The 144,179-nt window shown below is 42.3% G+C and overlaps 1 protein-coding gene and 1 long non-coding RNA gene across 3 annotated transcripts; both read right to left on the bottom strand.

Annotated features, from left to right (window-relative positions):
* Positions 1-60,000: 60,000 nt before the first annotated feature.
* On the bottom strand, positions 60,001-128,394 carry LOC148518310 (uncharacterized). Its single transcript, XR_015878992.1, has 3 exons — positions 128,308-128,394; positions 65,954-66,048; positions 60,001-60,094 (listed from the first exon to the last, which is right to left on the bottom strand). It is a non-coding gene; the product is annotated as an uncharacterized LOC148518310 (long non-coding RNA).
* A 2,548-nt stretch (positions 128,395-130,942) lies between these two features.
* On the bottom strand, positions 130,943-134,959 carry FOXA2 (forkhead box A2). Of its 2 annotated transcripts, XM_088477564.1 has the most exons (3): positions 134,896-134,959; positions 133,514-133,583; positions 130,943-132,628 (listed from the first exon to the last, which is right to left on the bottom strand). In XM_088477564.1, exons 2-3 carry the CDS (start codon positions 133,580-133,582, stop codon positions 131,387-131,389), a joined length of 1,311 nt encoding a protein of 436 aa, XP_088333690.1. In that variant the 5' UTR covers position 133,583; positions 134,896-134,959; the 3' UTR covers positions 130,943-131,386. The 2 variants fall into 2 exon arrangements, with proteins under 2 accessions (XP_088333690.1, XP_088333689.1); XM_088477563.1 differs by lacking the exon at positions 134,896-134,959 and having other exon boundaries at positions 133,514-133,733.
* Between the last annotated feature and the right edge of the window lie 9,220 nt (positions 134,960-144,179).

Here is a 144,179-nt window from a genome sequence, read left to right as displayed (position 1 = left end):
AGGGACATATTTACTAAAGTGCGGGTTTATAGAAGTAGATGTGTTGACCATTATATTCAAGAAGGTGCTAGATAAATGATATATAGAATCTGACTGGATGCTATGGGCAACAACTCCACTTTTAAAAACCTGCACTTTAGTAAATATACACCCTAGTCTCAAAAATAGGTAGAATATGTGACGTGACACTGAAAAATACTTCTAATTAGATCTTATAAAAAGAATAATTCAATAGTTTCAGAAAGTCCAAAAAAGAGCTTAAAGTTGTATACATTAATAGAATAGCACCCTCTGCTACTCCCTTCAGAAAAAATTTGGATGATAACGCAAGGTACTCTCAACCTAAATTGGAGTAAAGTCCCATAAGCATTGTAAATCAACTGTGGAACATGTCAGAACATATCCGTGTAATTGAACAGATGATACAACATTGAAGATAATTTTCAATTCTCAGGATTTTCTGAAAATATGGACACAGTAAATCGAGACAGTATTTCAAAGCATAGCATGAATACAATGTATCAAAAGGTGTTGAATGAACACACAAGGAATCAAGATTTTGTACATAAATTAAGAAAGTTCTTTAAGGAGAAGATTTCAAATTGATATAATTCTATTGTACATTTAGAATAAAAGGTAAATTTTATTGCACACTTATTGACATCAAAGAGTGCTCCAAAAAGAGAGACCACAGGTGATCACCAGACAATAACTCTGAGGAGACGTCATGAGTTGAAAGAGGAGACTCTCATCTTTCAAATGTGGTTGCCCCGGTGTCATTATGAGTGTGATGGGGGTGACGTTATGTCCTCCCCCATATACAAAAAAATAAGTTTTCCATAGCATTGGGTAACATTGCCTAGTGATCACAATTAATCACCAGACAAAAAGGACTATAAAGTCCCAATCTTTTGAAAGAAAGGACCCCCTCTTACTGAAATGGGTAGCTCTTAATTATTGAAAGCCAGATTGGGGAAAATGTTACCCCCATAACTGGATTCCATGATCTTTTAGTAGTACTTGGGTTTTTGCCTGGTGATCTATAATCATTTGTATGGGGCGAATAGTTTAAAGTGGTGGAATTCCATCTATTAAAAGTGTATGCCCCCATCTCTCTGTGTTCTATGTTCTACATTTTGGGATATAGAGTGATTTAAAGTCCATCCCTTATTCTTCCCATTATTTTTTGTGGTATTAGGTATGACATTCACACTTATGCATAGTGCGCAACTTTTTACATCTCTCCTGACACCTTGGTGCATTTCTAATTTGCGGGGGTTTCTTCAAAGTGCAGAGTAGTAATGCACCATTATATGGGCAAAGTGGACACTCAGGTTTCTCCAGTATAAAATGTACATAGAGTTTGTGTCATGAATTAGGTCTTCTGTTGGAGAAAGTTACAAGACTGAGGGGCCTATTCATCATACGATAAATGGCCCGTTAACCATGCGGAAAAACTAGTTTCTGCATATTTAGGTTATTGGGCTATTCATCATCAGGGGTCCAACAGGACCCCTTGATATTCAAGAAAACTCTGAAAACTGAAAGATTTTGGAGTTTGCTTCCTAGAACAAGTGCCATCTTCATACGGCGCTTGTTCTTGGATCTCGAAGTTCCGCAGATGCGAAGAGGGATCAGAGCAGATCCCTCCACCGCCTCCTCATTAGCTCCCCAGTGGCTTTGCACATGCGTGACCCGAGGTCACGTATGCATAGCTGGGATGACGGGGAGCAGGTAAGTAACGCAGCTACAGAAGTAGCTGCGATACTAACCATAGGGACAGCTGCTTTTCGGATCAGCTGTCCCCTTACTGGAGCAATGATGATTTGCTCTGGTGTCACATTTCCACCGCTACAAGTAGGATACTTAAGTATCCCTCGCAGCGAGTTCAATACGTCATCATCGGAGGCAGGGGCATCTTAAGAAAGGAGGGGGCGCGTGTGTACTCCCTGTGCAGGGCCCTCTCCTCTCTTCCCGGTGACTGTCAGCTGACTGACGTGGCTGGCCAGCCACCGGAGCCAAAGTGGACTTCGGGCACTACAGTGAACGGCCATTTTCCCAGTGTTCTGAGCAGCGCTGACACCCGACGTGGGACCACGGACAGGTAAGTTTAAAAAAATATGGGTGCAGGGTGTGCAGTGCGGGGCCCCCCTGGACCCGGGGGCCCGTGTGCCCCGCACACACTGCACCCATTATAGATACGCCACTGATCAGAGGCCATTTGGCCTTCAATGATGAATAGGCCCTGAAACACATTCAGAAGTAGGAAACAGGCACAAAGACTGAGAACCAGAAATTTTACTTTCACCATCTTACTGTCTTCTCTATCTGTCAAAAAAAGGATCCTTGTGCTTGTGAAGAGGAAGTAAGACAGGGTGGCACTCAGTATGTAAATTGTGGATAGATGCAAATTATCATTGGCAGAAATATTTTGGCCAGGTAGAAGTGCAGAGAAATAGAACAGGAAACACAGCTTGTCCTATGTCTCATCCAATCTACCTGGCCCAAAAATATGCATATGATTACTATAAATGACATTTCTTGTAGTACTAGCATACTCCTCAGCACTTTACACTAGAAAATAAACATAGTAATAAAATAAGACTATGTACTACCAGGCAATGAGGTATGAGCTTGATAAATGAGGCTAAATGTCACATACTGCATATTGCATATATGCAGTCAATGTGTCGACATTTACTTTGTCGACAATCATAAGGTCGATACCAGAATTTCGAATTTTATGATGTAGATGCCCGAACATTTCTCTTGTCATATATCAACATAGTCAAAATGTTGACAATAGAAAGGTTAGGGCTAGGGTTAGGGTTAGCGTTAAGGTTGGAATAGGGTTAAAATTGCTTACTGAGATTGTCATCATGTTGACGTTTTGTCAGTGTGGACATGCTGTAAGTTGACTTCGTGGTTGGGGTTGTGCTAATTATGTTGACATGTGAACGTCGACAAAATATACCGAACCCTTGCTATTAGTATAACCAGGTTGCAAAGGGGAAATGCTCTTTGAATGCTCTATATTCAGTCACACAATGTTGAGTTTGGGGTCAGTAAGCTGTGTCAGTGCTGTTATATTCCCTCCTGACTTACAGCCCAGCTTTATCAATATGTAAATCAACAAATAAACTTGCATAGATCAAAGATGAACGTTTAAAAAGTTAACTCAAGTGCCCAGTAATGCCTTCCTTCATGTACCTATGTGCAAGGCCTGGTGCACCTGGCTTAGAAGCTAAGATGGGGAAAGTCCTGAGTCCAGATAACTTGCTCTGCAGATTAAAGTGAGCTGGAGTCAAGGTGATGCCAATTATTCTGACTGCTACAGTATGTGAGACTAAAAATAGTCTACTGTAATGCTGCTGCTGTTTTAGTGTGTCCGGATTCTGTGAGGCCAGTGATAGTGAAGAGACTCGGGAATGTGAGCTAAAGAGTACCTTTAGGTCAGAGGGCTGTCACCCACATGTGTCTGTGGGGCCCATTTATCATTTTATATTTGAGGTTAAATCCCCGAAAACACCAATTTTCTGGGGTTAACATCAAATATTAAGTTTGCCCCAGATGTATGAAGGAGGAACCGCAGCAGGCAATAACGTAACTTCATCCCAGTTGCCCGGTGGCAAGATAACTGTTGGTGCCCCTCCCCAAATTTAAATTTACCACCCCCCCAGCACCTATGCCAGCCCCAGCTGCCGCCACCTCGATCCCCCCACCATTCCCTATGCAGTTCCTCTTGTACAGTTCCCCCAGTAGTGCCCCTTATACAGTGCCCCCAGTAGTGCCCCATATAAAGTGCCCCCCTATGTAGTGCCCCCAGTAGTGGTCCCGATCTGCAGTGCCTCCAGTAGAGTCCCTTATACAGTGCCCTCAGTAGTGCCCCTTATACAGTGCCCTCAGTAGTGCCCCTTATGTAGTGCCCCCCTATGTAGTACCCCCAGTAGTGGTCCCCCTATGCAGTACCCCTATATAAATACAGGATAACACAAGAGACACACGGATTACTTACCTGAATCCTCGTTCCTGCGTACGCCACCATCCGCTCCTCTGTCCTCCTACTCCGCACTATGGGAGAAACGTCATGATGTCTCTCCCATCACCACTGCTGGAGCCGGAAGGCAGAGCTCATGATTGAGCTCCAGCCTGGCTCCCTCCATGGATGCAGCAGCTGAGAGTCTGTTTGACAGACTCTCATTGGTTGCTAAAAAAAACACATCGCTGCCGGTGCCGGCAGTGGTGTGTTTGTTACTGTGAAGTGCGGACCGCACTCACTGTGGTCCGCAATACACTTACCGATCGGTGGGCAGGGGGGTTTCTGGGTACTCAGAAACCCCCCCTGTGTGCGTATATGAGCTCAGGTGGGTCGCGGCGGTAACATGCTACGTGACGTCCGTGACCATAGAACACTCCGGCAGCAGCAGGTCCATGGCTCCTCTGTTCTTCAACAGCACGTGCAACGGCTGGGTGATAATGGAGCCGGGCGCCCCCTTCAGGGCCTGCACCCGGCAGCAAATGACTCCATTGTCTCCGAGAGTTCCGCTACTGGCAGCAAGTATCTCCGATACCTGCTGTGAGCCCTCCATTCCCACAGGCAGTCGCATCCCCCATAGGTTTCTAAGGGGAATGCGATGCTGCCAAATTTATCAACATCCAGAATGCAATCTGAAGATGGCGTTAGCTGCTGCAGCCTGAGGGCTACACCGCGCATAATTAGCTGATGGGGGGTTTCTCCAGAACCCTTCCCAGCAATGGCGGCTGTGAATGTGCAGTCAGTGTGACTGCGCATGCACAGCAGCCCTGGCATCTCTCCGGGCACATCGAAGGGACAGGCTCCTTTCGGTGCCCGTGTTCCTGCATGTGTCGGATGATACATCCGGGCGCTATGATCGCATATTGCAATGCGATCATGGGCGGTAATGTCATGCCCAGATCGCATTGCAATAGCGATCATTAATAAATGGGGGCCACACTGAGAGACGCATAACACAAAGTCTGACAAAGCACTTGTCAGTGTGCCAAATGTAGCTGATGTAAGGTTGTTATATGTCCTCTACCCAGAAAAGTATTAAAACTACCAGAGCCGTAACTAGACTTTTTGGTACCCTGTGCCAGTGAGAGCATTAGTGTGCCCCCTCCCCCTGAATTTTTAGTGCACATGAAAAAGGGACATGGCTTCATGGGGAAGGGCCAGGGGAGAGATAGGGGTACTCCTGGGGTAGCCAGGAGAAGCAGGGGATAAAAGAAGAGGAGGATACAGGTAAGAATGATAATAAACAATAAAATTGACATGCCAAAACAGTGCCCTCTGCCCTGTGCCATGTAGCAGGTGGCACTACCCTAGTTATGGTCCTGAAAACTACTGTGCACAGCAAGCTCAGCACAGGCGCGGCTCAGTGTTGTCATTGGCAGTCAGTGTGCAGTGTGTGTAACCTGGCCACTTAATGATGCCCACAGTGCCCCCAGCTCACACGCAAGGTACCGGCTCAGCAGTCAGTTACATACAGCCGGGCACCGCTACAGCTCTTGGCTCTCTGTAGCCTGTCCGCACTACCCCCTTCTCGTGTCCCCTAGGTGTTGGCATCCTCCCTGTATCCTCCAGGTAACTGGCTGCTGTATCAGCATAATGACAGCCCACTGCCCAGTTCCTCACACAGCTACATTCACCCACTTTTAGCTGCAGTTTCCAGCTTGGGGACAGACTACCTTCACCCAGTGACAGTGGCAGCAGCCGCCCCTTTCCCTATGAAACTGGTACATTAACCATTTACTGGTACATTTTCGCACCCCGAAGACTGGGTTCGGGATGCTGGGACACAGACTACAATAATGGTATGTATAGCTACCCTAAAATGATGATGACAGGAGTGAGTAGAAGGACCACCTGTTACTAGTCGCAGTCACAACTTGTCTCCCTCAAGCAGCTCGCCTTCCCTGGATGCTGTTGCTCCAGTTCCGTCAGTTCCTAGGTGATCGGCATGCCTCAGGATGTCACATGCTATCCTTAGCACTGCTTGATTGGATGGTCCTCCTATTTGCACACACTGGACTTTTGCCACCTCCCCAACTACAGCGTTGCTGTGGGTTCCCTGCATGGTCAGCCTTCTGTTCCTCCTCGTAGTGAAGATTCTGGTTTTCCCGTAGTGGTTTCCGTGCTGTCTCCAGCTCTCCAGCTTCTCCAACGGCTTCCTAGCTGCACCTACACCACCGTGCTGCCATTGGCTCGCAGCTTCTACTATCGACTGTATACCATCGGCTCTTGCCACATCATTGGCACCTTAGCTGCACCAGCAGCTTCCGTGCTGTCCCCTGATCTCCAGCTTCCTAGTCGCACCAATACAACCGTGCTGCCAATGGCTCTCAAAGCCACAGCACCTACTACCAACTTTCTACCATCGTCTTTTTCCACACCATTGGCACCTTAGCCGCACCAGCAACTGCCATGCTTTCCCTGGCTCTCCAGCTTCTCCTACAGCATCCTAGCCACACCAATACAGCAGTGCGGCCGTCAGCTCTCAAAGCCGCAGCACCTACTACCAACTATCTACCATCAGCAATTGCCGCACCATCGGAACAATTGCTGCACCATCGGCACATTTGCCTCTCCATCGCCTCCCAAGGCCATAGCATCTACTACCAACTTTCTACCATCGGCTATTGCCGCACCATCTGCACATTTGCCGCTCCATCAGCACATTTGCCACACCATCGGCTCCCAAAGCCGCAGCATCTACTACCAACTGTCTATCATTGGCTATTTCCGCACCGTCGGCACACAAGCCACACCATCGGCACATTTGCCGCACCATCGGCTCACAAGAATGCAGCATCTAATACCGATTGTCTACCATCGGCTATTGCTACTGTGTATGCATCTAGGTCTCACTGCGCATGCATCAATTTTCATTACCGTATTTGGTCACAGTGAGTATTTGCCCGTAGTGTGATTGACAGCCAGGGAGCATTTAGCGGAGGTAATGGGGAGTGGCAGCTCAAATGCAGGCATGTCATGACCTTTATCATGGTGTGTGTCAGCCTGTGACTGCGATCCCATACACAGTAACAATGGCTCCGGCATTTCTGTTCCTGCACCCATTTTGCGCAACCATAGGGTTACTAAGAAGGCTGATTATTAGCTGATCTGTGACCAGTGCTACGTCTTTGCACACATTTGCTTGGACACGAAGCTACCGGTGGGCGTCTCAATACAAATCCCGGTGGCTGCAACATTTGCATATCTTCGCACAGCCGCTGCATACGAATTTGCTACATTAACTTCCATCTCTGAATCAGGCCCAAAGTCCTACCTCATTTATTTTCGTCAAGAAAGAGGCTTTATGTTTTACTTGCTGCATCATCAGTACATGTATATTGTTATTTTTACACCTGTATATGCTTGGTCATGTGGTTTCTGAAGCAGAAGTCTGGTGGGAGAGAATGACCTATACCTCATGAGATTGACCCAAGAGTGTTACAAAGGTTGGTGTCATCAAGAATATATCTACACTTCCCATCAGGTAGTATATATTTTAATAATATATGCAAAATTGCACCAGACATTCTACAGACAAATAAAGTTTTGCCATCTTGACTAATCTCTCAGAAACAGAAGCACCTTCATTTTGTTCACTTCATCGGTAAAGTGTAAAATGTTGGCAGCTTTGTTTGTTTTTATTAGCAAAATAATCAGTTTATAAGGGTATTAGACACAGCAAAAGAAAATATGCATTGCTGATCGTTCCAAATTTAAGACAAATCTTAAAAAGGCAAGTTTAACAGCTATTGTCACACTCAAGGGTAGGATTTCTTGTGTCCACAGAACACTATTGATCACCGTTCTACAAAATTGTTTGTTTTCCAAGACATGGCTTAATTGGCAGTGCTCAGTTTACTAGTGACATATTTTTTTGAACATGTCTTTAACGAAAGGAATAGATCTGTCTACTTTATATGTAAAGTATTTCTAGGCTAACAAGAAACACTGAACAGTCCTGAAAATAAATCTTTGAACAAAGTATAAATAAAAATTATAAAAGTAAATATATTCAGAACCAAATAATAATAGGTACATTGTATATAACATAAATTCATACAGCTAAGCAACATTTAAAATATACTATTTAATCAGTTTGAATTTAATGAACGTAGAATTAATTTTACATGTATATAGATTATATTTAGCCATGATTTTTACATTAAAATATATTATGCCAAATATATTATGCCAAATAGCTTTACTTATACACCTATCCAGAATATATCAGCTGTCTTGCGTACAGATTGGGTCACTGTCAGTAGAGGGAGAAGCTGGTGGTATTCCTTAATGAATGCAACAAAATAGGAATGACCTGTTATGGCCATAGAATATAATCAATTGGTACTTTAAGCAATGCAATGTATGACAATGTACAGTATACAGAGTGTGAATTCCTGGTAAAGAGAATGGGTATATTGTGCAGAGTAGTGAAAGAGAGATGTATTGTTCTATTAGGGATTTGACTAAAAATTAGGGGTGTGCACCGGCCACTTTTCGTGTTTTGTGTTTTGGTTTTGGATCTGGATCTTTCTTCGTGTTTTGGATCTGGATTGGTTTTGCCAAAACCACCCTTGCGTGTTTTGGGTTCTGGGTTTTGTGTTTTGGATCTGTATTTTTTTGAAAAAAAGCATAAAAACAGCTAAAATCACAGAATTTGTAGGTTTTTCTGCTCCTATGCTATTATTAACCTCAATAACCTTAATTTCCACTCATTTCCAGTCTATTCTGAATACCTCACACCTCACAATAGTGTTTTTATGTCCAAAAGGTTGCACCGAGGTAGCTGGATGACTATGCTAAGCGACACAAGTGGGCGGCACAAACACGTGACCCATCTAGGCGTGAAACTGCAGTGGCAGACAGGATGGCATTGAAAAACTAGGCCCCAAACTGTACATAATGCAAAGAAAAAAAAGAGGTGCAAGATGGAATTGTCCTTGGGCCCTCCCACCCACCCTTATGTTGTATAAACAGGACATGCACACTTTAACAAACCAATCATTTCAGCGCCAGGGTCTGCCACACAACTGTGGCTGAAATGATTGGTTCGTTTGGGCCCCCACAAAACAAGCTGGCAATTTATCTGTCCCTGCACAAACTGGCTCTACGGAGGCAAGATGTCATCCTCATCCTCCTCATCCACCGATTCCTCACCCTCTTCAGTGTGTACATCCTCATCCTCACAGAGTATTAATTCGTCCCTGCTGGAACCACAGGTCCCTCTGTACGTTCTGGAGGCTGGTCTCCCTGGAAGAGTTGATAATTCATTTTATGAACATCATCTTCTCCACATTTTGTGGAAGCAACCTCCTACGCCTTTCGCTGACAAGGTTCCCGGCTGCACTAAACACTCTTTCGGAGTACACACTGGAGGGGGGGCAACTCAGGTAAAATAGAGCCAGTTTGTACAGGGACCTCCAAATTGCTTCTTTTTCCTGCCAGTACAGGTACGGACTGTCTGACATGCCTACTTGGATGCTGTCACCGATGTAATCCTTTAACAGACAGACGCACGCTTGTCGCTGCTGCTTTGAGGATTCAAGTGCGGCTACAGCCCACACAATTCACAAAGACAGAAAAAAAAAAGAATATTTTTATTGTTTGTGGAGCACACTTTGAGGGTTACACCACCCTTTAACAGACAGACGCACGCTTGTCGCTGCTGCTTTGAGGATGCAAGTGCGGCTACAGCCCACACAATTCACAAAGACAGAAAAAAGAAGAAGAATATTTTAATTGTTTGTGTAGAACACTTTGAGGTGTCACCACCCTTTAACAGACAGACGCACGCTTGTCGCTGCTGCTTTAAGGATGCAGGTGCGGCTACAGCCCACACATTTCACAAAGACCAAAAAAAAAAGAACAATATTTTAATTGTTTGTGTAGCACACTTTGAGGGTTACACCACCCTTTAACAGACAGACGCACGCTTGTCGCTGCTGCTTTAAGGATGCAGGTGCGGCTACAGCCCACACAATTCACATAGACAGAGAAAAAAAGAACAATATTTTAATTGTTTGTGTAGCACACTTTGAGGGTGTCACCACCCTTTAACAGACAGACGCACGCTTGTCGCTGCTGCTTTGAGGATGCAAGTGTGGCTACATCGCACACAAGTCACAAACACATTAAAAAATAGTTTTTTATTTTTTGGAACATTTTGAGAGTTACACCACCCTTTAACAGACAGACGCACGCTTGTCGCTGCTGCTTTAAGGATGCAGGTGCGGCTACAGCCCACACATTTCACAAAGACCGAAAAAAAAAGAACAATATTTTAATTGTTTGTGTAGAACACTTTGAGGGTGTCACCACCCTTTAACAGACAGACGCACGCTTGTCGCTGCTGCTTTAAGGATGCAGGTGCGGCTACAGCCCACACAATTCACATAGACAGAAAAAAGAAGAATATTTTTATTGTTTGTGTAGCACACTTTGAGGGTGTCACCACCCTTTAACAGACAGACGCACACTTGTCGCTGCTGCTTTAAGGATGCAGGTGCGGCTACATCGCACACAAGTCACAAACACATTAAAAAAATAGTTTTTTATTTTTTGGAGCACTTTGAGAGTTACACCACCCTTTAACAGACAGACGCACGCTTGTCGCTGCTGCTTTAAGGATGCAGGTGCGGCTACAGCCCACACATTTCACAAAGACCAAAAAAAAAAGAACAATATTTTAATTGTTTGTGTAGCACACTTTGAGGGTGTCACCACCCTTTAACAGACAGACGCACGCTTGTCGCTGCTGCTTTAAGGATGCAGGTGCGGCTACAGCCCACACAATTCACAAAGACAGAAAAAAAAAGAACAATATTTTAATTGTTTGTGTAGCACACTTTGAGGGTGTCACCACCCTTTAACAGACAGACGCACGCTTGTCGCTGCTGCTTTAAGGATGCAGGTGCGGCTACAGCCCACACATTTCACAAAGACCAAAAAAAAAGAACAATATTTTAATTGTTTGTGTAGCACACTTTGAGGGTGTCACCACCCTTTAACAGACAGACGCACGCTTGTCGCTGCTGCTTTAAGGATGCAGGTGCGGCTACAGCCCACACAATTCACAAAGACAGAAAAAAAAAGAACAATATTTTAATTGTTTGTGTAGCACACTTTGAGGGTGTCACCACCCTTTAACAGACAGACGCACGCTTGTCGCTGCTGCTTTAAGGATGCAGGTGCGGCTACAGCCCACACAATTCACAAAGACAGAAAAAAAAAGAACAATATTTTAATTGTTTGTGTAGCACACTTTGAGGGTGTCACCACCCTTTAACAGACAGACGCACGCTTGTCGCTGCTGCTTTGAGGATGCAGGTGGAATCTAGACGGGATTTGGAACCGAGGACACACTACCTCCATCAATTGTCTAAATCCCACTGCACTAATGTCGGATACCGGACGCACGTCTAACACCAACATAGCAGTCAAGGCCTCAGTTATACGTTTTGCTTCAGGATGACTGCTGTCGTACTTCATCCTCATCGCTAGGGACTGTTGGAGGGTCAATTGTTTAGTAAAAGTAGTGATGTTCCTACTTCCTCTCTGGGATGATGAACAACTCCCAGCAGCAGCAACAGCACTAGGAGGAAGTGGTTCTTGATCTTTCCCTATTTTATTTTTATCGGAGAAAGTTTGGTCCTCCATTTATGTTATATTGATATATATACGTGCGGCTAAAGCGCACACAAACACAGAAAATATTATTTTATTTTTGCTGGAGAGTAGTGCACTTTGTGGGTTACACCACCCTTTAAGAAATGAGCCAGCCGGCTCTTTACTTATGGGACACAGGCGCACGCTTGGCGCTGCTCCTTTGTTGATGCACGTGCAGCCACAGTGCACACAATTCACAAACACAGAAAATAATTTTTTTTTTGGTTTGGACTGGAGTGTACTTTCGGGGGTTACAGCACCCTTAACGGTCAAGCCAGCCGGCCCTTTACTTATGACACAGGCGCACGCTTGGCACTACTTTGTTGATGCACGTGCGGCTACTGCGCACACAATTCACAAACACAGAAAATAATTTTTTTTTTGGTTTGGACTGGAGTGTACTTTCGGGGGTTACAGCACCCTTAACGGTCAAGCCAGCCGGCCCTTTACTTATGACACAGGCGCACGCTTGGCACTATTTTGTTGATGCACGTGCGGCTACTGCGCACACAATTCACAAACACAGAAAATAATTTTTTTTTTGGTTTGGACTGGAGTGTACTTTCGGGGGTTACAGCACCCTTAACGGTCAAGCCAGCCGGCCCTTTACTTATGACACAGGCGCACGCTTGGCACTACTTTGTTGATGCACGTGCGGCTACTGCGCACACAATTCACAAACACAGAAAATAATTTTTTTTTTGGTTTGGACTGGAGTGTACTTTCGGGGGTTACAGCACCCTTAACGGTCAAGCCAGCCGGCCCTTTACTTATGACACAGGCGCACGCTTGGCACTACTTTGTTGATGCACGTGCGGCTACTGCGCACACAATTCACAAACACAGAAAATAATATTTTTTTTGGTTTGGACTGGAGTGTACTTTCGAGGGTTACAGCACCCTTAACGGTCAAGCCAGCCGGCCCTTTACTTATGACACAGGCGCACGCTTGGCACTACTTTGTTGATGCACGTGCGGCTACTGCGCACACAATTCACAAACACAGAAAATAATTTTTTTTTTGGTTTGGACTGGAGTGTACTTTCGGGGGTTACAGCACCCTTAACGGTCAAGCCAGCCGGCCCTTTACTTATGACACAGGCGCACGCTTGGCACTACTTTGTTGATGCACGTGCGGCTACTGCGCACACAATTCACAAACACAGAAAATAATTTTTTTTTTGGTTTGGACTGGAGTGTACTTTCGGGGGTTACAGCACCCTTAACGGTCAAGCCAGCCGGCCCTTTACTTATGACACAGGCGCACGCTTGGCACTACTTTGTTGATGCACGTGCGGCTACTGCGCACACAATTCACAAACACAGAAAATAATTTTTTTTTTGGTTTGGACTGGAGTGTACTTTCGGGGGTTACAGCACCCTTAACGGTCAAGCCAGCCGGCCCTTTACTTATGACACAGGTGCACGCTTGGCACTACTTTGTTGATGCACGTGCGGCTACTGCGCACACAATTCACAAACACAGAAAATAATTTTTTTTTTGGTTTGGACTGGAGTGTACTTTCGGGGGTTACAGCACCCTTAACGGTCAAGCCAGCCGGCCCTTTACTTATGACACAGGCGCACGCTTGGCACTACTTTGTTGATGCACGTGCGGCTACTGCGCACACAATTCACAAACACAGAAAATAATTTTTTTTTTGGTTTGGACTGGAGTGTACTTTCGGGGGTTACAGCACCCTTAACGGTCAAGCCAGCCGGCCCTTTACTTATGACACAGGCGCACGCTTGGCACTACTTTGTTGATGCACGTGCGGCTACTGCGCACACAATTCACAAACACAGAAAATAATTTTTTTTTTGGTTTGGACTGGAGTGTACTTTCGGGGGTTACAGCACCCTTAACGGTCAAGCCAGCCGGCCCTTTACTTATGACACAGGCGCACGCTTGGCACTACTTTGTTGATGCACGTGCGGCTACTGCGCACACAATTCACAAACACAGAAAATAATTTTTTTTTTGGTTTGGACTGGAGTGTACTTTCGGGGGTTACAGCACCCTTAACGGTCAAGCCAGCCGGCCCTTTACTTATGACACAGGCGCACGCTTGGCACTACTTTGTTGATGCACGTGCGGCTACTGTGCACACAATTCACAAACACAGAAAATATTTTTTTTTTTGGTTTGGACTGGAGTGTACTTTCGGGGGTTACAGCACCCTTAACGGTCAAGCCAGCCGGCCCTTTACTTATGACACAGGCGCACGCTTGGCACTACTTTGTTGATGCACGTGCGGCTACTGCGCACACAATTCACAAACACAGAAAATAATTTTTTTTTTGGTTTGGACTGGAGTGTACTTTCGGGGGTTACAGCACCCTTAACGGTCAAGCCAGCCGGCCCTTTACTTATGACACAGGCGCACGCTTGGCACTACTTTGTTGATGCACGTGCGGCTACTGCGCACACAATTCACAAACACAGAAAATAATTTTTTTTTTGGTTTGGACTGGAGTGTACTTTCGGGGGTTACAGCACCCTTAACGGTCAAGCCAGCCGGCCCTTTACTTATGACACAGGCGCACGCTTGGCACTACTTTGTTGATGCACGTGCGGCTACTGCGCACACAATTCACAAACACAGAAAATAATATTTTTTTTGGTTTGGACTGGAGTGTACTTTCGGGGGTTACAGCACCCTTAACGGTCAAGCCAGCCGGCCCTTTACTTATGACACAGGCGCACGCTTGGCACTACTTTGTTGATGCACGTGCGGCTACTGCGCACACAATTCACAAACACAGAAAATATATTATTTTTTTAGCACTTGGGGGGAGCACCCCTCATGGACAGAGCACCCCCTGGACAACACTACAGCACCTCTTTAGGACTGGGACACTGCACAGGACTTTGGAGTGGACACAGCCCCTATGGAGAACTGACTGCACAACACAGTCCAGCCAGCCCCTATGGACTTTGAAGTAGTGGACACAGCCCCTATTAACAACAGCAGCACAGCACAACACAGCCAGCCCCTATGGACTTTGAAGTAGTGGACAACAGCAGCACTACACTACACTACACTACACAGCCCTAACTCCCACCCTCCCTCTTCACTGTCCACAGCCGAGTGAGAAAATGGCGCCGACGTGGGTACCTTATATAGGATCCAAAACCCGCGAGACTCGGAAGGCGGGATGATGACGTTTTGCCTCGATTTCAGATCCGAGTCAGGCGGGAGAAGTCGAGCCTGATTCGGATCGGACTCGGATCGGGGGGGCTCGGGGGGGTTCGGATTTCAGAAATCCGAACCCGCTCACCCCTACTAAAAATGCATTTGAAATTCACAGATAATTCTGTTGCTATTTATATATAGACAACTATTAACTCTTCTGCTCTAACCACATTCCATTTAGTACAGCCCCATCATTACTATATTGCTGGCACCAAACAGTGTTTAGCAATTTCATATCTTAATTTATTTAATCTGGCTGATTTATTTTTCATATGTGTGAGCAATCCAAAGGGGCTGGGTACGACTGAACAATAGTTATCATGTCGACATGAGAATGTTGACATTCTTCATGTATACAAGGATGATAAGTCCCAGAGTTTTCAGCAGCTCAAGCATCTTCTTCTGGGTCTCAACGGTCTTGTGAGGAGCAGCTCTGTTGGTGACATCTCAGCAGTGATTTTCTAGTGAGTATTAAACACTTATCCCTAACCCTCCCCCTAGTGCCTAGCCCTAAAGCCCCCCTTGCAGTCTAAACCTAACCTTCCCCCGAAATCTAACCCTAACCCTCCCGGCGATGCCTTACCCCAACTGTCTGCATCCTCAGACTGTCGACTTTTCACATGGCAACAGTTCAGATGTTGACATTGTGAACATGTCAACATTCTGAGGATGTCGAAATTGTGCCTGCCAACAGTTTGAACCATGTCAGCATTCCAATTGTGACATTGTGGTGTCGACATTAAGAGTGTCAACATAGTTAATGTCGACCTTCTGACCAGTTACCCATCCACGGATTCGTTGATTATATATTTTGGTACAATCAGAATTTTTGAAGAAAATGTCTGTTTAGTGGAAATAAAAGTTTTTTTTTCTTGTGTGTCACTTTTTAAAACAATTCTTACATGAGAGGTGGATCAATCCCCCCTTTCTACTTCTCTCCTCCCACTTCTTATGTTCCTCCAGTCATACCCCTCAGCCCCCCTTCATTCACTGCCCCTTCATCCTCTCCCCCCTCCTCTATGACACCAAATGCCCGCCCTCTTGCCCCCCCTTAAAGATATCAGGCTCCTAAAGCTTCTCCCAGCTGCATGCGTATTCCTGGCACATGATGATGCAGAAGTGACGATACATTCAATATGTATTTGCATTCCACTGATAGGAAATAATTTCCTGCAACAAAGTATCCAATGTAATGAACACTGAGCAAGTGTAACAATTATAACCATACTACCTATATAAACCTAATGAGGATACCAGTTGCATTTAGTTGGAAACCTGTAAATGATAAAATATCTCTAAACAGGCTGGGAACTGAAGCACAAATGATACCATCCAGTGTAAGAAACAATAAAAACAAACGCACACATAGACTAAAACACACATTAAGAGGATGATAGTAGACTAGAGAAAGAGATCAAGACAGTATCTAAATTACAAGACACATGTAAAGTTAATGCTGGGTGCACACTGACAGATACATTGGCCGATCAATTGATCGACCAATATATCTGCTGCCCGTCAACCAGTGGGTACCCACGATATGTCGGTGAATGTCGGCATTCACCGACATATCATATTGTCTGTGCTGCACAGCCGATGGACAGATATGTCCGCAGACATATCTATCCATCGGCAGACTGCCCATACACACACAGTGGCAGCCACGAGGAGGGGGACGGGACATGCCCCCGTCCTGCCCCCGGCCACCTTGTCCTGCCCCCTGGGCCACCGGGACCTGAGGGCACAAGCAGAATATAGCCGTTCAGTATGTATGAACGACCATCATCTGCAGATATAGCTGTAGATCACTCGATCTGCAGATATATCTGTCAGGTGTGTACCCACCTTAAGTTCTTCATTAAGGCTTATTGGGGCCAATGACTGGAAGTCATATATCCATTTAGTTTCACATTGCAGCAGCAGTTTATTGCAATCACCCCATCTTTTAAGTGGTAGAGTATGATTAATCAAAATTACTTTGAAGCCAAACATATTGTGTCCCTTTTCTATAAAATGTTTGTCAGAGATGGAGTACCAGAATCCATGGAAATAGATGCCTTTTTAATGGACGACCTATGTATAGCTACATATTCCTTTAGCATCCTTATAGTTTTTGCAAATGTAAATATGATTGCAAGGGCATTGTATGACATATATCACATATATCACATAGCTGCTTTCACAGGTTAAACAATAATTGATTTTATAGGATGTGTTAGATGGAGCTTCTAAATATTCTCCAGTGGACATAAACCGGCAGTTGGTACACCCCAAGCACTTAAGTAAACCATCCAGTCTTTCCTTTATGGCTGATGCCAAAAATATTACTTCATCCTTTAAATTACTGCTTCATTTTTAGCAGAACATTGGTATATCATGGCAATTGCCCCTAAACTGGGCCATTTGAATAATGTGCCAATGTTGGGATATAGCACATTTATTTATGTGTGAACTGATGGACTAAGTAGTCAAAAAAATCATGCGCTCAGATTTCAGTTCTTTCTTGTCACCAGCAAGTAAAGTAGCTCTATCAAGTTCCAAACATTTGTTGATCACCACTTTGACATCATTCCTGTCATATCGACACAGTGTCTAAATGTATCACCCATAGCCATCAAGGATTGTGATAATTGATTTCTATCTGATGTGATACATGTGACTTGAATTAATTGAGAAAAAGGAAGTCCTTTTTTAAGCGGGCGGGGGTGAAAGCTTTCTGCAGCACAGATATTTTTATCGGTAGTAGACAGTTGTCGGATATTGTCCACTTGTAATGTCCACAATGACATCCAAATAGTTGATAACCTTGCAGCTAAACTTTAAAGTAAATCTAATATTGCTACTTATGGTATTAAAATTGTAAAATAATGTGAGAAGATTGGTTTCTCCCCCATATCACACCAAAAACAAATCATCTATATAGCATACATAAAATTATATATATTTGGCCAATAGGTTAGTCTTAATGTACTGTTTTTCATATACATAAATGAAACAATTTACATATGATGGGGCCATGTTAGACCCCATCACAGCTCCATTAAGTTGTAAATAAAAATTCTATTATTAAAAAAGAAACTTATTTTTATTTAAGATGACATCAATTAATAGCATCAAAAGTCCACCAGCAGACCTGTATAATGTGGGCCTGAGGCTACTAATTCTTTGACTGCATTCATACCATTATCAAGTGGAATGCTGGTATATAAATTCACATTGTCTAGTGTCAGCAAAGGCAGCTGTAAGTTCTCAACCCATTACATTTTCCTTAAAAAAGGTATTTTTTTATAACTCTCAAATTCATGTTCATTTTCAGTTTTTGCTAACCTAAACATTTTTTATTGCTAGTTTTAATATTATTATAAGGTGAAGTTTTTAGTGTATGATTTTTTGGCTTTTTATACTGAATATTTGCACTATAATCATGTGAGTATTAATTATTATAGATATATATATATATATATATATATATATATATATATGTATGATTTGTTCATTTTAAACACAGTAGTTGTTTCTGTTACTATCTGTTCACTGTATGGGATTATTAGCACTCAAGGACAAGAATCCTAAAATATGAATTATTAAATAAAGAGCATTTTGACCTTTATTGCAATAGTGAATTTTTTTTTAGTATAACACATGATATTATGTAAACAATTTGATGTTCCAGAGTTGGTTCGAGATTTGCTTTAGAGTTTTAAACAGCCAGGGATAGTTTGTTATTTGCCTATTCCGTCATGTTATTTTGGGTTCTCCTACTCTCCCCCAAGGTTGCAGTCTTATTTACCCACATGTACCCTTAAACCACCAACCACATATCTTATGTGCTCTAGATGCATCTGCATGTTCTAGTTAAAGTTGTAAATATAATAAAATGTGTTCCTAAAACAGTTTTGTGGCTACTTTGCTGGAGCATATGCAAAATACATTCATTTTAAGCAATATCGCTAATGTGAACGCCATTTAAACAGTTTCCAACTTTTGTGTGGATTACAGATCAATTGCAATTTCAGTCAACCATTTTTAATAAATGCAGCTTGAAGTTTTGCTTATTCTTTGATAAAATGCTGTACTTAAATACAGCATAAAACACACATTTTATATGGAGGTTTCGAAATACCGCATTCTTATATATTCCCCCATAGTTTCAGCTATTTTTGCCAGTGCAATAAATACTAGAAGAAAAAGGTTTTACATTACCTGTAGATATAAGCTCTGTGTAACTGAAAAGATGTTATTAATGAAGAGAAAAGAAAAGTCTATATACATTTAACCTGGCAAGGTTTGATGAACTAACAATAAAGCATTTTAAGGTTTGATGTTTATTATATCATTCTAGTTAAATATTCCTCATCCTTCATTGACTTATAATTATGGAAGCTGAAGGCTTAATTAAAACCAAAGTGTCATTTAAATTCTCATGGCAATGAATGCACTGTAAATGTTTGCGTTAGTGTCAAGTTTAATTTCACTTTGGCGTAACTGTCTGCTTTCGTATATTTAGTGAGAATGGAGAACGAATGGCTTTGCATGAAAATCACTCTCTTTGACTAATGTTTTGAAATCAGTAGCATAGGTAACAAGCTGTAAATGCCATTCAGTCTGTTAACCTTTTCCAATAGCACTTCAAATATATAATATTTGTAATAAGATGTATAAAGTACGTAAGCCACTTTGTTTGACTTTCCTATATTTTGTATGACTATTGATTCTATCTTAGCTGGTATCTAACTTTTTATTGTATCGTTAGGTGTAGATTTTATCAAAAGGGATATAGCAATGATCAGTCGTCAAAGAGAGCCAGTATACGGTGGGATGCCACTTCTCCTACTGCTTTGATTGTATATTCCATTTACTTGCATTCCTGATACTTCCAATAACAAATAATCACTTCAAACATGGGCTATAAATAGGTACAGGGGCACACTAAGGGGAAGGTCCAGATGCCCAGAAAACCCACCAACTCTACCCCATCTCTGTATCACCATCTACTATCAGCAACTACGTAGATACAGTATACTGATGATGTCTTGCAGGAGGTATTCAGCCATTTTAATACTCCCCCTGCTTTCACTGCTGTGAAAGAAGGGGCAATGTATGCTAAAAAGAATAAATAGAAAAAGACCAGGCGCTAAAGAATGAGTATGTCCAACCTAAAAAACAAGTTAATAAAACTAATTTGCTCCTGCAGCTCCCTAAAAATAGAGGGTGCTGTATCCCTCAAAATGATGCATACAAAAACAAAGAAAGGAAGCGCTGGAGCAAATCACAATTAAACAATTTTAATAACAACCATATAAAATAGTTGCATATACCAGGAAAAAAATCAGAAAGTGAATAAACAAGGGAAATGGTGTACAAGGTAAATAAAAAATAAACAAATCTGTGTGCAAACGAATGGGTATAGTTAAATGCAATTAAATACCACTCCCTATAGGAGTAATCACAATAATTTAAGCATCAGAGCCTAATGTCCACAAACAGGAGGTATGCCCAAATAGGGCTATACTGCGGGTGTGGAGACAACCATAGAAAACAATACCATAGATTAGAACAAGCATGCAAATGTTAGTATTCAGAAGCAGACCAGTTGTTAATAGCAACAACAAATTTGCATCAGAACCTGATTTCCTTAAACAGGGAAGTCCCTAATTAGGGCTGTACTGCAGGTGTGAAAACAACCATAGATAGTGATTCCGTTGATTAGAACTAGAGATGATAGCGGTCTGCTCCACATAGAAACAACACACAGCCTCCAGCGGCAGCTGTGTGTTTGTTATAGCAGCCAATTAGAGTCACACAGACACTCATTGGCTGCTGCACGGAGGGAGCCGGCTGGAGCTCACTCATGAGCTCTGTCTTCTGGCTCCCTCCTTAGCGGGTGACAGAGCAGAGCAGACGGCGGCAGGAGCGGGAATTCAGGTAAGTTTTTTTTTCTTTTTTTATTTGTGTGTGTGTAAGGGGGTGCTATTTGGGACATACTACTGGGAGCACCACTGCTAATGGGGGCATGATAATGGGGGCACACTACTGGGGGCACTACCACTGGGAGCACTACTACTGGGGGCATACTACTGGGGGGCATACTACTAATGGGGGCATACTACTGGGGTCACTGCTAATGGGGGCATACTACTGGAGGCACTACTATTGGGGGCATACTACTGGGGGCACTGCTACTGGGGGAATACTAGGGGAACTACTAATGGGGGCATACTACTAATGGGAGCACTTCTATTGGGGGGCATACTAGTGGGGGGCATACTACTGGGGGCACTGCTATTGGGGTCATACTACTGGGGGCACCACTACTGTGGGTATACTACTGGGGGCACCTCATAGTGTATCCCTCATGGAATGGGTGTATATTAAGCCTGATATAAATCCCCCATTTGAAATGTACTAATATCACCTTATTGTTGGCTGTTACTGGTGTCCCGGTCAGCAAGGTGAAAAAAATTCTTTATAGTCATAGCGGCTCAATGTACAGCTGGTAAGGACAGAGCACATGCTGTAATAAGCGGCTGTCAAGCTATGCTGCAGTACAAACTCCTGGCATCTCACGTCCCATGGCTCCAGTGGTACTTCCTGGTACAGCAGTCACCTGACGCATTTCTCAGCTAATCAGAAGAACTGTTTCATCAGAGGCATCAGGGGCAATGTATGCTATTACTGCAAGGCACGATCCCTGCCTTCTAACAGACTACAGCTACCCTTTTCTTTTTCCGTGAGCCAGTACAAGGCCATTTATTTTCCTTTACTCAAGAAAGTGGCATCTGAGCATTTCTCCTCTGTATCTGCTTCCTATATTAATCTTCCCCTGACTCCACCCTCATGATTCTGCCCTACATTTTCAGATTTTTTAAAAACCTTTTTATTTATATGAAAGGCTGCCATAGGAAAACACTCAAATATCAAAAAAAAAAAAAAAAGATTGTAAAAAGAAAAAAAAAATTATAAAATTAGTTTGCAATAGTTTTTAAATGTTAAATTCAGGTTCATACTTTAAAGTGGACCTGTCACAAGGTCCCATGATGTTATTTTTTTTATTATACTAAATAGTTGCCGTGTATTTGGCACAGAGCCACATTATTGGTCACATGGGCTTGTGCAAGTGCGTAAATTCACACCAAGAGCCCGGAGGTGAGATAACTGTTGCTGCCCCTGCTCGCATTCACTACCAACACCACATTCCCAGGAGCATTTACACAGTACCCCTAAACCACATTCACTACAGCAGCACCTAGACACACACTCTCCTCACCCTACAATCATTGCCAACACCCCAGTAGCATCCATACACCCCCCTGCATTCACTACTAACACCCTAGAAGCACCCTGACACACACTCATCCCCTGCTTTCACTGTCAACACCCCAGCAAAATCCTCACACTATTCCCCTACATTCACTGCCAACACTACAGAAGCCCCCACCTCCCATTCACTGCATTCACTACTAATACTTTAGCAGTATGTACATATTCTCTCTCCCCTGCATTCACTACTAACACCTTAGCAGCATCCAGGCACACACCCTCTCCCCTGCATTTACTGCCAACATTAAAGCAGCACCAAGACACACACCCTCCCCCTGCATTCATTACTAACACCAGGGCTGCACCCAGGCACACTCTCTCTCCCCCTGCATTTACTGCCAACACCCCAGCAGCAGCACACAGACACATACTCCTCTCCCAATTAACTACCAACACCCCAGCACACAAACACTACCTGTTGCTGATCGGGGTCTTCCATTCTTTCTATTTGCTTGTCCCACAGCAACAGCAGAGTAAGCAGGTCCCATGTGTGTGAAGGGGAAGAACTAACAAAGAAGGGAGGGGCCATCCACTCCAGCCTCTACCCCTTTTATGTACATTGGTGCAGTTCCCTTGCTGGAGAGACCAGAATTCAAGGTGGGGGCCCTGGGAGAAGAAGTACCGCAGCACGTGTCCCCTGGGATCCCTGCCTGTTCCTGCTCTGGGGTGCATAAAGCAGAACCTGGTGCAATGGAGGAGGTCTGTGTGCCCCCTTAATGGCTGACCTCGGAGGCGGCTGCCCTCCATTGTCTCCTGTATTTCTGTCCCTGGGCTTGGGGCTGAAAATGATCAAAGGCTTATTGTGAGAAGTGGTGGAGCTGAACCCACTGCTCTGTGGGTGTGGCCAGTGCCATGTGGGCATGTGCAATACTACACTATCAGCTGCAATGTCTCCCTAAATGCATGAAATAGAAAAATAGCACCATTTTGTGAAGAAAATAGAAATACAATTTTAATACTTTATGGCCAATCATGTGACCATCATAGTGTCATGTTAATGGTCCTATTTTTATGTGCAGGCATGGATCTGTAGTCCCATCCGCCCCATTGTTAATCTGGCCCTGCTTTGGCATATTATGCTTTTATACTGAAGTCATAGAACAGAACAAGCATTGTGATGGTGACCACTATGATGCTTGTTAAATCGGCTTCCCTATGCAAGCATTTGGTAGCCTCCTTCAAGAAATGCTGTGTTTTACCCCTGAGGTATTGGGCAGAGATAGTGTTATGAACAATGACAGTCACTATCATTATATCAGATAAAAAAATCAAAGACCTCTCATCAACTAAAAAAACTTAGATTTTATTTGTCAAAATCCATTGATAAAAAGTTGTATCCTACTTTAACAAATGACCTTTTTCACTTGCTCAACACAGGCACTATGAAATACAGTTAGTACCAAATGAGATCCAGAAACATGCATGGGTTGGTGATTTAAAAAACCATTTCAATTTACTCACCATTTAGTGTTTCCATATGCAAACCCAGGGTGCTGAATAATCCTAATGTCAATATTATTTTATTATTTTATGACATAAGATATAGGTAAGATATAGGTATTTTAATTAGGGATGTGCGCTGACACCCGTGTTTTGGTTTTGGTTTTGGATCTGTATCTCCTTCAAGGTTTTGAATCTGGATTTGGTTTTGCAAACCACCCTCAAATGTTTTGGTTTTGGTTCTGGATTTTTTAAATAAAAACTAGATAATAAGTTTTAAACACAGCTAAAATCATGTAATTTATGCAATCCAAAACCCAAAATTCGGACTTAAAATCCGAATTCCGAACCGCAATAAGATCAGAAACACGACCCGGATTTACCCGGATCTCCACTGGAGATTAGAACCGCGACTCGGATTTACCCGGATTCATGAAATTCAGGTGGATTCAGATTTCTGGAGAACTGAACCGCACATCTCTAATTTTAAAGGCTGAAGACTTTATTGAGCTCTCACACTAAATTATTACTCTAACAAATTAGTATTTTCATTTTATGTTTTTGGAAGGTGTTGTTTGCTTATAAATATAGCTTGATTTTTTGATACTCACTTTCAGTCTAATTTCTTAGCCAAATAGCTGAAATTGGTTATAAATCAGTACACTGACACAAATGCATTCAGTTACTACTATAAATGCACAAATGCATTCAGTTACTACTATAAATACACAAATGCATTCAGTTATTACTATAAATACACGAATGCATTCAGTTATCACTATAAATAGCATAGCGAGAAAGAGAGAGAGAGGGGGGAGAGAGAGAAAGAGAGAGTGTTGGGGAAATAGACAAGGTGAGAGGGGGAGAGAGAGAGGGAGTGAACACAGAGAGAGAGGGAGGAGGAAGAGAGACAGAGAGAGGAGTGAGCGACACAGGGAGAGAGAGGGAGGAGAGAGAGAGAGAGAGAGAGAGATGCCTGTTCCTCAATATGGAAAGTGTGTTGTTTTATTTCCTGGTGCACTCCTATTTTTGTGATGTTATATTTTAATTTTTTAATTTTTTTGCTGGATATAAAACAGCCTACATGGTTCCATAGCACAATGTAATGTTTTTTGTTTGCTCACAGGTTAGGTTTTGTGAGAGTAGTTATATCTTCATTATAAATTTATTTATTTTACACAATGTTATTAATAGGATATCTGTCTGTGGGACACGTCATAGTGGCCAAGTCCCTCTCTTCTTAGTATATTGCTGTGCAGACACATTTAGTAGATCACTGCGAATAAACAGGTGCTTTCTACTATCACGGCACGTGAGGTCATTTCTTAACACAGCAAACAAACAATAGGAGTCATTTTTCTTTTCAAACCTTACTTTGACCACCCAGCAGGAAGAAACCAGGACGAGATGTTTTTGGTTTTCTCAGTGAGAATTCAGCGTTTAAGCCAAGCCACATACTAAATGCAGGTGTGCTCCTTGTCTGCAAATTTTTCCTCTGAGCTTGGTGAGCTATTAATTTTCTGCATTGTTGAAGTACGTCGCCTATTCACAACATAAAACTGTTCAAACTAACTCAGCCATCTACTACAGAACTGCACGTGTCTCCGTCCTGCCAAAATCAACATCGTGCTGGTACACAAAGGACAAAAATGTACATCAAAAGCAGCAAAGATTTACATATGGTTTTGAACTTTAAGTATCACTTTAATATTGCTTTGCCTCTTTGTGTTATTCATATTTATAGTATTATTTATTCAAAGTGTTATTTATTAACCCTGGTTATTGTGCAAAGCAATCTTATTATATTATACACATAAAGGCACGTACCACTTAATGGTTCATCCAGATTTATTCACACTGGGTGTTTCTCTTGTATAATTGTCAGTGAAAGCAGATTAGCATGAATGGTGTTTCATAACTCCAAAGAGTTTAACATTTTAGATTGCGTTTTGTTGACTTTTTAGACTTGCATATCTTTTATATAATACGTATGTTTGTCTTTTATGTTTATATGTTTTTTTTTATGTTAACCTGTTTAAAAAATATATATAAAATATATTGATCGACTGCTTCAGTCACTTTCAATGAAATTCCAATTAGACGAGGGAGGTGGGGTTTAAATATACTGTATAATATAAGGAGAGATTATAAGGAGTCGCATTAAGGCCTTACTTAACTATAGAACTGCAGCTGTGCTCTTATCTGGCCAGAGGAAAAAGGGACAGACAACAATAGAGCCTTAAGAAGCCCAAGTTGATGCATGGGAAAGCTATTGGGGGACCATTGTAGCTGCCCTTCTGCTGAGCAAATAGTTCAAACTGTTCATTCCCATCTTCCATTCTCTGTTCTGTACATTGTTTGTGCCTCTGCATTTCATTCTGCAAGGAAGATTGCTCCCTGGGCCTATAAGCAAACAGTCCAGAGGAGAGGCGACTATCCTGCTCTTTTCCCTTGAGATCAAGCATTTATTTCAGCTCCAAGCTGTCAGAAGACTGGAGAGTTGATGTCAGTGGCCTGAATTAATTGATCTAAGCTGGGGTATGCGATATGTGTCACCAAATGTCCAGAAAATAATTGTCAGTAATGTTTCCTTCCAATCTGTTCATTTACCAAGTACAACGTTTTAGTACCACAGCCCCACGCCAGGCTGCCAATTTAAATGAAAATTGCTGATGACAAATTAGCCGTAGTTGGCAGTAATATAGCCAGTTACAAGGTGCCAAGTATATAAAAGGGAGATTCAGTAAAATGAATAGCATAACTGAGAAAATGGCAGCAGGCTGGGCATATTGTACAAGTTGAAATTCAGGCTCATTGTTTATTGTTACCCAACCATTTCCTCATTTAGAATACACAGGAATATAATGTCTATGGAGGATTTGGGGTTTGAATGTTATCAGACATTTTATTATACAAAATAAGCAATAAAACAATATAGAAAAACAATTGATACATCAGTGGGATTGAATATAGGCGCCACTAAATCTAAAACTCAAAATATTTATCAAAGCTTGGAGAGAGATACAATTGTGAGAGATAAAGTAACAACCAATCAGCTCCTAATTGTGATTTTTTTTTTTTTACACACAGGGGTCTATGTACCAATAATCGCAGTACTGCCACATTTATTATGGGTCCAACTCATAGTGCATATTTTCAATTTTAATGAAAATATCCCCGCTATGTACAAATGGGAACTTTCAGGGACATCGGTTGTGGTGAACGTTGTCCCTGCAAGTTATATCCCCAGCATATTAGAGAAGTCTTTCACAGAAGTAAAAGACTTCCCCGGGGAAAGATGATACTGCGCATAGTGTCATCTTCTGGGGCTGGCCAGGGGCTGCAAGAGAGAGATTGAATGATCTATCTCCTGCCCCTGAAGCCTCCACAGGCTCAAAGCAGTTTACACCATCTGTGTAAACTACTGGGGCTAAACTCTGAAAAGCTTGGCTTTATGGAGTTTAGTAAATACTAGGGGTGAGCGGGTTCGGATTTCTGAAATCCGAACCCCCCCGAGCCCCCCCGATCCGAGGCAGATCCGAGTCAGGCTCGACTTTTCCCGCCTGACTCGGATCTGAAATCGAGGCAAAACGTCATCATCCCGCCTTCCGAGTCTCGCGGGTTTTGGATCCTATATAAGGTACCCGCGTCGGCGCCATTTTCTCACTCGGCTGTGGACAGTGAAGAGGGAGGGTGGGAGTTAGGGCTGGCTGGGTAGTGTAGTGTAGTGCAGAGTAGTGTTGTGCTGTGCTGTGCTGCGCTGTGCTGCTGTTGTCCACTACTTCAAAGTCCATACGGGCTGGCTGTGTTGTGCTGTGCTGCTGTTGTTAATAGGGGCTGTGTCCACTACTTCAAAGTCCATAGGGGCTGGCTGTGTTGTGCTGTGCTGCTGTTGTTAATAGGGGCTGTGTCCACTACTTCAAAGTCCATAGGGGCTGGCTGGACTGTGTTGTGCAGTGTCCCAGTCCTAAAGGGGTGCTGTAGTGTTGTCCAGGGGGTACTCTGTCCATCAGGGGTGCTCCCCCCAAGTGCTAAAAAAATTATATATTTTCTGTGTTTGTGAATTGTGTGCGCAGTAGCCGCACGTGCATCAACAAAGTAGTGCCAAGCGTGCGCCTGTGTCATAAGTAAAGGGCCGGCTGGCTTGAATGTTAAAGGGTGCTGTAACCCCCAAAGTCCACTCCAGTCCAAACCAAAAAAAAAATTATTTTCTGTGTTTGTGAATTGTGTGCGCAGTAACCGCACGTGCATCAACAAAGTAGTGCCAAGCGTGCGCCTGTGTCATAAGTAAAGGGCCGGCTGGCTTGACCATTAAAGGGTGCTGTAACCCGGAAAGTACACTCCAGTCCAAACCAAAAAAAAAATTATTTTCTGTGTTTGTGAATTGTGTGCGCAGTAGCCGCACGTGCATCAACAAAGTAGTGCCAAGCGTGCGCCTGTGTCATAAGTAAAGGGCCTGCTGGCTTGACCGTTAAAGGGTGCTGTAACCCCCAAAGTACACTCCAGTCCAAACAAAAAAAAAAATATATTTTCTGTGTTTGTGAATTGTGTGCGCAGTAGCCGCACGTGCATCAACAAAGTAGTGCCAAGCGTGCGCCTGTGTCATAAGTAAAGGGCCAGCTGGCTTGACCGTTAAAGGGTGCTGTAACCCCCAAAGTACACTCCAGTCCAAACAAAAAAAAAATTATTTTCTGTGTTTGTGAATTGTGTGCGCAGTAGCCGCACGTGCATCAACAAAGTAGTGCCAAGCGTGCGCCTGTGTCATAAGTAAAGGGCCAGCTGGCTTGACTGTTAAAGGGTGCTGTAACCCCCAAAGTACACTCCAGTCCAAACCAAAAAAAAAATTATTTTCTGTGTTTGTGAATTGTGTGCGCAGTAGCCGCACGTGCATCAACAAAGTAGTGCCAAGCGTGCGCCTGTGTCATAAGTAAAGGGCCGGCTGGCTTGACCATTAAAGGGTGCTGTAACCCCCAAAGTACACTCCAGTCCAAACCAAAAAAAAAATAATTTTCTGTGTTTGTGAATTGTGTGCGCAGTAGCCGCACGTGCATCAACAAAGGAGCAGCGCCAAGCGTGCGCCTGTGTCCCATAAGTAAAGAGCCGGCTGGCTCATTTCTTAAAGGCTGGTGTAACCCACAAAGTGCACTACTCTCCAGCAAAAATAAAGAAATATTTTCTGTGTTTGTGAATTGTGTGCGCAGTAGCCGCACGTGCATCAACAAAGTAGTGCCAAGCGTGCGCCTGTGTCATAAGTAAAGGGCCAGCTGGCTTGACTGTTAAAGGGTGCTGTAACCCCCAAAGTACACTCCAGTCCAAACCAAAAAAAAAATTATTTTCTGTGTTTGTGAATTGTGTGCGCAGTAGCCGCACGTGCATCAACAAAGTAGTGCCAAGCGTGCGCCTGTGTCATAAGTAAAGGGCCGGCTGGCTTGACCATTAAAGGGTGCTGTAACCCCCAAAGTACACTCCAGTCCAAACCAAAAAAAAAATAATTTTCTGTGTTTGTGAATTGTGTGCGCAGTAGCCGCACGTGCATCAACAAAGGAGCAGCGCCAAGCGTGCGCCTGTGTCCCATAAGTAAAGAGCCGGCTGGCTCATTTCTTAAAGGCTGGTGTAACCCACAAAGTGCACTACTCTCCAGCAAAAATAAAGAAATATTTTCTGTGTTTAGCCGCACGTATATATCAAATCGATATAACATAAATGGAGGACCAAACTTTCTCTGATAAAAATAAAATAGAGAAAGATCAAGAACCACTTCCTCCTAGTGCTGAAGCTGCTGCCACTAGTCATGACATAGACGATAACATGCCATCAACGTCGTCTGCCAAGGCCGATGCCCAATGTCATAATAGAGGGCACATACAATCCCAAATGACAAAGTTCAGGAAAATGACCTTGAAAAAAACATTTAAATCAGCTGAAGAGAAACATAAACTTGCCAATATGCCATTTACGACATGGAGTGGCAAGGAACGGCTAAGGTCGATCCCTAGTATGTTCATGACTAGTGGTTCAGCTTCACATGACGATGGAAGCCCTCCTCCCACTAAAAAAGTCAAAAGAGTTAAGCTGGCAAAAGCACAGCAAAGAACTGTGCTTTCTAAGAAGATATCACAAATCCCCAAGGAGAGTCCAAGTGTGGTGGTGGTTGCGATGCCTGACCTTCCCTGCACTGGACGGGAAGAGGTGGCTCTTTCCACCATTTGCACGCCCCCTGCAAGTGCTGAAAGGAGCACCCACAGTCCACTTGCTGATATGCAAATTGAAGATGTCACTGTTGAAGTACAACAGGATGAGGATACTGGTGTAGCTGGCGCTGAGGAGGAAGTTGGCGAGGAGGATTCTGATGGTGATGTGGTTTGTTTAAATCAGGCTCCGGGGGAGACAGTTGTTGTCCGTGGGATGAAAAAGCCCATCACGGTCATGCCTGGGCAGAAGACCAAACATTCCACCTCTTTGGTCTGGCAATATTTCTATCCAAATCCGGACAACAACTGTCTTGCCATATGTACCTTATGTAAAGGTGGAATAAGTAGGGGTAGGGACGTTAACCACCTAGGAACATCCTCCCTTATACGGCACCTGTGGCGCGTTCATAATAAGTTACTGTCAAGTTCAGAAACTTTGGCTAAGACCGTAAGCAGTCCAGGGACACCTAAATCCCGTTGTCCTGTTGTATCCAAGCACCTGCAAACCACACCGTCAACTCCCTCCTCGTCAATTTCCTCCTTAGTCAGGATCGGAAGTAGTCCTGCAGGCCATGTCACTGGCATGACTGACTCTCCTATCCCGGATTCCTCTGGAGGATCCTGCATTGCTACGCCTCCTGCTGCCGCTGCTGCTGTTGCTACTGCTGGGAGTCATTCATCATCCCAGAGAGGAAGTAGGAACACCACTACTTTTACTAAACAATTGACCCTCCAACAGTCCTTAGCGAGGAGGATGAAGTACGACAGCAGTCATCCTGAAGCAAAACGTATAACTGAGGCCTTGACTGCTATGTTGGTGTTAGACGTGCGTCCGGTATCCGCCATTAGTGCAGTGGGATTTAGACAATTGCTGGAGGTAGTGTGTCCCCGGTTCCAAATCCCGTCTAGATTCCACTTCACTAGGCAGGCGATACCGAGACTGTACTGAAACGTCAGAAAAAGTGTCCTCAGTGTCCTGAAAAATGCCATTGTACCCAATGTCCACTTAACCACGGACATGTGGACAAGTGGAACAGGGCAGACTAAGGACTATATGACTGTGACAGCCCACTGGGTAGATGTATCACCTTACGCAGCAACAGCAGCAGCGTTACCAGTCGCAGCATCTCAGAAACGCCAGCTCGTTCCAAGGCAGGCTACGCTGTGTATCACCGGTTTCAGTAAGAGGCACACCGCCGACAACCTCTTAGAGAAACTGAGGGAAATCATCGCCCAGTGGCTTACCCCACTTAGACTCTCCTGGGGATTTGTGATATCTGACAACGCCACCAATATTGTGCGGGCATTACATCTGGGCAAATTCCAGCACGTCCCATGTTTTGTTCACACAATAAACTTGGTGGTGCAGAATTTTCTGAAAAGCGACAGGGGCGTGCAGGAGATGCTTTGGGTGGCCCGAAAAATTTCAGGCCACTTTCGCCATTCAGCGACTGCGTGCCGAAGACTGGAGCGCCAGCAAACACTCTTGAACCTGCCCCGCCATCACCTGAAGCAAGAGGTTGTGACGTGGTGGAACTCAACCCTCTATATGCTTCAGAGGATGGAGGAGCAGCAAAAGGCCATTCAAGCCTATACATCCACCTATGACATAGGCAAAGGAGGGGGTATGCACCTGACTCAAGCGCAGTGGAGAATGATTTCCGTGTTGTGCAAGGTTCTCCAGCCCTTCGAACTTGCCACACGTGAAGTCAGTTCAGACACTGCCAGCTTGAGTCAGGTCATTCCCCTTATCAGGCTTTTGTAGAAGCAGCTGGAGAAAGTGAAGGAGGAGCTAAGATGGAGCGATTCCGCTCGGCATGTGGGACTTGTGGATGAAGCCCTTCATTCGCTTTGCCAGGATTCCAGGGTGGTCAATCTGTTGAAATCAGACCACTACATTTTGGCCACCGTGCTCGATCCTAGGTTTAAAGCCTATGTGGTGTCTCTCTTTCCGGCCGACACAAGCCTGCAGAGGTGAAAAGACCTGCTGGTGAACACACTGTCAGCTGAAGTGGAACGTGACACGTCAACAGCTCCTTCTTCATTTTCTCCCGCAACTGGGGCTGCCAGGAAAAAACTTAGGTATCCTAAGCAACCCGCTGGCGGTGATGCAGGGCAGGCAGGACCAAGTTTGGACATCTGGTCCAAACTGAAGGACCTGGCAACAATTTCTGACATGTCTATTGTCACTGCATATGATACTGTCACCATTGACAGAATGGTGGAGGATTACATCGGTGACAGCATCCAAGTAGGCATGTCAGACAGTCCATACCTGTACTGGAAGAAAAAAGAGGCAATTTGGAGGCCCCTGTACAAGCTGGCTCTATTTTACCTGAGTTGCCCCCCTCCAGTGTGTACTCCGAAAGAATGTTTAGTGCAGCCGGGAACCTTGTCAGCGAAAGGTGTAGGAGGTTGCTTCCACAGAATGTGGAGAAGATGATGTTCATCAAAATGAATTATCAGCTCTTCCAGGGAGACCAGCCTCCAGAACGTACAGAGGGACCTGTGGTGGTGGATTCAAGTGGGGACGAGTTAATACTTTGTGAGGATGAGGATGTACACACTGAAGAGGGTGAGGAATTGGTGGATGAGGAGGATGAGGATGACATCTTGCCTCCGTAGAGCCAGTTTGTGCAGGGACACATTAATTGCCAGCTTGTTTTGTGGGGGCCCAAACGAACCAATCATTTCAGCCACAGTTGTGTGGCAGACCCTGGCGCTGAAATGATTGGTTTGTTAAAGTGTGCATGTCCTGTTTATACAACATAAGGGTGGGTGGGAGGGCCCAAGGACAATTCCATCTTGCACCTCTTTTTTTTCTTTGCATTATGTACAGTTTGGGGCTTAGTTTTTCAAACTGCCATCCTGTCTGCCACTGCAGTATCACGCCTAGATGGGTCACGTGTTTGTGCCGCCCACTCGTGTCGCTTAGCATAGTCATCCAGCTACCTCGGTGCAACCTTTTGGACATAAAAACACTATTGTGAGGTGTTCAGAATAGACTGGAAATGAGTGGAAATTAAGGTTATTGAGGTTAATAATAGCATAGGAGCAGAAAAACCTACAAATTCTGTGATTTTAGCTGTTTTTATGCTTTTTTTCAAAAAAATACAGATCCAAAACACAAAACCCAGAACCCAAAACACGGAAGGGTGGTTTTGGCAAAACCAATCCAGATCCAAAACACGAAGAAAGATCCAGATCCAAAACCAAAACACAAAACACGAAAAGTGGCCGGTGCACACCCCTAGTAAATACTGTAGGGGTCAGATTGCAGTCCCCATTGATAAAAATGGGGAGTGCAATCTGCAGCGCTAATTAGCACTTTGCTGGAGATTTCTGTGAAATCTCCTGCATTGTGATTTTTGTACATAGGTACACTACATAACATTATGCAGAAACTGCAGTTTCTGCATAATTTTATGTAAAAACGGCTTTATAATTAGGCCTCACACAGCCTGTAAAATGTAAAACTGGGTACACATTGATTGATATATCGCCCGTTCGTTTGAACAGGTGATATATCTATAGTGCATCGCCGGGTGTGTACAGAGGATATGTCTGTGAACTACGTCGTTCACAGACACATCTGATTTGTTGTACAGCACAGCAGATGGCCGATATTTCTGAAAGATATATCGGCCATCTGCTGGAGTGTACGGGGACCTAGTGTGTACCCAGCTTCAGTTAGAAGCTGATTGGCACTTTTTTGACACAATTTTAATTTTCTCCAAGCTTTGATAAATAACCTCTAGGCTTTACATAGAGAATAACATTATAATTAGGGATGAGCGGGTTCGGATATTTTAAATCCGAACCCCCCCGAGCCACCCCGATCCGAGCCGGGATGTGGTGTATGCTGCCCTTCACCCAAATAATTTTTAGTACAGGGGCTGTCCTGTGTGGTCTATGCTGCCCTTCACCCAAATAATTTTTACAAGGACTGTTCTGTCTGTGTGGTGTAAGCTGCCCTTCATCCAAATATTTTTTACAGGGGTTGCCCTGTGTGGTGTAACCTGCCCTTCATCCAAATAATTTTTACAGGGGCTGTCCTGTGTGGTGTAAGCTGCCCGTCATCCAAATAATTGTTACAGGGGCTGTCCTGTATGGTCTATGCTGCTCTTCATCCAAATATTTTTTACAGTGGCTGTCCTGTGTGGTCTAAGCTGCCCTTCATCTAAATATTTTTTACAGGAGCTGTCCTGTGAGGTGTAAGCTGCCCTTCATCCAAATAATTTTACAGGGGCTGTCCAGTGTGGTATAAGCTGCCCTTCGTCCAAATATTTTTTACAGGGGCTGTCCTGTGTGGTGTATGCTCCCCTACATCCAAATAATTTTTACAGGGGTTATTCACTCCACAAAAAATTGCACTCCATAAAAATAATGGAGGACAAAAATTTGGACGATAAAATAGGGAAAGATCAAGAACCACTTCATCCTAGTGCTGAAGCTACTGCCACTAGTCATGACATAGATGATGAAATGCCATCAATGTCGTCTATCAAGGTCAATGCCCAATGTCATAGCAGAGGGCATGTAAAATCCAAAAAGCCAAAGTACAGTAAAATGACCCCCCAAAAAATTTAAATCGTCTGATGAGAAACGTAAACTTGCCAATATGCCATTTACGACACGGAGTGGCAAGGAACGGCTAAGGTCCTCCCCTATGTGCATGACTAGTGATTCAGCTTCTCATGACGATGGAAGCCCTCCTCCTCCCACTAGAAAAATGAAGAGTTGAGCTGGCAAAAGCACAGCAAAGAACTGTGCGTTCTAAGAAGATATCACAAATCCCCAAGGAGAGTCCAAGTGTGTCCGCGGTTGCGATGCCTGACCTTCCCAACACTGGAAGGTAAGAGATGGCTCCTTCCACCATTTGCACACCCTCTGCAAGTGCTGGAAGGAGCACCCACAGTCCAGTTGCTGATATTCAAATTGAAGATATCACTGTTGAAGTACAACAGGATGAGGATATTGGTGTAGCTGGCGCTGAGGAGGAAGTTGACGAGGAGGATTCTGATGGTGATGTAGTTTGTTTAAATCAGGCTGCTGGGGAGACAGTTGTTGTCCATGGCATTTGACCCTCCAACAGTGCTTAGCGAGGTGGATGAAGTTCGACAGCACTCATCCTGTTGCAAAGCGGATAACTGAAGCCTTGACAGCTATGTTGGTGTTACACGTGCATGGGGAATTGTGATATCTGACAATGCCACCAATATTGTGCGGGCATTACATGTCACATGTTTTGCTCACACAATGAATATGGTGGCGCAGAATTTTTTGAAAAGTGACAGGGCCGTGCAGGAGATGCTTTGGGTGCTCCAAAAAATTTTGGGCCACTTTCGCCATTCAGTGACTGTGTGCCAAAGACTGGAGCGCCAGCAAACACTCTTGAACCTGCCCTGCCATCACCTGAAGCAAGAGGTTGTAACGTGGTAGAACTCAACCCTCTATATGCTTCAGAGGATGGAGGAGCAGCAAAAGGCCATTCAAGCCTATACATCCACCTATGACATAGGCAAAGGAGGGGTATGCACCTGACTCAAGTGCAGTGGAGAATGATTTCCGTGTTGTGCAAGGTTCTCCAGCCCTACGAACTTGCCACACGTGAAGTCAGTTCAAACACTGCCAGCTTGAGTCAGGTCATTCCCCTCATAAGGCTTTTGCAAAAGCAGCTGGAGAAAGTGAAGGAGAAGCTAAGATGGAGCGATTACGCTCGGTATGTGGTACTTGTAGATGAAGCCCTTCATTCGCTTTGCCCGGATTCGAGGGTGTAGGGTGCAATCAGACCACTACATTTTGGCCACCATGCTTGATCCTAGGTTTAAAGCCTACATGATGTTTCTTTTTCCGGCGGACACAAGCCTGCAGAAGTGAAAACACTGTCAGCTGAAGCGGAACGTGACACTTCAACAGCTCCTTCTTAATTTTCTCCCACAACTGGGGCTGCCAGGAAACAACTTAGGTATCCCAAGCAACCCGCTGGCAGTGATGCAGAGCAGGTAGGACCAAGTTTGGACATCTAGTATGGACTGAAGAACCTTCCAACAATTTCTGACATGTCTACTATCATTGCATATGATGCTGTCACCATTGACAGAATGGTGGAGGATTACATCGGTGACAGCATCCAAGTAGGCATGTCAGACAGTTCGTACCAGTACTGGCAGGGAAAAGAGGTGATTTGGAGGCCCCTGTACAAACTGGCTATTTTTTACCTACGTTGCCCCCTCCAGTGTGTACTCCGAAAGAGTTTTTAGTGCAGCCGGGAACCTTGTCAGCGAAAGGCGTAGGAGGTTGCTTCCACCAAATGTGGAAAAGATGATGTTCATCAAAATTAATTATCAATTCTTCTGGGAATACCAGCCTCCAGAACGTACAGAGGGATCTGTAGTAGTGTATTCCAGCAGGGATGAATTAATACTCTGTGAGGATGAGGATGTACACAACACTGAAGAGGGTGAGGAATCGGTGGATGAGGAGGATGAGGATGACAATTTGCCTCCGTAGAGCCAGTTTGTGCAGGGACAGATTAATTGCCAGCTTGTTTTGTGGGGGCCCAAACGAACCAATCATTTCAGCCACATATTCATGTGGCAGACCCTGGCGTTGAAATGATTGGTTTGTTAAAGTGTGCATGTCCTGTTTATACAACATAAGGGTGGGTGGGAGGGCCCATGGACATTTCTTGCACCTCTTTTTGTTCTTTGCATTATGTACTCTTTGGGGCCTAGTTTTTCAAACTGCCATCCTGTCTGCCACTGCAGTGCCACACCTAGATGGGTCACGTGTTTGTGCCGCCCACTTATGTCGCTTAGCATAGTCATCCAGCTACCTCGGTGCAACCTTTTGGCCTAAAAACAATATTGTGAGGTGGGAGGTGTTCAGAGTAGACTGGAAATGAGTGGAAATTAATGTTATTGAGGTTAATAATAGCGTAGGAACAAAAAAAAATCCAAATTCTTTGATTTTAGCTGTTTTTATGCTTTTTTCCAAAAAAATACAGATCCAAAACCAAAACCCAGAAGGGTGGTTTTGGCAAAACCAATCCAGATTCAAAATATGTAGAAAGATCCAGATCCAAAACCAAAACACGAAAAGTGGTCGGTGCACACCCCTAATTATAATATCTATATGTAATTGTTGCCATATATTGGAAAAACATAAGAAATGTCATACTGTATTTACATTTGTTATGAGGCTGAGTGCAAACTATTGTTCTCTGTTATCAGTGCTAACAAGCTGAAAATGTGCTTGGAGAAAATTAGGGGTCTATGGGCCTGATTCAGACCTGGACGCAATTCTTTGTTCGCTCGTACGCATTTGATATTTTTGGAACCACGCATGTGTCCGGGTATCACTGCGCATGTGCGGCCATATCTCTGCGGTCATTTTTCTATCACTCGTATACACAGTGAGCAGGAAGTGACTTGTGTAATTTGATTGACAGAATGGTCCGTTTAGGGGTGGTGACAGGGGTGGAGATGTGAAAACACAGGCGTGTCAAGCCGTTTTTTGGGTGTACATTTATTTTCTGCTGCGAGCGGAAAATGTGAGCGATGCTGTTGTTTTTTTTTTTAAAAGGCACAAATCCAATCACCTAATAATTGGATAGCTTGTTAGGATGTTATTTGATATGTACCTGTTATATTTTCTAACTTCCGATCGCTTGTTGTTTTGTTTTTTTGTAAATTTTGTTAAAGCACAAATCCAATTACCTAATAATTGGATAGCTTGTTATGTTGTTATTTGAAATGTACCTGTTATATTTTCTAACTTCCGATCGCATGTTGTTTTGTTTTTTGCTAAAGTTTGTTAAAGCACAAATGCAATCACCTAATAAATGGATAACTTGTTATTATGTAATTTTTGTTACTGTTTTGTGAATTTGGTTTAAGCACATATGCAATCACCTAATAAATGGATAACTTGTTATGATGTAATTTTTTTTATTTTTTGTGTGAATTTGGTTTAAGCACAAATCCAATCACCTAATAATTGCTTAGCTTGTGTTATTTTTAACTTACCTTTTAACTTATGGTCAAATGTTTTGTTTTTTTTGGGTGATTTTTTTTTATGCTACCTTTGTAATGTTTTTAAGTATGTTTGATAGAGAAACTTTTACCCAGTTGTCAATGAAATTTCATACAAATTTTAAAGATTAATTATTTTATTTGAAAGTAAATAAATGTTTTGAACCATGTTTTTTCCTGGTTTTTGTTAGACAATTTGAAAATTAAAATTTAAAGCAAAAAAAGAAATAAGAGACAATCGCCAATATTTTGTAAAATAAAAAAACAATTCACAAGAAAGGAGATGGAGGTTTTTTGGTTGCACAAATATGGGGCAAACACAGAGATTGATATTGGGACATTTAGCCAGTGCTGTCAACGCCTTCTTGGGCGCTTGGCCTGTTGTTGAAGGGCACAAGACTTTTTTCACATGCTCCTGCGGCTGGCCTGGCCAGAGGCAGATGTTGTTTCCTCTGGCCTAGGCATAGGGCTAGGCACATTTGGAGGAATGGCTGATGTTGCGCCAGAGGTGGAGGGCCTTGATGGTCCGACAGGAAGGGGGGTGGCTCCAACATGCGCAGGCGGACTAGCTGCTCCTGGGCAGTTGCAATTCTACCATTGGCCACAGCAGTTTCCTCCAGGACGTCCGCCACCAGCAGCAGATTGACGTCCATCCTCAACAGAATATCAGTTTTCTTATCGGTTTTCTCATTCAGGACCTTATCCAGAGGCGGCCGTACGGTCTACGACCGCATGGCCGCCTCAATGTTTGGCCAGAGCGCATGCGCACGAGGGAGCCGGCTCCCTCGTGCGCATGCGTGAGACACGCTACGACCGACAGCGCTGGTCGTAGCGGGTCTCTTTCCAAAGGGGGCGAGCTGTCGATGTTGATTGACAGCTCGCCCCGTTTGGAAGGCAGGCTGGGGGGGTGGCAGCCCAAACGGAGGCGTTCCCATGGGAACGCCTACCATTTGGGGGAGGCCCAACTGACATCACAAGTGATGTCAGTGGAGAGCTTCCAGCTCTGACAGAGCCAGAAGCTCTCCGGGGCATACGACAAGTGAGACCCTACCCTAGGGTCTCGTCGGACCATCGCAACCATCACCCGAGCGGTCGTTAGAGCTGTGGGGGTAAACCCACAGCCTAACGACCAAAACAGAGGCGGGCGGTCAGGATGCAAGCGGCCGCCCAGTTTCTGAGCGACCGCTTGCATCCTCTGTCCACCTCTGAATGAGGTCCTCAATTCTGTGAGGAGGGCCACTGCCTGCGAGGGGGTTTGCCCTGAACTGGCCGCCACAGGGTCCCCAGGTGGATCTATTGATTCCTCCCGTGCGGAGCCAGCAGATCTACTGCGGCCAAAGGTCACCTCTGGAGCAGCCTCTCCCTCTTCTGTGCTTGTAAGAAAATTAATTTTTTTAAAAATAGGTTAATTTTTATCTTATGTTTTAAATTAAAAAAAATTATTAGACAACATTTACCTGCGGCAACATGTGGAGCCGCAAAGTCTGGCATGTCTGTGTCCATGTTGGACACGCCAAACACCTCCTCTTTCTGCACACACCCCTGTGCCAGCTCCTCCAAATCTGTCAGCTCAAGTGACACAGGGGTTGGCCCACCACCTGTCCCCCCTGCATGCCTAGCCCTATCTGCCAGTTTTTGCCAGTATTTGAAGTCGCTCCATCTGTTTATTTAAAAAGGTGAATTAATTTAACATTTTTAAGATAACTTACATTTGAAATTGGTTACTGCATTTACATACCGCCTTTTGACTTCTTTTGTTGAGCGGAAAAAATCACCCACTCCATTGACCGCACTGGCTATGTCCTCCCAAATTTTCCATCTCTGTGTTGCACCCATATTTCGTTGTGCCTGCGACAGATTGTCAATGCACATTTGGCCCAAAACCTCCATCTCCTTTCTTGTGAATTGTGGATGCCTCTTTTTTTGGCCCTGGCCTGGGTACTGGGCCCCGCAGCCTCCTCATTCTCTGCCTCAACACCTTTCAAAAAAACAGGATTTTTTTTTATTTTTGTTTTGTTAAAGTTTACAATCATGGGATAAACATTTCTGTGTACTTACTTTGAGGGACTGGATTTTGGCCTGGCTGCTCTTCCGTGCTCATGTTTCCACAAAAGATTTCAGCAGACCAATTTTGGCCTGTCATGACGTATTTATAGATACGTGTGCATTATGCGGCCGCATCATGCTTTGTGCGCGGCTATTTTGCGTGATGATTTGAGCGGGAAAGTGTAGCCTATTTAAGGGCTATTGGTTTCAGCCTTTCATTGTGCATTGAGGTTGGTTGGTGTGGTTTAGTTTGTTGGTCGGGGTTTGTTGGTCGTAGTTTGTTTGCTCAAAACTATTGTCACTTCTCTTGAAGGTAGGTTTTTTTAAATTAATTTTTTAAAAGTGTTTTTTTTATCAAGTTTTTAATACATGTTTTAACTTTGCTTACATTTAGTGTTTGGATTTTTGAAGAGACGAGTTTTTGTCCCCTTTTGCATTTGTTGTGTCGTCTGGGTGTGGTAAGTAGATTTTTTTATATTTTTCCTTTGTTTTTTTAATTATAACATATTTTGGTCAGGATCAGCCTGTGCAGATTGTTCTACCTAAAAACATGTTGGTATTGCAAATATTGTTTAATTTGTGTTGACTACTTTTAAATCAAGTTTTTTTTATTTGGCGTAATGAAGTTGCGTAGTTTTTTGCGATCTCATGTCTTTAGGTCAAGCGTACTATAATGCGATAATAGGAATTGTGGCGAAGTATGTTTGCGATCTCATATCTTTAGGTCAAGCGTACTATAATGCGACAATAGGAATTGTGGCAAAGTATTTTTGCGATCTCCTGTCTTTAGGTCAAGCATACTATAATGCGATAATAGGAATTGTGGCAAAGTATTTTTGCGATTTGTCTTTAGGTCAAGCGTACTTTATTTTTTTTACTGTACAACATAACTTAACCTCATCTATGTAGTGCATGCAGTGTTGTTGTTGTGGGCTTAGCCTGCCTTGATAATTCTTAAATATTCACTACCCTTTTGTTTTTTGGAAAAAAAAAACGTAGGATTTCGTGAAGATATCCCTGCCCAACCCTGTAAGATTCTGCCAGTTTTTAGCTAAGATAAGTATATTGATCATGTTTAAAATTATGAATGTAATATTTTTTGGGTAACATTTCAGATTGATGTTGGTCATCTCATAGTGGCGATGGTCCCAGACCACGACCAACCTGGACATTCTCCTAGGCGTAGGTGTCGTAGGCGTGCAAGGCCCCAGATATTTCAAACACGTGTCACCCTTTTTGGAATGCCAGATGATGTGGTGTTAAGACGTTACTGCCTACCACCACAATTATCCTAGACACTCTTTCATTAATAGAGAGTGACCTTGAAAGGCAAATTAACAATCCAACAGCAATACCACCACTAACGGCAGTTTCTGTCGGTGTTACATTTCTGTGCCTCAGGATCCTTCCAGACCACAGTGGGAGTAGTGGCTGGCATTTCCCAGACCTCCTTTTCCAGGATCCTGAGGTGCGTGATGGATGCCATGTTTAAGCACCTCCATCATTTTATTCATATGCCATTGGATATAGGGGCCCTTGCTGTGGTTAAGCAAAAAAGTTTTGAAATTGCTGGCTTCCCACACATCATAGGGGTTGTGGATGGCACTCACATACCACTTCAGCCTTCGGAACCGTAAACATTTTCACTCTATGAATGTAATTGTGGTATGTGATGCCTCCCTCCAGATCATGTCCCTGAATGCTAAGTTCCCCGGCAGTGCCCATGATTCATTTGTCATCCGGAAATCAGGGCTGTGGCAAAAATGAAACAACCTACAAGCTGGTGATGCGTGGCTTCTGGGTAAGTTGGACATATAATTTTATGACCTTACATTTTTGTTTTGTATGTGTTTCAAATTTTGTTGTTTTTTTTTCATGCAGGAGACAGTGGTTATCCTTGCACGCCCTGGCTGCTCACTCCTTATTTGGTCCCCACACCAGGGCCACAAAGTCAATATAATTCCGCACTTACTGCCACTAGGCAGGTGGTGGAGCACTGTATTGGCCTTTTAAAAGGCCCATTTAGATGCCTCCACTGCTCTGGTGGTGACCTAATGTATTTGCCGGCTATGGTTTCCAAAATTGTGGTCCTGTGTGGGATATTTAATAACATCGCCATAAGGAGTGGGGTCCCATTGCAGCCAGAGGATGCCTTGCCAGAGGATGACCCCCCCGAGGTTGGTCATAGGAGAGTGTCTGGGGGGGCCATACATGATGATGTGGTGTTGCATTATTTCAGGTAATGTTTTTTATTTTCGTTTTTTTTAAAAAACATATAGAAGATGGAAAATTATGTGTGTTCACTTTTCAATGTTTGACTTTTTATTTTTAATCTTTTATGTATTTCAAACACAAAACAAAAACCTGCATACTACCTGAAAAAAACCGACTTGGACAATTATGACCCAAATTTGGACTCTACACCTGGACAAATGTGACTTTGGCCTGATTTTGGATAACATGTTGGCATGCTACATCTACAACCAGTTCTTGATTAGTATTTTTTTGGGTGTGTGTATTAAACCTGTTTCATTCCGTTGTGTGCATTAAATTAATTTATAAAAAATCTTGTTTTAAACTTTTCAATTTGTCCAAAAATTATCGGACCAAAAAATTAAAATGGCCATTACCATTGAAGTGTGGGTCCTAGTCTAGTGTGGTTTAAAAATGTGCATTTTGTGTTTATTTAATTAAAATTTTACATTTTTAAGCATGTTTTCAAATTTAGTAAGACATATTTGTATTTTAATCATTTTAAAAAATCAACAATGCATTAACTACATATGGGTATTAGGGAGTACCAGTATGGAGTTAATGACAAATACAACCATGTTTTTATTTTTCAAAAACAAACAAATACAATAATAATGACCCAGAATGTATGTAAAGATATTGTTTTAAAAGATTCTAAAGTTTTAAGTAAAAAAAAAACAAATTTTTTAATTTTTAAGTATCAAATGTTTTTTAGAATCTTTTTAAGTATAAAAGATTCTAAAGTTTTAAGTAAAAAAAAACATTTTTTAATTTTAAGTATCAAATTTTTAAGTATCAAATCAGTATCAAATTTTTGGAGTATCAAATGATTTATACTAAAAAAACCTAAACCCATTCGACACATACAACCATATTGTTTGCCCTTGGTTTATAATGTGTGAGGCAAGGAATGAGAGTTTGTTTCCAAAAACAAATTTATTTGTTAAACCAACAAAACAAAAAAAAAAATGAAGGCTGGTGCATCAAGGCAATTAAATGGTCCAATGAAATCACCATGTTAAGCAAATTGCCATGCATTCTGTGTAATTCAGCCAGTATGGCTTGATCCCGCTCTGTTGAAAGATAAGTTTTCATATTAATAAACAATACAATATAATTTATGTAAAAAACAGTATGATTTACATAGTAAACATTTTAACATACCAAGCAAATTGTGTTACCCATTTCTCAGTTTTTGCATAAATCTGCAAAATGGCCATTTAATACCAAAAAAAATAACTGAAAAATATTTTATATGATATTTTTAAAAGGCATTACCTCATGATAAGAGTGGGTAGACCAATCTCTTTTGCATTGCAACTAAGCCTAACACAATTAGCTGATTTTATGAATTAAAAAAAAAAAAAAAGCCACACAAGTCATGTATTAGCCTGTGTCATATGCACAATGAAAAAACGTCACTTTATTTTTCCTAGATTTTTATTTAAAAATTTGCAGATTTTTGCAACACTGTAATTTGGATGTACACTTATTTGCATTTGCACACACATTAAGGCTAATTTACATTAGCAAAATACATTATGCAACTAAGATTGGCATAGACATGAAACCTTTCACATATACACTTACGCCGACAGATCCGCAGCCGCAGTAATTCCAGCAGGCCAGGTGACCTGCGGTGCAGGTCAGACCATCATCGCTCGAGCTGGCCGATGGTCCGGTGAAAACCCATTCTATGTAAACGCCGCCGCACCTCCGCATACGCCCTACGCTTGATGGGGTTGGTGACCGGGGGCTGCCGATTAGTTATGCACTGGTCCCTCACTTCGGTCAGGACCAGCAACTCCCGCCGGCTCTCATGATGGCAATGATTTTTTTTTAAGCAAAACAGTTTTAATACAGGTACCAAAAAAATCTTATTGGCTAATGTACTTTCATAAATAACATAGGATAAATTCTATTGGTTAATGTTTGAGTCATGTGAACAAACCAAAAAATATATAATGGGAGTTATGATTGGCTTGATGCATTTAGGTGAGTAAGCAAAGTTCAGACCAAGCAAATAACCATATATTCAGTAAAAAACTAATAAAAAAAAACAAACCATTAATACCAAAGAAACATTCTTTGGCCTTAAACTAAAAACTGCTTTTTCCATAAAACCGTATGGATTCAGCGGAGAAACTGACAAACCAAACAAACAATAAAGTGTATTGACATTCAAAAAAAAACCATGACTGGAAACAATTGACCAACAATTAAGTGAATTAATGTAATGATTGGCAAGAATCGATTGACGTATGTTTGCCGAACAAGGAATAAGGCAATCGAAAAATGACAGGGCTACTTCTGGAAATTACTTGTGCGAGCGCAGCCATCATCACAAGATGAGTTGAGCGCACGCTATTTCAGACGCTCGCTAGCTAGAGAAGGGGTTTGGTGAATATGGGGCGGAAGCCTAGCTACGAGCAACCACACGTGCGAGCACTTTGTTTACCATATTCCCGCTCGTATGTACTACGGGTGAACAAAGAATTGCATCCGGGTCTGAATCAGGCCCTATGTACAAAGCCTTGTGGAAAGATAAAGTGGACGAAAATGCCAACCAGTCAGCCCCTAATTGTCACTTAACATGCTGTGTTTGAAGTATGACAGTAAGGAACTTATTGGTTGGTAATTTGTCTCTGTCCACTATTTCTCTCTCCAAGGCTTAGTACATAGACCCATTAGTTTTAGGCACTGGAAGACATCCTGAGTGAACTTGCTTAAAACAAAATTTCAAATCAGAAACTCCATGGCCTACTTGATGAGCACCATGTAGATCACCCTGACGAACTTCAAACATAGCCAAAAACCTAATCCTGGTACTGTTTTTACTTGTGCTTTTAATTTAAATTCTGCTTATAGACAACTTAATAAGGATACAACGTCAAGATCAGCAGAGCAATGTTTAGTAATCAGTTGCAATGTACTTCATGCTGGTTTCTAGTAGAGATGATCAGGTTTGGATCTCAGAGATCTGAACGCACCCGAACTAAGGTAATCCGAGTCAGATCCGAGTTGGCTCTGGTTTTCCTGCCTGACTCAAATCTGTAAACGAGGCAAAACGTCAAGGTCCCATGATTGCCGCCATTTTTCATTCTGGCTGTGGAGAATGAAGAGGGAGGGAGCTGTGCTGTGCTGTGCTGTTGCTGATGCTGACACTGTGCATAGGGGCTGGCTACTGTTGTCCATATAGGGGCTGGCTGTTGTCCTGTCCATAAGGGCTGGCTGTTTTCTATAGAGTGGCTGGCTGTTGTCCTGTCCATAAGGGCTGGCTGGCTGTTGTCCTGTCCATAGGGGCTGGCTGGCTGTAGTCCATAGGGGCTGGCTGTTCTGCTGTGTTGTCCAGGGGGTGCTCTGTCCTTTAGGGGTGCTTTTCACTGACCCCCAGTGTGGAAAAAAAAATATTTATTTTCTGTGTGCATGTTAGCCACATTTGTCATCAGAGTCATCAGCAGGGGTGCTGGCTGTCAAGGGGCTGCTTCCTCTTTCAGGGGTTCACCCCCAGTGTTCAAATAAAAAAAATAAAAAAATGTTGTGTGGATGTTGGCCACACCTGTCATCAGCATAGGTGTACAGGGGTGCTGTGCTGCTGTCTATCAAGGGGCTTCAGCCCCCAAAAAATAAACAATTTTATTTGTGTGCATGTTAGTCACACCTGTCATCGGTGTAGGTGCGCAGAGGTGCTGTGCTGCTGTCTGTCAAGGGGTTGCTGCCTCTTTCAGGTGTTCACTCCCAGTGTTCAAATAAAAAATAAACAATTTTGTGCGTGTTGGCCACACCTGTCATCAGCATAGTTGCACAGGGGTACTGTGCTGCTGTCTGTCAAGAGGCTGTTTCCCCCCAAAAAAATAAACAATTTTTTTGTGTGCGTGTTAGCCACACCTGTCATCGGAGTAGGTGCGCAGGGGTGCTATGCTGCTGTCTGTCAAGGGGCTGCTGCCCAAAAAAAATAAAAAAAAATTTTGGTGTGTGTGTTAGCCACACCTGTCATCGACGTAGGTGCGCATGGGTGCTGTGCTGCCTGTGTCATTTATCAAGAGGCTGCTGCCTCGTTCGGGTGCTCTCCCAAGTGCCCCAAAAAATTAAATCAATCAATCAATGTGTTTTACTTTTGTGTGTGTGTGCGCGTTAGCCATGGCATCACAAACACCTCTGCTGAGATTTTCATAACCATTTTCAAAGGTGAAAAACTGTGTGTGATTATATTGTCCCTACTCCCTACCCATGGCCCCTCTACCTGACTTTCAGTGAGTCAGAGGGGCAACTCCATGCAACTGAATTCCAGAGTGCAGCTGCTTCTCCTGCAGCCTAGGTCAGAAGATGTGTAGGGGCTGTGGTAATGATATGGACTAAAATGGAGCTCACATCCACTAAAGTGGACAATGAATCCCCAATCAAACTGGGAGCATAGCTGTCATTTATTTTATACCCAACACAGGATGGGATGACGATATAGGCTTAGATGATGGTATAATCTGGGGTGATGTATACATATGCTGGAATCCACCATTACAGGTGTCTGTGTAATTTTTGCACGTAATTGACGGTAAAGGTCTTTCTCGTAGAATTTGTATTTAATTTTAATGGACATAGTCTTTTCCATATTTTGGGGAAGTAGTCTCAGGCCGATCACTGACAAGGTTCCCGGCTGTGCTGAAAACTCTTTCAGTACACACTGGAAGGTGGGCAGCTCAAGTAAAGCCAAAGCAGTATTTTTTGTGTAAGGCCTCCAAGGGGTATATTATTTATTTACTAAAGTTTCTAAATATGAAAAGTGTTCATGTTGCCCATAGCAACCAAACAGATTGTAGTTATCATTAATTTCTCTCTTGCTTTCTAGAAAATGATAGACAGGATATGATTGGTTGCTATGGGTAACATGAACACTTTTCATTTTTAAAAACTTTAGTAAATCTAAAAATTACCCCCAAATTGCCTCTTTTTCCTGCCAGTAGTTATTTACATGTATCTCTTTCTCTTCAGATCTGTGTCCATTGGGAAGAAAAAACAATGTCTTCATCCCTTTTGGGATGAAAATCCACTCCCAACAAGCAGGCATGGTGCTCAAGAATTCCCAAGAAAGACACAACGTAAGACTTAAACCTTAAATCTGAAATGTTGCATTTAATGCTTTGTTCCGCTTGTTCACATATCTGATATGGTTAAGTGGACAGTGGGAACAACGGCAGTTTGAAGGCCACTAACTAACTCTGTTTTTTTAATATCCCTGTACAGGTTGGGAAATGACTTTACAGAAGGTTTGCAAAGGATTATTTAAGTTACTTATTTATTTGTTTTTGGAAAGCACTCTTCCTGGTCCCCTTCTGGGATGAAATTCCACTCCTAGCCACAGAAGTATGTGCAGGATTCTCAAGAAAGACACAATGTAAGGCCTTAAATCAGGGGTAGCCTCGAGAGCTCACGGGTCCTCGAGAGCTCACGTTTTCCAGATGACCTAGCTGATGAACAGGTGCATTCATTACTCACCAACACATGTAGAAAGATCCACAGTTGGAGTTAATTATTACACTTGTGATTATGTGAGGAGACCTGGAAAAAATGCACTGTTGGTAGTCTCGAGGACCAGAGTTGACTACCCCTGCCTTAAATCATAGATCATATGCTTGAGGCCACTATGTTTTTTTTAATGTCCCTGTACAGGTTGGGAAATGCTTTTTCATGTGTAAAGCACTACTAGAAGTCTTCCTGGTCCCCTTCTGGGATGAGAAAATCAACTCCCAGCAGCAGCAGCCATGCTCAATGATTCTTCTGTGGCAATGAATGATGTGATTGTGAATGTATCACATTTTTTATTGTAATTGTCTCCTCCCCTCCCCTTCTCTCTCTTCTTCTTCTTTGGAACCAAAAAATTAAATTTAATTTACTACCAATCAACCTTTCCTGTCCCTGCCCTGCCTTCAACTACATACATACTCCAACTCCCTCAGGCATCTCTTGAATAATAAAAGTGTTTCCTGATGTGCCATGTTTGAAGTTGAACTGCCATGTGTTTGTGCCACCCACTGCTGCCGCTTAGCTTAGTCAGCCAGCTAGCTTGGTGCAAATTTTTGGCCTAAACTGGATGAAAACAATATAGTTGAATGTGAAGTGGTCAAAATTGACTGGAAACGAGTGAAAATAAATGTTATTGAGGTTAATAATACTGTAGGAACAAAAATAGGCCCATTTTATGTGATTTTAGCTGTTTTTATGATTTTTTAAGAAAAAATCCAGATCCAAAAACAAAAACAAAAAACAAAACACAGAGGTGAGGTTTTAGCAAAACCAATCCAGATCCAAAACTAGGGGAGATCCAGATCCAAAACACGGGGGTCAGCACACATCACAGTTTCTAGGTGTTCAAAAGACTCTGGGATCAGAATCAAGCTCAGTCACCATTTTAATAATCTGTATAATAAGCGTGAAAGTGTGTTTAGTACCTAGCTCCACCAAATTTGGCATGGTGGTGTAATTTTCCCAGGATTAGATTTTTGCCTAGATTTGAACTTTGTCAGGTCCACACACTGTCATACAATCCCATAAAACTGAGACACTCTTAAATTACACATGTTCTGGGGCTGGCTTCATAAACACACTGTCCCACTCTGGCAGACTCATGATACATTCCACTTGATACATTCAGGCTGTGACAAACAGCATAATCAATCCACAATCTTTGATCCTGGTAAAGCTTAACATGTGGAGATTATAAAGAGCAGGGGAAATTGATCACAGCCAGACAGTGCCACTGTGGACAGGCCCCCTTCTGCATGGGAACAGGACTCCAGTCCAGGGATTCCCCCCCTGATGGCAGTCCTGCTAGATGTGGTCTTCGCTGTTGATCTGCAGAGTGATTTCAGGGGATGATTCAGATGTGGATGCAGTGATGGGGATCATGCATATTCCTGATTATTGAGAATCTGTGTATGCATTATCAGACCCTTTCTCACCCAGGATGCTACTAAAACCCTCATACACCCACTGGTCATCTCCAGATTGGACTACTGTAACCTTCTCCTATCTAGCCTCCCCAAATCCCATCTCTCTCCTCTCCTCAATGCTGCTGCTCGGCTCATCTTCCTCTCCAAATGCTCTACATCTGCCTTCCCCCTTCTACAAGCTCTCCACTTGCTCCCATTACCCTACAGAATCCAATTCAAGGTTCTCACACCCGCTTACAAAGCCCTCACCCATTCCTTTCCCATTTACATCTCTGTCCTCATCTTCCTTCACTCTCCCGCCCGCCCTCTTCATTCAACTAATGTATGCCGCCTCTCATGCCAACTGATTACTTCCTCCCACTCCCGCCTCCAAGATTTTGCCCGTGCTGCTCCCCACTTTTGGTCAATCTCCCTCTCCCCATCAGACTCTCCATCTCTCTACAATCCTTCAAACGGGCTCTCAAGACCCACTAATTAATCAAAGCCTTCCAGCTCTCATCCTACCTTGCTGTTACATAACACTTTCTCCCCGTCTACCCCATCTACCACATCTGTGTCACAACTGTTTGTCTACCCCTCCCATTTAGAATGTAAGCTCTTATGAGCAGGGCCCTCTTCCCTCTTATGCATCTCCTTACTTTACTTTCATCTACTTCTTACTCCCCACTAGGGCACCTAACACTTGCTTATGCTCTGTTGCTTCTTTTGGGTGTTATGGTCGCTAATGTAGCAATATATATTATCTATGTCCTTGTCCTGCATTGCATTGTACTGTACTGTAAGTCACTGGTCTCCTATTTGTTTATGTACTTTATAAGGTGCTGCGGAACACTTCTGGTGCCATATAAATAAATGATAATAATAATAATAATAATGCACCTGACCCATACTGTGCATGTGCCGTCCGGGTCTGCAAACCCGCACACGGTTCGGTCAGTGATTGACAGTCTGCTGCCATTTCTGGGTGGAGAGAGGTGTGTCGCAACCATTGGGAGGAAGTGGAGAGGCCAGGATCTCCGTTGGCTGACGGAAATTTCCTGGCCTCTCTTACTCATCCCCATGGTCACTCATCCGGGCGAAGGGATCACAGATGATCCCGTGCTGCATTCTATATAGTGCTATAGCTGTAATACAGTAATGCCTCCTGCTGAATTACTATCATGGGCGCCGAGAGGGGGGGGGGAGCGGGTACAGTTTACCTGGGCCCAGGCTTGCTAGAGGGGCCCGGTGGAGCCAGGGTCCGGCGTTGCCCCCCCCTCCCTCATAGTAGCTCAGCACACAACTTGTGCTGGGCTGCTGTGTGAGACTGCTCACGGCTGCTGCAGCAGCCAGAGCAGTCTCCTTCCTATGGTTGTGGGGGAAAGTGATCACACTGATCGCGCCCCCCTCTGCTTAACGCTGGGCTGGGGGGCTTACAGCACCACCCTACGCGGCGCTGCAAAAAGTTATATTTTTTCTATTTTCTTTTTAAAGAGGGCGTGGCCACGCCTCCCGCAATTAGGCCACGCCCCCTTTACCTGGGCCCAGCCAGGCTCTGTACGGCCTTGATTACTATATTACAGCTATAGCAACTGCAATAGCCTATCCTTCCGCAGCTGAATCACCCCCTCTGTTCTGCAGTGATTTCTAAAACTCAAGTGATTTTGGAAGCTATACTGATTTCTGTCCTGTAAGTCAGTCTGCCCCTGATATACCCCATTCCAAACGGTAAGAGAATACACCTGCCTGCACTGTCAACGCCAGGTATCCCAGCTAGTCTTCCATATACTTAGATCAATCGGGGAATGCAAAATTAAAGATGGCTCCACAGTAAATGTGCCTCTAAAAGTGATTAAAACAAATATTGTAGACAGTCTGGTAATTTATTTATTTGACATTAATTGTGACATAACACACACATATAATGAAAGTTATTAGTCATCATATAAAATTTATATTTAATAATAAGGCAATGTGTTGTACCCATGTCATTCCTCACAATGTATAATGTCTAGAAATTATGTATATATATATATATATATATATATATTTTAGTTATTTTTTTAATATTTAACTAAGCTGGTGAGAGAACAGTCAAAGTGAATACACACAGCCACATGAAATCAACAAAAGCAATTAATTCTGTACACTTTCCAGTTCAAAATAAGCCCCAAACCTGTGTGGAATGTGATGCTATTAATAAATACATAAACACATAAAACATAGATAAAGCATCTTTTCATTAAACCAGGTGTTGTGGTACAAGTAAGTCACTACCATTGTCTGCCTGCTTCTATGACTTCCTGCAACCAGCCACACTTGTCATAAATAACATTCACCTGCTTCTCCTAGTATAATATCAGCCAGGTAGGGGAATAATGATGCTCATTCCCAATCTTTCGCCTACAGCTTCTTTTTAATAGTATAAGCTCATAGACATTCCTTAACACTTAGCTCTCTCCTCCACTGTCTTTCAGAGGGATGCGGTCAAAATGCAGACGGCCGGGAAGCCGTCTGACTAAATCCCGGCGTCTAAATCCCGATGCGGGACTAAAGACAGGCGTCGAAATCCCGATACCCGTCTAGATCCCGACACCGGAATCTAGACAGACAGCTTCCCAGACGAAGGTAAGCCGGGCAGTGTTATCGCTCAGCCGTGGGGGGGGAGGGTTAGGTTAGGGAATCCCGGGGGACTTAGGGTTACGCACCACCCCAGGAGGGTTAGGTTTAGGCTGCGGGGGGTAGGGTTAGGCACCACCAGGGGGAGGTTATAGTTATGCTACCCCAGGAGGGTTAGGTTTAGGGTGCGGGGAGGGGGGTTAGGTTTAGGCATCACCGGGGGGAGGATAGGGTTAGGCACCACCCTGGAGAGGTTAGGGTTAGGCACCACTAAGGGAGGGTTAGGGTTACCAGCCTCAGTCAGGATCCTGACAGTTCGGGCTTCCAGCGTCGGTATTTAGTCTGCCGGCATTACATCCAGTGGCATTACATACTGATTCTCTTTCAGAGACCAGGTTTTTCTATAGAGACAGATAATCCAATTTCCTGTTCTCCACAGTGGTAAGCAGAAAACCTGGTGAGAGCAGCTCAGATCCAATTAGGACTCAAGAAAATTGGGGACAATCCCCATGGGCCCATCCAAGGCCCAGGGCCTATTTATAGCTGCAACCACTGTGACCCCTATTGCAGCACCAATGGATGCAGACATCATTCTGCTGTTTCAGATGGCACCTGAATTGTCAGCCATCCTATAATTTACACAACATACAATTAACATTTATATAAAAGCAGTGTATGCTATAAAAGTCATATATTGTCACTAGAGCTGACACTAAGGTAAGAACCACTATAATAAATGTCCGATTGATGACCCAATTCCTTCTGCCTGTCACAGCAGCCTCACTTTGCTTCATTATATGCACACCTGTGTTTTGGTAAGTTGGCAAATTGGTAAGCTGAAGATGTGGCAGGGCTTAAAGGAGCTTATGCTTCACTATGTTTCTAGCAGACTCATCAAATTTTCTTGACACCAACAGATGGTTATTTTTTCTATTGTTTTATTTAATTCATGATGGTACATTTATGAATGGAAACCCCCATCTATATGCTACAAAACAAAGCCCCATCCTTGTTGAAAACGGTTCCAAATATAGACCATTTGAAAATGATTATTATGAGTGTCATGAATAAAGATGTGCATCATGAATAAAAACTTTATTAACAATATACAAAAACAGGTGTAGGCAGCAAAAGAGAATGGAGCATCTAAAGAGTCTCAGATGTGCACTTATAATGTTTCTGTGAGATGTAGGAATGTATGTGTCTTACATCTATTACCATGACCAAGAGCGGGCGTTTCAATTCCCCTTGATGTGCCGCAGATTCCCTCCAGGATGGCTCTGTGGCACTGTACTGTATCTTTACTAATTTTCGGTTGCACCCTAATAAACGGTAATGTGTACAGTTGTACATCTCACAGAGAATTGAATTCCCCCTAAACAGTCTTGATCAAAGTGCTCCCATTTAGCTAATTGCAATTGGTTACTTCTACTCTCTAAAGAGAAAAAGGCCTATTGAAATCTTAAGCTATATATTCCAGAAAATACTCTTTCTATTTTAGATAATGTATAAACCTTCATTCTAGAGTGCATTGAACCAGATTTACAAAGGTCAACTCTGTAATATGTGTGAAGTCATAAGCATATTTTAAATAGCCTGTACAAAAATATTGCTAACAATTTGAACAAGTTGCATAATAAAAAGTTTATTGCAGTCTTTAGTACATTCAAGGAGACTGAATTTTCTCAAATCAATTAAAATACATGTGAATATATACCTAGAATAATACTAATATAACAGCCTGTTAGGGAATGTGGGATATGGAATATTATTAAAATGAAACTGCTAAGAGGATGGAACACCTAAGAGGAAATTCTGATGGAGAACACCTGAAATGCCTGATTGCAGAGTGAGGCACACTTTCCACTGAACAATCTGTACAATCTCCCTAATCTTTGCTTGTAACAGTACTTAGGAGTTTAATAGTTTGCTAAACCTTTAGTGTAAAACCTCTCCTCCAAAATTGTGCAAATGTCTCAGGAAGAATATACTGTATATCTCAGAAACAAAACCTGAATGATTTCAATTACCTGTAGATGCTGTCCAAAAAGACAGCGAAGAGAGATATTTCCATATTCCCATAACTAGCAAAATGACTCTGTTACGCTTGTGCTAGACTTTGTTTGTGGAGCCAAACTGGAGTCACTGGTTGAATTTGGTTCTGGAGCACAAGAATGAAAACTGGATGGTCTAATATAAAAATGGCTCATGGGATGTAATCTATGATTGAAGGAAGCTGAATTGCATTGGGGAATTGGTTGAGACCCAAGACAGAGGTGCAGAGTTGAACACGCCAGTAGTTTTCTCCAGGGACCCCCTCAAGGGGATTTGAACCTAGCAGTGCCCGACATGCAGGTTGAGGTCCTCTGTTTGGGTTTCCCTGTACTGGCAGCTGATGACTGAATATCTGGTAAAGAACCAGATTGGATGACACAGGTATGGACCCGAATAGAATACGACCGGGATGGTGCTGGACTAGATACATCAGGATGGAACCAGACTGGTGCTATTCCACCGGGATGGAACTGGATTGAAATGTCAGGTGACTGCGGAGAGGCACCCCATTGGGAGTTGGACAGTCAGCTGACAGTGACTGTAATGACAGCACCCAGAAACCAGCTCCGACAGGAGCACCTCCACATAGGATGTCGGAGCACCAAGCACACCACCAGCAGAAGCAAGCAGCAAATTCACCAAGAGTGGAAGCAGCATAATAGTGAACCCAGGGTTGCCATAAAAAATTGTGGGGCCCAATATTCAGTAGAGGTAATAGACAGGGCCCCCTTATCCCCCCCCAGGCCGCTGACCAGTTGGAGGTAGAGGTCTAACAGACCCTGGTGCCCAGAGCTAGAGAGTGTGTGCAGGGCTGCCTTCAGAAATAGTGGGGCCAAGGACTAAAAAGTAGGCAGGGCCCCCCTCTTCCCGCATAATGCAGCCTCACACCTCTCCTTATGGCTATATCGATATGCAGAGTTATACGCACTTCAAGATACACATGCAGCATATGTGCCTCCAGATTATATTTATTATATATATATATATATATATATATATACATATATATATATATATATATATATATCATGCTGCATATGTGCCAATGACATCCCTCCAGATTTTTATATATATATATATATATATATATATATATATACATACATATACACACACACACATACACAGGAACCAGCACTAAGGTTATACAGTAATTTCTAGATATAAAGTGACAATTCGTTTTAAGGGAAAACCAGGTTGGTTGCTCCAGTGTCTGCAAATAGCAGGCTATTACATTGGGGCCCATATATGTTCAAGATGCTATTAGCTCGGGCAACATTTGAACAAAACTTCTGCCAGGATGTAGGAAAGCAGGGAAAGCCTTGTGCACCAAAATGACAACTGAAAAGGGATAACAGAGGGATTGCTGCACATGGGGAATGTTTGTAGGACAGGCTGTTGGTAGATGTAAAAGATAAATATATATATATATAATTTCTACTAGGTCTATTTGAGTAAATACTTTTACAGTATGTTGTGTCTCTTCAGCCCTGCACTGTGGTGTTTCCAGCCCCCTTCTGCCTCACTCTCTGCACACACAGTGTTATTCCAGTGTCTTTGTGCCTCAGCCAGCATATGAAGTCCTTACCCTTCCTTCTTCTTCTGTTCTGTTCCAGACTGCTGCGCTGCTCCTCAGGTGACTGCCGCGGCTCCTCTCTCTCCTTCTGTGGCGCCCGGTGACGTTATAACGCCGGCCAGATAACTTTATTGTACATCGGGACAGGGACAAAGAGACAGTCAGCAGGAACTTTTTGTCAGTGGCCCAGTTACACCTCGACCGCTGGGCAGTAGCGGCGGTTCGGGCTGGTGGGTGTAGGGCGGCGGTGGGGGCCCTTTCACTTGCTCTGCAGTAGCGGCGGCAGGCGGGAGGTAGGAGCGACCAGGCCCCCTTTTTCTGTCTGAGTGACTGGGCCCGGGACAGTAGTCCCGACTGTCCCCCCCTGATGGCGGCCCTGAGTGTGTGTGTTTACCAGTGGTGTAACCAGGGGGGGTTGAGTGGGGCACTTGCCCTGGCACCGTGGCAGGCCCAGCAGAGGAAGGTGCCACCGACCAGGGCATCTTACCTGCACCGACCAACCATCACCATTATGCTGCTGATGCCCATTCCCATTGCGCTTCCAAGCAAGGCCCATGGTCCTTGGCAGCATTACTGCAGCAGGCAACAGCAGCGCCCACTTTATTAGGGCTACTGCCAGGAGCATGGCTGCAATGCCAGACTCACAGTCCCTCACCAACCCCATAGGCTCCCAACTCCCAGGTGAGGAGAGGAGGGGGAGGGGAGAAAGAGACACAGAGACATAGAATGAATGGGAGGGGAGACACACAGAGATATAGAATGTAGGAGGGGAGAGATACACAGATACATAGAATGAAGGGAGGTCAGAGCCACACAGAGACATAGAATGAAGGGGGACACACAGATACATAGAATAAAGGGGGGAGACACACAGAGAGGCATAGAATAAAGGGGAGGACACACATAGAAAACTAGAAAAAAGGGGGGACACGATGCAGGGAGGGAGGTGATGGTGTGCTGAGGGAAGATTCAGGGGGTAGATGATGGTGTGTTGAAAGACGATGCAGGGGGTAGATGATGGTGTGTTAAAAGACGATGCAGGGGGGAGATGATGGTGTGCTTAGAGAAGACACAGGAGGTAGTTGATGGTGTGTTGAAAGACAATGCAGGCGGGAGGTGATGGTGTGCTGAGAGATGACGCAGGGGGAGATAATGGTGTGCTGAGTGACAATGCGAGAGGGAGCTGAAGGTGTGCTGAGAGATGACATTTTTCTTGTCGATCTTATGTCCATGTTGACATTTTGACGGTCGACATACTGGCCAGATACTGGTATGTGGGGTATTTTCTTGTACTACTGTAATCCTAATAAATATATATTGTAGAGACTACTGTGTATCCCAGTAGCAGTTGCTAGCTTTTTCTTTTCAAATTTAGCCCTGGTAATGGGGGAGCAACATCACATCACTGTGTGGAGATTTGTAATAATTCATATCATACACTGCACACAGGCGTCCTTTATTAAGATAAACAAAAGTTGTCTCTCACTTGTCATATCAAGGTCCCGGAAGCCTGGTCATGTCAACAGTTGTTTGACTTATGCCTGCACAGAACTAATACAGCTAATAGCTGCAGAGAAGGTAACAAAGAATGAAGTTTGAAGTTTGAAGGTGAGAGACAGATAGTCCCAAGATTGCATAATGTTTGTTTCTAAGATCAAAGAAAGCAAACAGTATTACTACATCGGACAAGCAGTAAGCATCATCTAAACAAAAGTACTATATTGGGGCATATTCAATTAGTGGGGACCCCGCGCGCGAGTCCCCACTGTCTGACTTTACTACGCAGCTAATGGAGGTGAGAGGTAAAATCTGCATAAGAACCACCATATCGGGCTCGGGTGTGGAAAAAAAAAAACATTGATTCTGCAGTTTACGCGGAATCAGTGTGTTTCCGCGTGTGAGTCACAATTTTTTGGCGCAGGAAAAAGGCTATTTTATTGAATAGCTTTTCCATGCACCACAGGGATTTTGGCTGGCAATTAGTCGCGGGGTAAGCCCCGCGGCTAATTGTATACCTGCCATTGTATTGCCAGAAATGTATGTGTTGGCCTAATATGTTTATTGGATGCCTGGTGCTTGGATGTAGTCATGTGCTGTGATCTTTAAATGATTATATAAGTTTATTAGTGACAATAATAAAACTCACTCTAGGTACAATGGGAGTAGCTTTATGATTTCTTCTAGTACATAATTTATTTATTTTTGTTAGCTGTAAAAACTGTAAAAAGCTTAATTTTAAGACAATATGAACATTACATTCACAATAGATACAGTTAATTAGGCATGATAGTTATTTTGAAGCCCACATGAATATAAAGTAAATAGTGTTACAGGTAAATAGGAAATCAAACTCTAATTTTATGTGTTAAATATAGGGGTCTATGGGCCTGATTCAGAGCCGGACGCTATTTGCGCTCGCTCGTTCAGAAAAAGGGGCCGGCTATTTAAATTGAGCGCTCGCTCTTTGTGGTCTGTTGACGCCTCTATGTCTGAGCGAGCGAACGAAACATGCGCTCGCTATTTTGTAAAGACGCACCCTGGCCGCTCGCATCATACATCATCTCCGCTATTTATTAGATTAATTGAGTACATCGAAAGGCGTCTGAACTGCTCGCAGTGCTTGTGGTAGGATTTTCCTACCGCAATCATGCGAACAGTTCAGGCTAAGAGACAACCAAGTGACGTGGCCGATGACGCTGCTTTAATTATGCACACCCTTAAAACGCCCGTTTTGACCGTTTGGCACACCTGCGTTCGGATCACCACTCCCCGTTTTCAAGCACCTTCCCCTGTTACCACCCACAAACGCCTCACCCTGTCACTCAAATTAGCAGGCACTCGCTATTTTGTGAGCGCTCGATTTCCGACCGCACTGACTGGTTGGTGCATTCGCATTACGACCCATACGCATGCGCAGATGTGCGAACATCGCTCGGAGCGAACGAGCGGCCGCTTACGAGCGGCTCTGAATCAGGCCCTATGTACTAAGCTTGGAGAGAGATAAAGTAGACAGAGATATAGTACCAACCAATCAGCTCCTGTTACTTTACAGGCTGTATTTAAAAATTGGCAGGAGTTGATTGGTTGGTTCTTTATTTCAGTCCACTTTATTTCTCTCCAAGGTTTAGTACATAGGACCTCGTTCAGACCCACTCGCTAGCGTTGTGCGCTCGCAAGCGGGCTGATGGTTTGCGAACGCGCATGCGCACGCTTCATTCTGCGCATGTACTAGCTACTCTGTGCGATTGCAGCCCGCTCGCTCGCCCAGCAAAGACAGCCCAGTGAAATGAGTGACAGGAGAGGCCGTTTGTGGGTGGTAATAGTGGCAGGACACTAATAACGGGGGTGTGGAGGTGCGAACGCAGGCTTGCCTCGGTGTTTCAATGCCATTTTTAAGGAGTGCATAATTAACAAGCGGCATTATAGTACACGTCACATGCCTGTTTTTTACACTGAAGTCCTCACAGTGCTTGCGGCAGGGTAAGGCAACCACAAGCGCTGCGTTCGCTATCGATGGTGCTCGATGTACCAATGTTTTAATACACTTCCTGGAGATGACATGCGTAAGTGGGCGTCTCAACATACGCTTATGGGTGTCTGCATACACAGAGCGATCGCTCGCACAGCCAAAGTGGGCGTGCTAAATGCCTTTCCGAGTGAGCGCCTGCCATGGCGTCACTTTGCCGAATTTGCATACGCAGGATGCGAGCGATCGCATCTAGCGAGTGGCTCTGAATCAGGGCCATAGACCCCATATTTTGCAACATTAGTTCAGAAAGTTTTTGTTTCCTAGTGTTACACTTGTAAATATGTCCTAATTGAAAGATTAGAATTTCCCTGGGGGAAGGGGCTATGCCTTTTAATGATGACATTCCAGTAGTGCTCTAATGGGAACTATAAAGAAAATCTTAATAAAACAATGTTACTTCAGCAAGAAACTCTGTGGTCCTCAAATAACAAACAGGAGAAAATCCACTCTGGTGCTTCTTGCTCCTGATGCTCCAGTGCTCAATGGTCATGTATACAGAATATGTGACCAAAATATTTCTTTAGCTATTGATGTTTACTGTGGGAGAATGTAGAGGGGAGAATGTAAGAGCAATAATACCCTAATCCAGGGTGTTTTTTTTAACTTGATTTTGTTTTCTCAGATACGAACACATAACAATGCACTGTTTTTATAATAAGGTCCTACATGATGACAGGCTAAAAAAAAATGGGATGTAGCCAGGATGCCGGTGGACGGGATACCAGCCACCAATATGCCGACCTGAACAGGACGAAGATCCTGACTCCGGCATCCCGAAGAGGATGAAGATACCTGCGACGGCATCCCGAAGGTATGTATCCGGCTTACCTTTAGTGTTAGCCCGGGGATGGGGGGATTAGGTTTAGGCCCCCCGGGGAGGAGATTAGGGTTCGGATCCCCATGGGAGGGTTAGAGTTAGGCTGCGGGGAGCGGAGGTTAGGGTTAGGCACCCCCGGGAGGAGTTCAGGAATAAGCACCATCCTAGGAGGGTTAGGTTTAGGGTTGGGGAATGGGGGTTAGGGTTAGGAACCCCAGAGAGAGATTAGGGTTAGGTAACCCACAGGGAGGTTAGGGTTAGGCACCACCAAGGGAGGGTTAGGGGAGGGGAGTACTTACCAGCCGTAGTCAGGAATCTCAACAGTCGGGCTTCCGGCATCATTATTTCAACAGGCGGCTACTCAACCACAAGGATCTCATAGCCAACCCTAAAAAAATATACATATTGTAGATATAGGAAGCAACATTATATTTGAGGCATGTTAGATCAGAAAAAACATATTCAAAATGTATATTTTCTAACAGTGTGTCCACATATTATGATAATTAACCAGCTTGTTCTCACAGTCCAACCTGCAGATTAAGGGATGGCTATTGAAAAAGAAGAACATGACTTGTGAAGTTAGTCCTAGAAAGATCACTCAGAGGGGGAGGTGTATCAAATCTTGGAGGGAGATAAAGTGGAGAAATATAAAGCACCAACCAATCAACTAACTGTCATGTTACAGGCTTAGTTTAATAAATGACAGTTAGAAGTTGATTGGTTGGTACTTTATCTCTCTTCACTTTATCTCCCTCCAAGGGTTGATACATCTCCCCCTCTAGAACTAGTTATTTAATATGTGGTTTTGTTCAAAGTGGATGAACATATCTAATAACATTTTGAAAAATGAAACAATTAGAACAAATCACTTTATAAATAATCTTCCCACCCTTGTGTTGTTACATGATTTATTTTGTAGGTGACCCATGACTAAATGTATAACTGTCAGTGAAGACAAAACATAGAAGTACCTGGATTCACTCCATGGGAAATTATCATGGAGCTCCTCTGTCACTAATTATTATCCAGCAGATGGTCGATTACATTATGTATAACTACACCTTCACTAATGACTAGCTAAAAAGTTCTGTCATTTTCACTGATGGCAAAACACCTCATGTAGGCCAAGCTGAAAGGAAATGGTAATGGCATTTAAATTGCCATTAATATATATACAATATATATATATATATATATATATATATATATATTAGGGGTGAGTGGGTTCGGGTTTCTGAAATCCGAACCCCCCCCCGAGCCCCCCTGATCCGAGGCCGATCCGAGTCAGGCTCGACTTTTCCCGCCTGACTCGGATCTGAAATCGAGGCAAAACGTCATCATTACGCCTTCCGGGCCTCGCAGGTTTTGGATTCTATATAAGGTACCCGCGTCGGCGCCATTTTCTCACTCGGCTGTGGACAGTGAAGAGGGAGGGTGGGAGTTAGGGCTGGCTGGGCTGTGTAGTGTAGTGTAGTGCAGTGTAGTGTTGTGCTGCGCTCTGCTGCTGTTGTCCATAGGGGCTGTGTCCACTCCTCCAAAGTCCATAGGGGCTGGCTGTGTTGTGCTGTGCTGCTGTTGTCCATAGGGGCTGTGTCCACTCCTCCAAAGTCCATAGGGGCTGGCTGTGTTGTGCTGTGCTGCGGTTGTCCATAGGGGCTGTGTCCACTCCTCCAAAGTCCATAGGGGCTGGCTGGACTGTGTTGTGCAGTCAGTTGTCCACTCCAAAGTCCTGTGCAGTGTACCAGTCCTAAAGGGGTGCTGTAGTGTTATCCAGGGGGTGCTCTGTCCATCAGGGGTGCTCCCCCCAAGTGCAAAAAATATATATATTTTTTCTGTGTTTGTGAATTGTGTGCGCAGTAGCCGCACGTGCATCAGCAAAGTAGCGCCAAGCGTGCGCCTGTGTCATAAGTAAAGGGCCGGCTGGCTCATCCGTTAAAGGGTGCTGTAACCCCCAAAGTGCACTCCAAATAATATATTTTTTTTTCTGTTTGTGAATTGTGTGCTTAGTAGCCGCACATGCATCAACAAAGTAGCGCCAAGCGTGCACCTGGCTCATCCGTTAAAGGGTGCTCTAACCCCCAAAGTGCACTCCTAACAAAATAAAAAATGATTTTCTGTGTTTGCGAATTGTGTGCACTGTGGCCGCACGGTTATCAACAAAGTAGCGCCAAGCGTGCGCCTGTGTCATACGTAAAGGGCCAGCTGGCTTGACCAGTAAAGGGTGCTGTAACCCCCAAAGTGCACTCCAAACAAAATAAAAAAATATTTTCTGTGTTTGTGAATTGTGTGCACTGTGGCTGCACGTGCATCAACAAAGGAGCAGCGCCAAGCGTGCGCCTGTGTCCCATAAGTTTGTTAAAGGGTGCTGTAACCCCCAAAGTGCACTCCACAAAAAATAAACAATTCTTTTTTTTCTGTGTTTGTGTGCAAAATGTATGCGCAGTAGCCGCACGTGCATCAACACAGCAGCAGCGCCAAGCGTGCACCAGTGTCATAAGTCAAGGGCTGGTTTGGACATCTGGTCTGGACTGAAGGACATGCCAACAATTTCTGACATGTCTACTGTCACTGCATATGATACTGTCACCACTGACAGAATGGTGGAGGAATTATTTTCTGTGTTTGTGAATTGTGTGCACTGTGGCTGCATGTGCATCAACAAAGGAGCAGCGCCAAGCATGCACCTGTGTCATAAGTAAAGGGCCGGCTGGCTTGTCCATTAAAGGGTGCTGTAACCCCCAAAGTGCCCTCCAAAAAAAATAAAAAATTCTTTTTTTTTCTGTCTTTGTGAATTGTGTGGGCTGTAGCCGCACCTGCATCCTCAAAGCAGCAGCATCAAGCGTGCGTCTGTCTGTTAAAGGGTGGTGTAAACCCCAAAGTGCGCTCCACAAAAAATAAAAAATTCTTCTTTTTTTTTCTCTTTGTGAAATGTGTGGGCTGTAGCCGCACCTGCATCCTCAAAGCAGCAGCGACAAGCGTGCGTCTCTCTGCTAAAGGGTGGTGTGACTCTCAAAGTGCGCTCCAACAAAAATAAAATATTTTTTTTTCTGTGTTTGTGTGTGAAATGTATGCGCATCCTCAAAGCATCAGCGACAAGCGTGCATCTGTCTGTTAAAGGGTGGTGTAACCCCCAAAGTGCGCACCAACCAAAATAAAATAATCTTCTTTTTTTCTGTGTTTATGTGTGAAATGTATGCGCAGTAGCCGCACGTGCATCAACACAGCCGCAGCGCCAAGTGTGCGCCAGTGTCATAAGTCAAGGGCTGGTTTGGACATCTGGTCCGGACTGAAGGACGTGCCAACAATTTCTGACATGTCTACTGTCACTGCATATGATACTGTCACCACTGACAGAATGGTGGAGGAATTATTTTCTGTGTTTGTGAATTGTGTGCACTGTGGCTGCATGTGCATCAACAAAGGAGCAGCGCCAAGCGTGCACCTGTGTCATAAGTAAAGGGCCGACTGACTTGTCCATTAAAGGGTGCTGTAACCCCCAAAGGGCCCTCCAAAAAAAATAAAAAATTCCTTTTTTTTCTGTCTTTGTGAATTGTGTGGGCTGTAGCCGCACCTGCATCCTCAAAGCAGCAGCACCAAGCGTGCGTCTGTCTGTTAAAGGGTGGTGTAACCCCCAAAGTGCGCTCCACAAAAAATAAAAAATTCTTCTTTTTTTTCTGTCTTTGTGAAATGTGTGGGCTGTAGCCGCACCTGCATCCTCAAAGCAGCAGCAGCAGCGTCTGTCTGTTAAAGGGTGGTGTAACTCCCAAAGTGCGCTCCAACCAAAATAAAATAATCTTCTTTTTTCTGTGTTTGTGTGTGAAATATATGCGCAGTAGTCGCACCTGCATCCTCAAAGCAGCAGCGACAAGCATGTGTCTGTCTGTTAAAGGGTGGTGTAACCCCCAAAGTGCGCTCCAACAAAAATAAAATATTTTTTTTTCTGTGTTTGTGTGTGAAATGTATGCGCAGTAGCCACACCTGCATCCTCAAAGCAGCAGCAACAAGCGTGCATCTGTCTGTTAAAGGGTGGTGTAACCCTCAAATTGCACTCCACAAAAAATAAAAAATTTTTTTTTTTTCTGTCTTTGTGAATTGTGTGGGCTGTAGCCGCACCTGCATCCTCAAAGCAGCAGCGACAAGAGTGTATCTGTCTGTTAAAGGATTACATCAGTGATAGCATCCAAGTAGGCATGTCAGACAGTCCGTACCTGTACTGGCAGGAAAAAGAGGCAATTTGGAGGCCCCTGTACAAACTGGCTCTATTTTACCTGAGTTGCCCCCCCCTCCAGTGTGTACTCCAAAAGAGTGTTTAGTGCAGCCGGGAACCTTGTCAGCGAAAGGCGTAGGAGGTTGCTTCCACAAAATGTGGAAAAGATGATGTTCATAAAAATAAATTATCAACTTTTCCAGGGAGACCAGCCTCCAAAACGTACAGAGGGATCTGTGGTGGTGGATTCCAGCGGGGACGAATTAATACTCTGTGAGGATGACGATGTACACAACACTGAAGAGGGTGAGGAATCGGTGAATGAGGAGGATGAGGACGACATCTTGCCTCCGTAGAGCCAGTTTGTGCAGGGACAGATTAATTGCCAGCTTGTTTTGTGGGGGCCCAAACGAACCAGTCATTTCAGCCACAGTCGTGTGGAAGACCCTGGCGCTGAAATGATTGGTTTGTTAAAGTGTGCATGTCCTGTTTATACAACATAAGGGTGAGTGGGAGGTCCCAAGGACAATTCCATCTTGCACCTCTTTTTTTTCTTTGCATTATGTACTGTTTGGGGCCTAGTTTTTCAAACTGCCATCCTGTCTGCCACTGCAGTGTCACTCCTAGATGGGTCACTCCTAGAAGCACCGCCCACTCGTGTCGCTTAGCATAGTCATCCAGCTACCTCGGTGCAACCTTTTGGACATAAAAACACTATTGTGAGTTGTGAGGTGTTCAGAATAGACTGGAAATGACTGGAAATTAAGGTTATTGAGGTTAATAAAAGCATAGGAGCAGAAAAACCAACACATTCTGTGATTTTAGCTGTTTTAATGCTTTTTTTTTCAAAAAAAATACATATCCAAAACACGAAACCCAGAACCCAAAACACGGAAGGGTGGTTTTGGCAAAACCAATCCAGATCCAAAACACGAAGAAAGATCCAGATCCAAAACCAAAACACAAAACACGAAAAGTGGCCGGTGCACCTCCCTAATATATATATTGGAGAATTTGGACCGGCGCTGTCCTCAAATGTAAATAAGTGCTTCAGTGCCCTCTGGAACATAATCCACAGAAAAACAAGCACTAACAAGCAGCGGCACTCGGAGACTGTTGAAAATTCAAAAAATCACAAGAGTGCATTTAATCCATATAGCCAACGTTTCAGGGCTTAACACGCCCTTTTGTCAAGGTGTAGTAAACAAGAATGAATCATTAAACAAACCTTAAATAAGAATAAGTAGCCCGCCAAGTGTGTGACTAGCCGGAGGTTCGGGGAGTCCACGTCCGGCTACCACTGAGTCCCTGGTAATATTTCAAATTATTTCAACAAAAAATACATTACACAAATTAAAATTCGAAACAACGTTTTATGCCTCAAAAACACCTTTCAACAATATTTTCTTCTTTGAACCAGAATCAATCTGCTGACAGTAAAACTATTGGTCTGATATCAGGAACCATTCTACAAACCAAACTGCAAAACATTCACTCAACCCTAGGCAGCAGTTATCACTCTGTAACGGTTCCAACTTTCCTTTTATAGCCTCAGGATTTCAACAGATGTATATGATTGACTTATACAATTATTTCAGAGCATAGTAGAGATTATTTTTATCTGTTTCCCCAAACTGAAGCTTTTTTTTTCTTTTTTTTTAACAAATAGCATGTTGAAAACCTCCATAACTTCAGCAAATAACAATCCAATTTATATACCAGTAGAAGCCCAATATCGTGAGAGCCATTGTGTAAATTTTCCACTTGACTTTTCATTATCTACCTGAACAAAATCAATCTATATGTATGGGATCACCATGCAATTCATGAGATAAATGTTAACTGAAATGTGCTTTGCATATCCCGCAGATAAATATGACAGTCTGTACTTGTTACTTTTCTTTTTCATTTTGTCAGATTCATTTAAGCGCTGATAATTTTGCCAGCTAGTAAGAATGTAAGTTTGTGTATTGAGTGTTTGCTTATTTGTTTGCAATATTGATCCTGTAAAATGGTGCTGGTTAATATGTAACTTACTATAGCCAGATATGGATACTCCTTCTGTTGCATGAGCTGTATTCAGTCTGTAGCCATTAAGTCAGCCCTTTTCTTTTATTTTCTTATACCATGACCTTAAACAAACAGGATAGTTAAAAATAGATAAAAATGTGGTAAAACCATATAGACTGACAATTATTCAATAATCTCTTGTGGCAGGTTTGACTAATGTTTTACGCAATTGTATTCTTTAAATTAAAGCTGAAGCTATACATAATAAAATATAAAAGCCAACTTATATCAACGATTAATAATTGCTTGGAAAAATATATGCCATAAACCTCAGCTCTACTTCTGCACCAACTTTTTACATGGACTCCTAAACTCTTTTCATTTAATGTTCATCAGGGATACTTCAGAGTTTATAGATGCACATCTTTAGATTGTAAGCTCTTTTTCCTCATGTACTTTTCTTTCCCTCACTTAGTTATACCCACCGGTAACAACGGCACCAAACTTGTATTATGATTGCTCATGCAGAAATGTTTATACACCTTGTAGGCTATGTTTTGCAATGTTTTGCACTGTCAGTCTTTTTTTTCTACTTGTTTCTGTACTTTGTAAGGCACTGCAAACATCTCGTGGCACCCTATAAATAAGGGATAATTATACTGAAATCTTGTCAGCCAAAATTCAATTCTCTGCGCTGCTCAGCTGCAATGTCCGGAGGTAGAATATAGTACCACAAGATCGGCAATTTTCCTGTGCACCGCATTGGGGTGCGAGGGTAAATTGGTGGTGTTAGTTATCGTGAATTGCTGCCATTCTGACATTTGTTCCAGTGAAACTTTGGACCATTGCTCGCAGTTGAACTGCCCCCTTCAAGACTAGCTAATTTGAGCATGCTACCCTCCACACAATTAGAGACGTGCGGTTCAGATATCCAGAAATCCGAATCCACCTGAAGTTTGTGAATCCGGACAAATCTGAGTTGTGGTTCTAATCTCCTGAGGAGATCCGGATAAAACTGTCGTGGTTCTGATCTTCCAGCGGTTTGGAATTCGGATTTTAAATCCAAATTTCGCATTTTGGATTGCAAAAATTACCTGATTTTAGCTGTTTTTAAAAACTTTTTATCAATTAAAAATTTTTTTTTAAAAATCCAGATCCAAAACCAAAACACGATGCTGAATACAGATCTAAATCCAAAGCGTGGTTTAGAAAAATAAGGATAACTGATTGGTAGCTGTGCTTTGTAACACACTATTGCGCAGGGCACCATGTTATGAACTATGGGCCTGGTTCAGAGATGAACGCTAATATCGCCGCTGCTGCGTCTGTGTGAAATTATACAAGAGCCACAGGAGGCGTCTTAGGTAAAAGATGCCCACCAGCATTGGATTAACTGCATAAACACCAGACATCTGAGTAACCCTCAGGTTACTCAGGATGTTCTGCAAACTCACGCGGCCTACTGAAGCTACATCCTTGGACACAACCACTGGCTGCAGCAAGCCCAGAAGATGGACCCAACACAGCCTTGTTTTCTGGAACTCTCCTGTCTCCGCCCCCAAACACCAGACACATGTTAATAATGCTACGGCTTTTGGGGCACTGCGACCAACACCGCAGGTCCAGAATGCACGAGCGCAGTGCAGTTCCCGGGCATCAAAGATTTATGTAAATATAAGATTTATGTAAATTATTGAATCAGGCCCAAAGTTTTTTTAAGTTCATTTTATACAAAGCAGTTGAGATACCTGAGAAGTCATAGATTATTTCTGAACATCATTGTAGTCACAGTTAAATATATAATAGACATATTATATTATGGGATATTGTCAATTCTAGGAAGAGAAAAATGTGATTTTACTGGGATGAACAGGAAATATGAGAACTAAAACAAAACAAATTAAGAGCGGAATTCGATCTCGTAGGTGTCCTGCCACAAACAGCGCCGAGGATTTTGGCAGCCCAGCATCATTCATCTTCCTATGCAATTCTATGTCGTGCCAGGGAAATTGGGGATATGAAGACAAGCATACAGCTCTGCATAAGTCCAAATATTTAGCTCTGCGCATGCAATGCAGTAGCAACTACGGCCAAATCACGTGCCTAGACTTAGCAAATAAAAGTTTTGCATATTGAATGTGTAGTAAAATAAATCAATACTACATAGTACAGAAAAACATTATCTGGAGGTGTAAAAGAATAAATGTGATTGGACAAATGAAAATATAATTTATAGAGATTTTATATAATATCTTATTTTATTATGGCACTGTTTTTAACACACATGCTGTTTGTTTAATAGTAATTATATCTATGGTTTGATAGTGGTTTCAATGTATGTTTTTAATCTCACAAAGGGCCTGATTCAGCAGTGAACGCAATGGCGATTACGGATGCAGTTAGAGCGCTTGTTTGCCATCATGCATGTGTATACATCACACTGCGCTTGCGGTCACACAGACTAATTGATTGCAAAGTGAGTGACAGGCTGTCAGCGTTTGGGGGTGGAGACGGGGGTCAGGTCATAATAACACAGGCGTGTCTGTCCGTTTGAACGTCGTTTCATGGCGTGCATACATTAGCCTCTGAAATTGCATAAGCAGCATGAGAGCTCTCTGCGTGCGAGGAGTCTTGCAGTGTTTGCAGCTGATCAGACTTGTTTTAAATGCTGCGTGACTGCCCGATGTATGTCGATGGTACTGATGTTTGCGCAGAAGAGCGACATTGGACGGATATGAGAAGGCAGCAGTGGGTGTCTTTATGTCGGCTGGGCTTTGGCAAGCATTAGCATATTCTAGCAACTGATTACAGTTGCGATTGCATTTGCGTCCACTGCTAAATCAATCCCTAAGTACAGCGATGAACATGTTTATTTTCTAGAGCTTAACTACAAAATGTTGCTCTATTTTGAGTTTTTCAATCTTTTTGGCCAGCTCCAAGAATCTTCTATATTGTTCATCACCTTTTATATAGCTGTGGTGTAGTTTAGGCCAAAACATAGGGCATGAATTAGAGGTGTGCAGTTCGATTCTCCAGAAATCCAAATCCACCCGAATTTGCAGTTCTAATCTCCTGAGGAGATCTGGGCAAAATCCATGTCGCGGTTCTGATCTTTTTGCAGTTCGGCATTTTGATGTTAAATCTAAATTTCAGGTTTTGGATTGCATAAATTACATGATTTTAGCTGTTTTTAAAACGTTTTATCTCTTTTTTATTGAAAAAATCCAGATCCAAAACCAAAACACTTGAGGGTGGTTTGCAAAACTAAATCCAGATCCAAAACCTTGCAGGAGATACAGATCCAAAACCAAAACCAAAACACGGGGGTCAGCGCACATCCCTAATGCTAATAGTATCAGTGCTGCATCTTTGGACACAGCAGCGATGCTAAAATATGCTAATGCCCCAGGAGGCGTCTGAAGAAAAAAGACGCCTTCTGTTGGCATCTCAGATCTGACTGTAGTGTCCAAAGATGCAGCATCAGATCAACATTGCAACTATCGGTTGCGATGGTCACAGACATCGCCCATCTCAATAAGTCAAAGCGATGAAACTCCTCTGCCAGGGCCAGGAAATCTGTGTTGAAAGAAGCAGACCTGGCCTTGGCACTCCCAAAGTCACAGAGGCATCACAGCACATGTGCACTGCGGCCTGGCGCATGCGCAGTCCACCCACCATGCAACTTGTACACAAACCATTGGATTTGTGTACAAGTCTGAATCAAAGTCGGAGGGATGACAAAACAATATATGGGGAAGGGTTGCGCTTGATACCTTAACCTGTCACGCACAGACTAAAGTGGAGTGAAATAAAGTACCAACCAAGCAGCCTCTGTCATTTTTCTAACACAGACTATAATATGGCAGTTAGTAGCTGATTGGTTGGTACTTTATCTCCATGTACTTTATCTTTCTCCAATGCTTAGTACATAGACCCCTAGAGCACAAACAGATGGGAGTGGGAGAAGACCTACCCTCACCCTCCCACATACTGGGCCTCATTCAGAGGCGGTCGGAGGATGCAAGCGGTCACTCAGAAACTGGGCGGCCGCTTGCATCCTGACCGCCCGCCTCTGTTTCGGTTGTTAGGCTGTGGGTTAACACCCACAGCTCTAACGACCGCTCCGGTGATGGTCGCGATTGTCAGAGACCATCGTGACCATCGGGGCTTACGACGAGACCCTAGGGTAGGGTCTCACTTGTCGTAAAACCCGGAGAGCTTCTGGCTCTGTCAGAGCCGGAAGCTCTCCACTGACATCACTAGTGATGTCAGTGGGGCCTCCCCCAAATGGCAGGCGTTCCCATGGGAACGCCTCTGTTTGGGCTGCCACCCCCCCAGCCCGCCTTCCAAACGGGGCGAGCTGTCAATCAACATCGACAGCTCGCCCCCTTTGGAAAGAGACACGCTACGACCGGCGCTGTCGGTCGTAGCGGGTCTCACGCATGCGCACGAAGGAGCCGGCTCCCTCGTGCGCATGCGCACTGCACAAACATCGAGGCGGCCGTGCAGTCGTAGACCGTACGGCCGCCTCTGAATGAAGGCCACATTGCTTGCATTCATACAAATGTTGTATTAAGGGAATAGTAACTGAATCATATTATACAGATATAGTCATTATTTGCTACATTATTGGAAACATTTGCAGTGAAATGCTTGAATCGTTAAAATGAATAAACTTAGCTGGCGTCCGTGTTCATTACTTTTTGGGATGAAAGGTGTATCCCTGGATACTTGCTCCTGCTGTCCTTTGCTACGTGTAGGGTGCATGCAATAATCTTACCTTTGCATTACAGAAGTTATAATGCTTGAGGTTGTCTGGAATATATTTGGGAAACCCTCCAAACTATGTTAGGGAGCTGATTGCTATGATCTGTAAAGTAGAACAGTGTTCTTATAAATGCATACATTACTTCATGGCCTGTCCATGTAACACCCCACCAGATATACATGTGTTATGTGATCAGTGTACAAAAAACTACCAATCTGCTCTTTCAGTCATGCAAAGATGTCGCCAGGGTGGGTTTGGAAAACAAGCACTATTATATCAGTTCATTCAAAATATGGCTTTAGTAAAAGTACAAAGTGTATTGCGTTTCATAGGTCTTTGTGAGGAAATGACCTAGAACTAGGGGTGAGCGGGTTCGGATTTCTGAAATCCGAACCCCCCCGAGCCCCCCCGATCCGAGTCCGATCCGAGTCAGGCTCGACTTTTCCCGCCTGACTCGGATCTGAAATCGAGGCAAAACGTCATCATCCCGCCTTCCGAGTCTCGTGGGTTTTGGATCCTATATAAGGTACCCGCGTCGGCGCCATTTTCTCACTCGGCTGTGGACAGTGAAGAAGGAGGGTGGGAGTTAGGGCTGTGTAGTGTAGTGTAGTGTAGTGCTGCTGTTGTCCGCTACTTCAAAGTCCATAGGGGCTGGCTGTGTTGTGCTGTGCTGCTGTTGTTAATAGGGGCTGTGTCCACTACTTCAAAGTCCATAGGGGCTGGCTGGACTGTGTTGTGCAGTCAGTTCTCCATAGGGGCTGTGTCCACTCCAAAGTCCTGTGCAGTGTCCCAGTCCTAAAGGGGTGCTGTAGTGTTGTCCAGGGGGTGCTCTGTCCATCAGGGGTGCTCCCCCCAAGTGCTAAAAAAATAATATATTTTCTGTGTTTGTGAATTGTGTGCGCATTAGCCGCACGTGCATCAACAAAGTAGTGCCAACCGTGCGCCTGTGTCATAAGTAAAGGGCCGGCTGGCTTGACCGTTAAAGGGTGCTGTAACCCCCAAAGTACACTCCAGTCCAAACCAAAAAAAAAATTATTTTCTGTGCTTGTGAATTGTGTGCGCAGTAGCCGCACGTGCATCAACAAAGTAGTGCCAAGCGTGCGCCTGTGTCATAAGTAAAGGGCCGGCTTGCTTGTCCGTTAAAGGGTGCTGTAACCCCCGAAAGTACACTCCAGTCCAAACCAAAAAAAAAATTATTTTCTGTGTTTGTGAATTGTGTGCGCAGTAGCCGCACGTGCATCAACAAAGTAGTGCCAAGCGTGCGCCTGTGTCATAAGTAAAGGGCCGGCTGGCTTGACCGTTAAGGGTGCTGTAACCCCCGAAAGTACACTCCAGTCCAAACCAAAAAAAAAATTATTTTCTGTGTTTGTGAATTGTGTGCGCAGTAGCCGCACGTGCATCAACAAAGTAGTGCCAAGCGTGCGCCTGTGTCATAAGTAAAGGGCCGACTGGCTTGACCGTTAAAGGGTGCTGTAACCCCCAAAGTACACTCCAGTCCAAACCAAAAAAAAAATTATTTTCTGTGTTTGTGAATTGTGTGCGCAGTAGCCGCACGTGCATCAACAAAGTAGTGCCAAGCGTGCGCCTGTGTCATAAGTAAAGGGCCGGCTGGCTTGACCGTTAAGGGTGCTGTAACCCCCGAAAGTACACTCCAGTCCCGACCAAAAAAAAAATTATTTTCTGTGTTTGTGAATTGTGTGCGCAGTAGCCGCACGTGCATCAACAAAGTAGTGCCAAGCGTGCGCCTGTGTCATAAGTAAAGGGCCGGCTGGCTTGACCGTTAAAGGGTGCTGTAACCCCCAAAGTACACTCCAGTCCAAACCAAAAAAAAAATTATTTTCTGTGTTTGTGAATTGTGTGCGCAGTAGCCGCACGTGCATCAACAAAGTAGTGCCAAGCGTGCGCCTGTGTCATAAGTAAAGGGCCGTCTGGCTTGACTGTTAAAGGGTGCTGTAACCCCCAAAAGTACACTCCAGTCCCAACCAAAAAAAAAATTATTTTCTGTGTTTGTGAATTGTGTGCGCAGTAGCCGCACGTGCATCAACAAAGTAGTGCCAAGCGTGCGCCTGTGTCATAAGTAAAGGGCCGGCTGGCTTGACCGTTAAGGGTGCTGTAACCCCCGAAAGGACACTCCAGTCCCAACCAAAAAAAAAATTATTTTCTGTGTTTGTGAATTGTGTGCGCAGTAGCCGCACGTGCATCAACAAAGTAGTGCCAAGCGTGCGCCTGTGTCATAAGTAAAGAGCCGGCTGGCTTGACCATTAAAGGGTGCTGTAACCCCCAAAGTACACTCCAGTCCAAACCAAAAAAAAAATTATTTTCTGTGTTTGTGAATTGTGTGCTCAGTAGCCGCACGTGCATCAACAAAGTAGTGCCAAGCGTGCGCCTGTGTCATAAGTAAAGGGCCGGCTGGCTTGACCGTTAAAGGGTGCTGTAACCCCCGAAAGTACACTCCAGTCCAAACCAAAAAAAAAATTATTTTCTGTGTTTGTGAATTGTGTGCGCAGTAGCCGCACGTGCATCAACAAAGTAGTGCCAAGCGTGCGCCTGTGTCATAAGTAAAGGGCCGGCTGGCTTGACCGTTAAAGGGTGCTGTAACCCCCAAAGTACACTCCAGTCCAAACCAAAAAAAAAATTATTTTCTGTGTTTGTGAATTGTGTGCGCAGTAGCCGCACGTGCATCAACAAAGTAGTGCCGAGCGTGCGCCTGTGTCATAAGTAAAGGGCCGGCTGGCTTGACCGTTAAAGGGTGCTGTAACCCCCGAAAGTACACTCCAGTCCAAACCAAAAAACAAATTATTTTCTGTGTTTAGCCGCACGTATATATCAAATCGATATAACATAAATGGAGGACCAAACTTTCTCCGATAAAAATAAAATAGAGAAAGATCAAGAACCACTTCCTCCTAGTGCTGAAGCTGCTGCCACTAGTCATGACATAGACGATAACATGCCATCAACGTCGTCTGCCAAGGCCGATGCCCAATGTCATAGTAGAGGGCACATACAATCCCAAATGACAAAGTTCAGGAAAATGACCTTGAAAAAAACATTTAAATCAGCTGAAGAGAAACGTAAACTTGCCAATATGCCATTTACGACACGGAGTGGCAAGGAACGGCTAAGGTCGATCCCTAGTATGTTCATGACTAGTGGTTCAGCTTCACATGACGATGGAAGCCCTCCTCCCACTAAAAAAATCAAAAGAGTTAAGCTGGCAAAAGCACAGCGAAGAACTGTGCTTTCTAAGAAGATATCACAAATCCCCAAGGAGAGTCCAAGTGTGGTGGTGGTTGCGATGCCTGACCTTCCCAGCACTGGATGGGAAGAGGTGGCTCTTTCCACCATTTGCACGCCCCCTGCAAGTGCTGAAAGGAGCACCCACAGTCCACTTGCTGATATGCAAATTGAAGATGTCACTGTTGATGAGGATACTGGTGTAGCTGGCGCTGAGGAGGAAGTTGGCGAGGAGGATTCTGATGGTGATGTGGTTTGTTTAAATCAGGCTCCGGGGGAGACAGTTGTTGTCCGTGGGATGAAAAAGCCCATCACGGTCATACCTGGGCAGAAGACCAAACATTCCACCTCTTTGGTCTGGCAATATTTCTATCCAAATCCGGACAACAACTGTCTTGCCATATGTACCATATGTAAAGGTGAAATAAGTAGGGGTAGGGACGTCAATCACCTAGGAAAATCCTCCCTTATACGGCACCTGCAGCGCGTTCATAAAAAGTTACTGTCAAGTTCAGAAACTTTGGCTAAGACCGTAAGCAGTCCAGGGACACCTAAATCCCGTTGTCCTGTTGTATCCAAGCGCCTGCAAAGCACACCATCAACTCCCTCCTCGTCAATTTCCTCCTTAGTCAGGATCGGAAGTAGTCCTGCAGGCCATGTCACTGGCATGACTGACTCTCCTATCCGGGATTCCTCCGGAGGATCCTGCATTGCTACGCCTACTGCTGCCGCTGCTGCTGTTGCTGCTGCTGGGAGTCGTTCATTATCCCAGAGAGGAAGTAGGAACACCACTACTTTTACTAAACAATTGACCCTCCAACAGTCCTTAGCGAGGAGGATGAAGTACGACAGCAGTCATCCTGAAGCAAAACGTATAACTGAGGCCTTGACTGCTATGTTGGTGTTAGACGTGCATCTGGTATCCGCCATTAGTGCAGTGGGATTTAGACAATTGATGGAGGTAGTGTGTCCCCGGTTCCAAATCCCGTCTAGATTCCACTTCACTAGGCAGGCGATACTGAGACTGTACAGAAACGTCAGAAAAAGTGTCCTCAGTGTCCTGAAAAATGCCGTTGTACACAATGTCCACTTAACCATGGACATGTGGACAAGTGGAACAGGGCAGACTAAGGACTATATGACTGTGACAGCCCACTGGGTAGATGTATCACCTTACGCAGCAACAGCAGCAGCGTCACCAGTAGCAGCATCTCAGAAACGCCAGCTCGTTACAAGGCAGGCTACGCTGTGTATCACCGGTTTCAGTAAGAGGCACACCGTCGACAACCTCTTAGAGAAACTGAGGGAAATCATCGCCCAGTGGCTTACCCCACTTAGACTCTCCTGGGATTTGTGATATCTGACAACGCCACCAATATTGTGCGGGCATTACATCTGGGCAAATTCCAGCACGTCCCATGTTTTGCTCACACAATAAACTTGGTGGTGCAGAATTTTCTGAAAAGCGACAGGGGCGTGCAGGAGACGCTTTGGGTGGCCCGAAAAATTTCTGGCCACTTTCGCCATTCAGCGACTGCGTGCCGAAGACTGGAGCGCCAGCAAACACTCTTGAACCTGCCCCGCCATCACCTGAAGCAAGAGGTTGTGACGCGGTGGAACTCAACCCTCTATATGCTTCAGAGGATGGAGGAGCAGCAAAAGGCCATACAAGCCTATACATCCACCTATGACATAGGCAAAGGAGGGGGTATGCACCTGACTCAAGCGCAGTGGAGAATGATTTCCGTGTTGTGCAAGGTTCTCCAGCCCTTCGAACTTGCCACACGTGAAGTCAGTTCAGACACTGCCAGCTTGAGTCAGGTCATTCCCCTCATCAGGCTTTTGCAGAAGCAGCTGGAGAAAGTGAAGGAGGAGCTAAGACGGAGCGATTCCGCTCGGCATGTGGGACTTGTGGATGAAGCCCTTCATTCGCTTTGCCAGGATTCTAGGGTGGTCAATCTGTTGAAATCAGACCACTACATTTTGGCCACCGTGCTCGATCCTAGGTTTAAAGCCTATGTGGTGTCTCTCTTTCCGGCTGACACAAGCCTGCAGAGGTGCAAAGACCTGCTGGTGAACACACTGTCAGCTGAAGCGGAACGTGACACGTCAACGGCTCCTTCTTCATTTTCTCCCGCAACTGGGGCTGCCAGGAAAAAACTTAGGTATCCTAAGCAACCCGCTGGTGGTGATGCAGGGCAGGCAGGACCAAGTTTGGACATCTGGCCCGGACTGAAGGACCTGGCAACAATTTCTGACATGTCTACTGTCACTGCATATGATACTGTCACCATTGACAGAATGGTGGAGGATTACATCGGTGACAGCATCCAAGTAGGCATGTCAGACAGTCCATACCTGTACTGGCAGGAAAAAGAGGCAATTTGGAGGCCCCTGTACAAACTGGCTCTATTTTACCTGAGTTGCCCCCCCTCCAGTGTGTACTCCGAAAGAGTGTTTAGTGCAGCCGGGAACCTTGTCAGCGAAAGGCGTAGGAGGTTGCTTCCACAGAATGTGGAGAAGATGATGTTCATCAAAATGAATTATCAGCTCTTCCAGGGAGACCAGCCTCCAGAAGGTACAGAGGGACCTGTGGTGGTGGATTCAAGTGGGGACGAGTTAATACTTTGTGAGGATGAGGATGTACACACTGAAGAGGGTGAGGAATCGGTGGATGAGGAGGATGAGGATGACATCTTGCCTCCGTAGAGCCAGTTTGTGCAGGGACACATTAATTGCCAGCTTGTTTTGTGGGGGCCCAAACGAACCAATCATTTCAGCCACAGTTGTGTGGCAGACCCTGGCGCTGAAATGATTGGTTAGTTAAAGTGTGCATGTCCTGTTTATACAACATAAGGGTGGGTGGGAGGGCCCAAGGACAATTCCATCTTGCACCTCTTTTTTTTTGCATTATGTACAGTTTGGGGCCTAGTTTTTCTAACTGCCATCCTGTCTGCCACTGCAGTGTCACTCCTAGATGTGTCAAGTGTTTGTGCCGCCCACTCGTGTCGCTTAGCCTAGTCATCCAGCTACCTCGGTGCAACCTTTTGGACATAAAAACACTATTGTGAGGTGTGAGGTGTTCAGAATAGACTGGAAATGAGTGGAAATTAAGGTTATTGAGGTTAATAATAGCATAGGAGCAGAAAAACCTACAAATTCTGTGATTTTAGCTGTTTTTATGCTTTTTTTCAAAAAAATACAGATCCAAAACACAAAACCCAGAACCCAAAACACGGAAGGGTGGTTTTGGCAAAACCAATCCAGATCCAAAACACAAAGAAAGATTCAGATCCAAAACCAAAACACAAAACACGAAAAGTGGCCGGTGCACACCCCTACCTAGAACCCTTATCATCGAGAAATAACTAATGCAGAATCCAGAGGCGTACCTTATAAGTGTCACTGTGTCCCCAGAAAAAGGGGTTATTTGCCTTGAAGAGTTGAGAGATCTCACACACCCATTTATGATCAGAGGAACAACAGCTGTTCCATCTCTAAATCCAGGTGGCACCAATATGATACCAAGCTGGAGAGGATGTTCTTCAAGCATCAGTAATTGAAGGAGAAGAGATGCCTCACTTTGATGCCAACAAGAACAAGGACCTCGGCTAAGCACGCAGGCTTGGACATTACACTAAACCCTTTAGCCACATTTCATAATACTAAATGCACTGAAGCCAGTGATGTTGTTTCTGTAATGGTGCAAATTACTAAGAGTCCCTTACAGTTCTGCTAGGCAAGAGGAGATGGGATCTTGTAAACCACAACTTTGAGAAGTAATCCACATTAAACAGAAAGGGGCAGATTTATCAAGCCTTAAAGGCCCATTTATCAGTAACTGCAATTCAGGATGCGATTTATAACACCCAAATATACTAAATAGTACACGCAGGAACCGGGACTCCAAAATTATCCTGTCTCTGAGATGTGCTCAGCGTGCATCAGCGGTCTCTTTACTCATGTGCCAGGACTCCTGCACATATGTGGTCTACTGACCATGCATGTGTGGCAGCCATTGCTGGAAGGGTTCCGGAAGAACCCTCTCCCGGTAAATTTTATGAAGTGTAGACCATAGGCTACAGCAGCGCAAAGCCATCTCTATCTTCGCGTTCTAGAGCTTGGTAATCTGACAACATTGCATCCCCCATAGAAACCTATGGGGGGTGCAGGTGCTGTCTCTAATGGAGGGACTGCACTAGATACCTGCTGAGATCTCTCCTTCATGCATTGGAGTGATACTAAATATATGTGTGGTTAGGGTGTTTTGGGGGAATATGACACAAATATTTAATGATAGGTAGGCCCCGTAAATAGAGAAATACAGTGGAGAAGTTGCCCAAAGCAACCAATCAGCTTCTAACGGTTATTTATCTAGCACAGTCTATGAAATGAGAGTTAGAAGCCGATTAGTTTCTTTGGTTAATTTCTACACTTTGGGCCGTATTCAATTAGAAGCAAAAAGCCAAGATTCACGAAAAAGTATCGCCGATTGTGACTTTTCACCAGGCCGAAACTTATCTCCGTATTCAATTAAATCCGCTTTTCGCGTACGCGGAAACTCAATGCAATGTAATAGGCGAAAAAGATTCGCCTCTCAATAGCGGGAGAAAAGAAGTGCAACATTTTTATTTTGGGGTGCAAAGGTGGGAAAACCTCTCTGCACCCTTGGGACAGCCCCCAAAGGATAACTGCGTCAAAACATCCCCCCAAAAAAGTGAGGAACACCCCAAAAAAGTACTTTTAATTTGGGGACAAAAAAAAGAACAAAGTGCGGGGACTAGTTCGCAAACTAGTGAAATAAGCTTCTGGGGGTGCTCTAAGAAGGGGCCAAGTGTTTTGGGGATTGCAGGTGCTTTTATGAGGGAGGAATTTTACTTTTTTTTAAAACTACACTTTACAGACATTAAAAGATGCTAGCACCCATTTTCAGGTACCCCAAATTTGCTAGGACTACTTATATTCAACAAAAATACTGCTTTATGCCATTCTTCACCACTTGGGCAAAGACGCTAATTAGTGCCAATTGTGCAAATTTAAGTACTCCAAACAGTTTTATTAGGTCTAATCGGGCACTACTACATTGATCCCGAATGTTTCTGCATCTTTTTGGGGGGTTCAGGCTGATTTCCCCGATTCTGACACCTCTTTTCGCCTGTACTGACTTCGCGAGTCTCTGTTCACGCGTCTTTTGGAATTGAATAGGGCGATCACGGGTACGCGCACAATAAGTTTCCGTGGCTAAAATACGGGATGTAGGCAAAAAGTCCGGTATGGGTAGCTTTATCACGTAGGCGAAATTAATTGAATACCGCCCTTTATCTCTCTCCAAGGCTTGATACATCTCCATTGTAAACTCTACTAAGTATAAGACAATAAAAATTCCTCCACCATCATAGTTTGATCTCATTTCATACTCATTCTTGTTAAGCTCCTGAAAGTTTTGTCTGTAAATGTTACGTAAATGTGTTCTTTATCTTTTTTTTTCTATTTTTTTTTTAAGTAGAGCTGTCCAACAGGTGTTTTTTTTTCTTAGATACTCATTACAGCTTATTTTGTATAACATGCTTTTCAATAGGATCTATACATTGACCATGCACTATCAACATAATATGTGATTACCTTCATGCAAATATTGGACACAATTGTTATTAGACAGCAAAATAACTAAAAATATATAGTATTTTTCAATTGTAGCATTAAAATGAAAAACTATATCACTGCATTACTGTCAATTTGGTTAATCAATATCAGGGTGTCTCAAATATTGTGTTCATGAGCCCTCGGCAAGTCAGGCGTTTACAATTTATTTAATCATGTACAGGAAATTATTTAATTGATTGGGTCAGTAAATACTCCACCTTTCCCAAAACAGGGAAGTTCTCAGAATATAACCTGCTTGGGTTAATGGGGATGGATGGAGATGAGAATCTTTAATGAAGATGCAATAAGAATACAAGTCTATGTGCTTGACCATATAATTTATGGTTATAGCCTTTAGTGGTAAAACTGAGACTGGGACAGTTATGGTTTATGAGACGCTCTAAACAATGTAATGAAAAAGTGAAAAGCTTAATCTAATTAGTGTTCCATGCTGAGTGTCTACTGCTCAGTGCAACCCTGCACAATGGATTCCCTTTTAGAGAACTGCTGTTAACACACTTTTGTTCTTATTGTTTAACAATGATAGGAGTACCAACTATTTCTCAAATGCTTGGTACACACTGACAGATACATTGGCCGGTCAACTGATCGGCCAGTATCTACCCGCGATATGTCGGTGAACGTCGGCGTTCACCGACATATCGCATTGGCTGTGCTGCACAGCCTATGGACAGATATGTTTGCAGACACATCTGACCATCGGAAAGATTATACATACAGAGGCAGCCGGGAGGAGGGGGGTGGGACATGCCCCCGACCTGCCCGCCGCGTCCCGCCCCCCGGCCGCCAGGACCCGAGAGCACAAGCAGATGATGGCCGTTCAGTGTGTATGAACGACAATCATCTGCAGATATATCTGTCAGGTGTGTACCCACCTTAATACATATCCAATATTTAATGAGATGGTATTTGCTATCAAATAGGAGAAGTCAACAACAAAGAAAAAATTTACAAAGTTTCCGAGAAAAATTGTCTGGTGAAGAGGGACTGGAAGTAGAAGATTTATTTATCTTTGATTTAAATTACGAAACACATTACAAATATTCAGCTTCAGGTTGAGTTGTGTTATTTAAAACCAACATCAGCGCAGCAAAGTTCAGTTGCTTCCTATAGTCAGTGAAATGGTGGGGCCCGGGACTGACAAAATAGGCAGCCCCCCCCCCCCCAGGTTATTAGATACACCCTCTGCCCAGTTTTTTTTCCCCACTCCAACCCCCCCCCCCTTCCCGTTATTAGATCCAGTCTCGGACCAGCATTTTTTATCTCCACTCCCCCCCATTATTAAATCCAATCTCTGTCCAGCTTTTTTTCCCCCACTCCACTCCCTCCTCTTCCTCAATTATTACATCCAGTCTCTGCCTACTGTGCACAGCATCTTTTTTCACTTACCATATTTCCTTGATGAAGCATTCTGCTTCTTCTCTGCTTCTTCCCTAGCACTGCAGACGCTGCTCCAGCTCCTCTCGATCCATGGCTCCTGCTACCTCAGTCTCTCCCTCCTAATGACGTCACATGCGCCGACTTTAAAAGAAGAAAACTATATTGACTATATTGACACCGCCGCAAGCAGGCGGTGTCTATCATGTAGGTTGGTGGAGGAGCGGCCCGAGCGGGCCCGCTGCCTCCTCCATTCATGGGGACAGGGTCGGCGGCCGGTAGCAGCGGCGGCTGGTCCCCTGTTCTTCTGTTTGCAGGCTGTGCAGTTTCGATAGCGAACAAGCCCAGGTGGGCCCCCCCTCCTTCAGCCAGGGTCCGAGCCCAGGACTTCAGTCCCGGCAGTCCCCCCCTGACAGCGGCCCTGCATACATGCCTTTCAGAACAGTGATACACAGAATGGTAGTTAATTAATTGATTGGGCCATCACAAATGCATGTAAGGGAGAGGCTCGTCTAGACAGGAAAAAACAAACATATCCCCCCAGCACACCGCAATGGATAGCAAAAGAGACTTACTCCCTATATGATTACAGAAATGCAGAGATCTTTGTTACATACATTTACATGGTAAGCCACCAGCCTGTAGTCTTGCAGGTTGCTGCTGAGTTTCGTGACTATCGAATATAACTTCAGAACAGGCTATTGTTCGAGGTGCTTTACCATTCCATGTTTTGCTGAATTTATAGAATATAATTAGATCTGTGACAATGATGGTGTCAATTCATTAAGCTCTGAGGTAGGCTTCAATTCATTGGCAAAAATTCTGTCAGGAGACCAAAGATAGGAGAACAGAACAGTTAGGGGCTCATTTATCAAAGTGTATTTGAGGTAAAATCCCCGAAAACACCCGGGGGGGGGGGGGTTTACCTTAAATACTAAATAACACCCGTATGTATGAAGGAGGGATCCCTCCATTGCCGCTGGCAGCCGCCTCCCCCATAGGTTTCTATGGGGGATGCGATGTTGGCAAATTTACCAATATCTGGAATGCGATGCATTCCAGATATTGGCCCCCGCAGCTAAAGCCATCTGAAGGTGACGTTAGCCACTGTAGCCTATGGGCTACACCGCTCACTATTAGCCAGCGGAGGGATCCACCGGAACGCTCCTCGGCTATGGTGGATGTACATGTGCAGTCCACGGGACTGCGCATGCGCACCAACCCCTGCACTGGCCGGCCGCTCTCCGGAGACATCACAGGGGTGAGCTTCTTTCAAAGCCCGTGTCCCTGCATGTCCCGGATGATACATCCGGCCGATAGGATCACTTTCTGCAATGCGCTCAGGGGCGATACTGGCATGCCCTGATCGTATTGCAAAAGTGATCATTGAAAACTGGGCCCCATAATGCCAAATTCTACAAAATTCTTTGCAAAAAATGTAGAATAGGGTAAATATTCAAAGAAATTACTTTGAAGAGTTCATTCATCTCTACTTCTATTTTTTTGGGTTATTAAGCTTTTAGTGTATCTGCAAATGTATATATATATATATATATATATATATATATATATATATATATATATATATATATATTAGAAGTGTATATAGAAATTAGACATTAATTTACAAATATAATCTGCATCACTATTGACAAAGCTTGGTACAATTTATGTTATAACATCTTATGCAATACATGGCATTTAAGCAGAATGCATTGTTAAAGGAGCAAAATAAAAACTAGAATACCCCCTATTATCTGAGTTGAGTTAGTCGCAGACTCACAGATTAATGTAATATAAGTAGCCATGCTGTCAATGTCCTCTAATAAATACAGAAATAAATACATAGATAAATATAAACATTTGTGCCTTTGTCCAATTTAATTGTTTATGATCTGACATTAGTCATTCATATTTATCCATATTGTGCTTCACTTGAAATATCTAAAAATCAACTAACAAATCAATATATATATATATATATATATATATATATATATATATTGTATATAGCATGAGATAGACTAAATGAATGGGTTTCTTCTTAATTTCACCACTATATTTTGGGGGGTTATCGATTACTAAAATACCAATATCCATATCAAATCAAATGATGACTACAGAGGAAAAACAATCTACTGTAGTAGTAATAATAATAATAATAATAATAATAATAATAATAGTTATTATTATTATTATTATTATTATTATTATTATTATTCAAATAATGTTTTATTTACTAAAGCTTGGAAACTGAAGATTGTGCATTTGGGCAACCTTCGTCTAGCTGTAAATAATTACGATTTATTCACATGCATACATAATGTAAATGGATGCCCTTGGTTGGTGTTATGTACCCATCGGCTGTGTTATGACCTTCAATGTAAATAAAGCCTGTAAAACACTGGATACAAAGGTCAGACTCTCCTCAGGATAAAATGCTGATTTTTCTGCAATTGATTTTTTCCAAGGTTCATTGCCATAATTTTTTTTCTAACTTTTTTAACTATGTGGAAAATTAGAGCCGAGCTAAATAACGAGTGTTCCCATGGAAAAGTTCATGCAAGTCAACAGACCTATGCAAACCTTACCCACACTGATTTCTCTCCATAGTTCATTCACAGCTCGTCTGTACCAGGACAATGTGCTACGTCTGACATCCCCCTGATGAATAGTGTCCGGGCAGGTGCTTCTCTCTTCGCCTTACCCAGGCAGCTAGCAGCGCTGTCATTGTCACAGATGCAAAAGGACAGCCAGGGGACAATAAAAGATGGACTTTCATGCAGATTTTAATTATTGTTTGTTTGTTGTCCCCTATGCATTGGGCTCGATCACTTGTATAATTGATCATAAATTAAAAGTGTTTACCTCAATTACATCGTTATGGCAGGGGTTGGATCAGGAGGCAAATGTAATGCGTGACACTAATAAGCATTTCCAATTCGGTTGCTTGAAAAAACAAAATAGCCATAGACATGCACATACCAGCGACGTACAATTAAAATACATTTCCTCATGAATTGTTATTTTGTTGTAATCCAAAAACAAAACATAACAGAATATTTTTTAGTTTTTGGTGCATGGATATGAATTAATGCTCAGCAAGGTTCCTCTATAAGAAATTTTGTAAGAAAAAAAAAAGAGCATCTGATGATCGTTTTTAAATATTTAAAATCGAATTATTGATGATGAATGGTCTTATAGGAATTATTGTATAAAGGTATGCCTGAAACCTTTACAACTCTTCCTTTACAAAAATAAATAAGTAAATATCTAGAATGGCTTAAAAGACTGTTAAACCTATTTTGATTAAGCAATGGGTTTTTTTGTTTGTTTATTTTTTTTTCTGCTTTTTTTTCAGTTATATTAGGTAAGCCATTATTAATCTGCATACCCGATGTTGCTAAAGGCCAGTGATCTAGGGAGTTTATCGCCCTCCTCCTCATTGGGTTAAGGGTTGCTCTTGGTACTTTCACCAATGACACTCTGGAGACCGTTCAATCAAAGATAAGAGCCAACCACTCCGTTTATTTTCGTGTACGAAAGTGTTATATTGTAGCAAATCGAATGCCATTTAATATGTGCGGATTAACTCACTCTGGTCCTGCATATCCCAGCGTGATACCTCAATGTACAGACAATCCTACATTCAACTCAAACCTTTTCTATATGGTTTCTGAACAGCAGTGATACACTCCATAATATAAAGATTAGCCATCGAGGGGCAATGAAGCGAAATCCAGATAAAAAGACGAGATTACTTTCATGAAGATGTACCTTTTGAGCTATTTTAATTGAATAAAAATTCCCCATCTGTTAATGCGAAAGACAGAACATATTTTCTCAATTCAACCGAGTTATAAAAATTATGTATTTTAAATTGAATAATGATACATAATTCAAAATGAATAAATATATTTATATATAAATATTCATATAACTACAAACAAAATTATACAATTGAAATACGATTGTTTTTTTTTCATATTCTTTACCTAAATATTTATAATAGTACTCTGTACCTAAATATTTATAATAGCATTTAATAGGCGTCATCTCAGTCTATTAATCACTGATTCCCACTACTATAACCCTGACGGAAATGATGCTGCAAAGAAGTAGTCGCTCACCAGTATATATATATATATATATATATATATATATATATATATATATATATATATATATATACACATCGGTCGACTATATATACATATATCTAATATATATATATATATATATATATATATATATACAAACGCACACATACACACTTGGCATTAGAGTTCCCAAACGCTCATTACTCCTGTGATGGATGACCTCTTTCATTTGTGACAAAGTTGATACAAATAGCAAACAGAGAACTGCTATTATAAAGTCGTATTTTTTTACGTTTTGACAAACATTTATAAAAAGCTAGTGTTTTTGCATTTTTGCTGATGCAGTGTTTGTATTATATGTTTCTTTATTTCACACAGTATTAAAATATGATTTCATATTATTACACTCGAAATGCTTATATATATATATATATATATATATATTTATATATATATACATATACATTATTTCAGAATGTTATATTTCTCTGAATGAGCCAACTTTATAATGTATCCATATTAGCCTCTTAGTTCATTAAGGTAGTCCATTTTAATTTGCATTTAAATACTAATAAATATTCAGTTACAGCCCGGAAGCCATATGCTGCGTGCCAATAAAATTCAGGGCTCTTTATATTATATAGGTCCTTATTTATGTCTTTAGTTGTTCTTATTGCAGTAACCCTTTAGGAACCTTTGGAAGCTAATGACAAAACAAGACGCCTTCACGGTGATTTAATCTGCGATTTACAATGTGGCTTTATGTACTCCCGCAGGGAAATTAAATTAAACAAGGCACTTACATACTGTTCCCTGCTAACCGGTTTAGGAGATTGGTGGGTTTTGTGGAAGTACATACAGAAAAAATGGATGGTCACTTTATATTGAAGTATCACATCTTAATTATATAATAACTTTTTTTTCACACAGTTTTTGTATAAATCCGTCAAACTGATTTGGAATTGATTCTATATGGACAGATCACTTTTCTATTTCATCAATTTGCGCTTTGTTTAAAAGTAGCGACGTAATTACTATTACATTGATTGTATTACAGAAACCCCATAAACATAGTGAGGCATAATTTCACAAGTGATTATTAATAATATTATTAACGCAAAAAAAAAATGTGTTCAAATGATCTCGGTATTATTATTATTATTATTATTATTATTATTATTATTATTATTATTATTATTGTTATTATTATTATTATTATTATTATTATTATTATTACAGGCAGGCAACTACAATAGTATCAGTTTTGCTGAATGTGGATTTGAATTACCTCTGATTCCTGTGCTAGCTCTGTGACTTGTCACCAGTGTGTAAAAAGTACCTTTCTGAGCTATAAATATGCAAAACCATAAAGAAAACACAGGCTGGCTGTTCCTAATTATAGAGTGTGCAACTTAACCGTTTCCTTTACAGCACGTCCCCAACACAGTTATCTTGCTGGAGATGGATTCTGTGTAAATTGTTTGTTGGATTTTACTATTTGCAGACAATTTATTTGAAATTTTAAATATTAGAGACTAGGCTAACGCTATTGGTATCCTACAAGCTACAACCCTTTATTGCCTTTTACAGAAGTGATGTGGGAATATGACTGTCTGCTATGAGCTACATGCACATGTCCGTTTAATATGTGGTTTACCTTGCTGGAACTACACTTCATACATGTTTTCTATGCAAACAATGTTTTTAATACGCTCTGCCTGCTTGGGTTACCTGGAAGTGGTTTCTACACTTCAGTATTGTCTTACACACCCGTATTGTTTTACACACAACGGAGACTATTCCGATAATATTTCATCAAAGCCCAGTAAAATCCCAGTCTATGTACACTGAGCACAAGCTAAGGGAGGAAATCGGAAATACTTAAATGGGGACCTATGAAACTACCTCAATTGAGTCATTCTCTATACTATATAATAAATGCATACACAGTTCTATACAATATAAAAGTTATTGATACAGTTGTCACTATTTTTCTTGCTCTGAGCAGATATATGAGGCCAGGAACTATCACAGCTGGGACCGGGCCTGCGCTCTCTGCTCCCTGAGTGCACAAGAATAAGGGCTATAAGTGTAATGGATCAGCTCCGTGCCATTAGTACACAATAACCATCATTCCTGATAACCGGGTGCACATCGCGTGCTAACTTTTCCTTCGGGATTAGTGAAGAATTCAATTTTGATAGCTTTAAATTGCAGGAAAGACTTTATAATGCAGATGAAACATATATAAAGGATAGGAAAAAGATTGGTTTTACAGAGAAAACGTCAATTTAAAAAAAATTGCAATGTAATTAAATACGGAATTATTTATGATAGATAGATAGATAGATAGATAGATAGATAGATAGATAGATAGATAGATAGATAGATACGTTACGTAGACACAAGTGGTGTTATTTCCTTCTCTTTTGGCTTAACCATTAAATATAGATGAGTAAAAACACACACACTAAAGTCATTGATCTCAAAATCTTACTCCATTACCATAAAGGGGGAGGGGGAGAGAAAGAGAGAGGAGGGGGAGACTGCGAGAGAGAGGGAGGATGAGATGGAGAGAAGGAAAATGAGAGAGGGACGGAGGATGGGATGGAGGGAGACAGAGAGAGAGAGAGGGAGACAGAGAGAGAGAGTGAGGGGGGGGAGAGAAGGGGAGAGAGTGGGGGGTGAGAGAGAGAGAGAGAGAGAGAGAGAGAGAGACTTATTAAAGGTATCAGTGTTGCACATTTTCTATTCTTTTCCCTATCAAATCACGAAGCATTAAGAATAATTGTGTCACCCCCACTTCATTAGGGTGTCTCGATGCCGCGCGCTGTTGTGAAGATCTCATTGCTAATAGTATAGAGGGAATTCCACATTGGGGAACAAGCAGAATACAGAATGTGCCACCTCAGTGCTAGACTCCCGGGACAGAGTCAGTGGGAAGCTCATCCTTCTGCTTGTCATTTCCCCCTACAACATAACAGCCACGGTATGTGAGGCCGCTGCGATCACGTTTTGGGGCTGTATTCCTGCCCTGCTGTAATAGTGAATGTAATATTGGAATGTAGAGAAAATGAGACAAGTGCAATAGAGTCACTGGTGTGGAAACAAGACACAGGTTCTTCTTCACTTGTTTACAGAGGAAAGGAAGGATCTAAACAGCGCTTTAAAACAATCAATGAGGGACTGGAGTCTCCGGTTACAATACTGCACTATGGCAATGAGGCTTTCCTCCTGATAAGTGCAGGTTAGACACCTGAGATAAACCCCTTTCTGCAGCTCTGATGGGGACTGAGATAGGGAGCAGCTTGCACCTTATCTTCTGGGAGATTTAATTGCTTGTGGAGCTTGTGTATAATAGAAAGGAAACAGTAAAGGAACTTAATTATCCCCAGTTCAGAAGTAACGGTTATTGCTATGCATTATCCAACAATCCTTCTTTTCAGCATGTTGCCAAATATCCTGGGACAATGCTACTGTTCCCAGACTATGAATGCAGACAGAATAGTATACAGGTATTTAGGCTGCACAGACTGATAACGTTATGGGTAATTTAGGTGCACCTCACATGCAGAAACATTTTATTGTTGCAGACAACAGATATTTACACTGTATTATGCTACCAAAAAATCTCAGGCAATAGGTGACTGTACAGTTACTGGGAACTATAAGTCTCAGCAGACACTAACGCTTCACTGTTGGGAACTACAAGTCCCATGTATGCTCTGGAAACCTCAGTGCCAGCTAGTACTGAAACAGTTAGCGATCCACTCATTACTTACCTCTGCCGTAGAATTGCAATGATGGCATGTTTTAACTGACAGCTGTCAATCAAGAATTTAACCTACTCCTTTAGAAAAAAAACTTAATATAAATCAAAGATATATGTTTATGTTGTTTTGTTATTATATTGGTTTGTTATTATATTTATCGAATATCCATCCTGTGTATTTACAAATAGGTAATAAATATGCAACTGGTCTATATAACTTTCAGTTATGATTCCTTAAATGCAGACCATGACAGCATGCTGGGCGTTGTAGTTCAAAAACTTCGACAAATAGTATAATTAGTTGGAGTAAGTCTGATTTATTGACGTATAAACTTAATAACCAATACTTTACTCTTTGCACTTTACCAAAAGTATATGCAAAATACTATTCTATGGTATGAAAAAGATAAAGCAAGATTAATGTTTGCACTACAAACAAGGCTGGAGAGAAAGGTAGATCCTGCTGCTAAGTGCTAGGGAGTGGCTACTATGCCAGAGCACCCCGCTGTTACCGGAATAGTAAACCCTGAGAGTAATAATAGTCACTTTTGTTTGCAGAGTCCTTCAGGTAGGGTCAGGGAGAGTTCTGTCTCCCTCCCTCTCCTGCCTGTCACTTTTTTAGCAAACTCGAAAATTAACTTCAGCACAGGGCACGGAGAGATTATTGTTGTTTTTCCAAGCACTCAAAAGCAATGCAAACTAATAAAATCTTAATACTCCTACCAGGTTACCCTTAGATATACAAACCAAGTATGCTCAATAAAGCCGATTTTCATATTTACATTGAAAACAAAAAGAAAATAACAGCTCAAGCCACGTTGTGTACCTTTGCAATTTACAACTTTGCTAGCAAGGTGTGAACTTTACCCAGTTACTAACCATGTTTAAATAAGAGTAGGTCACTGTATGCGAACATGAAAGCCATTGGCTAACGTTCACACCTGGCATAACTTCCTGTAAGCAAGAAACTTACCATTAGTCAGCTGACTATCTAATCAATGACTTACTCTGGAAGGCTGCCCCTTGTCCTGATGTAGGTTTTTTCACTTTTTCCCCCGAACATTATTTTACAGGTATTTCAAGAGCAATAGCTCTGGTTGTTTATATTGCTTTTGTTTTGTTTTGCTCTCTTTATGAGCTTAGAGCTGCAGTGCAAGCAGGAGCTTGTTTATTTATTTTCATTTTAACAATTTTATTTTTAGTTGTATATTTATGACATTGACTATTTACTCATTTCTTGTTTGAAGTAAATATATAATTGTAGAATAACATTTATTAAAGCGCAAAGGAATATGCTGGCACTATACAAGTAACTGATAAATAAATAAAATTAATAGGACATAACAGTGCTAGAGAGCACTAAAGCTATTCATAGGGCCGGATTCAATTTGAGGCGAAAAAGTGTCGCAGGTGACGTAATTTCGCAAGGCAGAAACTTTTCGCCGTATTCAATTTCAAAGACTTTTCGCCTAGGCGGAAAGTCAATGCAATGGACCCGGCTGAAAAATTTCGCTTCTGAATAGCAGGCGGAAAAAAAATGCAGAATTGGGGTTTTGGGGTGCAACGTTGTGGGAACCCCCGTGCAGGCTTAAGACAGTCCCCCAAAGATAAAGTCCCCCCAAAAAAAGTTAATAAAATACTTCAGAACACCCCAAAAAAGTACTTTCATTTTGGGGGTGAAAAAGACCAAAGTTGGGAGACACACTTAAAAACTACCAAAATAGACTCCTGGGGGTCCCCAAGTATGCCCAGGTGTTTTTAAATTTGCAGGTGCTGGCGGCAGGTGTTTTTTTTGCGATTTTTAAATCTTCACTTTAGCAACTTTAAAATATGCTACCCCCCATTTTTAGGTACCCAAAATTTGATGTGACTACTTAATTTCACAAGAAAAAACTGCTAAATGCTATTCTTCACTCCTTATGCATATACGTAAAACAGCACCTATTGAGACCATTTTAAATCCCCAAATACCTTCAGCAGGCCAATTCGGGGGTATCCATAGTGATCCCCCATGTCAGTGCATCTTTTGGGGGGTGCCAGCCTGATTACCCCATTTTGGAGAAGACTTTCTGCCTGTTCAAGTTTCGCCGGGTGCCGTTTTCGCCTACTTTCAAATTGAATACGGGGAATTGCAGGGATGAGCGTGAAAAGTTTTCGCACCCAAAACACGCGATATAGGCTAAAAGTCCAGCAGGCGATAAAGTATCGTGGGTTCGAATAAAATTGAATACGGGCCATAGTGTGAAAGATCGGTCTGGAAAAATAAATATTAAACATATGTACAACTCTGCATAGTCCTCAAATCCCTCAGTTGCACAATTCTGTATTGCTCTCAGTTCCTCCAGTTGCACAATTCTGTATAGCCCTCAGTTCCACAATTCTGTATAGCCCTCAGTTCCATCAGTTGTAGAACTCTGCATAGTCCTCAGTTCTCACAGTTGCACAATTCTGTATAGCTCTCAGTTCCTCCAGTTGCACAACTCTGCATAGTCTCAGTTACCTTAGTTGTACAACTCTGTATAGCCCTCAGTTACATCAGTTGTACAACACTACATAGTCCTCAGTTCCCTCAGTTGCACAATTATGTATAGCCCTCAGTTCCTTCAGTTGTACAACAAAGCAAATTCCTTAGTTCCATCCAGAAGCACATTTCTGCAATGCCCTCAGTTCGTCTGGTTGCACAATTCTGTATAGCTCTTAGTTCCATCAGTTGTGCAACTCTGCATAGTCCTCAGTTCCCTTAGTTGCACAATTTTGTATAGCCCTCAGTTCCATTAGTTGTACAACTCTGCATAGTCCTCAGTAACCTCTGTTGCACAAATATTGTACAGCCCACAGTTCCTTCAGTTGCACAACTCTGTATAGCCCTGTTATCTCAGTTGTACAACTCTGCATAGTCCTCAGTTCCCTCAGTTGCACAATTCTGTATAGCCCTCAATTCCATAACTCAGCATAGTCCTTAGTTCCCCCAGATGCACAATTCTGCATTGCCCTCAGTTACCTCAGTTGCACAATTCTGCATTGCCCTCAGTTACCTCAGTTGCACAACTCTGTATAGCCCTCAGTTTCATCGGTTGTACAACCCTGCATAGTCCTCATTTCCCTTAGATGCACGACTCTGTATAGCCCTCAGTTCCATCAATTGTACAACTCAGCATAGTCCTCAGTTCCCCCAGTCGCACAACTCTGCATTGCCCTCAGTTACCTCAGTTGCACAAATTTTGCATAGCCCTCAGTTCCCTCAGTTGCACAACTCTATATAGCCCTCAGTTTCCTCGGTTGTACAACCCTGCATAGTCCTCATTTCCTTTAGTTGCACAACTCTGCATAGCCCTCAGTTCCTTAGTATCCAGCACTTTCAATATTATGATGTTGTAATAATTATTGATACAGATATATAGAACTTAAAAGCAAATGGACTCATATTTGTATAATGCCAACTGTTTTTATTTTATTAACTTTTTTTTTTTTACGACTCCTGTCATTGAATGACGTATTGAGGTGGGAGGCTTTACAAGAACACAGTCTGTAAAATATTTTTCAAAAGGTAATTCATTTGTGTGGCAGCAAAACATCCATGTGCGCTGACCCCCGTGTTTTGGTTTTGGATCTGGATTCATCTTTGTGTTTTGATTTTGGCTTTGCAAAACCACCCTCAAGTGTTTTGGTTTTGTATCTGGATTTTTTATTTTAAAACAATGATAAAAAGTTTTTCTTTTTAAAAACAGCTAAAATCGAGTAAATTTTGCAATCCAAAACCTGAAATTCGAATTTAAAACAGAAATTCCGAACTGAATGAAGATCAGAATCGCGACTCGGATTTATCCAGATTTTCTCAGGAGACTAGAACCCAGACTCAGATCTGTCCAGATACACGAAATTCAGGTGGATTAGAATTTCTGAAGAACGGAACCGCAATGTAGGTAGATAGATAAAATATATAAATATCACATAAGGATGTCACCACACCCCTTTACTGCAGCCACAAAACAAATAAAGGGCAGCACTTAAATACACTCAAAAAGTCCAAAATGATAAATAAAAAATATTCCTTTGTTGGCACTGTGAAATTTCAAGATAACTTATACAATAGAAATTAAACAATAGTTCTATATGTTTAAAACCAATAAACCACCCTAGTGACTAAAAATAAGAATACGTAAGTGTCCACATTATATACAAATCTTCATAATCTTGCTGCCAAAAAGTAGGATCCAAATATGTCACACCATACCACACTAGGGGTAAATTTACTAAGAATCGGGATTGACCCGATTTGCAAAGTGATTCATCTCGGTATAAATCGCTGGAACTCTGGTGATTTCTTCCCTTTTGTTTTTTCAAAATTTACCAATAGGAGATTTCAGGCTAAACGAGTTTGCCGATGGTGATGTAGGTCGAGATTCTCGGGTGATTTGTAAGCAAGCTTGAGTGAGTTATCTCACCCGAGATTGCAGTGATTTCTCTCTGCACAACTCTTCCTAGCAAGCAGCCTGCACATATCAGTGAGAAATGTGTAAGCTGCTTGTATTCTGGGCCTGATTCAGACCCGCTCGCGAGCGCTATGCGCTCGCAAGTGGGTAGATGGTGGCCCAGTGCTCCGTCGTGCGCATGCGCGAGACCCGGATAGCGACGGGCAATCCGTCGCTCCGGGTCTCATACCAAAGGGGCATGCTGTCGATGTTGAGTGACAGCACGCCCCCTTTGGTGGGCTGGCTGGGGGCGTGGCTGCCCAGACGGAGGCGTTCCCATGGGAACGCCTACCATCTTGGGCCGGCCCCACTGACATCACAAGTGATGTCAGTGGGAGTGCTTTCGGCTCTGTTAGAGCCAAAAGCACTCTGGGGCTTGTGGCAACGAGACCCGGCCACAAGGGTCTCGTCGCAAGCCCGATGGTCGCGATGGCCTTGACCATCACGACCATCTTCCTGGCCACTCGCTATAGCTGTGGGTGGTCACCCACAGCTATGCGAGCGGCCCGGAGGCCGCTCTGCAAAACAAGAAGGATGGCCCTGATTCAGAGCAAGCGCTCTGTCAGAGCGTCCGGCTCTGAATCAGGACCTCAATTTGGAGCGAAAAGGCGTTTTCGGGGAAACTTTATCACTGATGACATCATTTTTGCTGATTTAATTTATCCCCATATTCAATTTCCACGACTTTTCACCAGTGCTAAAAGTTTGCGCATTGTAACCAGCGTAAAAGTATCGGCAATGGATGCCCGGCGGAAAAAAGTGCAAAATTGGGGTTTTGGGGTGTAAACTTGCGAGGGCCAACCTAAAACCTTTTTACACCCCCCTTGACGCTAACTGCATCAAAAAACGCAAATAAATTACACAAATGACACCCCAATAAATCACTTTTAAAAAATGGGCGTAAAAAAAAAGTTGGTGTACAAATTCAAAAACAAGCGAAATAGCCTCTAGGGGGGGTCTGGAAGTGATGTCAGTGGGAGTGCTTTCGGCTCTGTTAGAGTCGAAAGCACTCTGGAGCTTGTGGTAACGAGACCCAACCACAAGGGTCTCGTCGCAAGCCCGATGGTCACGATGGTCTTGACCATCACGACCATCTTCCTGGCCACTCGCTATAGCTGTGGGTGGTCACCCACAGCTATGCGAGTGGCCCGGAGGCCGCTCTGAAAAACAAGAAGGATGGCCCTGATTCAGAGCGAGCGCTCTGTCAGAGCGTCCGGCTCTGAATCAGGCCCTCAATTTGGAGCGAAAAGGCGTTTTTGGGGAAACTTTATCACCGATGACATCATTTTTGCTGATTTAATTTATCCCCATATTCAATTTCCACGACTTTTCACCAGTGCTAAAAGTTTGCGCATTGTAACCAGCGTAAAAGTATCGGCAATGGATGCCCGGCGGAAAAAAGTGCAAAATTGGGGTTTTGGGGTGTAAACTTGCGAGGGCCAACCTAAAACCTTTTTACACCCCCCTTGACGCTAACTGCGTCAAAAAACGCAAAAAAATGACACAAATGACACCCCAATAAATCACTTTTAAAAAATGGGCGTAAAAAAAAAGTTGGTGTACAAATTAAAAAACAAGCGAAATAGCCTCTGGGGGGGGTCTGGAAGTATCTGGGATGTTTTTTTTATTGCAGGTGCTTGCTGAAGGTGCGTTTTTTTGTGCGCTTTAAAGCTTTATTTTAGTAACTTTGAACTATGCTTGCGTCCATTTTCATGTACCCCAAATTTGATGGGAATACTTATTTACCCCCCAAAAAATAGCAAAAATGTATTGTTTATCACTTGCTCAATGACGCAATATAGTGCCTATTGAGACCATTTAAAAACCCAAATACCTTTAGCAGGGCTAATCGGGGGTACCCATAGTGATCCCCCATGTCAGGACATCTTTAGGGGGGTGCTAGGATGATTTCCCGAAAATTGACAGAACTTTTCCGATACTTACCTTTCCGTTTTCGCCGGATCCAATTTGAATACGGGTATAAGCGGGCACGCGCCCGATACATTATCCCAGGAAAAACCAGTGATGATGGCGAAAAGTCCAACCTCAGACTTTTCACCTCAAATTGTTAAAATGAAAATTATGTGAGGTCCCCCCCCCCAAAAGACTAACCAGCCCCGGACTTGTCAGCCAATCCTGGTTCTTAAAATTACAGGGAACAAAATGTGTAGGGTTTCACTGTAATTTAAGAACCAGCACCAGACAGCAGGGACAGAGCTGGCTTTAAATATAGGGATAAAAACATTGACGTGAGGTTACCCCTATATTTAAAAGCTCCAGCTCCAGCTCCAGACCCTTTCTAGCGGGGAACTGATGCCACAGCCAGGGGTGCCCTTTCACCGGGCCCCCCAGCAGCAGCAGCAGCCCTGACCGCTAGTCAGCCCAGGCCAGGGATCCCTGTGGAGTTGGGGACCCCTCCAATAAAGGGGTCCCCCTCTCCAGGGCACCCCTGGCCTAAGCTGATAGCCTGGGGCTATCCCCGGCACCATAGGGTGGTGGGTGCCGGGTTGATAGTGTTAGTGTATAGTGTAAAATAAATGGTTAAGTATTGTCTTTAGTTGTGGAACTATATGTACCAGCAAGCCTCCCCCGAATGCTGGTATTTGGAGAACTACAAATACCAGCATGCAGGGCATTACGGACCTGCTGGTACTTGTAGTTCCACAACCAAAGCAATACAAAAAGAAACACAACATACACCGTGAAAGTAAAATGTTATTAACATACATTCACACTCACTCTCACACATACTCATTTAATATCCGTAGTAATCCATAGGGGTACCTATTAAAAAAAAATCCATACTCACCTCTCCTATGTGTAGTTCACGTCCTCTTCTCCAAGTAGGCATCCATGGGGTTAAAACAAAAAAACAGGTGCTACCGAATCCAAGCCGGACTGAGCAAAGCTATGTGTTTCCACATAGCTTTACTCCGCGCGAATGACCGGGGCACACGTGTGCCCCATCATTGAAGGAGCCGAGAGCCAATCAGTGGGCATCTCCATCGGAGCAGCTCGCTGATTGGATGTGTGCGGTCAACGTGTCTCCCCATAGACTTCAATGGGGAGAAATCTCCATTGAAGTCTATAGTTGGAACTGCGACATTGTATCTGCTGTAACCACAAGGTTAACCTCAATCAGGGGTGATATTGGACCCCCCCTGACATCATCTCCAAGTGTACACAAGACAGCCAGGCATCCAGGACGTTGTCCAGACAACGAGCGGCACTCAGGCGGAGAGTGCACACCACTGTCCGAACGGGCGCGAGCAGCTACAGAAGCCAGGCACCCAGGATGCTGTCCAGGCAACGAGCTGCAGCCAGACGGGGAGCTCACGCAGCTGACTGACCCGGCGCTCAGCTGTTACAAAAGCAGACAATGGACAACACCGGTAGGGAAAGGTAGGGCAAGCAATCAGCATACCCCTGTTTTAAAACTTATCGCAGTGCCAGTGACGGGGATAAAGTCCACAAATACACAAGCTCTCACAGAAAGCGCTATAAACATTTTTTGTCTGTCATATATGTGTTAAGTGTATTGTATGTCAAACATTTTTGGTCCTTAGACACATTATTACTAGAACATCAACATATTAGATACATTGTTACCAGCACTTTTATAGACCTATTAACTTCAATTGTGTATGTTTCTGACCATCTCGCAGCTCAGGAGGTTGAGAGATTGAAAAGTAATCTTGACAGAGAGTTTGCTCCTATCTCACCCGAGCTTGTCATCCCAATTCTTGGTAAATTGGAGAGATGTATGTTGTAGGTGAACAGTACTTCCGATTTGGCCCAATGGTGATTTGATTTGAGATTGCTATCTCACCCAAGTTTTACGAGTGAGATGACAGAAATCTCTCTCTAACTCACCCGACTTTTGCCTTTAGTAAATTTGCAAGCAGGAAAAAAATGAATAAATCACCCGAGATGGTCATCTCGACCTATCTCGATTCTTAGTAAATTTATCCCAGGTATCTTTCATACTCTTTACAACAGCCTCTTTTTTCACAAACTCTATGGCCATGGAACAAAAGGGAAATAAAACAACAAAGACACAAGATTATAAGGCACACCAAGCATAAAGTTGTATCAGTCCTGCATTCCAACCAAAAAGACGTTCAGCTGGTGCTTTCTCAGAAGTGCCGTGTCTTCTCTGGTAAGAAAGCTGACGTGTTTTGATATCCATGGTATCTTTATCAATATCTGGCTACACATGTGGAAATGCCAATATTTGTATGATTTTTGTAATGGGCCCATTCATTATTAGGGGCCTGATAGGGCCACCTAATATTCTTCAAACTCCGAAAACCGAAAGTTTCCAGAGTTTGCTTGTGGGAAAACGCCATCTTCAGATGGTGTTGATTCCCAGAGCCCTGCTCCTTCCAATGGGAAGGAGGTCAGGGGTTGTGAAGAGGAATATGAATGGATCCCTCTGCTGTCTCTTCATTGCGTGACCTTAGGTTACTCATGTGCAGAAGGCTGGCTCCAGAGGAGTAGGTAACATGGCTACTTTGGTAGCAGTGTTAATGATTGCGGGGACAGATGCTTTTCAAAGCAGTTGTCCCCATACTGGGGCAATATTGAATTGCTCCGGTACTTAAGTAACCGTAACTTGCGGTGAGTTGTATACTTACTTATTGGGGGCTGTCTGGACCCTAATGATGAACGGGCCCCATATATAAATATCTGCAATAATATGGATTATACAAGGCTCACTATTAGAATAAACATAAAGGGCCTCATTCAGAGGCGGTCGTAGGATGCAAGCGGTCGTTCTGAAACAGGGCGGCCGCTTGCATCCTGAATGGCCGCCTCCATGACGGTCGTTAGGCTGTGGGTTAACACCCACAGCTCTAACGACTGACAAGGGTGATGTTCGCGATGGTCAAGACCATCGCGACCATCGGGGCTTACGACAAGACCCTAAGGTAGGGTCTTGTCAACCTTAAGCCCCAGGGAGCTTCCTGCTCTGATCGAGCAGGAAGCTCCCCACTGACATCACTGATGATGTCAGTGGGGCCGCCCCCAAACGGCAAGCGTTCCTACTGGAACGCCTCAGTTTGGCCAGGCACGCCCCCGGCACGCCCAGAAAACGGGGCGAGCTGTCACTCAACATCGACAGCTCGCCCCGTCTACGACGAGACCCCTAACGATGGATCACCCGTCGTTTGCCGGGTCTCGCTCATGCGCCCGACGGAGCCGGCTCCGTCATGCGCATGCGCTGTGGGGCAACATCGAGTAGGTCTTGAGCGCTCAGCGCTCACGACCGAGTCTGAATGAGCTCCAAAGTTCTTAGTGGCCATTTTGATCAAACTGTGGATGCCCACCTATCACTACATGTCACCTTCTTTCAGACTGTATCATTTTAATGTGGGACTTACCATACTTTAGGGCCTATTCATCATCAATTAATTGTCACAAAAGCAGGTGAAAAAGCACATTTTCATCTGCAATTGTGACAATTAAGTATTCGGGCCATTCATTAAGAAAGTGAAGCAGGAGATATCACAGATATATCCTACATACCTTCCGTTTGCGGAATGGCCCGCTGTCCCCATACACTAGTATGGGGACAGAATTAATCAAGCTCCGAAAATATTATATTTTCGGAGCTTGACTGCGGGGGCATTCACCATCTTCAGATGGTGAATACCCCCGCTTGGGGTTCGCAACCCACTCTTCCCTATGGGAAGTAGGTCCGGGTTGCGAGAAGGGATCCTTTCAGATCCCTCCGCCCCTGTCCGGCTCCTTCCGCCGGACGTCGGGGCTCTTGTGCGCATGCGTGATCTGTAGGTCACGCATGCACACCACTGTCACTGCTCCGACAGGAGCAGTGAAAATATTCACTGCTCTGAAAAGGAGCAGTGAAGCCGCTCCTTTGACATCAGCTGCCACCGCGTCGGAGCAATGCTGAATTGCTCCGGTGGCCGCGGCGAATTAGAATGTTAATTATCGGGGTCCATTCAGACCCCGATAATTAACATCATGAATAGGCCCCTTTTCGCCTCTGAAATAAAACTTATATTTGTAGGAATCACGTGGCTCTGATTAAATAAACCTATGGATTGATGGATGGGGTGTATGGTCAAAAAGAAGGCATTTACAACAAGCATAAAGTTGTATCAGTCCTGCATTCCAACCAAAAAGACGTTCAGCTGGTGCTTTCTCAGAAGTGCCGTGTCTTCTCTGGTAAGAAAGCTGACGTGTTTTGATATCCATGGTATCTTTATCAATATCTGGCTACACATGTGGAAATGCCAATATTTGTATGATTTTTGTAATGGGCCCATTCATTATTAGGGGCCTGATAGGGCCACCTAATATTCTTCAAACTCCGAAAACCGAAAGTTTCCAGAGTTTGCTTGTGGGAAAACGCCATCTTCAGATGGTGTTGATTCCCAGAGCCCTGCTCCTTCCAATGGGAAGGAGGTCAGGGGTTGTGAAGAGGAATATGAATGGATCCCTCTGCTGTCTCTTCATTGCGTGACCTTAGGTTACTCATGTGCAGAAGGCTGGCTCCAGAGGAGTAGGTAACATGGCTACTTTGGTAGCAGTGTTAATGATTGCGGGGACAGATGCTTTTCAAAGCAGTTGTCCCCATACTGGGGCAATATTGAATTGCTCCGGTACTTAAGTAACCGTAACTTGCGGTGAGTTGTATACTTACTTATTGGGGGCTGTCTGGACCCTAATGATGAACGGGCCCCATATATAAATATCTGCAATAATATGGATTATACAAGGCTCACTATTAGAATAAACATAAAGGGCCTCATTCAGAGGCGGTCGTAGGATGCAAGCGGTCGTTCTGAAACAGGGCGGCCGCTTGCATCCTGAATGGCCGCCTCCATGACGGTCGTTAGGCTGTGGGTTAACACCCACAGCTCTAACGACTGACAAGGGTGATGTTCGCGATGGTCAAGACCATCGCGACCATCGGGGCTTACGACAAGACCCTAAGGTAGGGTCTTGTCAACCTTAAGCCCCAGGGAGCTTCCTGCTCTGATCGAGCAGGAAGCTCCCCACTGACATCACTGATGATGTCAGTGGGGCCGCCCCCAAACGGCAAGCGTTCCTACTGGAACGCCTCAGTTTGGCCAGGCACGCCCCCGGCACGCCCAGAAAACGGGGCGAGCTGTCACTCAACATCGACAGCTCGCCCCGTCTACGACGAGACCCCTAACGATGGATCACCCGTCGTTTGCCGGGTCTCGCTCATGCGCCCGACGGAGCCGGCTCCGTCATGCGCATGCGCTGTGGGGCAACATCGAGTAGGTCTTGAGCGCTCAGCGCTCACGACCGAGTCTGAATGAGCTCCAAAGTTCTTAGTGGCCATTTTGATCAAACTGTGGATGCCCACCTATCACTACATGTCACCTTCTTTCAGACTGTATCATTTTAATGTGGGACTTACCATACTTTAGGGCCTATTCATCATCAATTAATTGTCACAAAAGCAGGTGAAAAAGCACATTTTCATCTGCAATTGTGACAATTAAGTATTCGGGCCATTCATTAAGAAAGTGAAGCAGGAGATATCACAGATATATCCTACATACCTTCCGTTTGCGGAATGGCCCGCTGTCCCCATACACTAGTATGGGGACAGAATTAATCAAGCTCCGAAAATATTATATTTTCGGAGCTTGACTGCGGGGGCATTCACCATCTTCAGATGGTGAATACCCCCGCTTGGGGTTCGCAACCCACTCTTCCCTATGGGAAGTAGGTCCGGGTTGCGAGAAGGGATCCTTTCAGATCCCTCCGCCCCTGTCCGGCTCCTTCCGCCGGACGTCGGGGCTCTTGTGCGCATGCGTGACCTGTAGGTCACGCATGCACACCACTGTCACTGCTCCGACAGGAGCAGTGAAAATATTCACTGCTCTGAAAAGGAGCAGTGAAGCCGCTCGCGGGGGCAGCTGATTTGACATCAGCTGCCACCGCGCCGGAGCAATGCTGAATTGCTCCGGTGGCCGCGGCGAATTAGAATGTTAATTATCGGGGTCCATTCAGACCCCGATAATTAACATCATGAATAGGCCCCTTTTCGCCTCTGAAATAAAACTTATATTTGTAGGAATCACGTGGCTCTGATTAAATAAACCTATGGATTGATGGATGGGGTGTAGGGTCAAAAAGAAGGCATTTACAACCATTGGCAAACATACAGATGTGGAACATTTTTGGCTCTTTTTTGCAGAAATAGCCATGAAACTATTTTTAGGACTGACCCCTATTGTCTGGATAAGTGGTTTCTGTTAGTGATAGAGCTGGCAAGTGACAATATTTGTTCCCAGCTGTGTACACTGCACTTACTTAAATACTTATGTTGTTGTGTATAATTGCTGAGAGGGAGAGCTTTTCACTTTACCCCAGGCAGCAAAATGACTAAGCTCACCCCTGAATGACAGAGTAATTAAAATTAGTACCCAAGATAACATCCTAGGCAAAACCATTTACACAGGAACATAGCGATAGCTAGAACATACATTGATACTTGCAAAGCATATTTCATTTCATAAATGTGTTAAAAATATGCTATTGAGGAGTAACTATTTGTTTTTGAAAAAGAAAAGGTCCTTGTGGTGTGATGTATGGACATAGGTCAAACTTATATGATACTGAAGACCAAATGAGCTAGTTAGGATACAAAAGAGCCTCTTTAGGTCATGGGAGGCCACACATGAAGCCATTCCTGGGTTGGGTCCTTCCAGTTAGTGACATATTAAAAATAGTCAGAACCCAGCTCACTGGATGGAAGCCAAGAGAATTAAGGGCCCCATACACAGTGCGATGATAAGTTGGTAAGATGTGTAGTACGATTTCCCTTGAAATACTTCCCTTGAAATTCTTCATATGATGTGGTCAAATGCTGTATGATTGATCATTATGATCTTCCAATACGATGCATAGAAGTGTATTAAAATTGTACTCCTGATAGTAGATCTTACTGTTTTACAGTAAAATCTACGATCCAATTAGATGATTTTGGGGACACGCATCGGCATCGTATGCACACTGAAACAACACAAGATTTGCACATGGTGTAAAAAATCGCACTGTGTATGGGCCGCTTAAGGTTACTGCTCCTTGCAAAAAGTATTGTGGACACCCAAACCAAAGCTGTTTGGATTGGGTTTTGTTGTTTTGTTTATTGCTTTTATTTTATAATTCATAGTTTTGCATAAAACATCAGAAAACACAGCACTGGCTGCTACACTAAGAATGCATAATAATAATATAAATAATAATAATAATAATAATAATAAAAATAACTAATAAGGCTACATGGAAGGAAGAAAAATCCCCAATTGATGTTCTCGCCCTGGTGGTAGAGTGGTTGTGGTTCTTCCACAGAGATCATCACTATTCATACCTTCATATAAATGATCCCATGGATTTGAGTCCTAGGGTTGCCAATGACTAGTCTTTGGTAACATTATTGGATGATATCAACACAGGTCTAATCAGGTATATTCTGGATTTTATGATTGAGCTGACATTTGCTGATTAGCACTATGCACCCTCTATGATTTCATGATCATCATTAGCTAAAGGACTGTAGTCTGTAGGGTATATGAGAAATTATATAAAGGTAATGTTTAGAGTCCCCTATAGTTGTGCTACATTTTGATTGTAGCTTTCTAGTAACAGCAGGAAGGGGATGACTGAGGGTGGAAGTGGGTAGAGTTCTCTTTGAAAATATAAGAACCGCTCAAACTTCCAGGATGCTATCAAAACAACAGTTAGATACTGTAAAACTGTATAGAATCATTACGTAATGTAAATGTAACCATCAGTTCACACTTGTTTTTTTTGGAGGGGTGTGGTATATTTTGGTGTTATCCATGTTGTATGTTGACAGTCCCATTACATGTTTACATCACACTTCAGAAACTACAAAGCAAATGTAAATAAAATAGCTGAATTTTAATGCCCTAAAGGATCTTACACACCTTGCACATTGCCAAACAATTGGTATTATATTACCACATGTGTGGTCTAAAGACATCTGTAATCCCAAATAATTATCCTCTGAAAATCAAGATCAAGACAGAAAGTGGGGTCCTTGGCCGGTTCTTGCATCTATATTTTTCATTGACTCCTACCAGTTATCACCTGCCTATTGAACAAATCTCATGCAAGTTGACCACAAACATGTATGACCAAACATGAAAGATAATTAATTTGCTTGACCCGATTGATCAGCACCTGTATGGCCAGCTTTGGCTGCAAATTTAGAACTGCTGTGTAGATACCTGTATCCAATGCACATACCTGAGTTTATCTGTCATCCTTTCCATGGGAGATGAAACGCAACAAATTGGTCTAGAACAGTGGTGTCAAACTCGGGCCCTCCAGCTGCTGTGGGACTACATATTTGCATGCCCTAAAAGCAAAACTCTGGCAGTGCATGCTGGGATGTGTAGTTCCACTGCAGCTGAAGGGCCCGAGTTTGACACTACTGGTCTAGAAGATAAAGTGTAAATATCGGCTTGGGGCCATATTCAATTAGGCTACGAAAAGCCGTTATCGGTGATAATTTTTTCGCTGATGACGTCACTTTCGCCATTTTCACTTACCCCCATATTCAATTCCAAAGACTTTTCGCAAGTGCGAAAAGTCTTTGTCAAAAAAGTTTTCACCTAAGAATAGGTGGCAAAAAAAGTGCAGAATTGGGGTTTTGGGGTGCAGACTTAAAAAAAAGTACCCTGCAGCCCTTGGAATGTCCCCTTAAAGTTATCTGTGTAAAAAAAAAAAAAAATAGCATAGAACACACCAAAAAAAGTGCTTTCGTTTTGGGGGCAAAAATAAAAAGTTGGGGGACAAACTTAAAATCTAGCGAAATTGACTCAGGGGGGTTCCCCAAGTATGCGGCAGGTGTTTTCTAGAATGCGGTTGGTTGCGGAAGGTGGATTTTTGAAGAATTTTGAAAATTCACTTTAGGGACTTCAAAATGGAATCGGTAGGTTCGATTCCCGGCAGCAGCAGCCCGACAGATGAACAGATCCTGGCAGCGGCAGACCGACAGTGCTGGAAATCCCGATAGTCCTCAGGTAAGTAATAACTAACCTAACCTAACCCCCCTAACCCTAACCGTCCTTAGGGGTGCCTAACCCTAACCTCCCCCCCAAGTACCTAACCCTAATCCCCCCTGTAAGTGCCTAACCCTAACCCCCCCCTTCCCCGCTGCCTAAACCTAAGTCCCCCGGGAGGGGGTGCCAAACCCTAAATCTCCCCGGGTGCACTAAACCTAACCCTCCCCCCCCACGGCTGTCTGCTCGCACCTGTCTCCCGGCATAGGGAAAATGACAGGCGTCTAGATATAGACGCCTGTCATTTAACCCACACCGGGATAAAGCAGTCGGGAAGCCGGCTGTCGGGATCACGTCAGCCAATTTCTCGATTGCATCCCCTTCAAAATATGCTTGCACCCATTTTCATGTACCCCAGATTTGATGGTACTAGTTGTTTTGTAAAAAAAAAGTGTTTCTAAATGCTATTCTTCACCACTTCTGTAAAGATGCATAAAAGCACCTGCCAACACCGTTGAAAACCCCCAAATACCTTCAGCAGGCCAATTCGGTGGGACCCATAGTGATCCCCCATGTCAGACCAACTTTAGGGGGATGACAGGCTGATTTCCCCAAAAAGTGACAGGACTTTTCGCTACTTACCTTTTCGCAGGGTCCCGTTTTCGCCGAATCCTAATTGAATACAGGGATACGCGGGCACGCGCCCGATACTTTATCCCCAGGAAAAACGTTGATGATGGTGAAAAGTCCGACCTCTGACTTTTCGCCGCTAATTGAATATGGCCCATACTGTACAACTCTGAATCAGGACCCTTGTTATTAATCTAATAGCATTTTCATGCATCCAACTTTTCTAGTACAGGTATTGGCATAAATATCAGTTGCATAATTTATCTAGATGTAACACTTCACACATATATTTTAATCACATCTAATGAAAATACAAAGGCTCCCTAAAAAAGTTTTAGAGGAAAGGCTAAAGAAGTACCATTGTAATGTTCCTACCCTAACTGCTTTCTGCAGTCTTATGTGGTATCCGGATAGAAGATCGACAATGTAAAGGTCGACTGTCAATATGTCGACACCAGAGGGTCGACATGCAATAGGTCGAAGGGAAAAATGTCAACGTGTACGAAAGGTTGACAGTGCAGAAGGTTGACATGGTTAAAAGGTCAATAGGGTCAAATGGTCGACCCACATATGGTCGACACAAAAATGGTTGACACTTTTTTAATGTTTTTTTTTTACATTTTTAAGGTTAGGGATAGAGTGAGGCTTAGGGTTAGGCACTTGGGGGAGGGTTAAGGTTAGGCTGCTGGAGGAAACGTTTGGGGTTAGACACTAGGGGGAGGGTTAGGTTTAGGCACTTGTCAGAGGGTTAGTGTTAGGCACCAGGGAAAGGGTTAGGGTTAGGCACTAGGAGCCAGGTTAGGGGTAGGGTTAAGCACTTGGGAAAGGGTTAGGGTTAGGTACCAGGGGGAGGGTTAGGCTTAGGCACCAGGTGGAGGGTTAGGGTTAGGAATAGGGTTAAATTACAAAAACACATATCAACCATTTTTGTGATAACCATTTGTGTGTTGACCATTCAAACTTGTCAACCTTTTATCCCTGTTGACTTTCTGCACTGTCGACCTTTTGTCAGCCATTTGTACCTGTCGACCTTTTGTCTATGTCAACCTATTGCATGTCGACCATCTGGTGTTGACCCATTGACTGTCCACCTTTACATTGTCAATCTTTTATACCGCACCCATCTTATCTCACATGTAAACTTTTGTGGGTGTTTCATTTCAGAGGTTTAACATAAACACAGAACATTATGAATTTCCTCAAAAACTGATTTTTATAGTCCATCTGAATTTATGGTAAATGGGTAAATAAGGGATGTCCATTTTTGTACATTCACACTTTTATAGTCCTATGGATTCTCACTGTGTGTTCTAGATGTGCATTCCTCCACGTCAGGCAGCATCAGGGGAAAGAAGATGACTCTCAGTCATTGAAATAACCAGGACAGGGTTGTGCAGTGCCTATATGGATTCAGTCTTGGCATCTTACACTCAACTACTCTCTATGTTATTAGAGGCAGAGTTTGGTGGCTCAGTGTAGTAGGGATATGAGTATACTGTGGGGATTCCAGAAGGTATATAGGTCTATGTAGAAGGTGAGAGCTTAAACAAGGAAGAACCATTTAAATCAGTTCTCCATTTCTTTAAGTTATCTCACTGTCATGCTGCACCTACTTCAATGCTACTGTTTTGAATAGATGTAGGCAGCATCCCAGCGGTTGGGAATGCCGGTGGCCAGAATCCCGGCTCCGGAATCCCAACAGCAGTCAGAATCTTGGTCCAGAATCCCGACCACTGACTTCTTAGACTTTATTAGACTTGGGGTTAGGGTAGGGGTTATGGTTAGGAACTAGGGTGAGGGTTAGGATTAGGCTACGGGAAAGGTGGGTTAGGGTTAGGGGGAGGTTTAGAGGTTAGAGTTTGCGTACATACTTGCAGGCATAAGGATTCTGACTCTTGGTATGCCGCTATTGGTATTCTGACCGCCGGCATCCCGACCGCTGGGATCCCAACCCATTTTAAAGATACAGCCCCTCTGTTCATTCTGGGGCTCATTTTGAGTTGAGCACACTTTCATTTTTGTGGTGTGAATATATGTGTGTTCGTAAATATCATAAACTTTATGGGGCCTATTCATAAAATCGGCTAAGTCTGTCATATCCCTGACATGTGTAGTGGAAGATGGCTGCACACGCAGGGACAGAATACAGGGACGCAGAAGTGGGTGTGGCACATATTGAGAATATGGACATATGATGAAGACAGGGACAGAATACAGAGGCAAGGCTATAACAGAGGCGGGGGAGGAAGAGTAGATGCATCCAAAGCTAATAGCATAACAATAATCCAGTTAATGCTCCCAAAATGTCTTAGCAATTTGGAATGTTAGAACAGCCTGTCAAGGCAATGAGTAAAAAGTAAAGTTATAATTAATTCTACTTCTTTACTTCTGGGATTAGATCCAGCTGTACAACTGCACGGCAATCTGACTACACATGTGCAAAGTGGAACAGTTACGATCGGCACAATTACAAGGATCCCTCTCCAGTGGGACTTCCGCTATAGTGGAAAGCGGGCTAGGGCCTTCTAAAGAAGGCCTTAGCTAATGAGAGGCATGATTCAAAAGGCTAAGTTGCGTGTGCTGGTGATTGCAAAACAGGAGATATCTCCAATATATTCTGCTTTCTAGCCTTATTAAATAGGCTTGTTACTTAAATATACCTTAAATATGCAGAATCAGCTAGTTCTGCATGTTTTAAGGACATAATTACATTGATGATTAAGCCCCAAAGCCCTAAAGCTTTTTGCATCTAGAAAGAGAGAATGGGAGCAGGTACATCTTAGTAAACTACAAAAAGGCATGTTTACGTAAGTATTCCTGGTGAGATATAATTATACAATGATGTATCTCCAGATAAGCCTCTTAGAAGTAATATCTTGTGTGGGTATTGGGGTGCTGGTGTAAAGATTAACGATAAATTATAAATATCACTATCTAGCCACTTCTGATTGACTGCTTGCATATTGGCTGTCATGTTAATAGTAGAGATGTGCGCCGACCCCTGTGTATTGGTTTTGGATCTGAATCTCCCCTGGTTTTGGATCTTGATTGGTTTTGCCAAAACCTCACCTCCGTGTTTTTTTTTCATGTTTTGGTTTTGTATCTGGATTTTTTCTTAAAAAAATAAAAAAAACATCTAAAATCACATAAAATTGCCCTTTTTTTGTTCCTACAGTATTAACAACCTCAATGACATTTATTTCCACTCTTTTCCAGTCAATTTTGACCACCTCACAGCTCACAATAATCGTTTTTTTCATCTAGTTAAAGGGCCAAAAGATTGTATCCAGCTTGCTGGCTCAAAACTGATTGATATAATTATTAATAGAGTTGAGGACTGTGCAAAGATGATGATTGGGATAGCCTTGAGGATTGAAGAGTTGATAGTTGGTGCAGCCACTGGCTGTAAAATTGATAATACATTAATTAAAAAACAATTCATTGGTGCAGCCCCGAGCTGAATAATTAATAATAATTGAATTTAAAAAGTAAAAAACAATTCATTGGGTGCAGCCCCTGGCTGAATAATTAGTAAAAATAAATTCATTGGTGCAGCTCCTGGCTGTAAATTTGATAATAAATTAATTAAAAAACAAATCATTTGTTCCTATGCCAACCATAACATTAATTTAAAATGTCAGGCAGCAATGCCTCAACCAGCACATAATTGAAAGGAACAAAGGTGCAAAATGGAACAGTCCTTGGGCCCTCCCACCCTTATGTTGTATACGAAATAGGACATACACAGTTTAACAAACCAATCATTTCAGCGACAAGGACTGCCAATTGTGGCTGAAATGATTGGTTTGTTTGGACCCCCATAAAACAAGCTGCCAATGTGCATTGGACATGGAAATGAAAATGATCCCATACACAAACTGGCTTTACATTACAAGTTGTCATCATCCTCGTCATCCCCATCAGTGTGTACATCCTCTTCTTCACACAATATTAATTTGTCCCTGCTGGAATCCACCATAGGCACCTCTGTAATTTTTTATGTGATTGTTGGTAGAGGTCTTCCTCGTGGAATTTGTAATTCATATTAATGAACATCATCTTTTCCACATTTCGAGGAAGTAACCTCCTACACCGATCACTGACAAGGTTGCCAGCTGCACTGCAAACTCTTTCGGGGTACACACTGGTGGGTGGGCAACTTAAGTAATGCAAAGCCAGTTTGTGTATGGGACACCAAATTGGCTCTTTTTCCTGCCAGTACTGAAAGGGACTGTCTGACATGCCTATTAGGATGTTATCTCTGAAATAGTCCTCCACCATTCTGTGAATGGAGACCGTATCACACATAGTCATGGTAGAAGACATGTCACTAGTAGGCAGTTCTCTCAGGCCTGACCAGATGTTATTTTTTGGTGAACGATCTGCTTGACCAGCAGGCATTCTGTAAGGAAAATTGCGTGTTTTCCTAGCAGCTGCAGAACCTGATAGAGGAGATGATGGTGTTTCACGTGCGGCTGCAGCTGACATTTTTTTTTACCAACAGCTCTTTGCATAGTTTTAGATTTCAGTCTGTTGGAAAAAACACACAAGGTGGGACTTAAACCTAGGATCCAGAATAGTCGCCAAAATATATTTTTCAGATTTCAATAGATTGACGACTCTTGGATGAAGTGAATCAAGGGCTTGATCCACCAGTCTAACATACCTTGCACAATCGCTCCATTTCAGTTCCTCCTTCAGTTTCTCCAGCTGTTGTTGCAAAAGTCTGATGAGGGGAATGACCTGACTCAAGCTGGCAGTGTCTGAACTAACTTCATGTGTGGCAAGTTCAAAGAGTTTGAGAACCTTGCACAACACGGAAATTATTCTCCACTATGCTTGAGTAAGGTGCATTCCCCCTCCACGGCCTATCTCATAGGCTGTTGTATAGCCCTGAATGGCCTTTTGCTGGTCCTCCATCCACTGAAACATATAGAGGGTAGAATTCCACAGAGTTACTACCTCTTGCTTCAGCTGATGGCAGGGCAAATTTAACAGTACCTCCTGTTCATGCAATCTTTGACAAGCGTTTGCCAAATGTCTAAAATGTCCAGATATTTTGCGGGCCACCGAGAGCATCTCCTGCACGCCCCGGTCATTTTTTAAAAAATGTTGCACCACCAAATTAATTGTGTGAGCAAAACATGGGACATGTTAGAATTCGCCCACATGTAATGCTCTCACAATATTGGTGGCATTGTCCGAAACCACAAATCCAGAGGAGAGTCCAAGTGGGGTAAGCCATCTAGCAATGATTTCCCTGAGTTTTTCTAAGAGGTACTCAGCGGTATGCCTCTTAGTGAAACCAGTTATACAAAGAGTAGCCTGCCTCTGTATCAGCTGTCTTTTGGTAGATGTTGCTGCTACTGTTGCTGTTGTAGGCAATACACCTACCCAGTGGGCTGTCACAGTCATGTAATCCTTAGTTTGCCCTGTCCCACTTGTCCACATATCAGTGGTCAAGTGGAAAGTGGGTACAACGCCATTTCTGAGGACATTAATAAGGTTTTTTTTAATGTCCTTGTACAGACTTGGAATTGCTGTTCTAATGAAATGGAATCTAGAAGGGATCTGGTAGCAAGGACACAGGACCTCAATTAACTGTTAAAAACCCACTGCAGCAATGGTGGATACTGGACGCACATCTAATACCAGCATAGCTGTTATGGCGTCAGTAATCCGCTGTGCAACTGGGTGATTGAGTCATACTTGTTTGCCCTTGCAAATGACTGTTTGACAGTTAATTGTTTTTTGGAGGATACACTAAAAGTAGTCTTCCTCCTGGTCCCCTTCTGTGATGAAGATCCAGTCACAGCAACAGCAGCAGCAACAGGCGTAGTCATCAAGGATCCTTCTGAGAGGAATCATGGATAGGAGAGGAGTCAATCATGCTTTGAATACCAACATTGGATGCAGCAGGACTACTCCTGATGACGAATGAGGATGTTGATGATGCAGTTGTTGGTGTTGGAGATCGAAGGTGCTTGGATCCCACACAGAGGAAGCAGGTAGGTGACACTGGACTTGTTACATTTTGAGTTTTGAAACTTGGCGACATACACTTTGATATTTGATGAATGCGCTCCAAGTGACATAACAAAGAGGAGGCTCCTAGGTGGTTTAGGTCCCTCCCTCTACTCACTCTTGCTTGGCAATGGTTACATATGGCTTGACAACTGTTGTCGGGATTGGGGTGAAAATAATTCCACACGTGAGTAGTGGATTTTTTTGTCTTTTGCCCCGGCACGACAACAATGGACTTTGGCTTTTTCAATCCATGGGCAACAGCTGTTGCCTTACTTACACAAAGGACATCCTCGGCATCAACATCCTCATCACCAACATCTTCATCATCAACATCCTCATCATCCTTAGCGCCTTCAACTACCAAAATATCCTCTTCCTCCATGTGCAATTCCACAGAAGCATCCTCACTGACTACGTCTGCAAGATGTTGACTGCCCTTCCCCAAATTTACAGAGGGCACACAAATGTTGGAACTTGGAGGATCCTCCAGTACACTAGTATTTAGGTCTGGCTCACACATGGCAACCACCAACACATTTGCACTCTCCTCAGAGATTTGTGATTTCGATTCCTCAGGGCACACAGTTGTTTTTTCCGGAGCTGTGTTACTCTTCTTAACAAATTTTCATTTTTTAATGGTAACACCATCACTACTACTACAAGCAGAAGGGCTATCAGAACCAGCAGTCATCATAACTAAAAGCCAAGGCCTTATCTTTTCCTTGCCACTTCGTGTAGTGAATGGCATACTGCCAATTTTTTGTTTATCTAAAGGCAACTTGCCTTTTGATTTTTTTTCTTTACTACAGTAAAAGTAGCTTTACCATATCCATGGCGTGACTTAAGTCCTGGGGATGGGCCTTCATAGAGGACAAGGAAGTTGACGGACTTGCATTATCATGATGACTGCTGGCGACAGCTACAACATGTGGTTCTTGGCCTTGCTCTACTCCATATTTTCTGCAGTCTTGAAGCAGTGTCACAAGCACCAATAGTGCAGCCAAGGTGCGGTTACAAAATTCACACACGTGCAGTCGTGCACACACAGAAAAAATTTTTACAAAAAAATACACTATTTGTTTTATTTTTTTTTCGGGTCCACAACTTGAGCCCAGAGCACCGATTGATGACGACTGGAGTCGGGCAGCACTAGGTTGCAACTTGCGTTGCTGGCTGTATCTTGTGCAGCTGAGCCTAACACCCACACACACACAGAACAAAATTAGAGCAAAAAAAGAAATATACTATTTGTTTTATTTTTTGGGGGGTCCATAACCTTGGCCCAGAGCACCGATTGATGACAACTGGAGTCGGGCAGCACTAGGTTACAATTTGCGTTGCTGGCTGTATCTTGTGCGGCTAAGCCTAACACGCACACGCGCACAGAACAAAATTAGAGAAAAAAAAATATATACTATTTGGTTTTTTTTTCAGGTCCACAACTTGGGCCCAGAGCACAGATTGATGATGACTGGAGTCGGGCAGCACTAGGTTGCGTTGCTGTATCTTGTGCGGCTAAGCCTAACATGCACACGCAGAAAAAAAATAAAAAGACAGTATATTTTTTATTTTTTGGGAGGGTCCAGAACTTGGGCCCAGATGGATGCAGCAGACAGCACAGCACCAGCCCAGATGGATCAGCAACAGCCTAGATGGACACAGCAGACAGCACAGCAGTGACAGCACCAGATGGATCAGCAGTGCACCAGCCCAGGACACAGCAGACAGCACAGCACCAGCACCTCTCCCAGCCCTACACTACCCACCCTCCCAGTTCAGTCTTCACAGCCGGAGTGAAATGGCATCCGCCGTGTGGTCCCTTATATACAACATAGATCATAGAGACGAAAGCTTGCGAGCCGCGAGATTTTCGAATCTATGGTTTTGCCTCAGCTTGAGATCCGGGGCCGGCGGAGGAACCGAACGCACGTTCGGTTCTCGCCCCGGATCTCAAAATTCCAGTAGGTTTGGATCTCTGATATCCGAACACGCTCGACGCTCGTCTCTAGTTAATAGTACTTGTTTCATTAGTGTTGAGGCTATATTATATTAAATCACAGATGACTATTCAAAGTACTTGTGATTTCCATCTGAATTTCTGCAGGACCGAAGATTTCCATTTAATTTTTAATGCCGTAAACAAATGATGTGAGGGTGTTTGTTTTCAGTAATATTTTATATGGCAAATGCACAGACAGGCCCTGAGCCTAGGCCAAATAGGTCTATGCCTGGGGCTTCACTGCTCCAGAGGAACACCAAGCAGGTATAGCAGCCAACCCTGACGTTGTTTAAGGGGCACCAATTCAATTTTGCCTAGGGCACTAAATTGGGCAGGGCCAGCTCTTCAAAAGTGACTTCTTGTGTATATGACACTACATTACATTATTATTAGGGGTGAGCGGGATTTCTGAAATCCGAACCCCCCCGAGCCCCCCCGATCCGAGTCCGATCCGAATCAGGCTCGACTTTTCCCGCCTGACTCGGATCTGAAATCGAGGCAAAACGTCATCATCCCGCCTTCCGAGTCTCGCGGGTTTTGGATCCTATATAAGGTACCCACGTCGGCGCCATTTTCTCACTCGGCTGTGGACAGTGAAGAGGGAGGGTGGGAGTTAGGGCTGTGTAGTGTAGTGTAGTGTAGTGCTGCTGTTGTCCACTACTTCAAAGTCCATAGGGGCTGGTTGTGTTGTGCTGTGCTGCTGTTGTTAATAGGGGCTGTGTCCACTACTTCAAAGTCCATAGGGGCTGGCTGGACTGTGTTGTGCAGTCAGTTCTCCATAGGGGCTGTGTCCACTCCAAAGTCCTGTGCAGTGTCCCAGTCCTAAAGAGGTGCTGTAGTGTTGTCCAGGGGGTGCTCTGTCCATCAGGGGTGCTCCCGCCAAGTGCTAAAAAAATAATATATTTTCTGTGTTTGTGAATTGTGTGCGCAGTAGCCGCACGTGCATCAACAAAGTAGTGCCAAGCGTGCGCCTGTGTCATAAGTAAAGGGCCGGCTGGCTTGACCGTTAAAGGGTGCTGTAACCCCCGAAAGTACACTCCAGTCCAAACCAAAAAAAAATTATTTTCTGTGTTTGTGAATTGTGTGCGCAGTAGCCGCACGTGCATCAACAAAGTAGTGCCAAGCGTGCGCCTGTGTCATAAGTAAAGGGCCGGCTGGCTTGACCGTTAAGGGTGCTGTAACCCCCGAAAGTACACTCCAGTCCAAACCAAAAAAAAAATTATTTTCTGTGTTTGTGAATTGTGTGCGCAGTAGCCGCACGTGCATCAACAAAGTAGTGCCAAGCGTGCGCCTGTGTCATAAGTAAAGGGCCGGCTGGCTTGACCGTTAAGGGTGCTGTAACCCCCGAAAGTACACTCCAGTCCAAACCAAAAAAAAAATTATTTTCTGTGTTTGTGAATTATGTGCGCAGTAGCCGCACGTGCATCAACAAAGTAGTGCCAAGCGTGCGCCTGTGTCATAAGTAAAGGGCTGGCTGGCTTGACCGTTAAAGGGTGCTGTAACCCCCGAAAGTACACTCCAGTCCAAACCAAAAAAAAATTATTTTCTGTGTTTGTGAATTGTGTGCGCAGTAGCCGCACGTGCATCAACAAAGTAGTGCCAAGCGTGCGCCTGTGTCATAAGTAAAGGGCCGGCTGGCTTGACCGTTAAGGGTGCTGTAACCCCCGAAAGTACACTCCAGTCCAAACCAAAAAAAAAATTATTTTCTGTGTTTGTGAATTGTGTGCGCAGTAGCCGCACGTGCATCAACAAAGTAGTGCCAAGCGTGCACCTGTGTCATAAGTAAAGGGCCGGCTGGCTTGACCGTTAAAGGGTGCTGTAACCCCCAAAGTACACTCCAGTCCAAACCAAAAAAAAAATTATTTTCTGTGTTTGTGAATTGTGTGCGCAGTAGCCGCATGTGCATCAACAAAGTAGTGCCAAGCGTGCGCCTGTGTCATAAGTAAAGGGCCAGCTGGCTTGACCGTTAAAGGGTGCTGTAACCCCCAAAGTACACTCCAGTCCAAACCAAAAAAAAATTATTTTCTGTGTTTGTGAATTGTGTGCGCAGTAGCCGCATGTGCATCAACAAAGTAGTGCCAAGCGTGCGCCTGTGTCATAAGTAAAGGGCCAGCTGGCTTGACCGTTAAAGGGTGCTGTAACATCCAAAGTACACTCCAGTCCAAACCAAAAAAAATTTTATTTTCTGTGTTTGTGAATTGTGTGCGCAGTAGCCGCACGTGCATCAACAAAGTAGTGCCAAGCGTGCGCCTGTGTCATAAGTAAAGGGCCGGCTGGCTTGACCGTTAAAGGGTGCTGTAACCCCCAAAAGTACACTCCAGTCCAAACCAAAAAAAAAATTGTTTTCTGTGTTTGTGAATTGTGTGCGCAGTAGCCGCACGTGCATCAACAAAGTAGTGCCAAGCGTGCGCCTGTGTCATAAGTAAAGGGCCGGCTGGCTTGACCGTTAAAGGGTGCTGTAACCCCCAAAGTACACTCCAGTCCAAACCGAAAAAAAATTATTTTCTGTGTTTGTGAATTGTGTGCGCAGTAGCCGCACGTGCATCAACAAAGTAGTGCCAAGTGTGCGCCTGTGTCATAAGTAAAGGGCCGGCTGGCTTGACCGTTAAAGGGTGCTGTAACCCCCGAAAGTACACTCCAGTCCAAACCAAAAAAAAAATTATTTTCTGTGTTTGTGAATTGTGTGCGCAGTAGCCGCACGTGCATCAACAAAGTAGTGCCAAGCGTGCGCCTGTGTCATAAGTAAAGGGCCGGCTGGCTTGACCGTTAAAGGGTTCTGTAACCCCCAAAGTACACTCCAAACCAAAAAAAATATATATTTTCTGTGTTTGTGACTTGTGTGCACTGTGGCTGCACGTGCATCAACAAAGGAGCAGCGCCAAGCGTGCGCCTGTGTCCCATAAGTAAAGAGCCGGCTGGCTCATTTCGTAAAGGGTGGTGTAACCCACAAAGTGCACTACTCTCCAGCAAAAATAAAAAAATATTTTCTGTGTTTGTGTGCGCTTTAGCCGCACGTATATATATATCAATATAACGTAAATGGAGGACCAAACTTTCTCTGATAAAAATAAAATAGGGAAAGATCAAGAACCACTTCCTACTAGTGCTGTTGCTGCTGCTGGGAGTTGTTCATCATCCCAGAGAGGAAGTAGGAACATCACTACTTTTACTAAACAATTGACCCTCCAACAGTCCCTAGCGATGAGGATGAAGTACGACAGCAGTCTTCCTGAAGCAAAACGTATAACTGAGGCCTTGACTGCTATGTTGGTGTTAGACGTGCGTCCGGTATCCGACATTAGTGCAGTGGGATTTAGACAATTGATGTAGGTAGTGTGTCCTCGGTTCCAAATCCCGTCTAGATTCCACCTGCATCCTCAAAGCAGCAGCGACAAGCGTGCGTCTGTCTGTTAAAGGGTGGTGACACCCTCAAAGTGTGCTACACAAACAATTAAAATATTGTTCTTTTTTTTTCTGTCTTTGTGAAATGTGTGGGCTGTAGCCGCACCTGCATCCTTAAAGCAGCAGCGACAAGCATGCGTCTGTCTGTTAAAGGGTGGTGACACCCTCAAAGTGTGCTACACAAACAATTAAAATATTGTTCTTTTTTTTCTGTCTTTGTGAATTGTGTGGGCTGTAGCCGCACTTGCATCCTCAAAGCAGCAGCGACAAGCGTGCGTCTGTCTGTTAAAGGGTGTTGTAACTCTCAAAGTGCTCCAAAAAATCAAAAAAAAAATTTTAATGTGTTTGTGACTTGTGTGCGATGTAGCCACACTTGCATCCTCAAAGCAGCAGCGACAAGCGTGCGTCTGTCTGTTAAAGGGTGGTGACACCCTCAAAGTGTGCTACACAAACAATAAAAATATTCTTCTTCTTTTTTCTGTCTTTGTGAATTGTGTGGGCTGTAGCCGCACCTGCATCCTTAAAGCAGCAGCGACAAGCGTGCGTCTGTCTGTTAAAGGGTGGTGTAACTCACGAAGTGCTCCAAAAAATAAAAAACTATTTTTTTAATGTGTTTGTGACTTGTGTGCGATGTAGCCGCACTTGCATCCTCAAAGCAGCAGCGACAAGCGTGCGTCTGTCTGTTAAAGGGTGGTGACACCCTCAAAGTGTGCTACACAAACAATAAAAATATTCTTCTTTTTTCTGTCTTTGTGAATTGTGTGGGCTGTAGCTGCACCTGCATCCTTAAAGCAGCAGCGACAAGCGTGCGTCTGTCTGTTAAAGGGTGGTGACACCCTCAAAGTGTGCTACACAAACAATTAAAATATTGTTCTTTTTTCTGTCTTTGTGAATTGTGTGGGCTGTAGCCGCACCTGCATCCTTAAAGCAGCTGCGACAAGCGTGCGTCTGTCTGTTAAAGGGTGGTGACACCCTCAAAGTGTGCTACACAAACAATTAAAATATTGTTCTTTTTTTTTCGGTCTTTGTGAAATGTGTGGGCTGTAGCCGCACCTGCATCCTTAAAGCAGCAGCGACAAGCGTGCATCTGTCTGTTAAAGGGTTGTGACACCCTCAAAGTGTGCTACACAAACAATAAAAATATTCTTCTTCTTTTATCTGTCTATGTGAATTGTGTGGGCTGTAGCCGCACCTGCATCCTTAAAGCAGCAGCGACAAGCGTGCGTCTGTCTGTTAAAGGGTGGTGACACCCTCAAAGTGTTCTACACAAACAATTAAAATATTGTTCTTTTTTTTCGGTCTTTGTGAAATGTGTGGGCTGTAGCCGCACCTGCATCCTTAAAGCAGCAGCGACAAGCGTGCGTCTGTCTGTTAAAGGGTGGTGTAACTCTCAAAGTGCTCCAAAAAATAAAAAACTATTTTTTTTATGTGTTTGTGACTTGTGTGCGATGTAGCCGCACTTGCATCCTCAAAGCAGCAGCGACAAGCGTGCGTCTGTCTGTTAAAGGGTGGTGACACCCTCAAAGTGTGCTACACAAACAATAAAAATATTCTTCTTTTTTCTGTCTTTGTGAATTGTGTGGGCTGTAGCCGCACCTGCATCCTTAAAGCAGCAGCGACAAGCGTGCGTCTGTCTGTTAAAGGGTGGTGACACCCTCAAAGTGTGCTACACAAACAATTAAAATATTGTTCTTTTTTTTTCGGTCTTTGTGAAATGTGTGGGCTGTAGCCGCACCTGCATCCTTAAAGCAGCAGCGACAAGCGTGCGTCTGTCTGTTAAAGGGTGGTGACACCCTCAAAGTGTGCTACACAAAGAATAAAAATATTCTTCTTCTTTTTTCTGTCTTTGTGAATTGTGTGGGCTGTAGCCGCACTTGCATCCTCAAAGCAGCAGCGACAAGCGTGCATCTGTCTGTTAGAGGGTTGTGTAACCCTCAAAGTGTGCTCCACAAACAATAAAAATATTCTTTTTTTTTCTGTCTTTGTGAATTGTGTGGGCTGTAGCCGCACTTGAATCCTCAAAGCAGCAGCGACAAGCGTGCGTCTGTCTGTTAAAGGATTACATCGGTGACAGCATCCAAGTAGGCATGTCAGACAGTCCGTACCTGTACTGGCAGGAAAAAGAAGCAATTTGGAGGTCCCTGTACAAACTGGCTCTATTTTACCTGAGTTGCCCCCCCTCCAGTGTGTACTCCGAAAGAGTGTTTAGTGCAGCCGGGAACCTTGTTAGCGAAAGGCGTAGGAGGTTGCTTCCACAAAATGTGGAGAAGATGATGTTCATAAAATGAATGATCAACTCTTCCAGGGAGACCAGCCTCCAGAACGTACAGAGGGACCTGTGGTTCCAGCAGGGACGAATTAATACTCTGTGAGGATGAGGATGTACATAACACTGAAGAGGGTGAGGAATCTGTGGATGAGGAGGATGAGGACGACTTCTTGCCTCCGTAGAGCCAGTTTGTGCAGGGACAGATTAATTGCCAGCTTGTTTTGTGGGGGCCCAAACGAACCAATCATTTCAGCCACAGTTGTGTGGCAGACCCTGGCGCTGAAATGATTGGTTTGTTAAAGTGTGCATGTCCTGTTTATACAACATAAGGGTGGGTGGGAGGGCCCAAGGACAATTCCATCTTGCACCTCTTTTTTTTCTTTGCATTATGTACAGTTTGGGGCCTAGTTTTTCAATGCCATCCTGTCTGCCACTGCAGTTTCACGCCTAGATGGGTCACGTGTTTGTGCCGCCCACTCGTGTCGCTTAGCATAGTCATCCAGCTACCTCGGTGCAACCTTTTGGACATAAAAACACTATTGTGAGGTGTGAGGTATTCAGAATAGACTGGAAATGAGTGGAAATTAAGGTTATTGAGGTTAATAATAGCATAGGAGCAGAAAAACCTACAAATTCTGTGATTTTAGCTGTTTTTATGCTTTTTTTCAAAAAAATACAGATCCAAAACACAAAACCCAGAACCCAAAACACGGAAGGGTGGTTTTGGCAAAACCAATCCAGATCCAAAACACGAAGAAAGATCCAGATCCAAAACCAAAACACAAAACACGAAAAGTGGCCGGTGCACACCCCTAATTATTATATTGTATACTAATATGGTAATGCTCATTTACTGATAATACTGTTATACTCTGTTCCTATATTATTGTTAGGCATACATTTACCAGTTGTACACTTCTCATACGCCTGATACAGCAATACTGCGGTTTTATATCTCAAGATTAGGGAGGCCAAACCCAGGTCTTTTTTTCAATTCTGGGATTCGGGATTGAAATATGCTCAATCCCAGGATTCCCAGGACACCCGGGATTGAGTTGTTTAATGGGACGGGTGGGCACTGCTGAAGGGGTGGGCCAGTGCGGGGCTGCGCAACGTGACCTCTGACATCATGTCGCATTGCGCACAACCGGACAGCCTGGTAGCATTTGAGCGAGTGCTGCAGGCACTCAGCACCACCCGACATAAGAACAAATACTAAACAGCGCAAAAAAAAAACTATGCTCACTAATCCCGATTCTCCAATCCTGGGATTCAAATCCCTGAAACTTTAGGCCAAACTCCTGGGATCCCGTTGATCCCAATTTCGGGATTAGCCTCCCTGCTCAAAATATATGGGAATTTTTGCTACAGAATATGCATATGTTTGATGTGCAAAATGTGTCAAGCTAAATGGGTGACTAGGTCGTCTTGACTGTAATGGCTTCTTTTCTGTCTTTTGTCATTTCAGTCAGGCAGTGGAGGAAAAACTCTATAAGACAGCTATTACATGAAGAGCAAAGGGATGTTATTGCATGTGCAAAACTGGAGCACCAAGTTAGGTGTTTCCATTAGAAAAACAGCATGCTCTAGTAAAGTGACATTTTATGAAGGTGGATATCTCCTTTAGAATTCCTGAGAAAATTTATATTAAACATTTTTTTTCTATTAGCTGGATCCTAGTAATAAAAACTAATGTACACGTCCCCTATTTAAACATAACTGCTTAGAATATTTAATTAAGTTTAATTGCCTATGGACAGGATATATAAATTTCAGAAGTTCACCCTTCATTTGTTTCACTTACATATAATTAAGAGGTTCAATTGCAATGAGTCTGCAAAGCAATTTCTTTTATTTATTTTTAACAGGTCACCACCAGAGATGATTGCAGTGAATCCCTGAAACTATATTCTCCACTAACAAAAGGCTAATCCACTAGTAATAAAGCAGCAGTTGACTGAAGAGAACATGACCGAAATAGTTTCTTTAAAACTGAATTTTAAATACCACATCTTGGAAGATTTCACAAAGCAGTACATAATGGCACAGTACATTATTGGGCATCTTAAAATAATGGAAGACAATAATAGAGAGAGTGGATTATTATTCCATATGCATGTTTGGTATATCCTTACTAATATTACTTAGTGTATTGCATGCATTAATTTCAAAACCCTATGACTTTGTTAGATTTCTTTTATCACTGATTTTAATTTTAATTCTTTATGACTAAAAGTATATATATATATATAGTTTTTACAACTAGAATATAGAAGTTATGCTAGACGATCACAAGCAACATATGTCAATGGCAAATAGATTTTCAGAATGTACATTTCTCAAACTATTTACATTTTTATAAAAAATAAATATTTCTAAAGGACAACACATTTTCAAAAATAATTTTATTATGAATTGTTACAAAAAAATTCAAAGTAAGCTTTGCAAATTGATTTACTATATGTGAAACTGAAATTTGCAAAGCCTCTAAATTTTCTAAAATGTTTCTCTTACTTCCGTTAAGCTTATACAATTTTTATCTATTACATTTCTACATGGGTTTAGATATTTTTAAATTAAATACTAATAACTAATTTAATGTATGTGTTTCTTTTTATTAATTTATTTCCTAATGGGAATGATGTAGGGTCATGTAGAAAGTCCAAAAATCCATTTATTTTGTTTATGTACATAGCGTGTCTACACTTATGGGGCAGAGTGTATGGGTCTATGAACGTTTCATGTAGACAGCCTTCATCATCTGCCAATGTTTTTTTTCCTAAATTGACTGTTGAACCTCTCAGAGTCAGTCATCAACATGAGACGCTTCAGGGAATTTATGTAGCGCTAGTAAATCAATCTAAAAGATGTACTTTTCCAGTTCAATTACTAATAATAACCTTATAATTATAGGTAGGCATTGGGGATATTTATTAAAGCTAATGTGCCAAGAAAAATGCTGCATACAACATGCAAAATACTTAGAACTGAACATGCACCTTATAAGCAAATAAACAAAAAAGATCTATAGGGACTGTTAGAGAGTCTACATTACTATTATACTATTTGACTATAAATGGTATGTCGGGAAAAGGACCATTTTCATAAATAAAACTTACAAAACTTACAAAAATTACCCCTATTGTTTATCTCATAAACAAACATGTTTCTAACATATTTCTAACATAATGGACCATTCATTTTTATTTTGCATACTAGATTTCACAATTTCCATGATTCAGTAAGCAAGAAAAAATCAAATATGTATTTATTTATGTATTTATGTATTTATTTATTTACCTATCCTGACCTATGGTTTTAACATATGCTCATGTAATTTGTCATTGCAATTATGATCCTAAATGAAGGGATTCCATTGTAAATGCAAATTTAAATTAATCAACACTGAAGTAAAAGGAGTCACAAAAACTGGCCAAGGTTAATTACTTTTCCTGCATTATCGCAAGTAAGCTTTTAATTGTGGTGTGTGCCACTTGAGATTTATTTGAAATCCTTGGGATTTTTTTTTTTAAGCAATTAGATTTTTTTGATGGATAATAACAGCATATGCTTTCCATCTGTTTTACAGACAAGAATTTTAAATAAATAAATATATATATATATATATATATATATATATATATATAACGAGGATTGCAAAATCGCTTAACTGAAGGCCCAGCAATCTGGGTAGTTATACATGGGATGTTTAAATTGTTTACTGGTCCTGCTTATAAGAATATTAAGTAGCAGATTCCTTAAACTCTATATCTTGTTTTGTTAGTAATATGATTGACAGGTGCATGTGTGTGTGTGTGCAAATATATATATATATATATATATATATATATATATATACAGTATGTGTGTGTGTATGAGACATTGTATGTTACTAACAAAGAATAGTTTTGAAATCAAGCTGTACCACAGTTATATTAGTTACTATAACAATTGTAGTATATTTCTTTGTAATTGCACCATATTACTGAGATATGACCCACCACCATTTTTAAGTTAGAGGGGTGCATTATTTTAAGATAATCACACATGGATTGATAAATTGGGAATTCTAGTCTTTTGACCAAACTGCCTTGACATCATGCACCTTCTGTAAATCCAAGCTCATTTACTGCTATAAATCCTTGTTATTCAGGTAAAGCCTACATTTTCTGTATGCCTTGTAATTCACACTGTTTATTACATTATGAAGATACTGTTAAAATTCTCTGCTTTATTACTAGCAAATTGTTATATATGTTTTAGGGTACATATATACTGTACATATATATATATATATATATATATATTTATATATATATATATATATGTATGTATATATATATATATATATATATATAACCTTTTTGTGATTACATATTGTCATGCATCTCGATGTTAGCTCATTTAAACCAATTTTGTTGGTGCTTTCCTACTGTAGGCGTTTATTGGCTGATATGCTTGGTGGAGGTCCTACCTTTAAAAGCCTGGGTGTAGGTGAGCTTCAAACCAGGAAGCATATCTTAAGTTTAATGCTAATGTAATAACAATTGCCATGTTTATAATTCTGAGTGATAGGGTAGAACTTGAAGAAAATTAGGGCTCCTTTACGGTGGGCTGCAAGCTTAAATGTTTGTATGAAAATGTGGCCTAAATCCCCATGCTTTATTATGGTGAGTGCAGAGCCTCTGTGATTTCTATTTAAACAAGGTGGTCACATACCACATGCACCCCAGATCTGATATACTTGTTTCTATCTATCTATATATCTATCTATCTATCTATTTGTCTGTCTATCTGTCTATATTTTAGAATGTAAGCTCTTATGTGCAGGGCCCTTTACCCTCTTGTGCTTATCCTTACTTTACTTTCATCTACTTCTTTCTCCCCACTAGGGCACCTAACATTTGGTTGCTTATGCTCTTTTGCTAATTTGGGTGTTATAGTCGCTCGCTGGTCACCTATTTGTTTACATATATTTGTAAGGCACTGCGGAACACTTGTGGGGCCATATAAATAAATGATAATAATAATATATATACTCCTTTCCCATAAACTGTCTTCATAGGTTGGAATTGCATAAATGTACTATTAGCTAGGTGGTTCAACTGTAAAATGTATTGAAACGTAGAAATTGTTGGACAGTACACACCACCAAGTGATAGACAGTACTGTAGAGGACAGTCCTGGGATTCAACATGGATTAGAACAGTACATTGCAACAATTAAAGTAGGAAACAATTGACACAATTAACCCTTACTTGCTGTACCTCATTCTCTACTTGATAATGAACATTTATACACCATAACTAGATACATTTACAACCTAGAGATAGATAGATAGATAGATAGATAGATAGATAGATAGATAGATAGATAGATAGATAGATAAATAGATAGATAGATCACTGCAACATTCAATAATCACAATTAAAATATTGTATATTCTGGATCCTGTGTAAGTAATCGTGGATACATTACATGGGGAGGGGGGTATTTAAAAAAATGTCTAATGTTGGATAAACGTGATTTTACCTTTAATAAATCAGGCACTAATGTTTGGCATTTGTTTTGTCCTTGTTCTACCATTCAGGAGGAGATAACACATCTATAAACCAGCATTAGAAGGCTTTTTATCATGTGTGTTCAGGCACCATATATGCCTGGACGCATCATAACTGAGAAGCGCTAAACAGTAATAAATAGAGGCAAAATAATAGCATAAAGACCCGGTAAACAATGGAGGCCTCTGAAAGAATAACAAACTAAAGTCATATTGCAAATTAAGAAAATTCCTTTTGCATAAATAAAATACCTTTAAAATTAAACAAGTTGTAATGTTGCATTGGCAATTTATTAATCTCCTTGTATAATGCTGTAGTCTTATTAATATGCTTATTTTAGGGAGCTAGTGTAAATAACTGAAATGATTTTAAAGTGCGTGTTCTGTACGTATTTTAATTGTCATTCATTTGCATAAAATATTTCACTGTGTTGCTGCAGCTATATCCCCCCATGGCAAATGAAGGGTTAAACACCATAGTGCACGTGTTGATGGGTCTGTAAGAGTTGGTAAGAAGACTAATTACAGCTGATGCTAGGAAGCTGGAACACCCAAGTAGATGTGTCTCCCGGGATACTGATGGAGACCTACTTTACAAGCTGTAATTCTATGTTAGCTTATTGCATGGGAGGACAGTTCAAACTACCCTGGTTTATCTCCTATTCTTCTTGAATATTCCTAATCCGATATTTCAGCAGGGGAATCTCCTCTACTGATCCCCCTTTCCTTACATAACTCGCAGAGCTAAAAACCACACAGACAGGTGTATGCTAGAAAGATGCCTAATACTTAGCTTACTGCAGCGGCCTCCCCTCACCCTGGCACCAGGACGGACATCACTCTGCCGGTTACTTGTCCTGGTGCCCAGAACTTTCCTAAGCAAACATTTCATTACATTTCCCTCTTGTCTAACTAGTAGCAATTCTATGAAGATCCTATACAATAAGGACACAAACTAGACATAAAGAGGAAAAGGACAAAATACAGAGAGTGGAGGGGAAGAGAGAGAGAGGGAAGAAGAGAGAGAGGGAGAGGGCAGGGAGAGAGAGAGAGAGAGAGAGAGAGAGAGAGAGAGAGAGAGAGAGAGAGAGAGAATGAGGACAGAAAGTAGGAAAAGTGTGTGGGGGGGAGGGAGAGAGAGAGCAAGAGAGGGTGGGAAAGGGGGGGAAGAGAGATGGAGGAAGAGAGAGAGAGAGGGGAGGGAGAGAGAAGGAGGACAGAAAGTAGGAAATGTGTAGGGGTGGGAGGGAGAGAGCGAGAGAGGGGAAAAGAGAGAGAGGGAGGAAGAGAGAGAGAGGGGAGGGAGAGAGAAGGAGGACAGAAAGTAGGAAAACAGTTTGTGTGTGTGGGGGGAGAGAGAGGGGGGAGAGGGAGAGAGAGGGGGGAGGAAGAGAGAGGGGGGAGAGAGAGAGAGAGAGAGAGAGAGAGAGAGAGAGAGAGAGAGAGAGAGAGAGAGAGAGAGAGAGAGCGAGAGAGAGAGTGGGAGGGAGAGAGAGTGATTTAAAGAGTATGATAAAAGGAGTGGGAGGAAATTAGTGAGAGAGACAGTAAACAGAGGAACGAGTGGTGGGAAGAGGGAGAGAAAGTGGGAAAGAGAGAGAGAGAGAGAGAGAGAGAGAGAGAGAGAGAGAGAGAGAGAGAGAGAGAGAGAGAGAGAGAGAGAGAGAGAGAGAGAGAAAACGAACGTGGGAGGAGATAATCATAGTCCATCAGATATAATATTATTTTTATTGTTATTTTTTAAATGGAGAGTATTGGTCGGTCCTATGTACTTTCATTTGCAAACCTAGGAGATGTAATTAAATCAAGTTACTAAAGTGAGAAGGATCAACAAGCTGTAGTAAAGCCCATGGCTGCTCCTGTTGCCATAACAACGGAATAGCTCCAGCCTGAGACCTAACCAAAGGCATTTCTGGCTCAGCTGACATCTTAAACCTTTTTGTGTGAGATCTGGCTGCTTTCCTCGCTTAAGAAGTGCCTTCTCGCCTTTGATTGATAAGAGTAACCTTGCACATTGCTATCCAGTTTGAGATAGGGAGGAGAAGGCCAACCCATTCTCAGAAGTAAAGGAGCTGCAAATTATCTGTATGCACAAATCCTCTGTGAATTAGATGAATCTAAATTAATTCAGCGTTTGAAGGTATTACTTTGCCTGACAAAAAAAAAACACATTTGTTTTTTGCATAATCAATTAAAGTCTGCTCTAAAGACATAAAGGGGTCTTTGAAAATTATCTGGTGGGATTACAAGTTTCCAATACTGTAGGAAAGTAATTTGGGTAACATACACACACATAATACTTTATAACAACATACAATGTGAGACTTATGAAATGTCCTGGATACCTTGTAAGGCCATTTCTGGGCAATCTAGGATTGGGTCACTGAAAAAGAACTATCTCCCTCTCTATGAATAGAAGACAATGTAGTATTTCCTATAAGCAACCAAATGATACAGATCACGAGTTTAAATTGGTCATTTTAAAGATTACATCTCCTACAGGCCAGACTTTCTTTCAAAAGTACCATTACATTAAGAAAGCCCCTATTTTTGAACCTGAGTTATCAAAAGGCCATTCCCATCTCAGGCAGCTTGGAGTGGCCTCTACTGGGGTTATTCCTCTATCAAAGGATTGGAAATGAAGTACGTGGGTATACACTCATTTAAGGACAAGTAATTGACAAATCCGAGGACCCGCATTACTAGTGAAATGGGAGGATATTAATTATTTATAAACGATTAGCCTTTCTGTGTGTCTTGTACAAATTCTATCTTGTACTGGAAATATAACTTGTCATACTGGTCAGGGACAGGAGACAAAGCAGGTCTTAAGGGAAACAGAAAATATAATATCGATTAAATTTAAAATGCTGTATGAGAGGTGCAAAAAAGTATATTTCTGTCTTTCTTCATGCATATATATATATATATATATATATATATATATATCAAATATATATTATATATATCAAATATATATATATATATATATATATATAGCACAAGAATGGATGGCACTCCTTGTCTCCGCAGTAATCCAAATAAATCCATTTTTTTCTGCTGTATATGTGTTATTACTGGAGGGGAACCTGGGCAAGTTGTTTGTACGTGGATTTGAGCGCCGGTATACAATACCCCATATATATATATATATATATATATATATATATATATATATAAACATATCAACAAATCCTAATTATTAGGATTTGTTTATAGACACAGTCATATATCTTTATGCATGTGCAGTGTGTTGGGTTTTGTATTTAGAAGCAATTAAGTTTTCAATTCTCTCTTCTATAGTGTTTATTTTTATTACTACTAATAATATATTTTTTTTATTTATATTGCACTTTTCTGTAGAAGGACTCAATGATCTTTAAAAAATCATACTTTTGTCATTAATTTGCATGCATCTATCTTGTAGAATTATCCCATATGTCACCAATGATGATCAGCTGCTTTACACCGGCCTGCCAGTTCCAAACAATACATTTATTTCAGTTTACATAGTTCGCATGTCTACAGAAATCCTATTCTACGTACATATTAGTCCAGTGGTGTGAGTGCTGAAGAGCAATAAAGTACGTTTCAAATTAACCTGTTCTACCTACATATGTACAACTAAGGTTCTCTTTTGGCTAAAGCTACATGTCAAGTATTTTATAAAAAAAAACAAGACAACTTACTGATTAGTGTCTAATTTTTTTTCCCCTAAAAATCTACGACATGGTCCATGTTATAATAGATCTAAAAATAATAATAGCTGATTAATTATTATTATTATTGTTATTATTATTATTATTATTATTTAATAGTTATAATATAATTAATAATAATATATTAAATATAGTGTTATATGTTATTAAAAAAAAAATTAAAATAAACAAATTCCGAAATAGTTAATGGTTTGTTCCTAGAGTTCTTAGTTAAATATTTTTTCATAGATATTAAAATAGAAAACTTGCAGTTTGCTTAGTGGGCGCTTAAATGAAAAAATCTTCTGTGATGGGATCTAGAATGTATATCAGTCCAAAGGTTTGAATGGGGGAAAGATCTCCCTACCTGCTGCCTAGTTGATGGTGACAGCTCTACAAGAGGAGACCTTCAGCTGCTTGGCGTTGTGTCGTCTCCCTGCATTTATTTCAGCCCAGTCTGCCTCTGTTGACATTAGCACAAAGCAAAGATTTCGGCTGCCTTCTAGTTTAGAAAAGACAATGAATATTTTACCAAGATATTGATCAGCTTTTATAAAACTCAGCTAAACCTAATGAACATGAATAAATAAAAAGTGTCAGAAGAGAAAGATATCTATGTAAATTTGCTGAAGAGTGACGTATTGCTGAAAGTTTACCCTCCTGGAATTTGGATCTAAAAAATATTGTTTACTGTCTGTGTTTATTCACAGATCACGGATGCTTAGACTAGCAAGCACTTGGAAAATGAATGTAGTGGTATATCCTGTCACCCTCCCAACCTGCGCCAGTACAGAGCTGCAGCACTGGAGCCCTGGGTGGCAGTTTGGAGATAACTAGTGCAATGAGAGGAGCTATGGAAAAGCCACCGGGTGACTGGGTGTTACAAGACTGACAAGGCAATGACATCCTTTTCTATGTATTGGGGGACAGAACTACATGTTATCTGTTAGGATCAGTGAAGTGAGAGACGCTAAGTAGTTTAAAACGACCGGTTAACAATAGACAAGTGATAGGAACATAGCAGGTTATAGCATCACATTCAAAGAGTATTGTTCACAAATCAGTCCCATTCCTTCCCCTATTCTCTCTCCCCACAGGAGGCTTTTATGTGGTAATGAAACACATTTCATGCTCCCTTCTCAACGTGTGTGTCCTTGCAGCATGTGCACTGGCGGCTCTGTCCCTGGATCCCTTTTCCTGACGAGATGAACAATGTGGATTTTAAAAAGGATTTAAATGTTATTTTCCTGATTGACGCTATTTCAGTCCACGGACGCGTGGGAAAAATAGTGGCTTCAGATCATATTTATATTGCGGTATGAATACGTGATCTGCAATTGGGCACTTATTTTTGTTCTGATTTTTTTTCCTTGTAATATTATACATTTTGTTATTACAGTTATTGGAGATGTTCAGGGTAACTCTGTACAAACTGGAACACAAGTCCAAACTCACACTTGAGAGGTAGAAATCTACATTTCGGGTCACATCATTCATTAGAATGATAGACGTTGTGCAATAATAATGCGATGTATAATGTAACGTTTACCTTAATAATGCACAAATAAGATATGCAATTAGTAACTGTCTGTAATTACATTTCCAGGAGTTCATTAGAGAATATGATGAGATAGATAGATAGATAGATAGATAGATAGATAGATAGATAGATAGATAGATAGATAGATAGATAGATAGATAGATAGATAGGTATTATTATTATTATTAATATAATAAGATAGATAGATAGATAGATAGATAGATAGATAGATAGATAGATAGATAGATAGATAGATAGATAGACAGATAGATAGACAGGGATAGATAGATAGATAGATAGATAGATAGATAGATAGATAGATAGATAGATAGATAGATAGATAGATAGATAGATAGATAGATAGACAGGTATTTTGTATAATTATTATTATTATTATTAATAATAATAATTATAATAATAATAGAGATAGATAGATAGATAGATAGATAGATAGATAGATAGATAGATAGATAGATAGATAGATAGAATAGCCGGCGTGCATGCATTTGTGTTTACTGTAATGCATACAATAAAGAAAATTCACAAAACAAAAAAAATCCAACTTATTTATCTATCCTGTATTGACAAAAATGATATTTAACTCTATTTTAACTAAATTGGAGGGACAGACACTATTTGTTTTTACTATAGGAAACGTCTGTTTGGACAGTTACATTTCATTGAAAAAATTCAACAATTAAATAAATCTGCATTACATACCATACCACCACGAAATGGTTTTAACCATATATATAGTCTGAGACACACCTTCAAGAAATTCAAGCTGCTGTAAGCACTTTGTAGAATTTAGTATGGATAATGCATACATATTAAATTATATATATTTATATATATATATTATTTTTTTAAAGTAAGACGTCAAAAAATGGCTTGAAAACACCATTGATAATTTTAAATGTGTGAAAATGCGAAATAATTAATAGCAAACATGTGCCCTTTCAATCTTCTACTAAGTGGTTGTTAATGTATTGTTTTGCTCAATTGCAATCAAATACCTTTGTTTGACAATGTCTGGAAATGACAGAGTGTCCCTAACCAAAAATGCATTTCTTTTAACCTGGCGCCTCCTGGGCTACACTCGCTATGGCATAGACTCTGACCTAGCAAAAGGTAAGGGACAATAAGGTAGTTGAGTATTTATTTGTCCGCAATGTTACAACTGTATTCCCTGCGACATAATGCCCTACAGCAAAAACAAAGAGCCCTGTATCTGATTCTAGACTGGCAGAACTTTCATAGATATGTGAAAAATAGAAGTGGTATGTCTGAAATAGTAGCAACTTGTCATAAACCTGGTATTATCGAGTGCCAGACTAGTAGCCCTTTTACCTCCTGAGACGTATAATGTGAATACATTTTAAAGATTACTTTCTATATTCAATTCGATGTATCAATGAGGTGCGTACAAAGGTGCAAACAGTAGAAATAAATGGCAATAGGATTTTAATAGAGATTGTTAAAATCTGGCTGTGACAGGCCAGAATACATCATAAATAAAGTATACAGAAACCATAAATTAAGCCTTTTTCAAGCATTTTACTTTAAAAAACAAACAAAAAAACACATTAAACTTTTTTTGTCAATTACAACAATATTTTTGCTTCTTTTCACATCATGAATATTACATACTTTTGGTCCTTTGCAGAAACTACAGTTTCAAAGAGAATTATAAGGATCCCTCACTTTCACAGAAAAAAATATATATACTCCCTGCAACAAAATGAAACACACACAAAAAAAAATATTCAAACATAGATGAACAAATCTGACAGCTAAAAGAGAAAAACCAAACTGTACACCTCAAGAGGGGACATTAAAACACATACTATAGTTTTTACATATATTTATACAGTCACTGAGAGCAAGTCCATTATGCTGTATAGAATTAGGAAGAGTTCATTATTGGTCTGGAATACACACCTTGATAATATGAGGTGTCGCCTGAAATTGGTGAGGACTCTAAACCAGTTTTGTTCGTTACCGTACTCATAGCTAAACTGCCTGCCATGGGGGAGCCATAGCCAGAATAATGCATCACCTGTTCATAGGCTTTTAAGTCCATTTTATGGTGGTGGTGGCTGTGGTGATGGTGGTGGTGGTGGTGGTTTTGCTGCTCAGATGACATTAGGTTGTTGATGGAGAAAGGGTGATTGAAAGAATAATGGTGTTCTGGTTTGAGGTGGGACTGGGCGTCATGGGACAACACTGAATGGTGTTGTGAGAGGAGGTGCTGGGTTTGGGTGACTGGAGATGTTGTATGATCTGGGCTCAAGCCTTGGTTTGTCTTCATGTCTACGAGGGCCCTCTTCTGCTCTTGGCATGGGGATGAACTGGAATGGGGGGACTCGTTGCCCCCTGAACTTTCCGAGCTGCTGTTGGTGGCAGCAGATCCCACACTAGATCCCCCTTCAGAGAGTTTCTTACCCCCACTGTCCCGGGGGTTGTGTTTCTTGTCGCACTTGAAGCGCTTCTGGCGCCTCAGATAGCAGCCATTCTCAAACATGTTCCCTGAGTCAGGATGGAGAGTCCAAAAGGAGCCCTTGCCTGGTTTGTCTGGAGACCTTGGCACTTTGAGGAAACAGTCATTGAATGACAAGGAGTGGCGGATGGAGTTCTGCCAGCGCTGTTGATTCTGCCTATAGAAGGGAAAGAGGTCCATGATCCATTGGTAGATTTCACTCAGGGTTAGCATCTTGTTGGGAGACTGCTGGATGGCCATGGTAATGAGCGAGATGTAAGAGTAGGGTGGCTTTGCATGGGTGTAACTCCTCCGGTAAGTTTTAGGGTCCCTGGATCTGTTAATATTGGACTGTCCATATATAGGACTCATTGAATTGATGTTGGTGTACGGTGCAAGGGCGTTCATGGACGTAGCCTGGGCGCTCATTGGGCTCATGCTGGGGCTCAGGTGGGTAGCCATACCTGCTACACCTGAACCCATGCCAGCCATAGCACCAGTGCCAGGAGACATGCCGGTCAGCGATGGGCTCATTCCAGTGTTCACATAGGACATATTCATGGAACTTGCGGTCATATTAGCCGTTGTGCTCATTGCGGACATGCTCATGTATGTGTTCATAGAGTTCATACCCAATCCAGCATTCATGTTACTTACTGAGGAGTAAGCCTGGAATATGAAATGGACAAAGTCAACGATTAAGATCAAACCACTATAATCAGCAAATATAACAGCACCTGAAGTAAAAAAGGATATATGTACCACATGCAGCATATGATATATATATATATATATATATATGAAGTGTCATTTTCTTTAGTAAAACACAGAAAGTTAGTAAAACACAGAAGTTTCTATATTTATTTTCTAACTAAACCAATGTACCAAAGCTGAGGCCAAAGTTTAACAGTAGCTACTATTATTAAAACCCCTCCTACCTAATATCTAACTGGCTGCTAATTTCTGGTTAATAAGCAGAGGAAAACACTGTTCGGATAAATACTGACTTTTTTAATTCCACTGTGTTATGTTGTTGTTGATTCAATATGGGGGAAAAAAAGCTTGTCACATATACATATGTATGTATATATATATATATATATATATATATATATATATAAAATCATAAAGCGTTTTTTTTTGTCGTTCAAGATTTCAGGAAAAAATATACAAGTAAGTAAATAACCTGTTAAAAAAAACTTAAAGCATTTGGTCACTGACTCCTGTCCTGCTGTTGGAGTGGTGACATAATTCTCCATAATCAGATGAAAATGTCACTCGAATACACGTTGATTCTTCTGGAAGTTTGATTAGCTGTTATATTTACAAGGATAAACTTTTTTTTCTCCTTTTCCTCTCCCCCAGTCTTCTCCCCCCTCACTCTACGCCAAACATAACGTTGTTGGGATAGTATGTGGCTCAGTCATCGAAGAGGATTTGGAGGCGCCACATGTCAATATTTGATCACAAAGTTAATATTATCCCAAGGCTAACAGTGTGGTATAAAGAGAGAGAATGAGGCAAAGATGACATAAAGTGCAGGGAGCTCCTTACCTCTGGTTCTGTGTAGTAGCTGCTCCAGTCTGAGTGCTCGTGTCCTTCCATTTTCACAGCTCCTAGCATACTGGAAGCACAGTGCATGGCAGTTTAAAATTTAACAGCTACAAGCAACAACTACGACAGCGATAGCAACACAAAAAAGGGAGAGAGGGAGAGAGAGAGAAACCCTCCCTCTCCAGCACTCCCTCTCCCTCTCTGCACTAGGAGGGGGAAGGAGAAAGCTGCAGCCTGTGCTCCTGCTTTACAGGGGAAGGAGAGTGGACTCTGGGGTAGTAGTAGTGAGAATGGCTGCTAACCCACAGAATGATGATGATGATGATAATGATGATAACAGTGTTGTGGTGACGTTGCTGGTAGTGGGTGATATAGCATCTAGTATGACACCAGCCTCCAATCCCTAACTCTTCTGCCAGCCCATTTGAATAATCAGCTCACACCTAGGAGCTAGTTTCTTCCTTTGGCCCCCTATTGTACACCTGCCTTGCACTCGCAGAAACGCAATAGATTCATTAAGCTTTAATCTGATTATTCATCCTAAAGGGGAGGGAAGTGGAGGTTACAGTGAGAAAGGAGCACATATCAGTCATCCATGTGCTCAGTCCCTCATTATTATCTTTCTTCAAGCATAAAAAGTACAGTCGGTGAATTTAACATCAGGTCTTGTCTTCGAGCAATCCTTACACCGGTGCAACTATGCATATTGCAGCAAGACGATCTATCTATCTATATATATATATATATATACATATATATATATATATATATATACACATATATGTGTGTGTGTATATATATATATAGATATGCATGTATGATTATAAATATATGTGTGTATATATATATATATATATATATATATGTTTAAATATATATATATATATATATATATATATATACAGAACGTGTGTGTATAGGTGTGTATGTATACATGTATACACAGATATATATACAGTATATATATATATATATATATATATATATATGTGTGTGTGCGTATATATATATATATATATATATATATGTATAATATAACACACACAGAAATTATACTTGGACACCATGAAAACTTGTTTACTATGTGTAAGTAAAATAATACATCATACTTTATGATTTAGATTGAAAATCACTGTTGTTATTATTATTATTATTATTATTATTATTATTATTATTATTATTATTGCCACTGCTTTTAATGAACTAGTATGTAGATCTGTCAGTGGTGATGATACATACAATTGATAAAGGAACACATTGCTTAATAGGTTAAATGAAACTATATATTTTTAGTCTCGTTCTTTCTTTCTCTCTCTCTCTGTATATATATATATATATATATATATATATATATATATATCAACATGTGTATGAAGAATTACCTTGATCATCAGAAGGGAAACTGTTAATAGATGATATATTATCTCTCACCAATGCCAGAGACATTCCACTTCAGCCTCGCCAGCCTTTTATCTGTGCGGAATTTTGCCAGGTAAAGTTTCACCTTCATTAGTGACTTTAGGGAAAATGTAAAATAAATGATCTCTATGGAAAACGTGTCCCATGGCAAAAATAACTCTTGGCCCACACCAGATGGCAAAATAAGACACAATGGTATAATTGTTATCCATCAGCTCCGACGTAAAATAAAAAAAAATGAAAAAAAAGAATATTTCCAGGAAATATAAAAAGTAATTAACAAATATATGCAATAAAAAAGTAGATCTATAGTTTAGGATTCATCCGTGCAGCCTCCGTCTCCAGTGCTGGCTAATGCAGCTCTAGACTATCTAACAGCCCTGCAACATATATTTATCCTGGAGGACACGTTTACTGTTTGAGATATTAAACAAAGTAAAGTTTATTTAACGTGTTTGATCATCACAGATTTAGCAGATCGTCTCAGCGATGGTCAATAAATTGGGCCTTAGGAAAACAAGGGAATTCTGAGGTAGAATAAAGCTCTGAGTTTCGTTTGTACAATCCTAGCACATGTACACAGTGCTAGTCATATAGATAGAAAGGATTATATATAAATATTTGTGTCTCCCTATTTATAGACACAAACACACACATTTCACATGTAAAATACACATGCAGGAGTGCGGATACTTTGTACGGTGCTTATGTCTATAGGACACGCAGAATAGTACTGTTAATATATTATAAATACAATGTCAGTATATTTTTCCTGGTTCATCTCTGTAGGCCCCATTGCTAAAGAAAAATGCTTGTTTAGGCCGTTATACCTTTTAATTATTCAACATAAATATTTTCTTGCATTTCATAAGTCTTCATAATGACTTGTTAATAGTTCCTAACACCATCATGTTACCTTGTAATATGAGCATATGATTTATTGTGTATAACAGCGTCTTGCTGGTGCAGGTATACTAGTGACGTTGTGTTATAGGTGAATCTACAGCGCACAGGTAAAGCTGAATTATTGGGAGGAGAGCTCCCCCTCTTGTCTTTCCAATGTACTTCCACCTTGACTGGGTAATAATTCCACGATCAGTTTATGTTCTTTAAATTGGGTTTGAGTTTTCTTTTCTACCAAAAGGGTGAGCATGTTGGGTTATTGATTATTATACATATTATTATATATGTCACTGTGGTTTTGAAAAAGACCAGAAGTACTGTATGTACATTATTGTACATTATAGCCACCGTTGTCTCTTAAAATAAATGAGGGGAATCTATCTATCTATCTATCTATCTATCTATCTATCTATCTATCTATCTATCTATCTACCTTTTTTATTTACGAGCCAGGATACAAAACAATGTTAGTCATGTCATTTAGAGTGGGTCTATATGTATATATATATATATATATATATATATATATATATATTACCATGTAGAAGGGCACTCACGATTGTTTAATGTTGTGGTGCTATCCATTAGAATCATGCACAATCCAAGAACCCCTTAAATATCAGAGGTAAGGCAGAACTCAGTGGTTTTCACAATAAAGTAAATGTGATTTATTTCATATTATCAACATTTGAAGACATCACAATTCTTTTCATCAGGATATACAATAAAAAAAAAGTTTTATATTGTATATCCTGGTGAAAAGACTTGTGATGTTTTAAAATGTTGATTATATGGAATAAATATGCTTTATTGTGAAGACAGCTGAGTGCCGCCCTATCCCTGATATTTAGGGGTTTCTTGGTTTGTATGTATGTATGTATGTATATATATATATATCATAGATAAAAGAATAACTGCTAGTGTAAACAGTGTACCCAGTTTAGTAAAAAAAAACACTGGAAAAAGAAAATATAACATAGTCTGTGCTGCACAAGTATCTCAAGTGGAGCATAGAATCATATGTTAAAACATGGAGAAAGACCACATTGGTCTCAAAACACATTCAATAGAAATCCACCAGTGCCCAGTACTTTAAAAAAAACATCGTTTTATTCTATATATGGCCCTAACTGTGCAGAGTTTGAATATTCTCCCTGTGCTTGCGTGGGTTTCCTCCGGGTATTCTGTTTCGTCCCACACTCCAAAAATATACTGGTAGGTTAATTGGCTCCCAACACAAAATTAACCCTAGTGTGCATGTGAATACAGAGTGTAAGCTCCACTGGGGCAGGGACTGATGTGAATGGACAAATATTCTCTGTACAGCACTGTGGAATATGTGTGCGCTATATAAATAACTGGGAATTTTATATTTATATATATATATATATAGTTTTTTTTAAACAAACTCTGTCATATTTATTAACAACAGTAAACTTAAGGAGAGAACATATACGTAAGTATATTTAATGTACTGCTATAAACCATTGGCCTCAAAGCTGCAGAAGCCTTTTTTTTTAGTTTTATCTTCATAAAAATGTAAATTGTTGCTATAGTGGCATTTTTGTATCTTACTCAGAGCCGTACTAGACTTTTCGGTGCCCTGTGCCAGAAAGAGCTCTGGCACCCCCCCTCACCCCCACCCCCATTTTTAAAATAGGGACATAAGATAGTGCACCCGAAAAAGGGCCATGTCCTCAAGGGAAAAGGCCAGAGAAGAGATATGGGCAGCCAGGAGATGCTGGGGATAAATTAAGAGGAAGCTACAAGTGAGAATGATAATAAACAGGAAAATTGACAGGCCCAAACAGCGCCCCCTGCAGTGCCCTATGTCATGGCACAGGCCGCACCACCCTAGTTACGGCCCTGATATTACTAGAACTACTGTACTTAGCTATTTGTAAAACAATGAGGTGCAAACGCACATCCACCTTCAAAATAAAAAACGCAAATATACCTAAATTAAAATAAGTAAAAAAAAAAATACTGAAGAAAAAAATGTGAAAATAAAAGTATTTAACTGGCTGGAAACAGAACTACTGCAACTTGGTGATGGGATGCTGGAATAAAATATTTGGTGCATAGGCAAAGCCTTTATTTCTGTGTACACCAGTGTGGATAAGAAGGAATTAACATGGCATGGCAATGTACTGACTCAACAGACTAAATAAATGGTACCATCTGTGGAGGAGGGGAGCACAGAGAACTTAACTGCCTATATTTCAGTAGGATAATTGCCATATAATTTATAACCAGTTATGCTCTATTCTAAATTATATTAAACAACAACAAAAAAAAACATTTATAGGTCTTAGTTAATGATCTCATAATCTATTCTTTTCAAGCCTGACACAGTGTAAATATAAAGTCATAGGAAAACATGTGTTAATGTACGTTATGGCCCATTTCCAGCTGGCTTCTTTCAGAGAAGATAAATTGAGCATCTTCAAATCAGACAGCATATACGTAGGTATCCTTGTATCTTACTGTGCCATGAAGCTCTAGGTCTTTGTAAAGCTTCCTGCAATGTTCATGTGGTTTTTAAGGTTTATTATTTCACCACTATGGGGATTAAACAGGAAAATGTATGATCTTATTTTTCATCTCCTCATTTTGCTGGAAAAGAAGGAGATCTCTCTCTCTCTCTCTCTCTCTCTCTCTCTCTCTCTCTCGCTCTCTCATCTTTTATCTATCTAATATCTATCTAATGAAAGTGATATATATATATATATATATATATGTATAAAATACATACATATATATATAGATTTTTTTGCTTTACTCTAAAAATATAACATTTATTTCTATACTGCTGATGTAAATTAGTTACTTTCTAAACAGTGATGTTAGTTTACCAAGGGAAAGATGGGAACTCTGCAACTCCAATGCAGCGTTTAATACAATGCGTGCCATGATTTCACCAGGGTGCTCTCCATGTTGTGCATGGCCATTTACTCCACTAAAAGACTTGAATTCTTCACTAGCTCAGAGCTGGCAGATCATCCCTAACTTTTAAAAAGACAAAATCCTATCCATACGCAGTGTACTGGGTAATAAAAATAAATCATTTTTACAATGGGCAATGTGCGACCCCCCCCCTTAATACTCATCTAGTCCTGCATTAAGCCGGATACACATTACCCAACCCACCAATGCGATGCCCAATGGTACAATGGCATGATAACACAATATATCGGGCGGTCCGTACGCACTACACGACCTGGAGTCCGACCACTAGATAAATCGGTCACTTACACCAATTACACTCCTGGCATCACCAGTTGGGTCGCTCCATCTGCCGTGCATGCATGGCCGACGGAAAGAACCCGATTTCACTGCACAGTAGCATGCATAGTGCATACACACTAGACGATCAGAACGATGTGTTCCAATTCCAATATGTTCCAATTTGCCATATTGAGAAATCATCTAGTGTGTAGCTAGCATTAGACACCTGGGCTGGTACTTTCCCCTCCCACTGACCACTAGCCAGCACTGAAAATTGCTGGGGCTTAATTTGACTGCTATCTGCGGTGCAATTAACAAGATTGAAGTAATCCAGGTGTAATGAGTCTTTAAGATTAAATATTTTCTGCCTATTATACAAAGAGTAAAGTACAGACACAATTTTCAAATAAACTGTGGAGTATTTGGAGGGAGCATACCGTCCTTTTTTATTTTCCATTTTATTTTTACACAGCGTAATGTACATGGGGACTGTTTTAATAGAGGACCTCCAAATAAAAAAAGTAGAGAAGAGCTGTTCTAAGCCCACTCCAAGCAACCTAATAAAAAGATTCATAGGGCGGTATGCTATTAGCCACGGTAAATTACTGTGGCTAAATACTTCGCCTGGGGCTATCCAATTGGGCTAAACTAAATCCGCAACAAAAAGCCATTTTTCTTGCAATTGCTGTAGTAAAAATACATAGGTCCATGGCTTTTTCGTACAGCCTATGTCTTTTTGCGTGAAAAACGAAAACATTTTGGACATAAAAAATGGGGTTTAATTGAATAAAGTGAAAAAAAAAAAAAAAAACATAAATCTCCGGAAAAAAAAATTCTGCTAATAGGATACCGGCCTTAGAGTACACACAAAAGTAACACACACAAGTCACCTTCTCAAGATTTTCCCCAATCTCCGTACATTGAGGCTCACTTTCAGTTTGTGGAGACTGCTCCCAAGTGTGGAGAGTATGCTTGCACCATGATGTGTGCGGGAAACGATGGTGCAAAAACAAGGTGTCTGCGCATGGAGTTTGATTTGTAATGGACTGCAGTGAGTTCTGATGTCATCACTTATCATCAATGAGATCTTTACTGTTCATTATGAAGATCTGTGTAGTTTAATGAATAGAGAGTCTTAAAGAGTAAATTATTACAGGTAATAGAAGTGACCTTGGATTTCTGTGACTAGAATAAAAGAACCAGGCCTGAGGAAGCAGATATATGTTCTGTGAAACGAGTAGCTTTTTATGAAAATGGTCATCCAGCACTGAAAGAAGATTACTGAAGGAAGTTTCTAAGTATCCTTAGCGGAATGAATGAGACGATTCATTGACATGTATCTACAACTCGAATGATCTACACCTGTTGCTTTGCAACCACCGGGGACAAGAGTGTGAGAACTGTCCAAAGCCTGTATATAATCCCAAAAGGGTGAGTTTTCCTCTTTATTTGTAAAGTGCCATATTTTATGACATTGTGAACTATATTTTTCATCTTATTTTGTTTCTATATACTAAACATTACAAATGCACACAGACATTCAGGAAGCACCAGAACCACCAAGTTCTCCAATAAACTACAGTAACAACACTCCTGGTGACAGCTAATATCCATATAATTAACAGTAGGTAGTGTATTATATACACAGAACTGTGGTAAGTACTGGTAGACATGGAGTCACTTCGCATACATAGAAACTTTTTATCTGCTTTTCTCTATCTGTCAGTGTATATGTATAAGAAGAAATAAATCTGCAGTGGGAAGATTTTAAAATATGGGTTTCTCTAAGTAAAAGGCAACATCCTACTAAAAAGTGCACTGATGTAGACACATTTGAATGGCCATTTGAGAGATTGCGGTCCATCATAGGACTACACTTATCGGCAAAAACAAAGAACGTTCAGAAGAATACTCTGATCCACCCCATATAGAAAAGAGGAAAATTATATACCCCTTCAGTTAATCAGTTAATATCTAAAATGGATTCTTGGACTGTACCATCCTACCATTGCTCCCATCACAAACATGAAAGCTGGGACGGCTTGTCTACATTGTTATGTGTTTTTGCACATATTCCCTCATTTACTATAGAAACAACATTAAAAAGTGTTGGTGTTTTCAGCTAAATTGTTAACAGCAAATGTTAGGAGAGAAAATTATGTACTAATGCATACTAGAGATGTGCGCCGATCCCCGTGTTTTGGTTTTGGATCTGGATTGGTTTTGCCAAAACCTCACCTCCGTGTTTTGTTTTCGTGTTTTGGTTTTGGCTCTGGATGTTTTCTTAAAAAATCATAAAAACAGCTAAAATCACATAAAATGGGCCTGTTTTTGTTCCTACAGTATAATTAACCTCAATAACATTTATTTCCAGTAATTTCCAATCAAGTTTGACCACCTCACAATATTATTTGCTTCATCTAGTTAAGGCCAAACGGTTGCATCCAGCTAGCTGGCTGACTAAGCGACACAGTGGGCGGCACTAACATGTGGCAGTTCAGTTTCTAATTTCCAATATGGATACAGTGTGTTATACAGTGTGGTTTGGATACACCAATAGTGCACTTACTGTGACAGCAGTGTCGGCAGAGCGGGGTTGCTGACAGTGTCCTCCTCAGTACATGGAATGGCAGTGCTGCCGTGCTGGCAGTGTCCTCAGTGAAGGGTAACGGTGATGTCGACAGTGCGGGGGTGCCAGCGGTGTCTTAGTGCAGGTTTGCTGGCTGTGTCGGCAGTGCGGGGTTGCCAGCGGTGTCTTTAGTGCAGGTTTGCTGGCTGTGTCGGCAGTGCGGGGTTGCCAGCGGTGTCTTTAGTGCAGGTTTGCTGGCTGTGTCGGCAGTGCGGGGTGCCAGCGGTGTCTTTAGTGCAGGTTTTCTGACTGTGTCGGCAGTGCAGGGGTGCTGGTGGTGTTCTCAGTGTGGGAGTGTCGGCAGTGTCGGCAGTGTGGGGGTCGCTGACGGTGTCTTCAGTACGTTGGGAAGCAGTGCAGTTGTGTCGGCAGTCGTGGTGTTGGCAGTGGGGGTGCTGGCAGTGTCGGCAGCGGGGGTGCCGGCGGCAGGGGATGATGGGCGCCATCTTCTTTTCTTCTTTTGTGCTGTTTTCAATGGGCTTAATGCTGATTGGCTGAGAGCCATGACAGACGGCTCTCTCAGTCAGTCAGCATTAAGCCCGCTGAAAACAAAACCTCGCGACTCGACAGAGGGGTTGCAAGGTTTTGCCTCAGGTCAGGGATCCGGGGCAGGCAGGGAGATCTGAGCTGCGCTCGGATCGCCCCAGATCCCCCAAATTCGGGTGGGTTCGGATCTCTTAGATCCGAACCCGCTCATCGCTAATGCATACCCACCAACTGTCCTGATTTAATGGAACATGATGTAAAGGCTCTGTCCCTCCTTCCTGTTCATTTCAGTTTTCCTGAAATACAAACACACCCAAACTTAGGGGTTCCGATTCAAATCGAGTCCCAGTTTGGAATCACTTTGGGGATCCGAATAGGACCGAGTCCAGGCTTGGGTCTGCTGTCAGTTCAGGACTCGGATTTAAAAACTGAAATTGGGTTTTGGATTGAATGTAAACAGGTCCAAATTACATGATTTAGCTGTTTTTATTGATTTTAATTATGGATTTTAATGAAATCCAAAACCAAAACAAAACCAAATCTGAACCAAAGAACTGTGGGTGGTTTTGCCAAAACCAAAACATGATGATGAATTAGAACTAAAACCAAAACCAAAACAAGGGGGTCCGCGCACATCTCTAGTTTGTAGTTTTGTACACCCTTCCATGGTGTCGCCACTCATCTGTCTTTGCATTTCTATTGGCAATCTGGTTATTTTTGTTAACTTATATCACCACATATGAAAGAACAGAAGAAGAAGCAAATTAGGATAAAGAAGGTTTCTTAAAGAATGTTTGGGAAGCGACACCCCCCAGAGTGCTAGAGCTCCTCATGGGCGGGTTAATACTCTGCGATACTTTCATGTTGGAGTGTGTAGGTCCCATTATGTCAAAGAGGTCGGTTATGTTAGATGCAGATAGACAGATATACATACAGATGACATTGGCTGTATGTTTAGGGTCGTTGTCCTGCTGCAGAATAAATTGGGAGCCAATCAGACGCCTCCCTGATGGTATTGCATGATGGATAAGTACCTACCTGTACTTCTCAGCATTGAGGATACCATTAATACTGACCAAATCCCCAACTCCATTTTCTGAAAAGCAGCCCCAAACGTGCAAGGAACCTCCACCATGCAATGGCAATCTGATGCTGCGCCTTAGGACACAGCACTTTGCTCTGCGATGCTGGCAGGAGGCCTCAGTACCTTCCCATTGTACGCATTAGCATATTTTAACATTGCTGCATCCAAAGTTGCAGCAGTGATACTATTAGCCTCCATTTCTGAATAACCCCCTAAGCCCACAAAATGGCTGCTTACACTATGTGTATGTGACAGGTCCACATAAATGTACTGGGTTGGACAGACACAGAGTTCAGGAAGGGAGTAAAAGCTTAAGTCAAATTAATATTTGTAAAACAGAAAGATGTTGCCGCTGAAATATTCTTGAATTGTTGAAATAGAAGTAAATGATCTGTGATGACGGGGGACTGCATGTGCTATATTTTACTAATCTATGCATATATAGTATAAACCCACACACTTCAATGAATTGCCCCAATATCCGTAGGCAATTCATTTGCAATCCTTTGTGTCGTGTCTGCTAAAAATCAGCATACGTGCCAGACATTTCCTGAAGATTTCTCCTGAAATACACAACTTTGAAAGCTGTCACCCAGGACAAGGAGAATTTACACTCTAGTCACTTCGACAGGCACTGTTTGTGCACCTGAAACACACAACCACCGCCAATGATATACATCCTTGGGAATAGAGGAGAAATGGCAGCTGGATTTGAAGTAGGTCAGGAAGTGTTTTCAGTGCTCCCCAGGAAATATCTGCATGACAAGGAAAACATTATTTCCTACAGGTGGAAAGCTGTGTTTATCTTTTACCCCAGGGAGCTGATGAGTTGGTAATGTGAAGATTGTCAGTCCCATTCTTTCTCAGCTGTAAAATACTCTGCATTCTTAGAACAAAATTACTGTGGGTGATCCAAG

The sequence above is a fragment of the Taudactylus pleione genome, unplaced genomic scaffold (genome assembly GCF_031769625.1).
Source record: "Taudactylus pleione unplaced genomic scaffold, aTauple2 ptg000201l, whole genome shotgun sequence".
Classification (NCBI taxonomy): Eukaryota; Metazoa; Chordata; class Amphibia; order Anura; family Myobatrachidae; genus Taudactylus; species Taudactylus pleione.
This window is presented reverse-complemented; position numbering and strand designations above follow the sequence as displayed.

Coding starts and splice junctions, on each gene's coding strand:
- FOXA2 (XM_088477563.1), bottom strand. CDS start 133,600: ATGCACTGTGCTTCCAGTATGCTAGGAGCTGTGAAAATGGAAGGACAC. Junction 132,629..133,513: donor GCTACTACACAGAACCAGAG/GTAAGGAGCTCC, acceptor TTCATATTCCAG/GCTTACTCCTCAGTAAGTAA.